The sequence below is a fragment of the Amblyomma mixtum genome, chromosome 9 (assembly GCF_055824585.1).
Source record: "Amblyomma mixtum isolate Tamu chromosome 9, ASM5582458v1, whole genome shotgun sequence".
Taxonomy (NCBI): domain Eukaryota; kingdom Metazoa; phylum Arthropoda; class Arachnida; order Ixodida; family Ixodidae; genus Amblyomma; species Amblyomma mixtum.
The window spans coordinates 101,283,058-101,410,357 of NC_143020.1; the positions used below are offsets into that span (position 1 = coordinate 101,283,058).

A 127,300-nucleotide genomic window follows, 5' to 3' on the forward strand; every position below is an offset into this window, starting at 1 on the left:
GTTCCTGTCATACGAAGCCGTCAAGCAAGGACATTAGTCTATTTTAAGGTTTTCAACGCTCTCAGGCTTGCAAAACAATGAAACGAAAACGCAAAGCACACAGACCCTTTGCAGCCACACACAACTACAGTAAAACCTGAAGTGGCCATCTCAGAAATGGCGTTCCTGGCTTGAGACGGTTTTACGCCATTGTCGCAACGGGTTTCAAATTGAGGTTGCAACAATGGACAGAACACTACAGCCCACAAGTAGTCAAAAATGACAACAAACGTCAACAAGTTGCAGGCACATTGGAAGACACCTTGTGGCAAAATGGGATACAAATGGGTATTGCAGTGGATGTTCTGATGAGGTGAGGGCGCTGCATAACCACCTTTGTTAGTGTATACGCTCCCTACAGAAAATTAATGACACGAAGGTCTCCCACATATTTGCCTGCAGAGGCCATTCCTCGGAGGCCACTCCTCAGTCTGTAGTTAGAGGAGTGGCTGGCTCAATACACTCAAGTTTGGTGAGGCAGCTGACTTTATTCTAAGCTAAATGTTATTGCAGTGAACGAGAAAGCTTTTCATTCTTAATCAAGTTGCTCGGAGACTGAAATAAAGTTTTCATTGAAAGTAATCGCCTTAAGGATGTGTGGCGCCATATATTTGAAATGGGGGAAGTCAAGTCACAAAGGTAGACCCAGGTTATAAGCAGAAACTTATCATAAACGTGCATGTCCGAGGTTCAGAGAGAACTTTTATGATAAGTTCTCAAGCATCAAAGATTGAGCGAAAATCATGAGAACGGTGGATATACTAATGGGCTATCAGCAGGAATCGAGTGCTAAGGAGGGCGGGGGGGGGGGGGTGTAGTGTTGTGCCGGCTCCTGTGCAACTCATGGTTGGTTTGGAGTCACGGGACCCCCAGCCACCCATGAAAAATGTGTAACTCTAACACCTACATATTAATTCTAATCGTATTTATTGTGCGTCCCGAAGGAAGACGGCACAGGAAATTCCTGTATCCAAAAAAAGAAAAATAACGCCAAGTCAAGAACAAGAAATCCACCGACAATACCTTGGTCTGTAGTAGCCACCCTCAACTAGGGGAGAAATTTCAACTGCTCACAGAAGGAGACAAAAAGGAAGGTTGATACATTACGATATGTCAGCCTATATAGTCTCCAAACGGATTCCACGCATTCGAGATGACTTTTTATTGCGAAAGCAATACTACTTGCACTTTCACGCCGTTGCGTGCCGCGGCCGGTGGCCACCATCGCTCCGCGGCGACCACCATTGACCTTCATTTGACCTTGATTGCATTACATTGGATTAGATTGGATTGGATTGGATTGGACTGGACTAGATTGGATTAGATTAGATTAGATTTGATTTGATTAGATTTGATTTGATTTGATTAGATTTGATTTGATTAGATTAGATTAGAATAGATTACATTGGATTGGATTGGAATGGATTGGATGGGATGGGATGGGATGGGATTGGATTGGATCGGTTTGGATCGGTTTGGATTGAATTGGATTAGAATGGATTGCATTCGATTGCATTGGATGGTATTTGATTGCATTGCATTGGATTGCATTAGATTTAATTGTATTGGATTGTATAACCGATGCATCACCACAAGTCTAACCACAAGCACCACCACCAGCTACACTACGAGCTGTACCATGGCGTACGCACGGATATTGCTTTCGCAATTACCGGGCTTAACCAAGCTAAGCCACAGATGTTTTTCAAAGCTTTTGTAACTATGGCAGACAAATACCTCCGGCACCATCATTGTTTCTTCGAAACAGGTCGCCCACAGCGTGTATATTACTTTTCAGGGTTTGAATAATTTTATTTTGAAAAAAAAACACTTTGCAGTAACTGCCCTCAAAATACCTTCATCCCCATATCTATCAGAAAATTTTGAACGTTCTACCTAAATTCATAGGTACGCCTTTTAGTTAGGACGTTTGAATATAACGCTCCCGAAAGGAACCACCGAATGCATAAGGGGATGTGATGTCTTTCGCGGTGCTTTTCTGCGGGAAATTTCTACGCAGCTAAGAATGGTTCGTTCCCGACAAGAAGCATTTTATTTTATGTACAAAAAATTTCATTTCTTTAATTTCAATCAATCTGTCTATTTAGGCTCAGACGACCCTGCGTTCGAGATCACGAATGTCACCATCATAGACGCAAAGCTCGGCAAGGACGTCGAATTTGATGCAACAGTCGTGATGGACGAAGCTGTTGGTGTCGACCCAGTCATGCATTTCTCCTATGCTAGGGCTGACGGCACCGAACTATTCTGTTTTCGGACAGGGATGCCATGGTGAGCCTACGGAGCATGCTCCCAGTGCATTCGAGTTGCAAAAAGGATCGAGAAGTACTTTCTAGGGCATTTAGATCCACCTGCAATTCGTGATCCCACCGGCGATCTCACTTGTATTCAGCGACTCAAATTTAGCGCGAAATGCGACGAAACACTGACTCTTAAAGGTGCACTGAAGAGGAATCTGAACTCGTCTTTTTGCCGCGGGAACTCGATCTACACGTTCCGAGCATTCTTAGAAGTATCGACATATTGCCCTGTGTGGCCGATTTTCCTAATTAAATCGAGTTAAAAGTCCGGCTCCCGCCTTCTTTTTTAATTCTCCCGGTACGGTGGGCGGAGTCGACCAAACGCGTGGAGTGCCTTTCACCCAGTCCCGTGGCGGCTTGCCGCTCTGCCATCGGCGGAATAATAAGTAGTAATCCGTGCAAGGAAATAGTCCGCGTGTATTTTTATTTCTGCGGGCTTATTTTGCGGCTATATTATCTACGAATGAAACTATTTATTCGCGGAAACCTAAAAAAAAACAAAATAAAGCGAAAGCAAAGCCTCCACGGAGCTGGCTGAAAGGCACTCCACGCGTTGGTCGACTCCGCCCACCGTACGGGGAGAATTAAAAAAATAAAGGCGGGAGCCGTACGCTAATTCGATTTAATTAGGGAAATCGAACACACAGGGCAATAAGTCGACGTTTCTAAGAATGCTCGGAACGTGCAGATCGAGTTCCCGCGGCAAAAAGACGAGTTCAGATTCCTCTTCAGTGCACCTTTAAGCGTTGCCTCAACGACACAACTGAGTGCAATCTGCTCAGGGCTCAGAAATTCCACAGACAAAATTTTACTTGCCTCGGTGCCAAATAGATGGCCATTTACTTGAACATTAATTTTCGTTCATGTGTTGCCGGAGCACCAAACTAGTCGTTAAAATTTCACCGTGTTCACCTTTGTGGTTCTCTCCTTAATATTTTCGATTTTTCTCTCTAGCCCGTAATTTGATTACTCAAACCACATAATACTTTAAGAAACAGATTAACACAGCACAACGGAACGAGGACAATGGAACACGAAACACAGGATGATGATGATGATGATGATGATGATGATGATGATGATGTCCTGGGCACTCTGTTCCTTCTTGGTCCTCGTTTCGTGGCGCTGTGCTAATCTGTTTCTTAAAGTGTAAACCAAATAGCCCACACCAGAATCCCCTTAGCGCATAATACGGTCACATATACCAGGTGTCCCAGCTAAATGTAACCAAGCTTTTAAAAAACATGGGGTGTCCTAGCCGTCTGAAACCGAATGAGGGTTGTTTAGAGTCTCGTGACCTAGTCTGCAGTATTTTTTTTCGTTCTTCGAAGTTGACTAATTAGTTAAGCTTAATTAACTAACTTTTTAATTATTGACTTGAGGAACAAAGTGTGAATGGAAAAGTTGTAGATCGCTTTGAGAAACAGCTTACTGAGACATATGCAGCAAAGTAATATTTACGTAAAGTTGTTTTTTTACCGGCCTTTAACCATAACCCGCACAATAAGAAAAAGCTTCCACATGACAACTGCGCCACTTCAACGTCCCAAGACGCGCCTTAAAGAATAAAATTCATTTTTTTCTGAAGTCCTCTCCTCGATGAGACTTTGGGTGCACATTGGGGCAGAGAAGTGAGCGAGCAGCTGGTCACGTGACAACCTTCTTTTAAGACCAATAAATGAAGCTACGTAAATCGTAACTTGACGGAAACAGCACTACTAGCGGTTTTTAGAGGTGATCTAAAACTTCTGCATTGACACTTTCTTCCTGAAGTTAATAATTAAAAAGGTAGCTAATTACACTTAACTAATGAATTAACTTTGAAGAGCGAAAAAAATACTCAAGACTAGGCCACGCGACTATGAACAACCCTGAGTTGGTTTCACTGGACTAGGACACTTCGCCTTTTTTAAAAGTTTGGTTACATTTAACTGGGACACCCGGTATACCTCAGCTCAGACCAGCAGTTTCTTGTATTATGTCTTTAACTTCGTACATTGTACGCTTATAGGCATCTTCTAATGATCTCGCTCATCACTATGAAGATAAAGTACCTTGTTAAATGTGGAAATAAATTAATATAAACCTTAAATGTGCACTAAAAATGAACCTGAAATCGTCTTTTTAATGCGTAAAATCGTTCTACACTCTACAAGCATTAATTTTAGTAACTCTTTTTTTTAGCAACGTAGTAGTGGCAATAAATTTATCACCACGTTATAACTGGGCAAGCTTTTTAACGTTCTTGAATAATTATGCATTACGAGCCGCAAAACATGGTTAGACAGTCCAGTATACATACTACGATGCGCTTTGCAATATCTAACGAATGTGTGTCATCTTCAATATTTATTTGCTCCAATCCCTCATCGCTATCAATATAAAGCACGAATTTAGATTTTGAAATAAATTAATATAAGTGTTAAATGTGTACTAAACAGGAACCTTAAATCGTCTTTTTACGGCGGGAATTCGATGTATACACTCTACAAGCATTCTTAGATACTTCGAATTATTGTCCAGCGTGGACGTTTTCCTTATAAAATCGAAATAAACTTCCCGGCTCCCAGCTTTTTCTTTTTAACTCTCCTCCATAATGGGGAGGAGTCATCCAACGCGTGAAGTGCCTTTCAGCTAACCGCGTGGTGCCTTGCTGGGCTGCCATCGGCGGAGTGATACGTAGGGATGGGCGAAAGGAAATAGTGCACGCGTATTTTTATTTGTGCGGGCCTAATTTGCGGCTATGAAATTTGCAACTGAAACTATTCATTTACGGAAACCTAAAAAAAAAAACAAATGCGAAATCGAAGCCACCAGGCGACTGGCTGAAAGGAACTCCACGCGGTGGCTCACTCCTCCACTTTTCGGAGGTGAGCTAAAAAAAAAGGTGGGCGCCGCGACGTTTAATTGGTTTTGATAGAGAAATCGCCGTCAGAGATCAATAATTCGGAGTTTCGAAGATTGCTCGGGGAGGGTAGATCGAGTTCTCGCTGTAAAAAGAAGAGCCCAGAATGCTATTCACTGAACCGTTAAAGTCCTATTCACAGTTCAAGACAGCGCCGACAGGCACGGCGCAGAAATAACATACAGTGTAAGTGTTGATTCGCAACTGATGTCTATGTTTTCATCATGAGTGCGTTCACACAAAACAATTTGTAACCCCCTCCTTATGTAATGCCCTCGGGCCTTTAAGGACGAAATAAACGAAATAAATGAAATGAACTTACTTTTTATCAGGAGGGAACCAAATAAAATCTAGCTAACGGTTACCACGGATATGTCACACTGAAAGATTGAATGTCATTAGAATCGAGCGGCATTTGGTGTATCGATTTCGGTCAAGATATACAGTAAAAACAATATCAGTCGCAAAATTATACCAAAAACCATCAGTGAAAAAAAAATTGAACATTAAAGTGACACCAGGCGCAAAAAGTTTGTTTGAATTGTTTTGTATTAAGTGGATGAGAAAAAATCCATGCGATATTACAGGCGTCAAATCTTCTGAAGTTCACAGTGCAGCAAACCATAAAAACCCAAGCCAAGTATAAAGTCAACCACTAATCCGATAAGCGCAAACAATCAAAATGGCTGACGCGGCAGAACGCGGCAAAGAAAGAGGTCTTCTAGTGGAAAGGTTGGCTAAGAACGCTACGGTTCCTCCGCAATTGTTATTTTTGTTTTGTGTTGTCATGCGTCCCATCTACGTGAACTCTTCCATCATGAACTGTTCCCCTCTGAACGCCTTCAAGTTTCATAATATCTTATCTAAGGGGGCTCGCAAATTACGAAGGCACACTCTAACGCATGCATTCAAAGCTAGAATCTTAGAACTAACTTATACTCTAAGTGACTTTCTGAATAACCACAGTTTACTACCCCATAACACCTCAACTGCAAAGCTATTAGCCTTGGGACTGCACAACACTTTCGAGGAATTACGGGAAGCGCAGCATGTTGCCCAAATGCGCAGACTACAGCAGACCCCAACAGGAAGAGTTCTTTTAAAGAAACTGGGCTACACCGAACAAATTCGAGAAATATTGAGAACTGAAACGATCCCCGATGAATACCGCAGCACGCTCAGGGTGCCACCAGTACCAATAAATATGAACCCTAACCTCCACAAAGATAGCAGGGAGGCAAGGGTCGACCGCTTACAGAAAACACACGCATCCCAGGATACAACAGTGTATGTCGACGCTGCCACATATGCCATGACAAGGGGACAAGGAACCAACAACGCAGTGGCAACTGTAGTCAACTCGGAATTACACGAGATTACCAGCGCCTCCCTGCAAGACTGCACGATAGCTGAGGCTGAAGAAGCGGCCGTCGCTCTAGCGGCAGCGGAGGGCTATCGGACTGGGCGGTCACTGACAATTCTTACTTATTCACAAGCAGCCTGCCGCAACTATCTTTGCTGTAGAGTCGGTCACAGAGCGCTCCGCATACTCCGCTCTGTAGACTGCAAGACGCAACAAACACATGCAAAACCACACAAGCCGATCAAACATAAGATCATCTGGGTACCGGGGCACACAGGGGTGGCAGGAAACCAAGAAGCGGATAGGATAGCTCGAGGATATACTAACTACCGAGCATCCAACGTCAACGACCTTGAGGAATCCCTGCCAGTACCTCAGCAATACTCGGCAATACTCAACAACTACAAAGGCAGCAGGATGCGGTACCCACCACCGCACAAATCTTTAAACAAAGAAGAGGCTGTAACATGGAGACAACTTCAAACGGGGTCATATCCAAATCTAAACACACTAAGTAAAATTCACCCCACACTTTACGCACACAATTGTCCGTGGTGCAATGAAAAACCTACACTCTATCACATCACATGGGCATGTCAAAAAGTTGACGTCATCCCAGTTATACAAAACCCAAGTGTGGAGCAATGGGAGGGTCTGCTCTCCAGCGACTGCCGCGATGACCAGATCGGTTTGATACGGAGAGCTCAGCCGACGGCAGCATCCAGCGGAGCCCTGCAATAGGGCCAACCGACCGCTGCGGATGGACTCATCTGAGCACATAAAAAAAACACTTGTACTAGAGCCAAATAAAGTTATCCTATCCTATCCTATCTAAGGTCTACTATGCCAATATCGGATATTTTCTCTGCCGAGGTGAGCTTGCTGGTTAGTGCAACACCAAAATATTCAGTTTTATTATCTTGGTAGCTAGAAGTGTTTTAAAGTTTTTAAGATACAACACTGGCTGATTCATTTTTAGTAACTCTATTTTTAGCAACATAGTGACAGTAAATCTATCACCACGTTATTACTGGGCAAGGTTTTTAACGTTGTTGAATAATTATGCATTATGAGCCACAAAATATGATTGTACAGTCCAGTATACATACTATGATGCTCTTTGCAATATCTAATGAATGTGTGTCGTCTTCTTTATTTATTTTCGGCTATTCCCCGCAAGTTGAAGCTTTGTGACGGTACCACTTGGCAAGAGAAGATACTGAATGCAGAATGGGGCAACAAATGCCCAATTCAGCCTGGTATTTACAACGCGCATCAGGACTTCCAGCTGCCCAAAGGACTGATACACAGATCATATTGGGGGGTGAGTTAAGGTGTCAATAAATAGTCACCACTTGAAAGTACGAGTTGGGGTGAATTTATACAGCAATCGTTGCAGTTCTACATTTCATGGTGGTCTCATGGATTAAATATTGGCTACCATTGGGGATTTCATTTTATCTCCTTTCACTTTCCGTTTTTTTCACGCTGTCAGAACAATCCTTGTATCTTTCATTTTCAGACATAGGCGTAAAAGAACTCATATTTTTTTTCCTCGTGAGCTCTGCTTACGAAACGCTCAGAATTTATTGTTTACTGAAGTAACAATAGGTGGTATGTGGAGTGGATGCAAATAAATGTGTTCACTCTTGGACATTGTGTATTTTAATGCTGTAATTTAAACGATCTATAGCAGCAAGCAGACCCAGCCTGACTCTTCTTCCTTATTTCCCGTCTGCTTGTGCTGCCATGTACTTATGACAGCTTTTGCTTTAACTAACATTGCACTGCAAAAAGCTTCTTTAAAGCTGTCATCCAAATTAACTAACGCTGTCAATAATATCGTCGGCGTCTTACGTATAAGCGATGACGTATAGGGGCTTACGATGGTAGCATAAATTCCGAAGCCCTTGTGTTAAGCGTAATTTACCTCCCTCGTGACTTTTGATACGCTCTCTTTTTTTTTCAGGATGGAAAGTTCGTATGTACAATTAACGTCGTAGACAACGGCCAAGTTCTTGGCTGCGTGTCTTTCCCTTTATACATTGACGTGCAATAGAAGACAGCAGCTTCTTCAGGAAAAAGACAGCACCTTCTACACATCATGGGAACATAAACTCTCAGCACGGAGTAAAAAAAAAACGTGTGAAATTACTGTTCTTTGCTTATTGTATGATATTTCCGAATAAATATTCCATAAAAACGCATCCTTTGATAATATCAAAGGCTAAGCGGCGCACACTCATCCTGCTTGATTATAGTTGAACCTCGTTGTAACGAAGTCGAAGTGTCCCGCGACTTTTTTGTCACATCTGTTTATTCCTAATAGTGATACACGAACTTGGTTGCAGCACTCGCATGCCAAGAGGCTTTCCTGTCACGTTGCATCATCGTCAGCTAAACTACGCCTACCACAGGACACTTAATCTCAGTAAGCTTCCTAATCTCCTCTGCCCACCTTACTATCTCATGTCCCCTGTTACGCTTGCTCTTTCTTGGAATCCAATAATTTACATTAAGGGTCCCTCAGTTATCTTCAGTTTACATTACATGCCTCTTCCATGCCTATTTTTTCTTGATGTCGATGAGGATATCATTAACTCGCGTTTGTTTGCAGTTCTACTTTACTTTCTTTCTTTCCCTTAATGTTACATCTGTCAATCTGCCTTTCATAGCTCGCTGCTTTGCACTCAATTTAATCCAGCCTCATATAGTTAGACTGCGCCCTTCTGTCGGGCAGGAGAGTACCGGTACGAGGGAAGTCTTATATACTTTCCTCTTGAGGGATACTTGCAAACTGTCTCTTACTACCTGTAAGCACCGCTGAAGGGAACTTCAACCCATTCTGATTTCTCTAGTTACTTAACTCTCGTGGTTCTGTAGTAGGACAACGCCTACTGCGACAGCTACGTCTCAATCCGCCAATTCCCACCCCAACAAGTCCTACACCTTACATGATTTCTCTGCGCACTCAGGATCACATATATCAGAAGCCCCTACCGCGCAATATGAGCGCTAGTCTCCATCAGGGTAGGCGGCATGCACGAGCGAGCTATTACACGAAAACATACAGCAACCACTCCGATATTCTTTATGTCGACGCGGCAGAAAATTCGAAACCAGGATATTTCACGGCAGTCGCAGCCTATGAAGACGGCACAGTGGGGGCCGCCGCCACTATCCGGCCTAATTCGCCTGCAGAAGCGGAAGGAGCCGCCATCGCACTTGCTCTGGCCCACTCCACCATTGACAAACACATAACCGAAATTTGCACAGATGCCCAGGCCGCGTACCGCCACTACCTAAAGGGCGTGGCGACGCCGGCAACACATCGTATTCTTGCCACAGTCACCTCTCTCGACCGAACGGTTACTCTGTCGTGGGTCCCTGGGCATGCCTCGATCCCCGGTAACGGGCGCGCTCATGAGCTGGCCCGAGAACTCTCCTCCCGGACCCCGGATGATCAGGCACCCAACCCTGCGAAAGAGGCTACATTGGTCCTGTATACATATAATCAAATTACAACATTCTACAAACTCAGCCGCATGACGCTGCCACCACCCCACAGTACCTTGTCGCCCTCATCCAGCGCCACATGGCGACAATTACGGACAGGCTGTTTTATTTCCCCCCACCGTCTCTCATGCTTTCACCCCACCTTTCCTCCTGATTGTGCCACCTGTGGCGTGCCCAGATCCCCACTTTTCCACTACATTTGGGAATGTCCTTCCCCAAAGGCAGTACCCCACATCCCCAATCCCACTCATTCTTCCTGGGAGGCTGCTTTACGGACCGCTCAGCCCGCCGGCCATAAATGGCTAGTGGATCGGGCTTTACGTGAAGCACTAGCCCGTGGACTCCTGGACCAGTAGGGGACCACCCTGCAAGATTTTTTTTGTGTAATAAAGTTGTTTCCATCCATCCATCCATCCAACTCTCGTGGTCTGAATTTGTGGTAATTACCTGCCCTACTCTTCACTACTTCCATCCCTTCTCTGCCTATCTAAACCACAGTTCTCCCCTGAGGCTGTTGAACTTAACTCCCTGCCGTCATTACCTGCCCTAGGTAGATGTACTCTCCTATCTCTTACAAACATTCTCAGCTTCTTGTAAACTGCAGTTTACTTCCGGGATTGCTGACACTACTTGAGTTTCCTGCATGTTATTCTTTAGGCTCACAGCTCTACTTTGTCTGCTTAGGTGCTCTCTCATCCTTTTCAGTTCGTTCCATCAGGGACCTAGCAAGCCAATGCCAACAGCGAATCATAAATTGCTAAGTTCTTCTCCTGTAGCTTTTATCCCCGAATCTTCCTTAGTCAAATCTCTGAATGCGATCAGTAGCCGCGTAGTTAATAATAACGGAGAAATTTAATCTCACTGCCTTACACCCTTCTTAATTTTTATTTTATTACTTTCTCTGTGCAGGACAATGGTACATGTGTAGCCGCAATTGAATTTTCAAGCACATCTAAATACGCCTCCTCTACAGCCTAGTTGCTGTTAAGCCTGCATGACTGCTGAGCTTTTGCCTTCATCAACTGGTTTCTCGTAATCTATAGGGGCAATGAACCATATCTCCCACCATCTGCGGGAATTCAAAAAAGAAAGGCAGGAGCCGGGATGTTTAATCAGATTTAAGTTAGTGAAATCGGCCGCACAGGGCAAATTTGTGGTTTCTAAGAACTCTTGGAACGGGTAGGTAGAGTTCCGGCGGTAAAAATACGAGTTCAAATTCCTCTTCAGTGCACCCTTAAACAGTGGGTACCTCCTAAGCTCCATAATGGGAAGGCGTACAGATATGGCCGTGACTTCTTCAGCCAAGAAAACGGAAGGAAGTGCGAGACGCAGTATTTTAAATTTGGAAGATTTTCCTTTTTGCATTTCATTTTACAAACGCTGGACCGAGAAAGGACTTTTAGCTGAAAATACTGTACAGGCGGATTCTCTAAGCAAATGCGGCGTTAGAATAATATATCGTAAATTACTACACAGGAGCTGACCTGTGGGCTCGAGAGGTTGCTACGCAGGGGAGCCAGGACGGCCGGATTTCTAGAACAGGGATTCAGGGAAGAACTAATCTCTTCCAGGCCTTCGAGTTTACGCGTTCCTGTTTGTCGATAGTTAGAGTTTGGACATGGAAAAGTAATGTTATGGTATTATTGCCCCGATATTGCATAGCACCTCTTGATTGATGGCAGAATGGTTTCCAATATGCGCATTCGTAAAGCACAAATTTTCCTGCATAGCACCAAGAGATAAAACGAAGCTGCAGAATAAAAACATTCTGGATCTCCAGATATTAACAAAACATGCCGTAAAAGATCTCTGAGCACGCCCAAATCAAATGACTATGTAAATATATTCTATATTACGTTCGCATATGATACTGCTCATGGTATTGATTCATTTATCGATCACAACATTAGGAAAACAACTTCTCAGGGAGCGGCGAGTACAACGTCAAGTCACAATTACTCTATATTCTTTACTCTGGCAGAGACGTTTCAAAGATTAGATTATTTTAATCCCGCACTTTATAACTGTTCCATTTCCCCTCTCTTAGCCTAAAATCTAGAGACACTTTCGGAGTAGTTATCAGGCAGTAACTAAGGCAAAAAATTTAACAAAACTTCTGTTTGGGCTAGATGGTGCATAGCTATAAATGAAATGAAATTTAAGCGCTTTTAAATTTAAGTTAGCGCCTGTCCTGTGTGTATCTCCTCTTGTGTGCGTTTTTCGTGTGCGCTTAAATTTCATTTCATTTATAAGGCAAAAAATGGCAGCATCTTTCGCGCATACACTGACATGCACATACGATAACATTTTCTGTAGTCTACCCTTCCTCATACGGCTGCATGTAGCTCTTTTTTATAGTTAAGCACACTCGTTAGTTAAGTTGTGCAGATAGACATCTTCCGTGATATAACAGCACTACAATAATATTAGAACATGGTTAAAACTGCGGCTGCCATGACAGCCGGAGCCACAGACATCTCGCATCCACAGAAACAAGCTGCATTCGCTGTAATAGGCGGGTCTTTTTATAACAGCGTTCTGAAGTACGTTCGATGCCCGCCAGCACTACGAAAATAAACAGATGGGCACCTGAAAGCAAGCAAGCGGTCAAAACAAGAAAGCCTTTAGTTTATTTCAATGCGCAGCATGTATTCTTTTTTTGTTGTCTGAGAGGCGGAGGGCGTTGAACATATTTTGCGTGACGTCAGTAAGTTCAAGTGTTCCGGGATATTTGTTTCATCGGATTTTACCGTAAGGCAAATTTCCGGTCATTATTTTAGATTGAGTGACAACCAAGTGCTTGCGCGCGGAGTTTGCGTTTTCTGAAAATACGCTGACGGAAATATAAATTGAAAGCTTGCCAAAATGTTCACGATTCATTGTTTTTCAGAGGAAAGATGGTAGAGAGCTATTAAGTTTCTGCAAAGGCTTTAGGTTTTCATTTAGTGCGTGCCACAATTCCACTCTTCCGCTTTCTCATCTATCCTACTGTTTTCTTCGAAACCAGACAGCACTTAGCACTCTTGTTGATGTTCAGATCAATTTCAAAGCCATTGCTGAGTGCTCCACGATAAATAATCCGCGCGAGATAGCGGAACATTTCCGACTGCGTTTATGGAGCCATCTTAGTCAGAAATTCAGACAGCTATAAACTTTCTGACGCAGTCCTTATATGGTAGCACCAGTAATTGAAGGAGTCAATTTCATGCCATAATCATGTCAGGCAGAAATCTCTCCATAAGGGGGAGGAAAGCAAACATAGTGGTAGCGCCAGTTGATATGTTCTGAGTAGCAAGGAAAAATATGGTACAAAATTTGAGACCCCTTCCTTATTCGTAAGGGGGATCATCTCCCATATTTACTTTTTACCTCCTCTACCCGTTCGTTAAAAAGAGTGTCAATGGCCGTATTGGCTTAATGACCGTAGTTAATCTAGCCGCCTGCTTAACTCGGAATCCTCCTTTAACAATGTCCTGATAAGCCCCCCTCTCATCCCCCCCCCCTCAACTCCGCCACCGCGCCCTTTCTGGGGCTACTTTAAAATCTGGACCAAAGGCTGTAGATACTCAGCTTACTCAACTTCCGTTACTAGGTTTGTCCTAGAGGAGCGTTGTTTAAGAGCAGTTCTTCGGGATATGTTCAGCTGTCATCCTAACCGCATATACTTCTTGCGCGTTGGTTCCCTTTCTTTAAACTGCTTTGACGTGGTATGGGGTTGCACGTATGACTAAGTTTCCATGTGAAGTCTTCAGAAAAGAATGCCCCGAATAATAAGGTTAATACATCGGAAATGGAGAGTTACTACACAAGTGAAGGTGCTAAATATTACCGTAAAGCTTTCTGATGGTTCTTAGCTCATGCTAAATGCCACAGGCACGCGGATATATCACCCCCAGTGGCGCAAGATAGGACCACATTTATCTCAAGTGATCACAGCGATGTGCAGCAGATTCGATTTTCTTCAAGGATTTTGTGGTTACTCTGCACGCCGCATATTGAAAGTTCGTTGCCTGCTTTAAACTGAGCATGGCTAAAAGCGGCGGCCGTTCTGTTCCACGACCGCCAAGCTTGCTCGTTGTTGTCACCGTCGCTGAGTCATTCATTGTTTTATGGGCGCGAGACAGGCCAATAAAGAGCTTTTTTTGGAAGCCTTTTCGCTATCGTCCTGACTGTCTGAACGCCGCCACTACTCCATGAAAATATCTCCGATTTGGTTTGGTTTGGTTATTTGGGATTTAACGTCCCAAAGCCACTAAGGCTATGAGGGACGCCGTAGTGAAGGGCTTCTAGAATTTCGCCTCCATAGAAATTTGACCACAGCGGCCGGGATTAAACCGGGATTTGGCTACGCACAATAATTCTCCCCTGATCTATCGAATGCTTCACCACCAGTTGAATTTATAGGCTATATAACAGAACCTTACACTTCGAGCCGACGAGCCATCTTTCATCATTGCAATCTGTTACAAGAAACAAATATCTATTATGGCGCTTATATTAATTAATTTCATTGCTGATGAGCCATGTAATGCATTTCGCTTTGAAATTTAATGTTTTAGGGATCAGGCAACCCTCCTTCGGAAATCACGACACAGAGTACTAATACAGAGTATTTATTAGTTACTTATATTGGGTTTTAGGGCGCAAAAGCAATAAAGGCTATGATGCGCCAACGATACAGAGTACTGTCTGCGCCATAAGTGGCGCAGACCTTGGCAAGGTCAAAGTTTAAGGCATTTCATTTCATTTCATTTATTGTACCCCGCAGGGCAAGACGCATTAAAGAGGGGGAGTGGAAAAACACAAGACTCAGATTAAAAAATACAGCAAAGAGACAAATTTAAAGAACACCTGCGTATACAATGGTAGCTATAGCTTCGCGGAACATCTCATAATTACTGATGACAGCAATATCTATGGGAAGGTGATTCCAGTCACGCGAGGTACGCAGCAAAAATGACAGGGAAAAATATTTGGTGTTAGAAGAAACTAAAGCGACTTTATGATTATGGTCAGTACGATGGAATACATAAAATGGCTGTGGGATAAGGCGATCGCGCAGTACAGGATGATGGTACAACTTGTAAAATAATGCGATACGAGACACTTTTCGACGAAGTGACAGCGATGGAAGAGAAAGGATAGACTTCATAGTAGTTTATTCTGAACCATCTCAAGAGCAGTAACATGACTGTCATAAGGAGGGTCCCATACTGATGATGCATACTCCAGTTTGGAACGAGTCAGTGTTTTATATAGCAAAAGTTTCACAGAAGAAGGAATGTTGAAAAAATGGCGACGGAAGTTACCTAGCATGCAGTTAGCGTTGTTTATTGTGTGCTCGATATGAAGAGACCAGCTTAGGTTAGAAGTGATACGAACGCCAAGGTATTTATGTGATGTTACAGACTCTAAAGACACGTTATCAGTATAATACGACAGCGAGGCAGTAGATTTTATTGAAATACGCCTGTCTTAGCATTTTTTAATGTTTAGTTGCATTTACCGTTTATTGTACCAGTTATCCACAGTGGTAAGGTCAGTCTGAAGTAGGCAGCTGTCGTTAGTATCAGTTGTTTCTCTGAAAATAACGCAATCATCCGTAAAAAGACGGACATGAGAGTTAAAAAGAGATGGAGGATCGTTGATATAGATTAAGAATAAAAGAGACCCAAGAAATTAGCCTTGAAAATGCCTGATTGCACTCCTGTAAAACCGGAATTAAAACCACTGGTGGTTACAAACTGTGAGCGAATAAGAAGAAAACAGTCAATCCATTTAAGTAGATTAAATTCAATATTAAGGTTGCTTAGTTTTATTAATAGGAGTCTGACATACCTTCTCGAAAGCTTTACTAAAATCTAAGAGTATACAGTCAGCTATTGATGATTGGTCAAGGATACAAGGATTGCTTTTGAGGAGTCTAAGCACCAATCCCGTCTCCGCGAACTTGTTTGACACGCCTTACGGCTCCCAGCTTCCTTGCATTGAGAGCCTGTTTTCATCGTAAGCTTCCGAAAAGTGGTCCAAACGCATTTGGTTCCTCAGAGCCAATAGTGACGGCACGTTGAAACATTATGTAATGTAAACTTTGCAGGCTTCTTAAATGATATGGACTACCTCACTTTTTACTGACGCCCCGGACGCATGCGTTTTCTAGCTGCAAATTAGCGAAGTGCTGACCTAGTCGCAGCTCTGCAGTACTCCACCTTAGAGATCAGCATCCATCTGTTAGAAAATGCATGAAAACTAAAGCTATGTCTTGCTAACTTTTCGACTCATCAGTTAAGATGAACGTTGTTAACTATTAGACTAATGTGTTCCCAGTGCTCTTCAATATTAAATACAATTTTCTTCTCACCTGTGTTACCTTGAAATTTTACTTCAACTCTCCACTAAGTTGGGTGCTCAGCTTACGCAACTGTTTCGTTTTAATAGGTCGCGCTGACTACACTTGTGAAAAAGCTTGCTGGGAGCAGCATAATTATATCATTTCACGCTTCCGACACCCAAACATCTCGACAAAATCTTTCGCATAGTTTATAGGTGCATCGTCATGATCAGTTCGTCTTCACACCTCGATTGAGCCTCGTGTACCATTATCAGGCAGAGATGTTTGAGAATGTTCCGCGAATCACTGTGTATCATGGTGTAGGGTGATTAGAAATTAAAGCCGTTGTTTGCCGACAAAATAAAAACAAGTATCCTTAGTGCACAAGACAATAATGTGATGTGCGTCCCTCATAGCCACAGTCGCTTTGGGACGTTAAACCCCAATAAACCAAACCAATTTGATGTGCAACGACTTACGTAGATACTGCTAAGTACCTGAGATGTATTTTAGTTCCATGTTACAGTGGGATAGATGCATAAATGGTTAAATACATATTGTTTAATTATTTTAAAACTTTATCGATAGCGTGTTGTAATACGAATAAACTTACTGGGGCAATATGCGTTTTGTAAGACAGCCCTTCGGCTCCGCAGACATCCGCAGACAAATGGCCTGGTTGAGCGTTTTAACCGCACTCTTGGCGACATGCTGGCCATGTATGTGGCTTCCGATCACTGCAACTGGGACCGCGTTCTACCTTTCGTCACCTATGCTTATAACTCCGCTACTCAAGCCACCACCGGATTCTCTCCATACTTTCTCCTCTACGGCCGTGAGCCTTCTTGCACAATGGACACCATTCTCCCTTACCGCCCTGATGCTTCTGAATTTACGACTCTTTCTCAAGCCGCCACTTATGCCGAAGAATGCCGCCAGCTTGCCCGGTCTTTCACTTCACACTCCCAGCAGCAGCAGAAAAGCACCCGTGATCCCTCTGCACTACTTCCCACTTATCTTCCTGACTCTTTGGTCTGGCTCTGGGTTCCTTCCTCAAGTCCCGGCCTTTCCTCCAAACTTCTCAGCAAGTACCAGGGCCCCTACCGCATTCTTAAGCAGACATCCCCCGTCAATTACCTCATCGAACCCCTTACACCGTCTACTGATCATCGTCGCCGAGGCCGTGCAATTGTCCACACCGACCGCCTCAAACCATACTACGACCCCGCCGTCGTCACTTCTCCCTAGGCCGCCAGGATGGCGCCTTTTCGCCCGGGGGAAGTTGTAAGACAGCCCTTCGGCTCCCGAACCTTGGGCGGCTGGCGTGAGGAAGAAGAGGACGAAGACAGCGGCGCCGATGCTCGAGCGTGTGCGCTGATCGTTGCCGCTGGGACTGATCGCTGCCTCTGGACTGAGCTGAGACGTACCGCTAGCCGTTCGCGACGCAGCGCCTTCGTAGACGTCCTACACTACAGTTTATATATTTCCTACCAAAACTGCTCGCACTTAGTCCGGTGAACAACGATGCCAATGAAATGTTTGAAACTCTCAAGATTATTGAAGCAAGTATTGCGGGTAGTAAAATTTACCATGCAATGCTACAGATTAATACATTTGTAAGCCCCTATTGTGCTAGCTGTTAAAATTCTTCTCGAGACAAAAATACGCCGTGAGTGCCATCTAAGGATGAAACGTCATACCCTGTTTTTTTTTTTTTTACGGAACTCAAACTTCCGCCCAATGATCTAAATTATAGCTTTATAAAGCTAGAGCAGAGGAAACTTCCTAAGGCCGAACAATTTATTGGTTGTACAACAAACTAGGCAAAAAACAATCAGCCACAGTTGCTGAACAACTTAGAAAATACAGATTGGTTTTTAATCTTCCTCTCACATTATGGTAAATATCTTACCACATGAGTCATCTTCGTGAAAGTGCGCGTAAACATTTTCTTTACTCTTGAATCGCTACATAAATTGTATAACATGCTTTTGTTGTTGTTTTTTTGTCGACGGATAGCATATAATACTAGTTTTGTACGGGGTGCTCTAAAAACAGGTTCATCGCGATCTTGTTCTCAGGTACGAAGTACTTTTTGTGATAGTGCTGGAATTGTTTTTGCAGCACTGCAGCTCTGCTTTGTGTTTAGTATATCGTATTCTGTGGCTGCACATGCCGAATAGAGGCTGAGAAATTTTGAATCAGCAACCCAACGGCGTCTCAACCAGCCCCATCCAGTTGTTTGTGAACAGTTAAATATAGATGTATGTGCATATTTAGATGTGTATGTAGTTCAGTATACAGGGAATATCGGCGGCACACTTTTCAGTTGATGTGCATTTATGTCCTTGTGGTCGAAATGAATATCCTCTCTTTTTCTCCCTCCCTAAATGTAACGTGCGCGAACGAAGTAAAAAGCTTGCCGTAATAGAATGTTCCGCAAAGCGTTGTGCACCATGATGTTGGGAGATTCTAAATAAAAGCCGTTCTTTGCCGATAAAAGAAAAACAGGCATCCGTAGGGCAAAAGGTAATAATTTGATGTGCAACGAGTGAGATTGCAGATACTGCTAAGTACCTGAGGTGTACTTTGGTTCCACGTTACAGTGGGATAAACGCGAGCGAACGAAGTGAAAAGCTTGCCGAAACATTCACATCTTATTTCTTTTGAGTGAAATGGGACACAGAAAACGCTACTTTTCGCAAGAGGTTAAAAATTTTAATAAAGATCTCCTACCTCTTTCTTGTGATATCTGCTGAACACTAACATCCTGACGAAGCCATGCATTTGACACTCGAATTCCCGTTCACGAGCTTAAAAAAAGCCATAACTCAGGGCAGTATGATCAATCGGTACGGACGAGGTGGCCCAACGCTTCCGACAGCGTTTATGAAGTGCTCGTAATTGGTAAATCGGGGGTGTTTGAACTTTGTGACGCAGGCTGATTACGTAGAAAGAATTGTTTAAAAAGCCTCTCCTTCGCCTTGATCGCTGTGTGGTACCCGTTCGACAGTCAAAGCGGAGATGATCCTCGCCACTTGTTTCGGCTTCCTGGCCATTGTTCAGTTAGCGGCCTCCTCCAAGCAGAATCCTCCTGTGACAGACTGCTCTGGTAAGCCCTCCTGCACCCATATTGTAATGCAAGCGTAATGTAAGCGTGTTCAATGTGTTTAATGTAAGCGTGTTCACGGCGAGTTTTTAAATCACTGCTACGCTTTTTCCCTCAATTATTAGCTACTTTGTCGCGGTAAGGGGGTTAAACTTCACATGACATTTCTGTTACCTACTCGCAAAGAGCCCTCCGTATAATAACGCCAAGCAGTTCAAACGTCTGCAAAGAAGGACACATTAAGTCCCTGCGCTAACTAAAATTGTACGATTTCGCTTCAGATAATATCACTGTTCTAATGTATCGAGTGGCTCAACGTGAAAGTCAAGTTTATAAACTTTGTTTCTGTCCTGTGTACTTGTACTGAAGGATTATTTTTGTTTATCCTTAGCTACATACTCATAAAGGTCCTCAGAGACTACAGTTCAGGAGAGAAATGTTTTTTTAAGTATTTTTCGGAACCGCTGATACATACCTAGGCTATGACCTGAAAGTACAAAAACAAGTCATCCGTTTAGGAGGCGTAATGCCTTATGTTCGTTGCAAGTTTAAAATATGCTATTTGTAAATTAAGTTTTTGTACCACTTTGCTTTATGTCCATATCAACTGAGTGTTTGTATGTTGCAGTAGCTAGGTCATTTCGGGCTTATTTTTGGTGAGAGACATTCCTGCAAAAAAGCAGCTGTTGAGTACCGCACTCGCGTTTTCTGCACTGTACATACCTACGTTGATTTAGCGCTAATACTTAATGGACTCTTAACGGAATTTTCCACAGCCCCATGAGTTGCATATCTCTATAATCAGCAACGACCGTTTCAGGCAATAAAGCAAATAAGTTAAAAAAATATACGTTATGTAAAACCATGGTAGAACGTCTTCCTTATGACTGCAAATGTTCCCACTCAACAAGCAATGTTGCTTCATCTCTACTGGGCCGTCATGATTGCCAATACTTACGTGTTTTCAGGGTCAGAAGACCCCGCTTTCTCCCTCACGAGCGTCACCATCACCCATGCAGAGCTTGGCAAGAAAGTTGAATTTCTCGGAACGGTTGTTGTAAACAGAGTTATGGGTAAGAAACCGGTCCTACAGATCTCTTTTGCTACGTCTGACGGCTCCGAACTGCCCTGCGTTGAGAGCCTTTTTCCATGGTAAGCATTCAAAATATCGTTCAAGCGCATCCGGTCTCAAAACCACGACGCTCAGATCAAGCTCCCCAGCAATATAATTTTAAGAGCATTTCAAATGATATGGACTAGTTCTTCCAATGCGTCTGCCCCATTTTAGTTTCCAAGGTGCCTTAGGAGCGACGCGCTAAACAGAAGGGCCGTTTGGGGTCAAATTTTTTATTTCTGAAATTAGCTTTTGCCGTAACCCTAAAACAAAATATAGTTGAATAAGCGCTACAATTTCAGGATATTGTTTTGTTGTGCTCACCAAAAACTGTAAACAAATAGGCTTTTGATATTCCCGAAGCATCCTGAAGTCCGCAGGTTTCCGACGACGCTGCGCCATCATGTTAGTATCGCCAACTAGAGGGGATATGAGCCGATCAAAGATTTCGTTGGTTGCAATGACGCACTTCTCTTAATAAAAACAAAACCATACGAAGGTGACTACGACACAAGCGAAAGAATAACTTGAAGGTTTCTTTTCTGAGTTTTTCACTTTTTCTGCGATTGTTACCACTTATCCCTTTAGATTTTTTTTAACGAATGACATCTTAATGATTCTGTCTGTTGCGTATGAATCATGAAACGTGCAGATGTGCAATAGAGCTCTCGATGTGTTGTTTACGTGTGAGATAGTTTTTAAGAGTTGGTTCTAAAGGGAACATTTTCATGTAAATATGCAAGTCCCAGCGCCTACAACTACTGGGCGTCTAAATAAAGAACTAAGAGCTCAATTGCACAAAACAGGGTGTTCTTAACATGCTGACATGGAAAGCTGGTGCGCATCGTCCGTATTTGTTTGACACCTGGAAATGACTTTACGATGGTTTTACAAGCAATTACTCATAAACCATACAAGCGAACTTAAAATAAAATGCAGTTTAGACAACAACAAACAGTTGCATATTCGTGCCAAAATTGATCAGAATTCAGGCAGAAAAAAATAGTCTCATATGAATTGTTTTCTTTTAACTGCGCCCAATGTCGCGACTCAACACTGCCCCAACCACAGTAATCACGCGCAGCCATCTTTTACGTCTTTTGCTATTTTATGCATTCTCTTTCCCTAAGTGACATTGGGCTGCTTCGCTCTACCTCAACCAACCAACTCAACCTTCAGTTCGTGTTGTCAATCCTGAAGAAAATCTGTGTAGTAAATATGTCACACATTTTCCCTGCACAGAAACGATTTCAGTCCTCCTTGCGTTGTGCTAAACGAGTAAATTAAAGTATTTCTTAATACTTTCTATATTTACATGTTTCTTGCGTAGACTTGGTTATTTTCTTGGTCTTTAGACTCATTCGCCCGCTCTGCACACATTATCGTCCCCATAGCTTATCCTTTTCTGCAAGTGGAAGTTGTTTAAGCATTGGAATCGTTATCAACCCCCTCACTGGCAATTCTATAACATTTCTTCGATTCTGAAAATTTTCGTCCCTTAAGAGGTTACAATGCTCTTTGAGCAGGTGCACTAAAATCATTTGCGCGTTGGAATTTCCCCTGAGTTCTTCGATCATCTCTTATTTCTTTCTGTGACAGCGAGCTGAATACCTGTAACGGCACCACAAAGACAGAGAAGAAACTGAATGCAGACTGGGACAACAGATGCCCCGTTCAGCCGGGAACTTACACAGCGCCCTTGGAATTCCGGCTGCCCGACAACGAAGCCGCGAAAGAATACTTTGGGGTGAGTTTAGTCTTAATGAACAGCAGCCACTTGAAACTTTCCTCATGAGGCTACATGTCTTACCCGATGGACACTTTGCGAAGTTCGGAAAGTGGTTCAAAGATTCAACATATACCGAATGTTGCGCAAATCAGAGAAAATCGAAAAAAAATTCTCTCGGCTTAACCGCGCGTTTGTTCGGGCTCAAATTTCGCACAGAGGTTGCATTTAGTGGTCAGTTTTGTTTTATACTACATTTAGGTGGGGTACTTGCCTGATTCGGGCAGAATTATTTGGAAATCCCCATCGTCTGTGGCGACGGAGAACCAAAATCAAAAGACTTCGCAGCAATGCTACGCGTAGCGCCATCTCGCAGCCATCGGAGAAACGAGCTCTCCACCGGGGAGGGCGGTGGTATGGTGGCTAGAAGGGGAGCTCGTTTCTCCGATGGCTGCGAGATGGCGCTACGCGTACCATTGCTGCGAAGTCTTTAGATTTTGGTTCTCCGTCGCCACAGACGATGGGGATTTCCAAATAATTCTGCCCGAATCAAGCAAGTACCCAACCTAAATGTAGTATAAAACAAAACTGACCACTAAATGCAACCTCTGTGCGAAATTTGAGCCCGAACATACGCGCGGTTAAACCGAGAGAATTTTTTTGTCGATTTTCTCTGATTTGCGCAACAGTCGGTAGAACAAAGAATTTGTTGTCACCTTTCGTAAAAATAACATACGGTCTCCCAATCCCGCTCTAAGTGGTTACGTCACCTGTAATGGTCACCTCTTGCCCCTCGCGTAAAAACATTGATATATTTTTAGTCGTTCTTGAATGCAAAGTGAAACTTCGAAAGCCTAAGTGGAGAAGAAATGACAGTCGATGAGTAACGGAAACGGCACACAGGTAGTGCAAACTTCAAACTTTTTTTCTTTGAAACAAATACCAATATATGAAAGAAATGAAAGACTATAGTGTCTGAATACGTCGATTCTGTAATCAGTTCACAGAAGTCAGTTTGTCATTTTTCGCTCTGCTTTTGAAGTTTCCGCAAACGCACCTGCCAGTTGGCAAGGAAGTGCTCATCAGTTGATATTCATTCCTTTCTTTTTTGTTTGCCGATCAAAACACGAAAAAGAAGATTACAAAATGCGAACAGAACCGTCTGTTCGTATATCGAGAGCAGGCAGCACAAGTTTATCATGACGGGTGGATTGAATGCAGAAGCAGCGGCCGAAACAATTCTTTTTCTGCGAATCTAGGCGTAAGTTCATCAAACTAGAATGAAAAAACACTGAATGCGCTTCACTTTTGTAGTCTAGTTATTAATGCCTACAAATTTTAGTATCTCCAAATGAACATCTGATTGCCAGCGTATATTGCAATATTACATTTAGCGAACACAATATTAGCGAGCACAAGTGTGCTTCTGCGGTATTTATGCTCGCCCTGATTCCGGCATTCAGTTATCTTGTTCGCAAACTCTCCACGACTAGTGTGTGGAACATTATTTGTTTATGATTTAGGGGGGTTTGGCTTTCCAAAGCGAATCAGGCAGGCTATGAGGAATGCCGTAGTTAAGAGCTCCAGAAATTTCGACCGCCTGGGGTTCTTTAACGTGCACTGGTATCGCGCAGTACACGGGTCCTGGAACGTTGTGAACTTCCTCAGTGCACTTTGAAGAATTTTGTCGATTATTAAAAAGTTACCTGTGTCTTGTTTTTCATACCGAACACCTTGAAACTTATCGCCCTTAATTGCTTTACTCGTGGATCGTAAGTAACGGTTTCTCTTATCCGTTTTCAGGATGGAAACGTCGTAGCCACATTCAACGTCGTCGACGAAGGCGAGGTTCTTGGCTGCGGTTCGGTCCCCGTAGCTTTTGAAGTCGACTAAAAGCATCGGCCGAATTCAACCCAGGATACCAATGGATAAGCCATCTAAGTTTGGCTTCAAGGACGTAGGCTAAAGAATTGCACCCCTCCCTCTCTTTTCTATCAAAATTTCTCGCACTTTACTATTAATTATCGCACTCTCGAGTGTCAATAAAGGACATTTTCTCAAAAGTCTTGTTAGTCTTTATGATCAATAGCTGCACAGAACAACGGTTGATGTGTTTATAAGCTATAGGCGAGACTAGCTTTACACGAAATTGCCAAAATTACACCACGTTAGCTGCACGCAAAAAAGAATTACGATGAGCCATTTGTGCCGCAGTTGTGTCTTTTTTCGTCACTTGTTTAGAGCACGAAAAAGTTGAAAGCTTCCACCGAACCATCACAATAAGTTAATCACTTGTTCAAAACACTTCGTCTTGAACAAGTGGCGTCAGCCTAACGTGTTAATCAAAAGTTTGGCTCTAAACTCGGGGCAATAACAACGTTATCTAAGTTGGCATTGGACCCGGTAGCCTCGGGTTGCTGCTTCTCCCTACAATCTGCCATCTTTGTTATAAAGCGATGCAAGTGAGTCTGTCAATGTGGTCAGCGGGATAGGCAATGTGGACTAAGATGTATGTCCTGAAAGTGTGCCTAAACTCGTGTGCCAGGCTGGCGTGTAGGTAGCTTTCCCTTAATTAACCGTTGGTGCATAGTTGCATGGGCATGTTTCTGTGAGCGCTGTGCTGCGTACCGGAACCAACACGCTGGAGTCCACGACATAGTGTGATCGAGAAGACGAGTATACGAAGTGGCACTAGAGTGCATGGCGCAGTGTGGTCGCAAAAAGCATGCAGAACGCCAGGAGGGTATTTAATGAGTGAACGGGAGGAGGTCATCGGAAGCAAACGGGGACAGAAAGGCAGCATTTGCGGCAGGCTTCACGCTACGAAGGCGAGACGCTGAGTTCATATTGCTGAGCGTACGCAGAGCTCTCCTCCATTGGTGCAAGCACAGCAGGCAGAATAACCACTGGATGCAGATTGCGAGCTTTTCGCTTGAAATCGCTTTAGAAGCGCTCCGCTTAGGGCGCCTTGAAGAGCCAGTGCTTTGGCGGACAGTTTCAAACAGGAATTTGTTATTACTGCAAAGAAATCCTCACATGAAGTGTACTAAAAAACGCTGTGGTGCTATAAAATCTGTATAAAGCAGTATTCTCTCTGCTCTTAGTTCTCAGAAACTAGTTGTCGTGTGAGCAGGCGTTACCTTTGCAAAACGAATGCAGCATAATCTAACGCCTCTAATTGACCACGACACCATCAATTACTTATACTTTTCCAACAATGAGGATGGTGGTGTTATGGGGTATAACGTCCCAAAGCGACTCAGGCTATGAGGGACGCCGTAGTGAAGGGCTCTGGAAATTTCGACCATTCGGAGTTCTTTAGCATGCGCTCACATCGAACAGCACACGGGCCTCGAGAATTTCGCCTCCATCGAAAGCACCCGCCCGGCTAGGATCGAACCCGCGTCTTTCGGGTCAGCAGCCGAGCACCTTTACATTTAGTATGAGAGGCAGAGAGACTTTAATGAATAAAGTAGAGGTCTGTCTGGATATTAGTCTAGCATGCTACTTCGGAAAAAAAAAACATTATTAAGGATGAGTTAGCTTCAAACCGTAGTTGCATGCTCGCCAAGAACTAACATTCAAGCCATTCGATAGCTTCTCATGAAAATCCCAAGTCTTCTCGTACACGAATGGAACTTCGATACTCAGCACCTCAATTACACCGCTGTTCATTGCTTGCCTAATGGAGTAGTGGCTTTTAGTAGATTAGATATATAATAGTATTCCTAAATACATCAGAAAGTAATAAACTAGCGCCATATCTCAGAGCACGAGCCGGGTGAGTGCAACGTATGAAGCATGGCCTCCGAGGCCAGGCACAAAGGCTAGGTTTACTGAACCTGCCTTGGCTCTGCCAAGTCGTCTAATCTCTAAAGCCATGTATGATGATTATGAACACTGCCGCAAGAATGGATTCTACCTCTACGCTGAGCCCTCCATACCGCGTATACCGATCGCAGCAGCATAGCACTCGACGTGTATAGTCCCTGTTTTCGGAACAGTCACGGAACAAAAATACAGCTGGGCTTATCCGAACTTCGTACGAATTATTAGAATGGTATTAGAGAACTAGAGCGCATATTTGATTCGTTTCTAATAATTTTGGGGGTGTAATATTTTGTTCGTTCGAATAATCGCACAGCTGGATATTTTACTCGGTATTGGAAACTAGCGAACATTAGCGCACCCCTACTCGTAATGTTTTACCCCACAGCAATTATATTTAATTACGCACTTTTCCTACTTTAAAGCGCCTAACAGGGCGGTCCCCAAGGCGGTCATGCTACCTACATTTGAAACCTTTGCTCGACACCATGGCAGGGCAGCTTCCTGTGTGGAAAAAAAATACTTTCCTGAGCAAGAAATAGATGGACGTCGCAAATTTCTGTGGCGCTCCCAGAAATTGCTGTCTTGTGCTGTAAAATCTTTCTTTTTCTTTCACCTCGTAGAGCCCTTAAGTAAAACATACTGTCGTCTTTGTTTCCTTTGCAGAAGAGTAGCAGGAGATAAGGGAATTCATCACTTGTGCATCAATATGTTCGATAGAAGAAGAACGCTGAGATTGGCGTTTAGGCAAGCTTAGATGAGCGCGTGAACTCCTAATCTTTTTGAGCCATTCATGTTTCTTTTAAATACAATATTAACAAAAAATACCGGATTTTTTCCGATAGTAGAAAATAATTATCCGAAAAGGCTCAACTTGCACAATTCGCTCTAAAGTGACCATTCCATCAAGTAGTGTGATAAAATCACCTTTTCTCTTAGGTCTTAAAGCACTGGGGCTACCTCAAATTGAGACCTCAACTATGGGGCTTATGATGACAGCAAAAGCCCGCAAGTACTCAAATTAAGAACCACTGGGTTTCCTGATGACCTTGCCTTTTTTCTTTCTCTTTTCTCTGGACGAAAATTTTTCGCCATGCCTAATATTGTCCTATACTGCCTGCCGTTCCGGTAGCCATCGAGGCCGAATAGGAGATAGCTGTTTCTACAATAGCAGAACGGCACTTGTGGGCTGTCATATAAACACAACCTCACTTCACAATCTGCATCACTGTGCAATTGTTGTTCTTTGTTGATTTTACAGTTTTCCTGGCAAATACTCCATGCACACGACGCGGGCTTTTTCTGACATCAAAAAGTATGCCGCGCATGGTTATCACGCTGAATTCCTTTATGTGAATGCATTGCTGTTTAGTACCTTTTGTATATTTTGTCACTTCGGCAAAACCACGAGTGCAGCATTACTCTGAGAATAGAGGAAAGTTAGGTCTCATGAGCCGCACCGGTAGAAGCATCTGCCATCGCTGGGTAGCGGTGCATGGATTAAAGGTGCACTGAAGAGGAATCTGAACTTGTCTTTTTGCCGCGGGAACTCGATCTACACGTTCCGAGCATTCTTAGAAACTGCGACTTATTGCCCTGTATGGCCGATTTCCCAAATTAAATCGAATTAACGGCCGGCTGCCGCCCTTTTTTTTGAATTCTGCCTCGTACGGTGGGCGGAGTCGACCAACGCGTGGAGTGCCTTTCACCCAGTCCCGTGGCGGCTTGCCGCTCTGCCATCGGCGGAGTAATACGTAGTAGTCCGTAGTAGCAAATAGTCCGCGCGTATTTTTATTTCTGCGGGCTTATTTTGCGGCTATATTATCTGCGAATGAAACTATTTATTCACAGAAACCTAAAAAACAAAATAAAGCGAAAGCAAAGCCTCTACGGAGCTGGCTGAAAGGAACTTCACGCGTTGGTCGACTCCGCCCATCGTACGAGGCAGAATTCAAAAAAAAAAGGGCGGGAGCCGGACGTTAATTCGATTTAATTAGGGAAATCGGCAATACAGGGCAATAAGTCGCAGTTTCGAAGAATGCTAGGAACGTGTAGATCGAGTTCCCGCGGCAAAAAGACAAGTTCAGAATCCTCTTCAGTGCACCTTTAAGCGCCACACCACAGCTCCAGTAGTGGTATAAGAAATACCAGGTAACTATGAGTGTCAAGTAGAGAATGAACAATTCCCCATATATAGGACTCAACAGCAACCCAATAACGTTATCGCGCCATAAGGTTAAGACGCAGTTTAAGTGTCCCTTCTAGTTTTCATGTCTTAATTTTAATAACTCGACGTTCAAGTTTTCTCCTTTTCGCTTCGTTTTTTTAGTGCTATCTCTCAATGCTTCGTTTAATAAATAGCATTAAAAAAGGTGTTTAATTCGTTGCAGAATAAGAATTGGCTCATTTCTGTATGCCTGGAAAAATAAAAATAACTCGTGCCGTCATCTCTACAACAGAATTCTTTCTCTGATAATTTTCTAGAGAGAAGAATTGCTCGGCGTTCCACTAAAACGCGAATCTTTGAGTACGTCATGAAAACAAACTGTGCATTGATTCAGAACATGAGGTGCAGCAACCGGTAACCACGGTAACCCTATAAAACTGTCCTCCGAAACGAAAGTACATCGGGGATGAGGGCAGGTATTCATGACCATAGATTCGTATGCATCTATGTATGCATGCATGTATGTGCGTACGTATGCATGCATGTATGTACAGCCTTTGTCAAAAGTTTGGAGCCCAGGGGGTTTGCTTCTGAAGCACACTGTGCGGTTCGTAATGCATCTCCAGCGCTCCCAACTTGCTGAAGGTAAGAAGATTTCTGGTCCTGCCTCCTCCAATGGGTAGGACTACCACGAATGTTACAGGAGTCCCACTGAGAGGCTTAGAAGCAAACCCTGTGGGCTCTAAACTTTTGGCAAAGACTGTACGTACAGTCTTTGTCAAAAGTAACCAGGCTGCACGTTTTTCTTATCAGTTGTATATTAAAGGTATTATGCCAGCTGCCAAGCTCTAAATTTCTCTATGGAAAGAAGAACCCCTGTCCTCACCTTCAAAGGACTTTTTGATTGTAGCAAAGCAGACATTTGGGCTAGTTGGTGTGAATTCATGGTAAAAAAACAGCGCAAACTAAGACAGCAAACACAGAAAAGAGGGGAGACACTACAAGCGCTGACTCGCAACGTACGCAGTCTACGCAACGTACGCAACGTACGCGTACGTACGTACGCAACGTACGCAGTACGCAGTTATGACGTACGCAGTCGTGGGTGGTTATTGTATATATTTGTTCTGTTCTTTCTAATAAACGTTAGTTGCGAGTCACCGCTTGTAGTTTCTCCCCTCTGTTCTGTGTTTGCTGTCTTAGTTTGCGCTGTTTTTTTCACCATGACTTTTTGATCTTTAGGGAAGCCGTGAGGGCTCTGGTATACGAATAAGAAGCAAACCATGGGGCCTGGTTACTTGTGACAAAGACTGTACGTATGTATTTATTTATTTTTATTTATTTCAATACCCTAAAGGCCCAATGCGGGCATTACATAGGGGTGGATTCATCAAAGAAAACAACAGATATACAACACAGAATACAAATGGCTGAAAACAGAAGTAAACAAGTTAAGAAGGCAGGTACAAGTTAATAAGAGGAAAGAAAAAAAAGGCTAATATGTATGAGGTATTTGAAAAAATGCACATGTAGCAAACCCCGCAAAGAATCAAGAAAAATCCCGGCTTTTAAAGTTACTAAACACAGCATCTTACATTTTGCGGAACGTTACGGCCAGCACACACACACACTGGAGCAACCAAAAAAAAACTTAAGAAGTGAATCACAAAGTGATAAAAAAAAGAACGCATATCAACATATGTTAGAAGTTTCTAAAATAGGACCAAAGAGCTATTTGAAATGCTGATGTTTCAGCGATAGTCGCAATGCTAGAAGGAAGCGAATTCCACTCTTCGATAGACAAGACCAAAGGTGAGTATTTGTATCGTTCTGTCCGAGCGAAAATAGGCGAAAATAGCGAAAATAGACGCATACATGCACACTAGATGTGTGCACGTATCCGCCTATTTACATATATGTTTCACAATGCGGAGCATTCAAGTTCCAATGTTTTCGGTAGATGGCTTTCAAGTTCTTACGGACGGAAATTAAGCATCCCTGCACTCCATTTCCTCTGAATGTAACTTGCGCGACGGAAGGACAAAGGCTGCCTAAACTTCCATTTTATTCTTTGCGAATGAAGGGTAGCACAGAAAACATTCTTTCCCAAAAGCTTAAAAGATTTAGTCTGGGATTTTACTGCCCGATTCGGCCATTAACTGTTGACCCCCGCGCTAACATCAGCAGCAGGCAGTGCTTTCAACGCTGTAATTCACGTTCATGGGCTTTAGAAAAGCCATAACTCACATCCTCATGACCAAAGGATGCGAGAAAATTATGAACATTCTAAACGGCTTTTAGTCCTGAATTCTGGGGTCTTTGTACTTAGTGACGTAGTGCGTTTACGTAGAACCAGGGCTTTAAAAAGCCAATGCTGTACCTTGATTGCTGTGCGCCACCCGATAGACAGACAAAGCGGAGATGATCGCCCTGGCTTGTTTTGGCCTCCTGGCCGTTGTTCAGCTGGCGACCAGCTCGACACAAAATCCTCCTGTGACAGACTGCTCCGGTAAGCCCTCTGTACCTTTTTTGACCCACCGGATGGTTGAAATCGTCACCTACAGAAGACAAATTCCTCCTGCAAGAATCGCTGCGGAAGTGTCTTCTTCCACGATAAATGATTTTTTATAAACTTGTTCATGGCATCCTTTTAACTATTTGCTACACTCTTTTTAGTCATTGCTTACTCTGTTACTGAAAGGAGTTACAACTGTCAGATTTTCTAGATTTTTATAGCAACTACTGCAAAACCCGTGCTCCGCGTTATAACTGCACGCAGTTCGTGCGCCAGCAATGAAGGATTCTTTGAATTACAGAGCAGATTGAAGATATACGATTTCAGTACGTTAATGTCGCATCTCTAACACATCGAATGATTCGCCATGCAAGTTACATTTATGACCTTTGTCTCTCTGTCTCTGATTTCGAGTTTAAGGGACATCTATTTCCATCCCATGTTCTTGCACAAGCAAAATGATAATTATGGTCTTCCTACAGTGGAATCAAAGGCATTGTATTTTGAAAGAATTGTTCGAGACCGCTAAAAATCTACCTGCTTGCAATCTTAAGACGCGAAAACAGTCGTCTATTCAGGAGGTGCAATGTCTATGTTCTTTACAAACTTACTTGCAATATGCTACCTATCAATTCAATTTTTTGCCATTTTCTGTTATCTTGTACGCGGAGTCAATAAATTTCACTGGATAAGTGTGTCTTGCCTTAGTAGTAAGTAACAGTTTTATGTGGCAAATAGCAGTGTATTCTTAATGAGTATCAACGTCTCTGTATGCTCATTGTCGACAAAGCATGTATGTGTTCGAAGCTAATACTTTAGAGACCCTCCCTTATCGTTGCTCGGCCCAAAAGCTGTATACTTTTATTATTGGCAACACTCGTTTAAGAAAATGAAAGCAATAGATAATTGATATGTTAAATGGTAATAGCCGGCAAAATTAAGTTGTTCTGTATCTAACGGTACTGCGTTCTAACCACAGAATGAAATTTATAAGCTGGTAAATATAAAATACACGAACTACAGGTGCGACCAAGGCCCTGTTTCGCAAACGTGCTAGAGTCGATACCCAGTTTTTGGCGCGTATCCCAGTGGCTAGACTACACCACTCATCACTCTAAAATGGGGGCAATGAGCCTATTCTCGTGTAGGCATGACGGGTTCGAATCGAGTGCTAGAAAAAAAAATTAAATATAATTTTTACAGCCATAATGCGCATTTTGCGGTCGAAAAAACGCAAGCGTACCCGTTAAGAGGCAGAAAATAAATTAATATTAACGAAAATAAATGGATGGAGTTGGTCTCAATGTCCCTTCAAGTATACGCACGGTAGGGAATTTTAGTTCCGATTAGAAATGTGTTCTTTTTCCATCAAAGTTACCCGTTGATAATTTTCAACATTTGCCTCATTTCAGGGTTGCAAAACCCGGGCTTCGAAATCTCCAGCATGAAAATAAAAGATGCAAAGCTTGGCAAGACCATCGAATTCGACGGAACGATTGTTGTCAACAGAGTTATTGGCAAGAATCCGATCTTACACGTCTCCTTTGAAACGTCCGAAAGCTCCGAACTTCTTTGCATTGACAGCTTGTTTCCATGGTAAGCTTTCAAAACATCGTTCAGGGGTATTCGGTTCCTCAGAACCAATTTGACGGTGGCAGGGAGCAGCGTAGCAATACAGTTTTAACGGCAGCCTAAATGGCATGAACTATCTCAGACCTCTGAGGCACCTGCATCAGTTCAGCTTCGAAATGGCTTTACTCCAGAAAGTACCGCACCTAAGCAGTACCGAAATCATACAGCTAGCTTGTGTGTGGCGTTCTGTTAAGCATTTTCGCTATGTTCTTTCGTTTTAATTCGTCTTGTACATCTTCCGTGTTTCTCCACCATGTCAAATCAACTCCATCACCAATTCGCGGTGTTGATCTAGTAAAAATTATGTGTAAACAAAACATCCATCTCAGCTGCCCACAAGCTATGTATTATTGTGCCTTCAGTGTTACGTGTAAATGTAATTATTGAATAGTATCTTCTTTCCTGTGTGGTCTGCAAAATTTTCTCGTCCTTTGCACTTACAAGCCCGAAAATTCTGATAGTTTATGAACAATCTTTTCTCGTACACTTTAATATTTCACAGTAACAATCAATATATCTCCACATCTTCCGTCGGCAGACTTGTATTATTTTTATACTGATGTCCCTCGTCAAAAGCGTTCCCCATTGCTTCTCCATTGCAGATTAAATGTTCGATGCGATCAATGAAAACACCATAAAATAACGATTTTGCTGCATATAGGACGAATGGATTACCAGCACCTTGCAGTTTTCCAATAATCGAAATTTTTGTCTTACAATGTTGAGCAGGACTGTTATTTTGGTAACTTCTGCTTCAACATATATAAAAATTCGACATGTTGTTCACCTTTTCGAAATGCCTATACTACCTCTTTCTATCTTTTAATGTTAGGAAAAATTCTATGCCTTACGAGGTGGCAAAAGGTTTTTGAACAGACTCACTGAAGCCAAGAAGTGTTTGAAAGTTTTCGTTAGTTCTCCCATTACCTATTTTTATTTCTTCCTATTGACAGTGAGCTGAAGACCTGTAATGGCACCACACAGATAGAGAAGAGAATGAATGCAGACTGGGGCAACAAATGCCCCGTCCAGCCGGGAACTTACACAGCGCCCTTGGAATTCCAACTGCCCAACAGCCAGAAGGCGAAAGAGTTCTTCGGGGTAAGCTCGACCTTCATTAGCTCGTTTCACCAGGGACTTGTGCCTCTTGAGGATATATGTGGATTTCTCATCAGTTGCAGACTTTGCGACGGTCAAAAAGATGTCGAAGGGTGCAGTATTAAAAAAAGAAATATTTGTTGTCACCGTACATGAAACATCTGGGACTGGCTACGAGCTCTAAAGTTAACTTTCACTGGCATCTTTTGCATAAAAGCTGCGATATTCATTGTAGCGAAAGCTACACCACTATAGCTGGGACGCATTTCGCCGTGACCCTCCGAATGACCCTGAAACGACCTTGAGATAAGTCATGGCTAGTGTTACTATGCGCATATACCCAATCATATGTGGTCCACTTACACCTTTGACTTTGACCTTTGACCCCCGAACTTTTGACCTTGGCATTTCCCCTTGAACTTCGATCGTGAACTTTGACCTTCAGTTTTGACGCCACAAGTTGTTTACAGAGGCAGTAAGAAAGCCACGTGGTAATCACGTTGTATCACGTGATTCACTTCACAGTTGTGTTGTCAGGTAATCACTACTGTGCGCTACTGATCATCGATCATTCTTTGTCTCCAACAAGCCAGTCAATGAAGAGGAATAGGCGCCAGTAAGGTGGTGGGGGGAATTAAGAAACAATAAAAGACGTACCAGAGATAAACCGTGTTTAATAATGCTTATGTAGCTTTCGCTACATGAAACTGGGTTCGGCAGAGTTGAACTGCTGCCTATCTTTTTGCGGTGCTGTTGAGCTAATTTTGAATCTTCGAAAGAATTCAAGGAAGAACGAGGACGGTAGATCAGAATTGGAGGCCACACACAATCAAAATTTTTAGTGAACTAAGTCTCGTACCGTGTTCTCCACTTGGCCTCGAGCCGTAGCGCTGTTTCACTGTCAATCAGGTCTGACCAACTCGCCCGCCTGTTTGAGTTAGACTCACACAAGCAACTTAAACTCGCAGCGTTGTAATTGGATAACAATACAGATAAAATGAAAACATTTCGGAGACTGACATGCCTGTGAGTGGTTTTCGTTCCTGGTCTGCCACACAAGTTTCTCTCACAATTTGCCGAAGTTTCTATAACTGCACCAAGTAGTCCGCAATAGAGTACTGCTGAGCTGATATGCACTGCTCAGAGTGAATGTTTCCTGATCGAAACATAAAATGAAGTTTATCAAGTGCAACAAAAAATTCGTTTCGTTATGATTGAGAAAAGACAGCACAATTCATTCATGATGGACGCATCGGATACAGAAAGCAGCGGCCAGAATAACTTTTTCAAAATGAATTTATGTTTATGTATAGAAAAGCCGAGTGTGAAAGCACTGAGGGAGCTTGAGTATTTTAATCTAGTTGCTGATTAATAATACCGTTTAGTTTTTCGTAATGAATATCTTATTCTCGGCGTATATTAAAAAATTATATTTAATAATAATGATTTATTTCCATCACCATACAGTGTTGGAGGGGATGGGAATAAAAGCGGTTATCGCTTGACAAGGTTCCCACCCCCTGTACAGCAAGTAGGCAGTGGCATGCGTCGGCACTTCTGAGAAAATAAAAGAGAGAGAGAAAAAAAAACAACAGACAGATACACAATCACCAGCGTGTGCAGAAAATTAATGCGGCTTTAAGAAATAACAACAAAAGCAACAACAATAACAAAAAAACCTGTTATAAAGATTATAACAGCAACCAATACATCAAATACAAGTTCAAAGTGTGAAAGCTAGAAAAATGTGGCTTCGGAAATAAAGTAGTTGAGAAGGTCAGAGCAGCTAATGTTTCCTATATCAATGTTTGCAGTAATTAATCTATTGAGGAGTCAGGGAAGTTGGAATGTTACCATTTGGCGTCCATAGTTTGTTCTGACTAAAGAAACTACATAGTGTGGTTTGCGACGGCCTGGGTATGCGCACTGAAATAACTGAATTGGGGCTAAGTTAGATATGTTTGTAATGCATCTTCTTTGTTCTATTTTATAGGTGCGCAATAGTTTATATGCATAAAGGTTGAAAACGTTAATAATCTTGTGCTTGGAAAATAAGTTTTTAGTTGAGTATCTATATGGCAGGTTATGAACAATTCTGAGGGCCCTATTTTCAAGAACGGCAAGTTTTTTCAGACTGGTTTGTGTAGCAGTACCCCATACTAATGAACAGTACTTTAGATGTGAGCGAAATAATGCACGATATAACATAAGTTTTACCTTTTGTGGGAGACAACATTTGAAACGTGTCATAAATCCTATGGCTCGAGATGTCTTTAATGCTATATGACTTATGTGGTCGTCCCATTGCATGTCTTCAGTGAATATTACGCCAAGCGATTTGAATGATTTTACTAACTCAATCTGGTCTCGGTTGTAATGTAGCTCACCAAATTCACTGCAATTTTTATTTTTTGGATGAAAAAGTATTGCCTTAGATTTTGTTGCATTAACTGAAAGAAGATTGTTATCGGACCATGTCTTTATTTTTTCCAGGAGTATGTTTGCATTTTCCAGTAACTTACTACCAGTAGCGTCGGATAAAAACAAACTGGTGTCGTCAGCATAAATTATGAAACGAGCGTTATTATCCACACTAGTGATGTCGTTAATGTAAAGGTTGAATAGCAGTGGTCTAAGGATACTTCCTTGGGGCACTCCGCGGGTAACTGTTCGAAGAGTTGACTTGTATTCATTTATTTGGACATACTGTTTTCTGTTGGACAAGTAAGATTTAAGTAAGAGTAAAGCTGCGCCTCTAATTCCATAACATTCAAGTTTTTTCATCAAGATGCTATGGTTTATGCATTCAAATGCTTTGCTGTAATCTAAGAAAATTCCCAAGACCAGGTTCCTATCTTCAAAATTCCTCAGTATATATTCCTTCTGGTGTAAAAGAGCAAGTTCTGTTGACCGGTTTTTTCTGAAGCCATACTGGCAGTCGGTAATTATGGCGTGTTTACTTAAAAAGCTTTCAACTCGTTTAAGAATCAGTTTCTCGAAAGCTTTGGAGAAGACGGGCAAAATACTAATTGGTCGATAGTTTCCAAAGCTGTTTTTGTTTCCCTTCTTGTATATAACTGCTACTCTAGCAATCTGCATTCTTGCGGGGAAAGTGGAAGTTTCTATGCATAGGTTGTATATGTGCTCCAATGGCGCAGCGATGATGTCGATAACATACTTAACTGGACGCATCTGGATATTATCCGCATCACACGAGGTGCTGTTTTTAAGGTCACTAAAAGTTGACAAGATTTCTCTGGTAGAGACAGGTTCAAGGAGCAAAGAAGGGGGGCGCCTGTCAATGGATATGTGAGATGTATCAGCTGAGGGGTTCAACGCAGGAGTAAAATGCTTGTTAAACTCTTCTGCGAGATGGTTACCTTGGTATTCTATGCCATTGTCAGTAATTTTATCGGGATTACCAGCCTGTGAAACGCCAGAGTCAAGTGACCGGATTTTACGCCAGAGTTTATCAGGGCGATTAGATGTATCTGCAAAGTAGTTCTCGTAGTACCTCAGTTTTGCTACTCGTATGTCAGAGTTTAATTTATTTCTGTACTTCTTAAAGCGGTCAAAAATAAGAATATCTTTGGTGTGAACAAATAGCTGATATAGTTTGTGCTTTTCTTTAATACGCGTATGCAGTTCGCGTGATATCCATGGTTTTCTTATTGTTTTTGGTAGCCTCTTTAATTTTGAAACAAAGTGTATGCTGTAAGCATGAGTAAAGTTCTCGAGGAATAAGCCATAAGCGCTCTCCGCGTTGGCCTCTTTGTATATATCGGACCAGTCCACACCTAGAATATGCGCTCGAAATCTATCTAAAGCTCCTTCTGTAATACATTGACACATAACTTTCTCACGAGGGTCACGCTTCGGAACCTCCTTCCGGCAAAACAAATAGATGCCCATATGATCACTTATGTCACAGCATGTAACTCCTGAGTGAATAAGCGCAGAATCAATATTTGTTAGGAAGAGATCTATGCATGTTTGGGAATTGGGAGTTATACGGGTTGCTTTGGTTATCATATTTGTAACGCTATAACATCTAAGACCTCAAAATCTACACTGCTGCTCGTTGAACATGACATATCTATGTTAAAATCTCCTCCAATGATTACATCGTATTTGTTCTTATATACAAAACCCAAATAAGATTCCATTGTTTCAAGAAACATACCCATATCACCAGACGGTGGCCTGCACACCACATACATTACAATGTTTCCTGATTTAACTGAAAGGATTTCAACGTCATCCAACAGGTAACACAAATCGTTTAAAATTTCGCACTGTAAGTTGGCATTAACAAGCATGCACACACCACCGCCACGAGAGGCTTTTCGATTTAAAGAAAACGTTGAGAATGAAGGCAATTCAAAGGCATCGCTGTCGGTCAGCCAGGTCTCCGAGATCATAATTACATCAAAAGGAAAGCCAAAGCTACTCAACAAAATAGAGAAGTCATCTCGCTTGTTCCTGACTGACCTGGCGTTTAGATGAAAACATTTAAGTATTGACAGGCTTTTCAATTCAAAAGAAACACTGCTACTGATTTCGCACGGGAGAGGGTACGCGTCCGGTGCCATCATGATACTCTGTCATTGCATGCAACATTCACAAACGGTACCTTTTCAAGGCACCGGATCAACAAGATCACTCTCATCTCGAATGATCTGAACAGAATCACCTTCCCTTTGGCGAACAAGCACCTTCCCGTTTGAGCACCAAACATACCGGAAATTGTTTTTCTTAGCCAAATCTTTAGTTTGCAGAAGCAGCCATTTCGTTCTTCCGGTCAGGTTTTCACACAAGTACACATTTTTGCCTTTCTCTACCAAAGATTTTCTGTTTTGAAGCCATTCGTCTCTTTGTGTTTGTCGTTGAAACCGCACAATAATGGCTGGTATCTTATCCACTTTCGCAGGAAGCCGATGACATGCCTCAATGTCACTCTTACTAAGCTCTGCAACATTGATTTCTTCAGCCACTTCGTTCACTTTGGCTAGGAGGTCCTCATGCTCGGTTTTAGAAATGCCATGAATTTCTATGTTCTTTTTCCTGCTTCGGAATTCCAGCTCGTCCAAGTCATTATTAAGCTGAGAAAGTTGTTCTTCACATCGCATATTTTCAACCCGTGCCATTCTTTTCCGCAGGTGGGCGATTTCTTTGTCTTGGTTATCAAGACGCTTCATGATTCCATCAAAATGGTCAGACATTGTCTGGACGGATTGCTCAATGTTATCTACCTTATCTTTCAGTGGCATTAGACTATCCAGTTTTTGGTTGAGCTGAAGAAAAGCAGCGACCATGTCGAAAGGAGGAGCGTCGGCAGGTGGCAGCATTTTTCCGCCACGAGCAGCTCCCGTTTTGCATGTTTGGCAGAGGAATGCTCTACGCGAACGAGCACTCAGTGCTTTTCCAGACTCAGAAATTCCGGAACAGCCATGTACATGATAAGGGTACTGACATTCTTTGCATATTACAAGCTCATCAGGAGCATCACTTGTTTTGTTGCAAGCAATGCAGACTTCCTCTGCATCCCCCATAAAGAACAATCACATACAAAACAACCGCGTTACGACAAGCTTTGGCAGCAACAGTGGCGCTAGAATAGGTACACGGTGGCTAAATTTAGCAAGAAAAAGTGCACCAACCTGGAAAATGTGCAGAGTCGTGCGAGCCGTATAAGCGCGTGTCCGTCGCTCGCCACTGCCACTGCCAAACTGCCGAGAGCGGGGGGCGTGTCCAGCTATCGTCGATGTTAGAAACAGCGCATTGTTGCTCGAACAACTTGACGGCAGCCGATGCGTACAGGTGTCAAAGGGAAGCGACTCTTTTAACCAAGTTGTACAGTCCACGCAGAACGGCCGGCAGTAGATTCTCGGGCCAATGCCGGGTGACAGCAAGAGGGCCAAAGCAGGAACGGACCTGGAAAATGTGCAGAGTCGTGCGAGCCGTATAAGCGCGTGTCCGTCGCTCGCCACTGCCACTGCCAAACTGCCGAGAGCGGGGGGCGTGTCCAGCTATCGTCGATGTTAGAAACAGTGCATTGTTGCTGGAACAACTTGACGGCAGCCGATGCGTAAAGGTGTCAAAGGGAAGCGACTCTTTTAACCAAGTTGTACAGTCCACGCAGAACGGGAGTAGATTCTCGGGCCAATGCAGGGTGACAGCAAGAGGGCCAAAGCAGGAACGGACCTGGAAAATGTGCAGAGTCGTGCGAGCCCTATAAGCGCGTGTCCGTCGCTCGCCACTGCCACTGCCAAACTGCCAACTACTACCTAAACTCATAACTACCTAAATGAGCGCTGGCCCGCGTCTTCCGGTACCTATGGTGGCCTACATTTAGGATTCAGCTGTCTTTTTGACGAACTGTCCACGACTGCCATACGCAATGTTGCTAACTGCCTGAGTGGTCACATAAAGTTTTTTTTTAAATTGTTATAACCTCAAGTTACCTCTAGCTCTTGGTTATTCACACCTAACACTTAAAAACATCCACACGTGTTTTAACTGTGCATCGCAAGTTCAGGTTCTTATTTGCTGTTTTCAGGACGGAAACGTCGTAGCCACATTCAACGTTGTCGACGAAGGCAAGGTTCTTGGTTGCGGGTCTGTTCCCGTAACTATTGACGTCGACTAAAGGCACTGAGCCTAACTCAACCTACGACACCAGTGGATGCGTCCCCATGCACGGCTTCAAGAAAGAAGGCCTAAGAGCAGTCCCCCTTCCCCCTGTCCCTTTCCTCTAATAGGCGTTCTTCCTCTCTTCTTGCGACGATCGTATTCTCGAGCGCTAATAAAATGTTTCTTTTAAAGACACCCTTTCCTTTTACATCAACAGTTTCATAGAAAAGTGGTAGAGACCGTTTCAAGGTACGTTAGCGTAGAAGCGCCAAAAATTTATTTGTTTATTTAATTATTCTTCTCTTAGGGCTTACAAAAGCATTATGGAGGGGAGGCGCAGAAATACAAACGTCACTCTGCAGTTTCATTCGAGGGCAGAAAAAAATAAAGGCAAGAGAATTAAGAGAATAAACGAAACAACAACAAAAAAACGAAAAAGGGCACTAATCGAAGACATTGGTGCCGGTTTCTAATGCATAATACATCGGTTTCAACAGAACACAGCATATAGTTAGTTGATTTCGCAACAACGTATCAAAAAGTGAAGGAACAGACATACAGAACATGATAAACGCCGAGTGCGAGTAATAAGAAAAAAAAAGGCTTCAAAATATGCTAGTAAGCGAAATACGAAAGCGATGGTTGTGGGTGATAGCGAGCAGGACAGTAGATAGGTGGTTCCAGTCACGGGATGTTCTTGGTAGAAATGAATGTGCGTACGTCATGGTGTTTCGGCGAGGTATGACAACTTTATAGCAATGGTCGACACGTGCAGAAACATGAGCGGGATGTGTGATCAGGCGCGATCGGAGCTGGTCGTTATGATGATAAATCTTATGGAAGATGCAGACACGAGGAGCCTTAGGACGGAGAGCGAGAAGGGGAGAGGAAAGGGCAAATTTATGCTTTGTTTCATGTCAGCGACGCTTGCCTTGCGGTTGTAATTACTGAGGATAAAACGAGCAGAGTGATTTTGTACACTCTTCTAGGTGTTATTCAGTGATACATGGCCTAGGTCCTATATAGAAGAAGTGTACCCTCGATTGGGTCGGACATAGATAGTATATAACTGTTTTTTGGCCAAAATGGTGCTAGTGAAAAGTTTCGTTTTAGATACCCACGTATGCGATTGGCTTGGGATGTTATGTAGTTAATATTAATCTTCCAGGAAGGACTACCTATAATATTTACTCCGAAGTACTATCAGCTGAAACAGAGTCAAGTGGAGAACAATTAATGGGGTAGTTGGGACATGATGATTATGAATCAATAACTGTCCCGTTAAGATTGTCTTTTTTATTTTAGAGGCTGCGAATGTTAGTGCACAACACTGAAACTTTCGATACTAAACCGCTTCCCCTCGCACATTTCGAGCTTTTGAAACGAAAAGATTCAATACGCAGGTCAAAGCCGAGCTTCGCGTGAGCCGAACTGGTGAGTTATGCGCATGCGCGAAACCGAGTGACGTCACGCGCCGCGCAGGTGGTCGCTCCTCGCCGCTGCCGCAGCCGTCGCCGCCGCCGACTCCGTCGCCTGACCTTTCGACGCAGCCGCGCGCTACTGCGCATGCGCGTCGCCTCCTCGCTGTCGCTAAAACTGCGCGCTTCGCCTCCTCGCCCACCGTTAGTTCTTTCGTTGCAGCCGCGTGTTGCCCGCGTCGCAGCCGGACACCCTCCTCTCCGCATTCCTTCGGGCAGTGTTAACTGCGCCGATTTCCGTCTCTTCCTCCGCCTCCCTACAGGCAGTGTGTGAACAGCCGGCTTAAGTCTAACCTTACACACGCAACGTGTGCACTCAGGGCGTATGCTTCCTCGCACTCCATTCGACAGCCGCCTCCGCCAGTTCTCCTTCCCTGGAATTTTGTGCAGCTAAGCGATAGCAAACCAACTGATCTACGTCGGCCATCATCTACCCTCGCGGCGGCGTCGTTTCGCGAACGAATTACACAGGAAGACGCCCATCTGCCGCATGGCTCCATCGTTTTATACGTTGACGCAGGCATCCAGGCTTGCGAAACCCCTACTTCAATTTACTGCCCTTGCAAGCCTGCCCTCAACAAAACGTCCAGGTTTCGCTTCCCAGAACCTCCTTCCTCCTTCTGTGCGGAGATGCTTGCCGTTCAAGAGGCACTATGCACAGTGGCCGCCGTTCCCCTACTACCTACGGCTCGCATTGTCATCCGCACCGACGCTCTTCAAGTCATACGCCTACTACGACGCGTCAGTCGCACCCCAGGCATTTGCCAGGACATCCATCGTCTCGCGGCACGCATCACGCAGTCAATCCGAATTCAGTGGGTCCCACGAAACCTCCTGAGTTCGCAAAGCCGTGCAGATTCGGCGACCCAACTTGTGACCCCAACTTCGTCTTGGCCTCGAGTCCTAACACTGGATGACACCCCCCTCCTTTTAACAAAAAGGAACACCTCCGGCGCCGCACACGTGCTCTAATCCCTCCGTGTGCGGTAACCCTTCCCCGTGGTCTTACCCGTGCAGAGGAGGTTGCGCTTCGGAGGATCCGGGTCGGGGTTGCCCTAACTCCGGCCGTTACACGAAAGTGGCCGCAATTCGAAGGTGTATTTCCCCGCCCCGGTTATCCAGTCTGCAAGAACAGAAATCTTGAGGCCGACATTCACCACCTGCTGTGGGTTTGCCCGGCGTTGAAGCCGACAAGAATTCGGCACCTGGCGGCAGCAGGTCTTTCGCCCGATAATAGTGCTTCGTACACCGCTTGGACACAAAGACCTCATCATCGTTCACTGCTCGATTTCATTAGATCAGCGAACCTTTAGTCATTTATTTAGGCATCCTCATTTATCATTACATGCCGTTTTATGCCCTGAGGCATTCAACATCGCATTAAAAGAAAAACTGAAGGTTTTCGTTCAATATCCAGGCTTAACCGTAGCTAAGCCACTGCCTAATTTTTTACGACTAAGAGTGGTCAGAACGCGTTGCCATGGTAGGTAGGTCATTGTTATCCACTGTCCGGCTAGCGGACGGCATCTCGCATGTTGAGAAGTGCGTAAAAAATAGCATTTTTCGTTGGCACACACTTTATTGCGACTTAGCTTGTACTCAGTTTTGAGAGATTTGCCGAACTCAAAAAGTTACTCTCGAGCTTGACGAGTAGTTGGGCAAAAGTCCTTGCTCATGCTATCCTGAATCTCCATCCTGAAGGCCGAACCGCATGAAAAATGCCTTTTCTTTGGTCTTGTACGTTGTGAATTTAACCATAAGGCGCCTATTTCTTCCGGAAACATGTTGGCATTTATGAGCACGCGCTACCGCATCTGATGTTAGGTGCAGTTCAAGTTGGTCAGAAAGCACAGCTCATAGTTTGTCTTCGGACTGCTGGGGTGTTTCTGCTTCTTGATCGTTTATTCGAAAAAGAAAGATATGGTGACGAGATCGGTTTTTCATTTGATCACTCCGAGTGCGGAGCATTACGAAACCTCTTCAAGGCGGTCAATATTTCCTCGTGCTCCATTCATGTCTAGCTGCAAGATTGCAAGAGAAGCGGTTTGCTGCTCTACACTTGCTAGGCATTAATGTATTTCAAACACGGTGTTAGAGAGTGAAACTTGCTCTTGCTTGATTTCGGTAATGGTCTGCGACAAGATAGCTTGGTTTGCTTCGATCCTGACGGTTCGGTCCCGGCCGCGGCGGTCTAATTTCGATGGAGGCGAAATTCTACTAAGCCCACTTATTGCTTTCCTAGCTCTGGAAAAATGAGTGTTTTAGATTTGTCTTTTAGTTCTCCATCTGTTTTTAGCGATTTTAAATGGGATGTTTTAGACAACCCCTATAGAAGCGATCATCTCCCTGTTGAAATCAGCCTGCCATCCCCACCATCAGTCATCCCGACAAAACGACGGCGCTGGAAGCTTCATTTAGCACACTGGCAACTTTTTAGAACACAAGCCACTTTAGAAAAAAATGTTTTAGAGAATCTTAATATCAATTAAATAAATGAAAAGTTCACAACTTGTATTCTCGCTGCCGCACACTCGGCTATACCTCAATCTTCAGGAATAGTACGGCAAAACCATAAAGTGTGGTAGACTGAAGATTGCAAAGAAGCAAAAAAACTGCAAAACAAAGCTTGGGGTATATTTCGCAGATACCCTAAGCAGGAGAACCTTATTAACTTTAAAAAAGCAAGAGCTAGGGCTCGGAACGTACGTCGAAATGCCAAAAAAGCATCATGGCAGAGCTTTGTTTCATCAATAAAAAGCCACATCACATCAAAAAAAATGTGGGAGCAGGTACATAAACTAGATGGTCGTTACTCCCCATTCACGGTTCCTCTTCTGACGGCTCCTGGTGTGCAGACAAATATAAAAGAACAAGCAGATATATTAGGTGAACATTTTTCCACTATATCGAGTTCCTCTCACTGCACAGAATCATTTTTAAAATATAAAAACACGGCCGAAAGACAGAGACTGCCGACAACAGGCAATGCTCACGAAGCATACAATATCCCAATTACACTACAAGAAATTAAGAGCGAGCACCACGACCAGATGGCATTCATTACGAAATGCTCGCCCATCTGTCTGAACCTGCCCTGGTATCACTTCTGACATTTTTAAACAAAATATGGGTATCAGCAGAGATACCAGAGGCTTGGAAAAAAGCCATTGTGGTACCATTGTTAAAGCCCGGAAAGCTGCCTACATCCCCTGGCAATTACAGACCCATAACCCTGACAAGCACACTTGCAAAATCCTTCGAAAGCGTTCTGAACATTAGGTTAATGTTTGTATAAGAATCCCGTGAACATCTTGGCATTCATCAGTGTGGGTTCAAAAAAGCATGCTCTACAACAGACCATCTTGTTCGCATTGCGAACACAGTTCGAGAAGCATTTATACACAGACAACACTGCCTTGCGGTCTTTTTTGATTTAGAGAAAGCTTATGACACCACATGGAGGTTCGGCATTCTGCGGTACCTTGGAGACCTCGGCATACTTGGTAGGATGCTGAAATGCTTGAGTGACTTTTTGTCCAACCGTTCATTTAAAGTACGTCTCGGTGTCACTCTTTCTAAGAAATTCACTCAAGAGAATGGCGTACCTCAGGGATGCATATTAAGCTCTACGCTCTTCATAGTAAAAATGAACTCCCTAGCAAAAATAATTCCAAAGTCCATCATGTATTCAATCTATGTCGACGATCTCCAGATTGCTTGCACATCCTCTAGTGTTACATCGTGTGAAAGGAAAATACAGCTGACAGTAAACAGACTAACAACATAGGCAGATAAAAATGGATTCAACTTTTCCTCGCTAAAGTCAGTAGCTGTACTCTTCTCGCTTAGAAGAGGGCTGCACGCTGATCCCACTCTTTTCCTGAATGAGGTCACATTACCAGTGAACGATGAACACAAGTTTTTAGGAGTAACTTTAGATAAAAAACTCAGATTCCTGCCACACATAAACACCCTCAAAAAGAAAGCTTCTCAATCCCTGAATATAATAAAAGTACTGTCACGAAAACATTGGGGTTCCGACAGAACATGTCTTTTAAAAATTTACCGCTCTGTAGTACGCTCTACCCTTGATTATGGATGTATAATGTATTTCTCAGCGAGACCATCATGCCTTAAACGACTAGATCCAGTATACAACTTAGGTTTGCGTCTTTCCACCGGTGCATACAGGACGTCAACCATAAAAAGTCTTTATGAAGAAACCAACGAACCATCACTTACAGACCGAAGAATCATGCTCACATGCTCGTACATTTTAAAAATCCGTTCGCTGCCCAAACACCTACGTTACCCCATAGTCACAAAATGCCCATCAAGAACACTGTACAACAACAAGCCACTAGCTATAAGGCCACTTCTCCTGCGTTTTGAACAGATGTGCCAAAACCTCGGCGTTCTAGACACATTACCTGCCATTGCACGAAGACGAAATCCACTGCCTCCATGGTACAATTTTCCTGCAATCTGTGACCTAGGTGTGACCTAGGTTCCCGCTAGGTGGCGCCGCCCTGGTTAGCTGGCTGCCTACCGTGCTCCGCTTTCACCTGCCCCTGGCATAGTCCAGGGCTTCGCCCGCCCCTGGATTTCCTCTCCATCGATTCAGGAAGGCTTCCGAAGCACGTGGATACCATCGTCATCACGGCCCACTGCCGAGCTGGCCCTCCAAGCGCCTCCAAAAGTCTGATGCGGCGCGGCGCCTCGCTAACCCTAACGCGCCGCGCCTGCACCTCTGCAATGCAGCGTCTGACGAAGCCCCTGCAGCCCAGACCCACTGATGCCGCCACCGCGGGGCCTACTCCAACCGCCCACGTCACCGCGCAAAATCCTGTTGGAACCAACACTGTGAGCGACGCTGGGAGCTCCGGATCGACGGCCGCGGCGCAGCCGGCAGCGTTCGTCGTCGCCGCAGCGTCCACTGCTAGCCAACTCCACGCTCTAAGGGACGCCAACATCTTTGGGCCCATAGACGCGTCGCAGCCGCCTGCTTTCGTCGACGCCGCCGGTGCCGCCGCGCCTACACCTGCCACATTACCCGCTGACACCAAGACCTGCAGCCCGGCACCAGCGTCGCAGATTGCGCCTCAGGCTGACGATTCGTCGGCAGACATGGACTTCATGGCGTCCCCGGTAGACGACACTCCATCCCCGGAAATCGGCTGGAGCACCATCGGTGCCAGCCGTAAGCCTGCTTCCGCCACCCGACCCCGCTGCGAGCTCATCACTGTTGGAATACAACTCCCTCCTGGTACCCTCAATCCCAAGCTGCCTCTCTACGACGTGCTCGCCGCAGTCACCTCAGCTGCACAACTTTCCTCCAAGACCAGTGCAGACATCACCCTTCAGGCCAAGCCAGCCCAAAGCCTTGTGTTTTTAAAAACTCATTCTCCTCTCACCGCCCACCTCCTACTTTCGATCACGCAGCTTCACCTTCACGGTAAGCCTGTCAGCATCAACACTTATTCCCCCCATCCTCCCATCTCATGCCTCGGCGTCATCCATAACGTCGGTGGCCACTTCACTCCTGATGAGCTCATGCATGATCTAGAGTCTTTCAAAACTGATATTCTCGTTGCTCGCATGATGGGATCCACTCAATCAGTGCTCATTACGTTCGCTGGTACCGTCATCCCCCACTTTGTTTATTTCAAACGCGTTGCCTTCCGGTGCCGTCCTCATAAACCTAAGCCTCCCACCTGCACCCGTTGTCTCACTCTAGGCCACCGCGCCCACCAATGCCCCCAGCACAGCGTTCCGGCCAAGTGCCGTCGCTGTGCTGCTCCTCTACCCGCTGACCCTTCCGCTCATGTGTGTGCCCAGCCCTGGTGCGTTCATTGCAAGGTGAACACCCACCCCTCCCTCGACCCCACTTGCCCCTTTCTCCTTGCTAAACAACGCGAGTGTGCTAAAACTGCATACCTCCGACGCCTAGCTTTGCGCCGGGTCACTCAACCAACCACCCCCTCCTCCTCCTTCTCTAATCATGAATCTCCATCAGCTCCGATCACGTCACCACCAGGCTCCTACGCCGCCATAGTTAAAGGATCCTCGGTGCCAGCCACCCTCTCTTCCACTAAACCACCCTCTCCATCCTTGACTGACGAGAGACGCTCATTCGACCTCCGGCTGGCAATGCTGGAACGCCAGCAGCGAGAGCAGCAGCGCATTTCCCACGATCTACAACAGCAGATACGTGCCTTGACTCAAACCCTCCAGACAACCACCTCCTCTCTTACCTCCCAGCTTAGCAAGCTAAATGAGCACCTTGCCACGTTCACCACTCCCTCCTCCAGCGCCCATGTCGCCCCTTTGGCTGACCTTGTCGAAACCACCACACAGGCACATCACACTCGCTTGGTTCAGCTGGAAACTTCGGTTCTCCAGATTCTTACCACCCTCCAAGCACAATCAAAGCAATTGGAATCCTTCACATCTATGCTCCAATCCGTCCATGAGTCACTGCCCCCGGCAAAAAAGAAGGAACGCGTACCATCGCGTTCCTCTCCACTATCATAATGGCGTTTGGCGAGGACCTCGAGATTGTGCAGTGGAACTGCCGAAATCTTTGCCACAATAAGACCCCCCTCCACCAGTATCTACTCACCCGCCCCTCTCTGCCTCATTTTCTCCTTCTCCAGGGGACCCGGACGGCCCGCAATGTCCCAGGCTACCGCGCCTACCATGCCACTACGGCCACACCACTTGCGTCTATTTATGTACGCAGTGACGTGCTCGTAGCGCAAATTGACATCCCCTCCACCCTCCTTAAATATTTAGTTGGTGTGGTTTATTACCACCCATCTTCCCGCATCTCACTCGTCCTTTTGTCTTTTTACAACCCCCCTGTCACTTCCTCTTTATTCTCTGCTCTGGGCAAATTCCTTCACTCTCTTCCTTCTACCTCCCATCTCCTCTTTGGTGGTGACTTTAATGCCCCTCACACACTCTGGGGCTACCCACAAACCCTCAAACCCGGCCGCCTCCTCCATTGTCTGTCCCAGGAACGCCACCTCACCCTTCTTAATACTCCTGGCTCTCCTACTCGAGCGGGCACTGCCTCACAACGCCCCACGACACCCGACCTCACTTTCTCTCGGGGTTCACTTTCCTTTCACTGGCAGGTGACAGCCGAAACTCTTCTGAGTGACCACTTTCTCATCCATATCACCGCCTCTCTTTCCCACATCCCTCGCTGTCATCCGGTTATTCACACTGACTGGCATGCTTTTCGCACTAATCTCGCCTCCGACTCCTTTCAATCCTACGACGACTGGACGTCGCGCATCTCTGCAGCACTCACGTCCAGCAGCCGTCGCGTTCGCTCTCGTTACCCAATCCAAGACCCAGATCCTCACCTTCTCCGTTTATAGCGTCGCCGTAAACGTCTTCAACGCTCCTTTCGCTCCCAACCACACAATGCCCAACTTTCCTCCCGGATCACTGCTCTGCGGGCCGAGATCGTCGCCCACTGCGCCTCCCTCGAGCACTCTCGTTGGAGTGCTCTTTGTGATGGCCTTGATTCTTCTTTGCACTCGCGATCCGCATGGTCTCTCTTTAAATCCCTCCTTGGCACTAAGCCTGCCCTTGCTCCCACTCTAGCTAAAGCCCTCACTCAGGGGACTCCCTCCGAAGTTTTTGATCAACTCGCCTCTCTCTACCTCCCGCCCTTTCTGGCACCCTCCTACCCGGTGTACTCAGGTGGACCTAACCCCGATCTGGACCAATGCTTCACTCTCCGGGAGCTCGAATATGCTCTGGCTGCTAATGCTACACGCTCGGCTCCCGGTGAGGATGCCATTACATACACCACACTTCGTAACCTTCCTGACTGCGCCAAAGAATTCCTCCTCCAAACCTACAATGAGTCCTGGCAGAGCGGCTGCTTGCCGAGCTCCTGGACATCCTCCCTTATTTCTATGATTCCAAAGCCGGGCAAACCTCCCTCTCTCTCTAACCTCCGCCCAATCTCCCTGACGTCGTGCGTTGGTAAGACCCTTGAGCGAATGGCTTTGACTCGCCTCTCTGATTTTCTTTAGGCACGGGAGTTCTTCCCCCATTCTATCATTGGCTTCCGACGCCGCGTCTGTGCACAGGACATGTTTCTGATTCTCCAGCAAACGTTTCTGTCCCCTACACCCACTCAAATTTACGCACTTGTGACCGTCGATGTTCGCAAGGCCTTTGACGGTGTTTGCCACGATCCCATCCTTTCTCAACTCGCCTCTTTGGATTGTGGCTCCCGCATGTACTCCTATATCCGCTCATTCCTCGCTAACCGTGTGGCTCGCTTTCGAGTAGATACCCACTTGTCTAACCCACACCACCTCACCCGTGGCACTCCTCAAGGTGCTGTTCTCTCTCCTACCCTTTTCAATCTCGCTATGGCCCCTCTCGCCTCCCAGCTAGCTGAAATTCCCGACCTGCATCATATATTTTACGCCGATGACATCACACTCTGGTGTTCATCTGGCTCTCCCGGTCACGTACAGGACACCCTGCAACGTGGCCTAGATCTGATCGACTCCTTTCTCACCACCGCTGGCCTCTCTCCTGCTCCTGAGAAATCCGAGCTTCTCCTTCTCAACCATTCCTCCTACCAGCGCTCACACAACCACTTCGTCTCTCTCCACCTTTCTGGCTCTCCCATTCCTGTCGTCACACAGTGCAAAGTTCATGGCTTCCCTTTGCATGCGGCTAAGAATGTGCAAGCCCTCCACCGCGCTGTCACCACCTGCCACTCTGTAACTCACCTCCTGCGGCGCGTGGTCACTCGACGCTCAGGTCTCCACGAGGCTCACGCGTGCCGAGTTGCCCACGCGATGGCCCTCAACAAGGTCTTGTACTTTGCACCCTACGCTTCCTTCACTCAGACTCAACTTAACGCTCTCGAGACTGCCCTTGTGGGCCTCTACAAGGCAGCTCTCAACCTCCCTATCACTACCTCTACCACTAAGCTCTTTGCCACAGGCCTCTTCCATCCTCTTCGTTCTCTTATCAGTCTCCATCGTGACTCGCAGCTTGCCCGTTTTTCCCTTACCCTTCAGGGGCAGTGGTTATTGACTCAAGCGGGTATCTCGCCCATTCCAATCTCCCCGTTTACCTCTCCTATTCCCACCCCCGCTCCCAATCTTCGTATCCTTCCCCTCTCGACCAACATGTCCCTCGTCCTGCACGCCGGACGTCGTCATGCGGCCGCACAGCACCATTCCCCTCTCTTTGATACCCAGGGTGTAGCTTACACGGATGCCTCTTTCGTGGCTCCTCGAGGTTCCTGCGGCTACGCCCTGTACCATCCACACCTCCCTGCTCCTGAAACCCACACCAGCGGGCCGTATCTACACTCTCCAGACGCATTGTCCCTCGAGGTTCTCGCCATTGCGCATGCCCTCCAGTCATTTGCCCTCCTTCCCTCTCTCCAAGAGTACACAGTCTATTCAGACTCACAAGCCGCTATACACAACATACAGAAACGCACCCTGACCCCTTCTCTCCAACAGGAGGTCGAACGAGCGGTCTCCGCACTGCAGCCTTCCATCGTTTTCCTCCGCTGGGTCCCTGGGCATTCAGGGATTGACGGCAATGAGCTGGCCCATCAACTCGCCCGCGACACACTTTTCCGGGCACCGTTGATCCCCTGGCCCAAGCCCTCGGAGGACGGTGGGAGACTCACCCTTCGCCGCACCATAAAAGAGGTCTACCTTGAGCTCCGCCTCGACAAACGCCTTTACCCTCCCCCTCATCCATCACTCACGGTGCCGGAGTCTCGCCTTCTTCGGCACATTCAGATGAATGCAGTTATCACCCCGTCCCGCCTCTTCCTCTATCGCTATCGATCGGACCCTTCCTGTCCCAACTGCCCCTGTATCTATGCGGACCTGGCCCATTGCCTCTTCTATTGCCCGGCTGCTCAGCAGTCGGGTTCCTTCCCCCCACCCTCTCTATCCATCACCACCTGGCTCGACTGGCTTGGCGCTGAAGGGGAAGAAGAACAGCGGCTTCTGGTCGCCCAGGCGGTCGAAATGCTCGGCCTATAAATTTTGGTCGAATAAAAGTCTTTTACTACTACTACTACTACTACTTACACACTTCCATAAAAAACAAACTCCACAACAACATATAATACAAGAATTCCTTGCACTGGAAGAAAAATACAATAGTGTTACGGATTTCTACACGGATGGATCAAAAACATATGTTTACGTAGGAAGCGCAGTGGTACGAGGGAATTCGGAGAAAACAATAAGACTTCCACAGAGCACATCCATCTTCACTGCAGAAAGTTACGCAATCTGTATGGCCATAGAAAGATAGTTAACGAGAACCTGTGAGCTCTGGAAAGAAAATGATAGGTGTGACGTTAAGAGATCGGAAGCAGGCGGAGTGGGTGACCCAACAAACACAGGTTAATGACGTCGTAGTCGAGATCAAGGGTAGGAAATGGGCTTGGGGTGGGGATATAATGCGAGTGCAAGATAACCGATGGTCTGTGAGGATAAGGGAGTGGATTCCAAGAGAAGGCAAGAGCAGCAGGTGGGTGGCAGAAAGTTGGGTGGGCGGACTAGAATAAGAAGTTTTCGGGGGATACGGTGGCTGCAGCTGGCAAAGGGCAGGTTTAATTGGAGAGACAGAAGAGGCCTTTGCCCTGCAGTGGGCGTAGTCAGGATGCACGTTCATGTGCTTTAAAAAAAGCCATGACTCACATCCTGATGACCAAACGATGCGAGAGCAATGATGAACATTTTGAACGGCTTTTAGTCGTAAATTCTGGGGTCTTTGCACTTATCGACGTAGTGTGCTTACGTAGAACCAGCGGTTTAAAAAGCCAGTGTTGTGCCTTGACCATTGTGTGCCAACCGATAGGCTCACAAAGCGGAGATGGTCGTCCTGGCTTTTTTTAGCCTCTTGGCCATTGTCCAGTTGGCGGCCTGCTCGACACAGACTCCTCCTGTGACGGACTGCTCTGGTAAGCACCCTGCACCATTTTAGGCCTAACTGAGGGTTGAAATATTTACCTGTCGAAGCTAAATTTCTCTTGCGAGAATCGCTGTGGAAGTTCGTTTTCAGGTCTGTTCCTGACATGCTTTTAAATATTTTATGCACTTCTTTTTTTTTCAGTCATTTCCTACTTTGTCGCTGACATGGGTTACACTTTTCAGATTTACGAGATTTTTATATCAACTGCTAAGAAATGCGTACTCGGAGCCTTAGCTCCACACAGTGCGTCAGCAATGAAGTATTCTTTAAATTACTGTGCAAAATAAAGATATATGATTTCGGTACTGATAGTATTCCTTTTCTAACGCGCCGAATGCAAGTTACATTTATCAACCTTGGCTTCCTGTCTCTCATTTCGAGTTCAACGGACATCTGTGCGTCATGTCATGTTATTGCACAAGCTAAAGGCTAATAATAGCCCTCAGATACTGGAATCAGAGACATGGTATTTTCAAAGAATTGCCTGGAACCACTAAAAGTATATCCCTGCTGCAATCTTAAGACGCGAAAAACTGTCATTAATTCAGGAGGCGCAATGCCTTATGTTAATCATTAACATACAACGTGCTACCTTTGACTTAGATTTGCGACCTGTTTTTATTATGCTCCTGTATACTGAGGCTATAAATTCCACTGGATAAGTATGTCTTTGCTTTGTTGTGAGTAAGTGTTTTATGTGTAAAATATCAGTGTATTCTTTATGGGTACCAAAGTCCCTTCGTCTTCATTGTAGGCAATTCATTTATTTGTTCGATGCCAATGCTTTAGAGACCCTTACGTAATGTTGTTCAGCCCCAAAACTTTTATATATTCATTAATTGCAACCCTGGTTTCAGAAAATAAAAACAATAAATAAGGAAGGTGTTAAAGGGTAACTGCAGACAAAACTAAGGTTGCGGAGATTACACTTTATCTAAGGGTACCGCGTTCTAACCACAGACAGAACTTCGTACGCTGGTAAATATAAAAAAATAATAACTATTCAAGAGGCTAGACTACTCCACTATTAAGCTCAAAATGAGAGCGACGAGTCTATTCTGGTATAGACGTCACGAGTTCGAATCGAGTGGGAAGAAAAAAATTTTAAATACAATTTTTACAGCTATAATTGTCTTTTCATGCCCGAAAAGCGTAAAAGCCACCGGTATGAGCCAGAAAACTATTCTATACTAAGAAAAATTTATGGATGGAGCTGATCCCAATGTCCCAGTAAGTGCCCCCACGGTAAAGAGTTATTTCTGCTTAGAAATTATGTTTTGCCTCCATCAAGGATACACGTTCATAATTTTCAACATTTCCCGATTTCAGGGTCACAAAACCCGGGCTTCGAGATCTCCAGCATTAAAATCAAAGATGCGAAGCTTGGCAAGGCCATAAAATTTGACGGAACGATTGTTGTCAACAGAGTTATTGGCAAGAATCCGATCCTACACGTCTCCTTTGCCCCGTCGGACGGCTCCGAACTTCCTTGCATCGAGAGCTTGTTTCCATGGTAAGCTTGCAAAACATCGTTCAAGGGTATTCAGTGCCTCAGTACAAGTTTGCCGTTGACAGGGAGCAGCGTAGCAATAGAGCTTTAAAGGCAGCCTAAATGGCATGGACTATCTCAGACATCCTAGGCACCTGCATCAGTTTAGCTTCGAAATGGCTTCACTCCTGACAGCACCGCACCAAAGCAGTACCGAAACAATACAGCAAGCTGGTGTTCGGCCTTCTGTCACGCATTTTCGCTGTGTTCTTTCCTTTTAATCCTTCTTGTACATTTGCCGTGTTACCTCACTATATCAAATCAATTCGACCATCAATAAGCGTTGTTTATCTACTAAAAATTATGTGTAAACGATACCCGGCGTTTCAGCTGCGCACAAGCGATGCATCATTGTGCTTTCCGTGTTAAGAGTAAACGTTAATATTGAATAGTATATTCTTATTTTTTTCTTCTTGTTTGTGTTGTCTTCAAAATTTTCTTGTCCATTGCACTTACATGCCCAAAAAGTCTGAAAAAAAAAAGCATTTTTAAACGCGAGAGAGTGTATGAACACACTTTTCTCGTATATTTTAAGATTTCACTGTAACAATCATATATCTCCACGTCTTCCGTCGGCAGGCTTTCATTTTTTAGCTGCTGACGTCTTTTCTATCGTAAAAAACATTCCCAATTGCTTTTTTATACCAGACTAAATGTTCGATGGCAGCGATGGAAACACTATAAAAGAAGGATTTTTCTACGTATCGGAAAAACGGACCATCACCCTCAATATTTCTTTATCAGTACCTTAGAGTATTTCAATAATGAAAATTTTTGTCCTACAATGTTGGGCAGAACTACCGTTTTGATAACTTCACCTTCTAGATGTGCACAAACTCGGCATGTTGTCAACCAATCGGAATGCCTATACTACCTTTTTCTTTCTTCTATTGTTAGAAAAAAGTGTGTGCCATGCAAGGTGGCAAAAGCTTTTTGACCATGCTCACGGAACCTAGAAGTGTTTTGTAAGTTTCCCTTAGTCCTCCCATTACCTATTTTTATTTCTTTCTATTCACAGCGAGCTGAATACCTGTAACGGCACCACACGGATAGAGAAGAGACTGAATGCAGACTGGGGCAACAAATGCCCCGTCCAACCGGGAACTTACACGGCACCCTTGGAATTCCAACTACCCAACAGCCAGAAGGCGAAAGAGTACTTCGGTGTGAGTACTCGCGCCACCGGGAAATTCTGCCTCTTGAGGCTGTATGTGGTTGTCTCATCAGTGGCGTACCTTGCGATGGTCAGAAAGGTGGCCAAGGGTGTAATCTTAATAATAGAAATTTTTGTCACCGTGCATGAAATATCCCGGCCCGGATGCGAGCTCTAAAGTTTGCTTTGGCTGGCACCTTTTGCAACCTTTATAAAAGTCATGCTATATATTGCAGTGAAAGCTATACTACTACAGCTGGGACGCCTTTGCCGTGAGCTTCCGAATTACCTTGAAACGGCCTTGAGATAATCATGGCTAGCGTTGCTATGCACATACACCTAACCGTATGTGGTCCACTTAATGAACTACATTTGACCTTGAACTTTGACCTTGAACTTTTTCATTTAATTTTGACATTGAATTTTGACATTTCAAGTTGTCGGCAGTGGCAGTAAGAAAGCCATGTGGTAATCAAGTTTGTGACTTGATTCAGTGCACAGTTGTGACGTCAGTTATGAGGTATATATAAGCAGAGCTGTGCGCTACTCACCATCGATAAGTCTTTGCCTCCATCAAGCCAATCAATGAAGGCGAATAAGCGGCTGTGAAGTGGTGGTGGAATTAAGAAACAAAGATGTACCAAAGATAAAACAAGTTTATTCATGCTTATGTAGCTTTAACTACGTGAAACTAGGTTCGGCAGAGTTGAACCGCTGCCTAACTTTTTCGATGCTGCTGAGCTGATATTCAATCTTCGGAAGAATTCAAGGAAGAACGACAACGGTAGATCAGAAACGAAAGCCACACACAATGAAAATTCTTAGTGAACTGAGGCTCGTACCGTCTTCTCCTCCTGACTTTGTCCCGTTGCGTTTTTTCACTAAGATTAAGTTCTTACCAACTCGCCCGCCTCTTTGTCTTGCACACAAAAGCAGCTTAAACTTCCAGCGTTTTAAGTCGATTACAATAGAAATAAAATGAAAATATTTCAAGACTGCCGAGTCTGTGAGTGGTTTTCTTTCCCGGTCTACCATCCACGTTTCTCGCATATGTTCCCAAAGCTTCTATAACTGCCCCAAGTAGTTCGCAAAAGAGTACTGCTGAGTTGATATGCAGTGCTCAGGGCTGATGTTTTTTCATCAAAACACGAAATGAGGTTTATTAGGTGCAAAAAAAATTCGTTTCTTCGTGATCGAGAAGCCGCAGCACAACTTTTCATGACGGATGCATCGGATACAGAAAGCAGCGGCGAAAATATTTTTTTTTTCGAAATGAATGTGTGTTCATGATTAGAAAATCCGAATGCGAAAGCACTGAGTGAGCTTCAGTATTCTAATCTCGTTACTGAATATTAATACCGTTTAGTTTTTTATATTGAATATCTTATTCTCGGCGTATATTCAAACAGTATATTTCGTCGCATAACTATTAAATGAGCGCTGGCCCGTGTCCTGCGGTATCTACGGTGACCTACATTTAGGATTCAGCTGTCTGCGTGACGAACAGTCTACGACTGCCATACGCAATGTTACTAATTGCCTGAGTGGTCGCTTAAAGGTTTTCTAAAATTTTTATAACCTCAAGTTGTCTCTCTCTCTCTCTCTTGGTTATTCACAGCTGTTTTGACTGCGCATCGCAAGTTCAGGTTTTTCTTTGCCGTTTTCAGGATGGGAACGTCGTAGCCAAATTCAACGTTGTCGACGAAGGCAAGGTTCTTGGTTGCGGGTCTGTTCCCGTAACTATTGCCGTCGACTAAAAGCACCGAGCCTAACTCAACCTACGACACCAGTGGATGCGTCCCCATGCACGGCTTCAAGGACAAAGGCCTAAGAGTAGTCCCCCTTCCCATTTCCTTTAATAAGCGTTGTCGCTCTTTACTTGCGGCTATCGTATTCTCGAGCACTAATAAATATTTCTTTTAAAGGCACCTTTTTCTTTTAGATCAATAGCTTCGCCTAAAACGGGCAGACACCGTTTTAAAGTACGCCGGTGTGGAAGTACCGGAAATTTATTTATTGATTTATTTATTAATTATATTACCTTTAAGGCTTACGAAAGCGTTGTAGAGGGGATGGGCAGAAATACAGATGTCACTGCCATTTTATTGAGGAAAAAATTAAAGGCAAGAGAATAAAGGAGAGAATAAAAGCAACAACAACAACTAAAAAACAACAAAAATAGCACTGATTCAAAACACAACACAAGTGCAGATTGCAAATACGAAGTATATTGGTTTGAGCAGAACACAGCATATAGAGTTAGGTGCTTTTGCACCAACGTATCAAAAATGAAGGAACAGACATATAGAACATGATAAACGCCATGTGCGAGTAATAAAAAAAAGGCTTCGAAATATGCTAGTAAGTGAAATACGAAAGCGATGGTTGTCGGTTCGCGAGCAGGGCAGTAGGTAGGTCGTTCCAGTCACGGGATGTTCTTAGTAGAAGTGAAGTTGCATACGTGAAGGTCTTTCGCTGCGTATGCCAAATTTGTAGCGATGGTCGACACGTGCAGAAACATGAGCGGCAAGTGTCATGAGGCGCAATCGGAGTTGGTCGTTACGATGATAAATATTATGGAAGATGCAAATACGAGCAATCTTAGAAACACGGTGCAAGAATACTATTATTCTTACACAGTGCTTAGAACGGAAAGCGAGGAGGGGGGGGGGGGGGGGGGAACGGGAATTTATGCTTTGTTTGAGGTTAGTGACGCTTGCCTTGCAGTGGTAATTATTGAGAATAAAACGATCAGAGCGATTTTGTACACTCTCCAAGGTGTTTCATACATGGCCTAGGCCCTATATGTACTCCAGATTGGGTCGGATATAGGTAGTATATAACTTTATTTGGTCGAGATGGTGCTAACCAGAAGTTTCGTTTTAGATACCCACGTATGCGATTGGCTTTGGATGTTCCGCAATTCATATGAATATTCCTGAAGGGTTCTTCATAATATTTACTCCCAGGTGCTTATAAGCTGAAACGGAATTAAGTGCAGAGTAATTCATGAGGTAGTTTAGAGAGTATGATTATGAATCAAAACTGTCCCGTTAAGATTGTCCTTTTTTATAGTAGAGGCTACGAATGTTAGTGCACAACAATGAAACTTTCGATACTATACCGCTTCCCTTCACAGATTTCTAACTTTTTACGACTAAGCGCGGTCAGAACGAGTAGCCATGAAAGGTAGGACATCGTTATCAACAGTTCGGCTAGCGGACGGCACCTCGCATTTTGGCAAGGGCGTCAAAAAATAGCATTGTTCGTTGGCACACAGTTTATTGTGACTTAGCTTGTACTCAGTTTTGAGCAATTTGGGGAACTCAAGAAGTTACTTTCGAGCTTGTCGAGTAGCTCGGCAAAAGTCCTCGCTTATGCTGAAATCGCTATCCTGAAGGCCGCACCGCTTGGAAAATGCCTGTTCTTTGGTCTTGTAGATTGTGAATTTAACGATAAGCGGCCTATTTCTTTCAGAAGCGTATTGGCAAATTCTATCAGTCCACGCTACCACATCTGATGTTAGGTGCAGTTCAAGTTGTTGAGAAAGTAGAGGTAATGGTTTGTCTTCTGACTGTTGGGGTGTTTCTGCTTCTTGATCGTTTATTCGAAAAAGAAAGATTATGGTGACGAGATCGGTTTTTCATTTGATCACGTCGAGTGCGGGGGACTACGAAACCTCTTCAAGGCGGTCAATATTTCCTCGTGCTCCATTCATGTCTAGCTGCAAGATTGCAAGAGAAGCGGTTTGCTGCTGTACACTTGCTAGGCATTAATGTATTTCAAACATGGTGCTAGCGAGTGAAACTTGCTCTTGCTTGATTTCGGTAATAGTCTGGGACAAGATAGCTTGGTTTGCTTCGATCCTGGTGGTTCGGTCCCGGCCGTGGCGGTCGAATTTTGATGGAGGCGAAATTCTAGAGGCCCATGCACATTGCGATGTCAGTCAGTGCACGTTAAAGATCCCCAGGCGGTCAAAATTTCCGGAGCCCTTCACTACAGCTTCCCTCATTTCGAGTGTAGCTTCGGGACGTTAAACCATAATAAACAATAAACCACTGCATCTCTAGTTGGTTTCTTCAGCCATTTCGAGCAATTCAGTCATATCGTAATGTGTGGGTCCCGGGTTTTCTTCAACATCACCGCACATTAGCAGAAAGAGCGAGCAAAACTAGGCTGCCAGTGTTCCAGGGCATGGAAGGACAATAATAAATGGATCACGTGATGTAAGGATTTAGCAGAGAGAAATGGACGACTAACCTGTGCAGAGAAGACGATAACCTGTGAGCGCATCATCGTCGTCGAGTTGCTTCTATACCCGCTGAAGAAGAAGCGTTCGGCGCCTAGTTTTAATCCCTTTGTTTAACGATATATTGATGTCGCTGAGGCTGGACTACATAGGATGAGGCCTGGCTCAGCAGTCTCGGTGGCAAAAAATTCAAGGGAGCACTTTGTTAACCTAAGGTGGGGTGAGGCGAAAGCCTATAGCGCGGTGTTGCTGCTTGTGTCACTGATGTGTGGTCAAGATGTTAAGTACACAATTGTTTCCGAATCTTAAATGCTAGAGACACTGGAGGGCGTTTGGGAGGCATCCATCTGATTCGACAACTTTCTGCAAACACTCTCCAGTATCCTAGACAAGGAGAACTACGTATGCGTTGGCAGGAAGTACCATGAAAGAAAAAAATGAAATAGCGTAGCCGTTAGCATCAATAAAGAAAAGAAAGCGTAGCCATTAGCGCGCTCGGCTGCGGAACGGAAGAATGGTGGTTCGAATCCCATCCTGCACAAAGATTTTTTTTTCTGGTCTGACTAGAAAAAGCATGACACCTCTGCTGACAACTTTCTGTACACAACGATGAGACATTAAAGGCTTTCGCCTTAAAAAGGCAGGCGAAGTCGGTCGAAAGCGGCAAACCGGCGAAGCTCTGTTTAGGAAATTCAGTAGCCCTTTCACATGAATAATAGGTTCCGGCTTTGAAAGGCGTTCCCGCACCATGACCGCAGTACCAGATGATAGCAGAAAGCTGCACAAAGAAGACCATAACATGTGATTCCGTCATCATTGTCGAGCTGCTTCCACCCTGATCAGGCCAGTAATTTTTGCGGCAGTTTTGTTACTCTCTCTTATTACTCGTTCAAGCGCATGTAAATGACTCAGGAATCCACCGGCACCTTTAGCTACCAGACAGGAGACTTTTTTTCCAGCGACATATTAGCCATAGTATGTTGGCACCGATATGTCTGATTTTATCGTCTCAGCCTTAAGATTTTTTTCTACCTAGGCAAGGAGACATGCTTTATATGATTCGGGTTGTTAGAGTTTCTAATATTTGCCATCTGTTGCGAAGCGATGTAAATTAGTCTGTGCCATGTGAGACACCTTGTCAGGGCAGTGTTGCCTTTTGACAGTGTGCCATAACTCCGTAGACCAGGAGTTCGTGGCCCTCCGTTTGGCGCTGCTGCTTAGTTGTGTGTTCTTGTTTGTGTGAGCAGTGGTGTAGTGCGAGTATCCGATAGTGGGGTGTGCCCTGACCACCCAGAACATTGATACCAGCCAGGAAATGCTTTAAAAGCTGACGTTGACACACAAAGCATCGAAAAACAATTTTAGTTTAGTATTTTTTACTCAATGGCAGGAAAGGAACTAATACTATTTCCAACAGTTCAAAACAACAGTGAGCCAACATTATCGTTGGATTCTTCCACTCTTCGTCGAATACAAATACGTACTCCCTGACCCGCCGCAAGGTATCAGTGTGGTTCTGGTGTTTGCTGCTGAAACCGATGTAGCGGTATCGCATTCCGACCGCGGCTACCGCAATTTAAATAAAGGAGAAATGCAAAAGCGACCATATTCCGTGCTATATCACTCTATGGTCAACGTTTTGCGAGATGCATATCAGAGGGAATGCTTTTATTTCTACATTACTTGGCTAGCCTGTCAGCTGACTTTTGTTGGAGCGGATGCAGTACGCATGTCAACTGGTGATTCCATGAATTTCATTAACTTGCTTCGCTTTGCCGTGCAGAAATAACTTGTTTTTCGCAAACCTCATCCTGCAAAATTTTTTATCTTACTGTGCATTAGGGAAACTTCGGATGGTCGATATTAATCCCGAGTCTTCCATCAGGGTGAAATTAAATGCCACGTCCGCAGCGTCAGGACATTCAACCAGAAGTACAATACCGGATCACATACATGCTCTCAGTACGTTTGCTGCAGCACCGGATGTTTCCCGCAAAGCTCGAAGTTGGACGCACGTGTTTTTGAGCGCCATAACTTTGTTTTGAACGAACAAATGCCCCAGACAAAGGTAAAAAGCGTTTCCGACTGTGCGGGTTAAGTTTAATTTAATTTTTTTTTCTATAGAGTATAAGCAGGGCAAAAAATCGGCCCTGTTGGCAGTGACTCGTGGCTCGTATTGTAGGAAAAAAAATGGCCAGACACGTAGACAGCCGTAAACGTATTCCTTTGCATGTGCTTCTTTCTTTGTGTGTGCATATATATTTTTTCCGACTTTTTTGTTTTGGCGTTGCAGTGTTCTTCATTAGAATAAAAGGTTCATTGCATTATCAGACGTCTCTATGCGCTGTAAGAGTGGTTTAAAAGGCAAATGTCGCGCTGTTATCGTTGTGTGGTACGTGTTAACAGAGAGAGCTAAGACGATTCTCGTTACCTGTGTCTGCCTTGTGGCCGCTGCGCAGTTTGCGGCCTGCTCTATCCAGAACCCACCTGTGACACGGTGTTCCGGTAAGGACGCCTGCGTATATCTACGTATGGCTCCCCGAGATTTCAGGCCATCGGTAGTAACGCGTCATTCCTTTCATAGCAAGATGCAGACTGGAGCTTTCATAGACGTAAGCCATGCAGGGATCGTAATAGCCATCGTTATATCAGAAAACATCAGTGGTGACTCGTTGAAAACGCGAATATTAGCCGAATCTATTGGGAATAGTGCATTTTAGAGGGCGTCGAATTTTTCGCGGTCACCTAACCCCTTCAGTCATCAAACTATTGTCGAATGGGTGGCGGAAAATTCTGAAATTTTCTTAAGGAACATCCCAAATATATAGAGAAAAAAGTTCCGCCTTTCAAATGATCAATTCTGAAATTTTTTTTCAGGTCCTCCTATGTACAAGGGCGTCCGCAGAATTTTTTTCAGGGGGGGGCCCATTGGTTGTTGGCGCCGGAGGGGGGGGGGGTATATTCGTAGCGAAAAGGCACTATTTGCCGAGTAAATTTATTTATTTATATATAAATAAAAAATAAGTAAAATACACACATGAAAGAAAATTACAAGCAGCAAATTAAAGCGCGGATTGTAGAGATACATTGGAGTTTATCAACAAAGAAACAATTAAAATTAATAAAAATGCAAAAAGATACTATCAATACTCGAAGTGCTCAGTCTTACTGCATACGGGTTCTCGACTCACCCGAATTGATGACCAGCACACAGCGCAATATGTTCACAAACACGCAACTACAGTCACTCAGTCAGTCTTCCTTGAACAGCAACTGTAGGCGCCTCGGATTTTTCTGGGCGAATTGCGTAGTTACACGGGTGATAAATTCATTTCTGTGCTTCATTACACGCTCTCAGTGCACAGTCATCATATATATTGATTGGAAAAATGGTTGAACGAGTACGTTGAAAACAAAAGATGACTATATACAACGAAAACTTATTTACAAGATAAATGCACGCTCGCAGCTTCATACTCCTCGCTCCATCTTGCTCGCGCATCCGCACAGTCGAGCAACCGCACACACACTGCTCGCCGCTCGTCGTTTTCTCGTCCGCTGTCTTGGTTGTTCTCACCTTCGTTGACAACCCGCCACTAAAAACACCGAAGCACAAACACAGAGGCGCGCACGTGTGCAAGGGCTTACTTGCCACAATATCCACGAATGCGCACTTTTGGGGTGTAAGGAACGCCGCGCGACTTCCGAGGGGAAGGGACACCCGCAACTAATTCGGTCGGAAAATTTGTTTTTGTGCTTTTATGGGGTTCAGAGCCCCAAAACGACTCAGGCTATAAGGGACGGAGTAGTACAGAGTTTCGGATAATGTCGACCACCTGGGTCTCTTTACCATGCACTGACACGCACAGTACATGGGCGCTGTTGTGATTTGAGGCCCAGCCAGAGGTGACAGGCGAGCCAGGCAGGCGCCATCGGGCTGCGTTGACCAAAGGCGCTGGTTTTCGGAGAAGACGCAAGGAACGCTGGTGTGGGGGCACCTCTGGAGACTGCGTCGCCGTGAACAAAAGCAGCTAATCCCCTTTGCCGAAGGTTCTGAAAGCGGCGCTTCTACCGCACTGAGCTCTCCCGTGGATCGGAGGAGACAGCGAGCGGCGGCGACGCCAACTCGTCGCCCGCTTGCCCCTGAGCAGCCCGACAAAGCGGGGGTGGACACGGCTGATTTGTCCTTCCCCCCCCTCAAGAATTCATCGGTGGCCGGCGTACGAACGTATCCTGATTCTAGCGAGCGACCTGTGCCCTCTTAGCGCGCGAGCGGCGCGAACTTGATTACTTTTGTATTTTGTAAATAGTGTACAAAGCTCTCCCCTGTCCTTTCTCGCTGTCGCTCCCCTCTATACTTCTCCTCACTATCCTCTCCCTTTCCCTTTCGTTTCCGCCGGCTGCAGCTCGGGTGCTTAAGATATTAGATAGCAATTGCCGCGGCCGGCAACACTCTTTTGCTTCACTTTTTATTTTTATTTTTTTTTTAAATAAACCACTACCACCACCACCACCTGTGCCCTGTGCACTGTCTGCCTCCGTGTCGCTATCTCTCTAGAGATCAAAGAAACAGACACCCATCTCAAGACGGCTCGAAAGACATGCTCGCCGGTGCCGCTGCATGTCTGCAACAGGTCGTCCTTCAGCAGAGCTGGCGGTGGCGTGGTTTGAAAACGACGGAACGACGCGCGCCCGGACGCGGCATTTCGCAGATGTGACCAAGCGTCGAAGCGGGGCTGCTTTTACCCTTTTGGCTGAGCGCACCACCGCCCCTGGCGTGCGGCCATCACTCACGGTTCGAGTGAGTGATTTTCCAGGGGGGTGCAGCCGCCCCCCCTTGCCCCCCCCTCCGGACGCCCATGCCTATGTACATTTTGTTACTCGACACAGCTCTCCGGAACTTCATTTTACTTCTTCCCACTAATCCTTGCCAAACGACTCCGTTATGCAAATATATCTCCACATTTAAAATGCTTTCATGAGGCTTTCCGCATAAAGCAACCCAACGAAAATACGCACTCAGAGTAGTCTTGCCGGCCTAAGCTGAAACTCCAAGCTGTCAGGAAGATTTTACTTGAGTCATGTCACATTCGACAGACACGAAAGAATGTTAACCGTTCCCTCGACACCCTTTCCTCGTCATACATAAGCGGTTAGCGGTCATTGACATGGCGGCGAACTGTACGAGGACTTCAAAAGGCAGGCTCCAACACACCCGCCGTCCCACCTGTTGCAGGTACCCAGTAGGTTAAAAAAAAACTGTGTTATTTCTTTTCTGGGTAAAGTTATTTCCATCTGTAAAACGGCGCTCTGTAAAAACTGCTTTCGGCATTCTTTTAGCATGGTCCCCTTGCTATGGTTCCGCTCGCCTTGTCGCAAATAGCCCCAAGCATAAATTCGAAAGGTTCGCGGCGGTTTGCATCTCAAAAGTAACAGGTCCCAATCCAGATATTTACAGATATGGAGAGAACGTAACTGAAGCCAGTTAGAACTGGGCATTGCGGTGGATGTTTCCAGGACGTGGAGGTCCTGTAAAACTACTGTTGTGCGTTCCTTTATACAGAAGATGAAAAGCCTGAGAGTTGTTTCAAATACCTGCTTCATAATAAGTTTAATATTTTTGTGGCCAGTGTCCATTAGCGGCTTAAATTTCAACGGCAGCCGCCTAAATGCTCACAGCTTAGAAGGAAAAGCGCTTATAATGTTAGCCTAGATTAGGTCGAGTCGGACATCAAATAATCATTTTCAAACGGTTTGTTTCCCGCCACTGCGCTCTTGCACAACTCAGAGCTGCGCACGGCAACAATAGAGGTTCTTGAACAGCTGCAGGCGTGTGTGCTGAAAAACTTTCCAACTATTTTCTAAGATGCATTAGTACTAACATTTCAGCAACAATGTTCTATTCACCCTATGCTGAACATTTATTAGCTCAGAGCTTAATAAAATTTTAGACCCTCTTTTGCGCGTATCAGTAAACACCTGCATTTTTTACGATCACGGATTATCAATGTGGTTTCAACTACAAGCGTAGAAGGGCACATTTGTGTTCCTCAGAAACGCTTCCTTCTCCCAAAGGTCAGTCTGTTTTATCTCTGAATATTGCAGTATTTTTAATTTAAACAATTCCTTCCACTTAGGCGTAAGCGACCCTGCTTTAGAGATCACGAACGTCACCATCAAGGATGCAAAACTCGGCAAGACAATCCAAATTCATGGAACCTTTGTTGTGAGCCAAGCTGTTGGCGTCAGCCCGGTTCTGCACATCTCCATTGCCAAATCTGACGGCACCAAGTTACCGTGCTTTCAGGGAGTGCTGCCATGGTAAGCTTACGAAGCGTCCTTCAAGCTCATTCAATTGTTCGGAACCGGCGGTGTCACTCCACGCTTTAGTGCCGTAGTGACCGTCCGTAGCCGTAGTTAGCCGTAGTGACCGTCCCTCCGTCCGTCCGTCCGTCTGTCTCTCGGTGCGGGCAGGGCACTTTTTTCTTATTCCTTTTTTTAAGCCCAAATATCTCTCTGTCCGTCCGTCTGTCTGTCTGTCTGTCCGTCCGTCCGTTCGTCCGTCCGCCCGCCCGCCCGCCCGTCCGTCCGTCCGTCCGTCCGTCCGTCCGTCCGTCTGTCTGTCTGTCTGTCCGTCCGTCCGTCCGTCCGTCCGTCCGTCCATCCGTCAGTCCGTCCGTCCGTCCGTCCGTCCGTCCGTCCGTCCGTCCGTCCGTCCGTCTGTCTGTCTGTCTGTCTGTCTGTCTGTCTGTCTGTCTGTCTGTCTGTCTGTCTGTCTGTCTGTCCGTCCGTCCGTCCGTCCGTCCGTCCGTCTGTCTGTCTGTCTGTCTGTCTGTCTGTCTGTCTGTCTGTCTGTCCGTCCGTCCGTCCGTCCGTCCGTCCGTCCGTCCGTCTGTCCGTCTGTCTGTCTGTCTGTCTGTCTGTCTGTCTGTCTGTCTGTCTGTCTGTCTGTCTGTCTGTCTGTCTGTCTGTCTGTCTGTCTGTCTGTCTGTCTGTCTGTCTGTCTGTCTGTCTGTCTGTCTGTCTGTCTGTTGTGCCCGTCCGTTCGTCCATCCGTCCGTCTATCCGTCTGGCGGTCTTTCTGCTTGTTTGTCTCTCTAATGCCTGCTTTGTGGCAGGCTGCACACCTGACCACTGCATTGTGGGTAACCTACCAGGTATGCGTATATGTATACATTGCGAGACTGAGGACACAGCGAGCTTTACAGCTACTCGCAAGTATGACGGCCACTTCTCCGAAGTCGCCGATGAGCGATGGCGATGAATATTTATATATGAAGACGCTGGTCGCACAGAATGCTTACGCATTCTTCCCCCACGGACGAAAGCGACCAGCGCGGGTGCAGGTTATAGCGAAACAGGCCGACTGGCGAAGGGCTTGAAGCGCAAAGCACGGACGATCTCTGCACCGCGGAAAATCGGTCTTTTGAAAATTGGTTTTTGAGGAACAGAAATGGCGCAGTAATCTTCGATGATCTCGGTGGAAGCCTGAACGGTGCAATAAGTGAAGGGAAAAAGCTGGGAGAGAAAGAAGACCTTATTGGAGGGCTCCGGATAATTTCGACCACCTGGCAATCTTCAATGGGCACTGAATCGTTCGGCACACGGGCGCCCTTTGTTTTTCGCCTCTGTCGAAACTTTCCCGCCGCGGCCGAGTTCTAATCCAGGAACCCTTGTCCAAGTCGCGAGAAATGCACGAACTAATAATGCACCGTGGCAAGGACGGTCATTTACAGGATGTGCAGGGGCCACGGGATAGTTCACAGGGAGAACATTTTAGAAGAAGCCGGGGGAACACTGTGGGGTGCACAGCAAACTTCGTGGCCAGTGAAAAAATACACTGCTCGGTGGTTGATCTCGTAGGTTCTTTTCCGTAAAGCTTGGCAGACGTCACTGCCGAGGCGGGCAATGGTACGGCAGTAAGAAAGACGGGAAGTAAATTCTTCGTGAGAGAGTGCAGAAGAGGTTGAGGAGGGGGGATGGGGCAGAGAAGATGCTTCGAAAGTGAAAGTAGGTAGACGGCTATACACAAGCAAAAACGAGGAGACGCTGGTTGTTATTTGCGCTGCAGTATTGTAAGTAAATCTAAGGCAAGAGAGCATGGCGTCCCAGTCGGAGAGGTCAGGTTGTATTTACGTCGCATCTGACAGGATGCATTAAAATCATTGTGAGCCACTGCGCTGGGGGGGGGGGTAGGCTGAAGCGGTTTCATGAACCGTTCTGGAAGCATGAAGAACTTCGGCAAGGAGTTTAGAGAGGAAGTACTCGCTAAGGTCACTAATAAGGACACGAGGGGCTCCATGGGCGTACAAGTATGGCATGGAGAAAGAAATGGGCAATTTCTGAAGCCAAGCCAGCAGGAACGGGGGTCGTTTCAGCGTATTTGGTTAAGTGGTCGATGGCGGTGCCAATCGAATGGTTTCCCGTTTTAGTTAATCATAAGGCACTGTAGAGGTCAATTCCAACGACTGGGAGAGAAAGTAGCGGGGACAGGTTGTAGAAAGACCACAGAACGCAACACGGAGCTTTTGAGGCATTGTCAAGAGTTGAAAGATGCAACATATTTTCCAACAGAGATTAAAAGTCGTGTGCAAGAACAAACGAACGGCGATTGATAAGGTCATTTTTGAAAGCATAGATATCCGGCCATGGGTTTGACGTGAAACGCCGGCAAGACGTCACGGAGACGACAACGGAGAATGACAGCTAGCCATGAGAGACAAAGGGGCCTGTAGTTGTGCCAAAGAAGGGTGTCGACAACCAGCACGAAACACTTAAGTCGGCGATAAAGGCTGGCATGCTAAATGATTCTTCCTCTCCATGGCTGACAGTGCTGTGTAAAATTAGACTCGTTAATCATCCCTGTGTTGGCCCCTACTGAAGGCCCTATTTAACCCTACGGAAATGGTGAATGCTTTGCCGAACGAATAGAGCGCTAAGCACCCTCAGTCTTCTCCCTCCCTCATTAAATTTGTTTTGGGTCGTCAAGAAACGAACCTTCCTGTCGTCGCTTTACCATGGACCCCTGAGCTGCTGGGAGACAAGTTTGACTTTTATGTTCGTAAAATACTTCTACCTTACGATTTCGTCAAAATGATTTCACGGGCCTCACTAAAAAATTTGATGCGTTTTGCAATGTCTTCTTAAGCATATCCCGTGTTCTTTTTTTTTATTTTCCTCTGCTCACAGCAAGCTGAAGACCTGTGACGGCACCACGGAACAGGAGAAGACACTCAGCGCAGACTGGGACAACAAATGTCCTGTCCAGCCGGGCACTTACACGGGGCACTTAGCCGCCCTGCTCCCCGACGACCAGGCAGTCAGAGACTTCCTTGGGGTGAGTTCATTTGCTAATAATTTCCCCTTGCGTGAGACAACGGTCGCAATAGGGTATACAGTGTGTTTACGTAATACTTTACACATTTTTAAAAGTAGGCTTTTTGAGTTAGAATAGCGCTTTTTTAGTTATTTCATTGTCAGCGATGTAGTATATCAGAATACATCTAAGACGTTTTAGCTAGCAGGCTGGTCAACAAATATTGAATAGTTAGCTTGTTAGCTATTACTGTTTTACTAGAACGCTCACAGCCCACCGTAATGAATATCCATATCAGTTTTTAGAATTTCGAACACGTGATTACCTTCTGTTCTTCGACCCCAAAATTTTGTCTATTTGGACGAGCTACGTGCACTGCAAGCTTGCAAGCTTCTCGAAAGCGCATGTATTTAAGCTCGATGTAGCAAAAATTTATTGAGGAACAGGTTCGAGGTTAACCGCGTTTTTTGATTTCTAAAAAGTGATATGGATATTAATTACGTTCGAGCTGCCATCGCTCTCAGCGGCTTTGATTCTATCTGACTGTCCATCAGTGTGATTGTCTGAGGCACATGTCAGACGTTAACAAATGTTTATTCATTAGCGCAACAGATGCGCAGTGCTCACAAATTATTGTTTGCTTTCTCAAACAGCACAAAGCAATATTTTAAATGGGACAAAAGGAAACATTCTTAAACATCGAAATGGAAGTTGCTGTTTCATTTCAGAGCCTATAAAATAGAATAAGGCTAGTGCTGACGCTATTCTATTTTGTTTACGTCTGCTTGAGATGTCCATCATTTACGCTTCGAAGATGTTTTCACAGTTATACTACGTTTCCAATTCGATCGAGAGAAGTTGTCGAAAAGAACGCTGTAAAAATTATCATTATTTTCGTAGCCCTTTGTTCCCTTTTGGGACCTCAATTCGAGGTCTCGAACTAGGCTTAGGATACCGACAAATATCTTCCAGCACATATATCGCAACCCACTGCTTTGTGTTGTAACATTGACCAATTTTTTATTTATTTTTGTAGGACGGCAATCTCGAAGTCACTCTTAACATTGTAGACAACGGCGAAGTTCTGGAATGTGTGACTGTTCCTGTAACCATTGACGTCCAGTAAAGGGCGGCAGCTTACACTTTCCCGGAAATACGGTACATGCGGCATACAATATAATTGTCGCTTCTCACTTCACAGGTCTCACTTCTACGCATGTACTATTCTCTGTTTATGTTGAATAATTCTGCCAATAAATGTGTGCTTACATCACGTGCTTTTTGCAACTTCGTATAGCGTCTTACACGGATTCAACACGCTGGACTATTTCATGCAAATACAATGATGTTGAATAGTTTTTGTGCATTTAGGCAGCCTGGGGAAACAATAAACGAAGCACTGAGCAAAAATATGAGAAATGTTTTTAGATGTTTGTTTATTTCTCAGTATACGAGTCAGAAGTGTTTTTTATTGCGAAAGCAATACTGCGCTAGGTTTTGAGCCTTCAGCGTCGCCCCGGCGGATCCACGTTTGACCTTTAGCTTGACCTCTGTTGTGACGTCACGCCAGACGGAGAGAAAACTGGGGCCCAACTCAGCTCGTCGCTGCTGTCCCAGCGGATCCACGCCGCGCCGCGCAGCGGCTATTAAAAAAATATAAAAAATATAAAAAACAAAATTAAGAAATAAAAATTAAAAGCATAATGAAAAAAAGGGAAAACATTTCCAAAAGTAAAAAATGTAAATAAAACAAAAGATAAAACAAAAAAACACGAAAGAAAAGTTGAGCATGGTGGCAACTGCCACCACATTGTTTTAAAGGGGGCGCTCCTATCCGTCCGTCCGTCCGTCCGTCCGTCCGTCCGTCCGTCCATCCATCCATCCATCCATCCATCCAACTGTTATCCACAACTTCAGCCGCCGGCTTTGGCCGCGTAGCTCGGAGCTTCTAGGCAATCATCCGTTAGCGTCAGCCGCTCGTTTTGGCGACCGAGGCACGCATAAATCTCCCAGCATGTGGGGTCCCTCGTGTGGTGAGTATAATGCCATGTAAAACAAATGAGCAAAGCTTTGATAAACATAAGCTTTACTAAGAGCACTACCAAGACACACCACCAGCCAAACCAGGCGCAGCCAGGGCTATTGCTTTCGCAACTTACCGGGCTAACCAAGCTAAGCCTCTGGCAATTTTTTTTTTTCTGTACAGTGGTTTTAAAGGGCCACAATTTAGGGGTAGAGAGAAACTTGCGCCCTTTCCGTCTGCATCAGCTTTCCTGTGTTGGTTCTTTATGTCTGCGCAACTAGTTCTTGACAGTAGCCATGCACCAACTCGCCGAGCAAGAAATTCTAATCTTCTAACCAGTGATGCATTAACCTCTTTGGGGTTGATAGTATGCTAAAAATAAATAAATGAATAAATATGTCTAGAAGCCATCATTTCCATCTTTCTTCAGAGCAGTTGAACCAGCTCATTACTCTACAAATTAGTGATCATTAGTACTGGCTATTATTATGTATTTTCCTTGATATTTTGTCATTTTTGAGACAATACGACACTGATGTGCAGGGTACCTCAATCGCGAGATATCAGTTACGGTTCTAAATGTGTCAGCGAAGAACAGGACGTCGGATTTAAGGTGAAAGAACGACTGAGTCCCATAAAACATCGCACGTGGGCTGCAGAGGGAAGGATGAACTGACAAAACGACCTCAGAAGAACCCGAGACGATATTAAAACTTGAGCTTGAAGACCGGAAACTCAAAGTACAGCTTGACATCCGTTTTCAGGTTATAATACTTAGGAATGCAGACATAATACAGGTGGCATGAGCTCCATTCAGAATTTCCGGCTTTCTACTTGCATAAAGAATCTTTATGGCCGACAGTTCGATAGCATTGAGTCTAGTCGCTTCTAGTGAACTGGCTTCTGGTGTCCAGGTGGTTAGCGTTCTACATGAGACGAGTTATAGGCCGGTAAAGTTTCCAGAAAAATACTGGTGACAAAAACACGGCTAGCGCCATCGTGAACATTCTTCACCTGCGCATGTTTCCGCTCAGGTGGCGTTTAAAAAGAACTCGCTGATACACGCTGAAATAATCCGGCTCTTTCTTTGGAAACATGATCGCCATCATCCTTGTCGGCTTTCTAGCAAGACTAAACCTCGTAGCTGGCTCCTCTCAAACCGAAACACCGACTTTGACTCCATGTCCCGGTAAGCGCTTATTCTCAGTTTTTTTTTTTTCATGTGCATTGAATGTTTTTGCGTACTTGGTGCGATACGCTAACACCAAGTTAATAAACACGAAGAGCTCATTGAAAAAATTGCCGCATTCCTTGCAGATAATCTGCCTGGCATGTTTTCATGTAGGTTCTAGTGTCGTTGGATGGTGAATTCTAGCGATATATTCTTATTCGCCAATTTCAGACCTTACGTATTGGAGGCTTTAATGTTTAGATTTATTTGGTATTCTTGAGCCAATTGTTCATTCTCAGGAGGTGCCATAGCGGCTTGGCTGTAAAACCAGGGATAAGAAAATCAGAACTAGAAATCTCACAAATAGCAGGACCAGTGATATTATTCGGAATATCATCAAGCATGTGTTTTCACCTCCTCTCTAAAATTACCAGCCAGTACATGAGCATCCCCTGCAACCAACACAAGCTCTAGCTAGGCTCACTTTTACATGTTACAGGCAGCCTCAGTACACTTCAAGAAGATTGCTCTCTAGTCGTCGTTCCCTCCGGGGCGATTTCAACAATGCTGAGGGTTTCAATACAAAAGTTTTGTCCCACACTTGAAATAACTGACTACGACAGCAGCGGTTGATAGTCGCGGTACCTTATTCCTTTAGGATATACGAGTACACCAAAGCCAATTATGCACGTTAAGTTCTGGTTCCGTTGTTGCATTCAAGTGCAATGGGAACAAAACCTGTGCGTAGCAGGCAACCATGGCACCAATTTTCTTCAAAATTTTACAAAATTTTGCTATTCAGGCTCTAAACTATAAATCGATTCACTGATGAAAAGCGAATCTTTGCTTAACTTCTCGACCTCCTGTTCTCGACCAAAGTTGCCAAAGCTAGTCTGTGCAGCACTGTTAGTCTCTGCAGCTAGAACAGATACGGAAATACTGTAGAGTGCATGTCACTGAACAACTTTCCAACGTGTCTATGATTCCACGTTCAGCGTAGCTTTCCTAAGAAGACCCAAAAGCTCCTATCAGCCGCGAACAGTTTCGCGAAGAGTTAGATAGCAGAACACTTTTATCTGCACTAAACATTGAGGCACACGCACTTCTGATAAAATTTTGACTTTTCCTCTCGTTACTCATAAGGGAAGTAGGAAACGACAACATTAGCAATGTCTTATTTTAGGACTGCTGCGACTCACTCACTGAAGACTTCAGGGTGAAATGAAAATAGTGTTTCTGTTCTGTCCTCGTAAATTTGAGGCGTGTTTTACTACGGCACGGTCTACCAAAATTGGTGCATGACGACGGTTGTGAGAATATAGCATGCCTTGTATGAATGTTGACAAATAAAATTGAGTCAATCAATCAATCAATATAGATGCAAAGATCATCATCATCATCGGTCTGTAGGTGTCTTCATCTTTTCAGCAAACCATATATTCTTCACATATAAATGATTATTTCTGTGCTTTGATGCAATAATCACCGTCCAGAAAACTATGTACATGACCCATCGCATACGTCCTGGCGGCAAAACATGGTGACAAGAAAATCCTAGGCATAAATTTGAAACTAAACAGCTACGGGACCCACATCTGGCGTGACCTGAGTATTGGCTTTTCTATCACAGGCGAAAGCGACCCCATCTTAGTGATCCAGAGCATTACCATCCAGAACGCTGAACTCGGCAAGAAAGTGAAATTGGAAGCTGATATCAACGTTACGGCTCCCCTGGACTCCGATCCCATTCTCTATGTCTCTTTCTCTCGGCCAGACGGCACACAGCTCGACTGCCCCGACTACATCTCGAACTGGTAAGCCGACTCAGAATTTGCAGACTCCCCATCAACAAACTGGCATAGTGGACATGCTAGTGTATTGAAAATAGTTCAGCCTACCTCTTTCCTGTCGCTATTGCACCCCACCACCTCCAAAGCCCTATTCCTTGACCCAGGCATGCCTGCCTGGCGTCGTCCCAACGGGGCGACCAACTAGATTTGATGCTCCAAGCTATGGACGTTCCGGTGGCTTAGTATGCAACTGAAATGAAATGGTCTCTCTTTCTCTCACTATGGCTTACTCACAGCATAATCGAATGCAGAATAGTTAACTAGGCAGTGAACGGTTTGATACGCTACTCGTGGAATACGAGATTAAGGGACATAAATAGTAGTAGGAATTGAAGAACAAATCATAGTATGGAGCGCGTCCCCGGTGGCCATCACATCTTGAGAAGACACTTCACACACAGGTTATAATTAGCACAAGAACCTCCGGCCTGCCCGCTTCAACTTTAGTAGAGCGAAAGCAGCGGGAACGGTAGAATAAATAAAGAGAGTTAGGGCGACCTAGAAATATGGGAAATATAGAATCGAATAAAGCGGTAACTGCATGAAGCGAAGTTCTGCGCGACGCGATGTACGAGTGGCAACGGCCACTGCCTATCACTGCCTCTGATGTACTGCACGAAGCGACGAGATCTGGCGGCAAAACGGATTGTTTCGCCACTGTTGCTCGAATGCGCCCCCTCCAGTTTTGCGTACTGTCGCGTTACCAGAAGAGCATGACTGCGCTAGTGTCATTTTTATGACTTTAACAAGCATGAAGCCCGATATATGTCATGGAGAAAATCCTTTTTGGCAAACGCACAGCGCGCCTAAGACTTCTGTCATCCTGTCTGAATCGCGCTCTTACAAAAAGAAAGATTTTCTCCATTGCAAAGAAGTAGGCAGGTACAGACTTCTTTCATCCTGTCTTAGTCGAGCTGTGCCTTTACATGATGGGCATGTAGTGACTAGCTAAACAAGAAGCCTTTTGCAATATTCTTTTTTTGATAATACACCGCATTTCCGTTATAATATACAGACAAGGACAGCACTGCAAAGACGCCCCTACTATAGTATTACATTTCTGATCTGATTAGACTTATAATGAGTAAAAGACGTGCCTGCAACACCCTTTTTGAATTTCACAACTAATATCAGTCTTCCAACTTTTCCCTGATATCTTCCGATCATGGTTAATGACGGAAGAATCCTTCGCAGTTCCCTCGCTAAAACCCTGGCAGAAAAGGAAATTTTACTAGAAAAATAGATCGCAGTTGCCCTGCCTGCAATCATCATCATCATCATCATCATCAGCCTGACTACACCCACTGCAGGGCAAAGGACTCTCCCATGTCTCTCCAATCAACCCTGTCCTTTGCCAGTTGCGGCCACCGTATCCCCGCAAACTTCTTAATCTCATCCACCCACCTAACTTTCTGCCGTCTCCTGCTACGTTTGCTTTTTCTCAGAATCCACTCCGTTATCCTTAAGGACCAGCGGTTATCTTGCCTTCGCATTAGATGCCCTGCCCAAGCCCATATCTTCCTCTTGATTTCAACTAAGATGCCATTAACCCGCATTTGTTCCCTCACCCACTCCGCCCTCTTCCGATCTCTTAACGTTACACCTATCATTTTCCTTTCCATAGCTGGCTGCATTGTTCTTAACTTAAGCTGAACACTCTTTGTTAACCTCCACGTTTCTGCCCCATAGGCCTGCAATGCCTGCAATGCCTTCTGTTATTAGCTCCGCTTACCAGGCAATGGCCGAAATTTTCCGCCAATCCAGACTCGCAGTGACGCGACGAGCAAAAATTTGTTCAGCGACCTCCGCTCGCTGTGTGAAGCTATCGTGCTCCATTCCGCCGCGAATTGTCGCCTGGTGCGATTATTGAACAAACTTTCCTTCATCGTAAGTTACCATCCTCTAGAAAACGGGCTAGCTTCCAATTTTCTTGTCCGTTTTCAAGAAGGACATTTAGATCTGCATGGGCTTTCGACAATTCAGGGTGACAAAACACGTCATTAAAACAGAATGCTTTAATTAGCAAAACGAAAGTTCCATACAACGCAATATCAGGCGGTCTTCACAAATACCTAGCACGCTTGCGCTCCACACAGGCACCGCCCTTGTTAGAAATGATTGTTTTACAACGAAATCTCGTATGACGTAGTTATTCGATGGCTGACGTCAAATAACACTCTCTTACTATGTTCATTTCAATTGTTAATCACTTAAAATCTATTCACGCGAAAAGAGCCTGCTCTAGCCAAGAACACCAGCACGGTGCGACCGCAATAAAACGAATTAAAAAAAAGTGTACTCGATAGCCAATCCGTACGCGTGCGAGGCGTCTGAGGATCAGAAAAGGCAGAACCACTGATTCTAGGTACGCGGACATTCATTGGCTCGCACCCTCTGAAAAGTCTTGTGCTTAACAATTTACATCTGCTGCACCCGAGATGCATAACGCAGCCCGCAAGCCTAAGTTGGCATCAACGTTGGTGGTGTCTACAATCGCTTGCATAAGACTTTTCTTCGCTGAGATCCTCTTTTTTTAATTAAACTCACAGCAAACTGAGGCTCTGCAACGGCACGAAGATAGATGAGAGGCTACTTAACCGCGACTGGGACAACAAGTGTCCCATAGAACCAGGAGCATACACCGCCCACGTGGCTGTGCGGATCATGGATGACGAAGACGCCGAGGAGTTCGTTGGGGTAAGTTCCAAATTGCGTGATAAAAGTTGTCCCCTGCAGACACGATGGCAATGCCCTACGCGGACAGCTTACTCACAGTCATCCTCTGCAAAGTTTTTTTTTTCATTATTTTATTGCGAATGCTTCAGTACAACTAGCCGCCGCGGTGGCTCAGTGGTTATGGTGCTCGGCTGCTGACCCGAAAGTCGCGGGTTCGATCCCGGCCGCGGCGGTTGAATTTCTTTGAAGAAGAAATTCTAGAGGCCCGTGTACTGTGCGATGTCAGTGCACGTTAAAGAACTCCAGGTGGTCGAAATTTCCGGAGCCCTCCACTACGGCGTCTCTCATAGCCTTAGTCGCTTTGGGACGTTAAACCCCATAAACCAACCAAACCAACCTTCAGTACAACTTTTCTTTTAAAACAAGTTAGGCAGCGGTTCAACTCTGCCGAACTGAGTTTTATGTAGCGAAAGCTACATAAGCAAACGATGCCCGCCTGATGGTCAGAAGTCGCTCGCCGCAATGTTCGAAGATGTAGTTCCCTATACGTGCGCTCCTCAGTGCGCTCTCCTTCCACCACAACGGCTAACTCATGGTAATTCAGCCGCTCTGGTTATTATACCCCATACCTGACGTCGCAACCGTGAATTTAATCACCTGACACAGCGTGATTATCGCATGGCTTTCTTACTGCGTCTGCCCACAACTTTCAAGGTCGAAATTCAAAACCAAAGTTCAAGATCAAAGTTCAAAATCAAATGTCAAGGTCGAAGGTGGTCCACTAAGTGGACCAGGAAGGGTTAGGCACAAGTGCATAGCAACACTAGCCATGAATTATCTCAAGGTCATTTCAAGGTCATTCGGGGGCTCGCGGCTTAATGCGTCCCAGTTATATTAGCGTAGCTTTCTATAAAATGTCGACGGGCAGAAGTAAAGAGCACAATACTTAGTCAATACCACGACCTCCTCTATAAACTTCCGACCTGTTCATGCTGACGCTCCCCCTGTCGCCAGATTTGCTTTTGCTTGTCTAGTTTTTTTTAGTTCGCCAAACTGCCGCCGCAAGCAGTGGCGCTGCAACTTACCCCCTTGCCGGCTTTGCTCTCCGCTCTCCGCACGGCTGTCTCCGCGTGCTCCGCTTGTTGTTGCGTGCCGCAGGTGTCTGCTTTTGTGACATTCGGAGATGATCGTGTGTATTTCTGGGAAGCCGGAGCTGGTCAGGATGCTTCTCAGCTTTTTATCCGTGCCTCCCTCACCTTTATGATGAAAATTAAAGGAGCTATTATTATTCTGTGTGGTCTCATTTGCGAATTTGTCGTCCTAGGTCAGTATGTTGTAGCCGCTAGAGCAGGGTTGATTTTATTCTGCCAGAGGAAGTGGGGAACTGATGCCTGTATACTTGCTTCCGATGTTATGTTGGTGGGCTGTCGGTAAATTGCTGGGGGCTAGGTAGTTGGAGCTTGTATATATTCGATTAGGTCCTTAGTCATACAGCCTAATTTTAACTGGTAGCATACTGGTTGTACTTGGCAGTGTTAATGATGGCACATTAATAAAATATGTTCTGCTGGTCGGAACATTTCAGTTTCGGATTACTGATTTTCCTGCATTTGTGATGCTTCAAAAGCAATGTCTGCAAATGTGAACAGAAATGGTCACTACAAGTACTGGTGCTAGAATGTACCATATGTTCAGGGAATAAAACTTTGCTTGAACTGTGAGCTTGCTTTTTACCTCTATTTCGTGCAGTGCAAAACTACTACATACAGCCGCGTGCAAAAGGTTTGCAGCATAGAACTTGCATGGAATTCCAAATTTTTGTCTATTAGTACTGAGCATGAAAATCGTGAAAATTTGTCGCAGTCATAACGAGATTTAACCGCTAAGCATTTCACTTTGAGAAGTAATGCATTCGCTGCAGCAGAATATCGTTCCTGAGTTTCATTCTGCAGAGGCTTTTAAGGTGGATCTAATGTTAATAGGTGGTTATCAAGATTAACCACCCAGGTTCATCTAGTATTGCAAACAACAGGATGTCTAAAAGTGTTCAACCAGAACACATGTCCTTTTTCAAGTTGAAAATCCTATGGAAATAAAGTTTTTCAGAACAAGATTTTCATAGATTATTAAAGTTGGTTATACTACATAAAGCTTGGAACATTCCTATGGATGAGAAGCGCTCACAAGAGTTGCTGAATGAAGTCCAGTTTGCCTCCTAACGCTTTATGTAGCCGCAGTAATGAAAGCTCGGGGCACCTCCGATGCGATCGAGATACGCGGCAGTAATGCCAGCGAAGCTCCACCGACGCTCAAACAGTGGCCATAACCGCGAGAATTAACGCTGTTAGGGGTCATTTTCAAGATACTGTAGGCGCGAATAGTCGCTGTAGCACGTAGCGGCACGCCGACTTGTGTTGCTTTCGTTGTTAGAAGGTCGCTATTACTAGACCCCAACGCATAAAACGCGGGCGCCCCTACCGTTCTCTATTATCCTCCCTTCTGGACAGGATGATAAAGGTAAAGTTTACGGAACCTGGAATGAGCAGGTCGTAAAGGTAACCGACTTAAGGCTGGTTCACATGCAAGCGACTGAGCGATTGAGCGGCGCGACGCAGCGAAAATTTCCAACTTGTTGAAACCTCGCCGCTCGTCGCAGCGACGACTCAAAACAGGTTTTTCCGTCGCGGCGGCAGTATTCGCTAGCATATTCGCTTGCATGTGAAACAGGCTTTATACGGGTGACAGTGTACGCCAATTGTATTTTTTTCGCGCTGCAGGAACTTGCATGGTTTTCAAGATCAATGTATTGACTACCCATGCACGAATTACTTTTGCACCAGACAGCGAAGCGTTGCTGCACAAAATGAAGCAAGGAAAGGAATATAAGACTTGCATTTTCCAGGCCATGCGCTGTATAATACTGTTGTTTGTTTTTCATACCTATGCGTTCCGACGGCAAAATCGCTCGTGCGCTTGGATCAGGTAGTCAATCGTATTTCGGAACCCTCCGCTACGGTGCTTCTCATGGCCCGAGTGCTGCTTTGAGACGTTGAACCCCATGAATCAGTCAATCCACGCGCTAGGAACACGAAAAACAAACAGAAGAGCGCACACTGTAGTGCGTCAGGACCAGCCAGGACCGTCGCGCACGACATCGCATCGTCTGCTGTGGGGGTTAGTCCAGGCGACACCTGGCGGTAACTTCGGTCCCTACACAACAGTTTTTAGGTCCGCGCGCCGCCGTAGGGGTGGCGTCAGTGAGCAGGTCGGAAGTTTATAGAGGGGGTCGTGGTCAATACTTAACTGCGCGCACAATACTTAACTGAGCGCTTTTTACCCGTAGCTGGTAGAGCAGCCCTTAAGAAGGTTCAAGAGCTCACATCAAGATAGGATCTGAAGTAGCATCACAGGCTCATAACCAAGCAGACATCTTCTTCATTCTTTAAAGTCACTCTCCTCTCCTCCTCTCCAAGATACGAGATTACGCATACAAATCTATAACGGTGTGCTAATAACGGTAGTCAGTACGTCTCACAATCCACGCAAATCTTTTATCGCCAATACGGAGGTAGCGTCATGGTGTTGGCCATGTAACCAGCCTCAAACGCCTTATCTGACACTTCAAGGAGGCATTTTAGCATAGATCCGAGATTCGATCATACTTTGTCAGTAAAACGACGTTCACCAGTGAAGAACGAAGTAAATGTTTGGAAAGTGATGGTGGTGGGCCTGTCGATGATCTCAGGCCTAAATATGTTCATCAAAGGCCGCTCAACACAAATTCATCTCGTACGAAGAGAATGAAAGGCGTCGGTAGTGCTGCCAAATTATTGTCGTTAGCTCAACAGATGATCAGCTCTCGTTCGTTTAAATTTCAGGATGGAAACCTCGTTGTCAAGCTGCTCATCGAAAATGGTGGAAGCACGGCTGACTGTGTGACATTTCCTGTCTACGTAGAGAAAGACTGAAGGCAGCAGCCCAGCGCATAGTATTTTCCATGTTATATTGAACACACCTGAGCAGATGGAGATGTTAGTCACAGCGATGTGCATTTGCTGAATGTGACGCCTGTTTTGTTATATAAATAAAGCGACACTTTCTGGGACCACTGCGCAGCCATACTGGTCTTTTACATATGGTTCCTTTGTGAGATTTTCTGAACGAACTTGTCTACACATTCCATGTCCTCACTCAACGTTTCTGCCTATAGTACCTATAGTACCTCTCCATCAAACGGATAAAAAAAGTTCTGATTGAGACGTTGTTTCCTCTACCGTTGTAATGGGAGCCTTACTTCGCATTTCTTAACAACAGCGTATTAAACTGGGTGCAACGGATTGTTCAATCCACCGCATAGACTTACTTTTTTAAAGTTCGCACGCCGACTTAACCTGTGACAGCGTGGCTTGGTGCTAAGACGACTTTTCAGCCATTGTCAATGAACTGCCACCTGTGTCAACAGCAACAGACTATTGATCACTACTTTGTGTTTGTCACAATGTCGTGCTTTGTTTTGGGACATACATCAACAGACTCTCAAAACGAACGTTTAGGTCACGGTCCACACTATAAAATTTTTGCCTACAAAGGAAGGTTCTACGGTTCCATGTCACCTTTGTGTGGTCATTGGACTGTTTAGCCTGTGGAAGAGCCGCATGACTGATCACCGCGCGGAGCCTCGGCGTTCGTCGAAGTCTCTTTTCAGAGAGCAGTGTGCTTATGTGCGGGGGTACATGCTGTGAAAGATCGACGTCCTGCTTGGCTTGTTTGTGTCACTCATTCGTCCCCTGTCCCGTTCTTGTTTCGCTGTGAACAAAATCATGAATACTTAACAACTCGTCCAAATTTCCGCCTTGCTGCTTGGCTGCCTTTACCCGTTGCATGTGTGTCTCTCCCGGAAGTTTGATGCGCGGGCAGAGTGATAGCAGGCTGCTGGTGTGACTATGTGTGAAAGGTTGGCGGTCGGTGGCCGGGGGTAATGTATCTGACTTGGGACCTAAAGGGCAAATGTGCGATTCCCATCTGACCTAAATTTTACTATGAAAGCAATAATACCGTCCCCAACACTGACCAAGAAACTTGTCCGTCTGAACTTGTGCCGACACTTAACAACAGCGACGCCATGTAATGTTTAAAAAAGCGTAACACAGAGAGACGTAAAAATTTGGCCCTGTCAGCTCAGAATTTCACCATTCCCAACACAATGCTTACCTCTAAATTTGGCCCTGGCCATTTCCAAAACTTAGCCTAGGCCACCCACGAAATTTGACCTTGCCCTATTTGGACCAAAATCGATGCCCAACCAAAACAGACCATCGCCAACGCGATGGCTATGTGCAAATTTACCCTGGATGTTTCTAAATTTTGGCCCGGGCCGCCATCGAAATTTGGCCTTGGTTGATTCGCACAAAAATCGATACCGAAACACAATTTACCACGCCCAACACGATGGTGACCTCCAAATTTGGCCAGGGCCATTTCCAAAATTTGGTCTGGTACCATGACTCCCAATTTTTTAGTGGCAAATATATAGAACATCCGCCTTCTTTCCGCAATTGTATGCGAAGTCTTGAAGGCTTATCAGGCAATCTGCAAGAAGAATGAAAGTCTTATGCATGTAACAAGTCCGGTATGCGACTTGTCTCTAGTGGACCCCTTCGCCACCACAACTTAGTTAAACAGCGCCACGTGAAGAGCTTTGCCTTCAGAAGCTTCGCTGCACCCAATTTCATACCTTGAACAGCTTGTCCATGCACTCAGATGAAGATGACTACGCTAATAAGAACGGTAAACTGGGCTAGTTGGTAGGAATTCATACTGAAAACGGCGCAAAAAACTGCGTGCCTTCTCGTTCTGTGTCTTCGTTTTTTGCGCAGTTTACAGTATGACTACGTTACAGACTTGAGCAGATCTAGGAGGATTTTAAAAATACTGCATTCAAGCATCCACTCCGAATTGAGTCTTGGTTCTTGCAACAGAGCCATTTCAGGTTATGTCTCATTTCTCTTTTCATACTGAAAATCCAAACTATCTTGCACATGAATCTGCAAGGATTCTACACAAAACTGCAAAGGCATGTGTAAAACGTACCTCTTTGATAAATAGCACAAGGCTTTAAGCACAGCTCAACGTGAACCATCCTTTCCACGGCGGTACACATTAAACTCTTGGACGACATACATTCGCCGAAAGAAATAATTTTCAGTTTCCTTTTTATTCGATATTGAATAATGCAGCACAAATTCTCTAGCACTCGCTTGTATCCGGAGATTCCTAGAACACAACAGTTTCGTTCCACCCATAAAATGCAAGTATTTCAAGAAATGGACTTATAGATATAGCAACCATTCGCAAGACGAAATAAGAACAACAAAACCTTCGATCTCTGCTGTTAACTCGACACTAGCATATTCGGTGAGGAAGAAAAATTACCAACGGTGGCCTCTACCCGAATTCCTATGGCATGCAGCACCTCTTGAGCTGAAACCGTTCAAGGAAGACTCTCAGAAAGTCGTTCTCAAAGAGGCGAAAAAACCGCGCGTATCATTTGTAAACAGAAAACGTCATACTTTATTAAAAGGTACAAGTATGTTGATAAAATCTCTGGTGAGGTGAAGAAGGGTTCACGTGAGAGGTGAAATGAAAAAAATGTGTTTCTAGAGGGTTGTCATTGGTGACGACTAACGATGTGCTTACAACACAGGCTATTGTGCTAAGCCAAGCCCGCATCCTTGACCAGACTGTGAAAGATGGAGTTTTCGGCGGCCAAGAGAATGGCCGGACTGTCGAACTCAGCCACCCTTTCGTTCTCCAGCACCAGGATCCTGCATATTTAAGTTACGAGACCTTTAAATCAAGAAGATCATAATGCTATGGGGGAGTTCACGTTGAAGGAAAAAAAATGCATTTCTGCCAGCCATGCAGTGAATCGCAGGATTACTAGCAAAAGAACAAGCTATAACAAACATGACCTTTTATTTATAAATGTAAGCCATGAAATGGTGCTTGTAGCAGAACTTGCTATGGGACATACTATGCGTTCGTGAATGCACCAAACCATCTTCGTCACTGTGTCCATATATCATACTGCCCACTGTCTTAGGACACGCGTGGAGGAACAGTGCACGAAGCCAAAATTGCTAGTGCCTGGTTTTTCTTTGAGACTAACTGAAGGTACGAAACGACTGCTATCGTTATGATGAGATACCACGTTGCCTCTTACCTGATGGCACCAGTGAAAATATTCTCTACGAAGTCACACTGTATGGCTTTGTGTACGGAGCCCCAATACGGGGCCCTATAGCTCCTCTGAGGCTGGTCGACTGAGTCAACTACACCATTGGCGAATGAATGAATGAAATGAGTAACTATGCTAAAACACGGGCTTTCCCACACTGCAACCATGCACCGCTACACCCCTGCCATACCAAATGCTCACTTCAACACCTCTCCTCGCTCACTGCCACCCCGAAGTCTCCATTTTGAAAAAGAACCAATGTTACAACGACGTCAGCGCAAAGTGCAGTCAGCAGAAACAACTGATGAGGTGCGAAAATACAATAAAAATATTTACACTCCTTGAAATTTCAGACATCGGCAGTATACCAGCGATGTCACCATACCAAAATGTTCCTCAGTTAGACCAGAAAATGCTAAGTTCAGTCCCTTTGTCGTTGCAATAGCTTGATACCCCTGCCAGTTTGGAATAAGTGAGACCATTTCAGTCCTACAACTTCCATAAAATTTAGAAATTGACGTTGGGCTGCCGACGTCATGTCTCGACGCAGTGCGGGACCACGCAGTAGCCCAGGGAACCAGCGGGATCTAAAACACGCTTGGGAAAAATGAAGTTTTTCTGTATTTCTGTCTAGCCAAATGACTGCATGCTAAGCCTGTACTGTCGTTCAGAGATTGACTGAATACCGCCTGGCCAGGAGAGAACATTGCGGAAGTACTAAACACACGCCCGCCAAATTCTTGAACGAAAAAGAGACACAACGTTTCGGGACCCGTACGGGTTCCGTGATCTCACAGAGCGCTGCATAGAACGACATTCAAAATTGCGCAGTGATCGGTTGTTGATTTCTGCATGACTTACATGTATTCTGTTAAGAGCATGCTTCCTGTTATATACAAGGAATAATTCTAAATCTACGTCCAATCCTTTGCCGGAATATAACGCATTAACAGGACACACCATTGATTGTGACGAAGCATCCGTCATTGTCTCAGAGAAAAACTTATCATCCGGCGTTCATTTAGTATCACTCAATCGATTCATGCAAAGCTCTGTTTTCTAGGGACTCGTACGGGCTCCGAAATGTTGTTTCCTTTTCCTTCAGAAATTTCACGAATGTATGTTTACTACTTCCGCAAAGAGTCCATGCTCGTGAACAAAGGCCGGTGGCACTGCAGCTGACCTGTCGTAGTCCATGATGGTATTGAGACGATGGGCAATGGTGAGGATGGTGGAGCCTGCAAACTCCCGACGGATAGTCTGCTGGATGAGCGCATCCGTCTCGAGGTCCACGGCAGCCGTCGCCTCGTTCAGCACAAGCACCTTGGACTTGCGCAGCAGCGCTCGCGCCAGGCACAGGAGTTGACGCAGGCCCACACTGTGCATAGAACACATTGAGAATTTGTGAAAAACATGTTGATAATGCATTAAAAAAACGTTTAGAATTTGTTGTGAATACACTGAAGATACATAGAAACACAAGAATGGGTTAAGCCGATACAGAATACATTAAAACATTCATAATGCATTCGAGGTATGCCGAGAGTAAGTGACAACATGAGGCATGAACATGCTGAGGGTATTCCGAAACACATGCAGAAAGTCAAGAATGCCGAGAGAGTACTGTGACGAAGAAGACGAAGCTGACAGTGGCGCGGGATGTAGAGCTCGCGCTTAGGCCAGCGGCCATTAAATCATCTGTTGTCCACCTTTCATCGCGTCTTATTATTCGGCTGGCCCCCACGTAACATTTGGTGTGACGTGCTAGGGAATCACCGGTATCTTGGTCCTAGAGCTTCGGCGTCCTGCTCCAAGCGGGGTCGTCAGCCGTGAGTCCTTGAGCGGTGTCTTCCGGCTTTCCCCATCCTTTCACACCTGAGCCGACCTTGCCATTGCTCCCCCGGCCCGCCCCAGCCCTGACCATCCTACACGACGAACTGGAGGCGACGCCCTGTCCGACCCGACCTGCCAACCCCATCGCCCCGAGATGCCACTCACATCTGAAGACACCGTTTCCCTACCCATGCCCTTCGGCACGTCCAAGCGCTTAGGCAGTCGGCTCCTGGCGACCAGCGATTCGGAAGCTACGTGGACCCGGACTCATTCGCTCATTCCTTTTAATCGTGGCGGCCAGCACTACACCACCTTGCCATCTCTCTTCTACCGTCATCTCAGGCAGGGCCATCACCATTTCATGCGTCTCTTTATCAACGCTCGGGACGATCACTCAGTGCCCCGGGTAGTGTCACGAAGAAGACAAAGCTGGCAGTGGCGCGGGAAAGAGCTCTCGCGCTAGGCCAGCGGCCATTAAATCATCTCTTGTCCATCGTTCAACGCGCCTCATTCTTCGGCTGGCCGCCACGTAACAGTATGAAGAGGATATGCCGAAAGCAACATTCACAAGGGAATAAGAATATGCTTTCAGTGAGGAACTAGCGTTCATGATGTTGAAGAAACCTGCCTAAAAGCTGCACCTTTCGCTGCTATAAGGGAAAAATTTAGGCTACAAAACTTTGATCCAGGGTGGGGATTAAAAGACGAGCAAGAAATATAAAGGCTATTTGCTGTGCGTAGAGCATTTTAGTTTGGTCCTGACGTTCCTAAGCATAAAGGAATTAATTGAATGCAGGAAATCGTTTGCCATGCTAGTGCTGCAGTCCCTTCAATAACAGGGGGGTTGAATGTGAGAGTACATGTAGAAAAGAGACGTTTACAACTAAAGAGAAACGATTAAGACAAATGCAACTATGACAACCTAAATAGCAAACAGAGCAACGACAATTAACTGCAAATATATATATATATGTATATATATATATATATTGTGACGAAGGGAATGGGTTTATTTACAGGATGAACGGGGATATGGGAGCAAACAGTGAAACGGTGAACGGCCAGCGTCGAGCCAGTCGCAGTCTCGAGTACGCGCCCCTTCGTCGTCCTCTTCTCTTCCGCTGCGCCCTTCGTCTTCTTCACTTGCTCCGAAGCGCGGCCCGGCGTAAGTTGCGTAGCAGCCCGGCATAAGTTCCGTAACACTTCTCCCCGGGCAGACGAAGCTCGGCCCCGAGCGAGTTAGGACCTAGGATGGCAGCGCTTCAGTCGAGCCACGTGAGCGACCTCTGTCTTTCGTGAGCGGCGATTCGCCGAGGTCACTTTCGCGATAACATAGGTGACTTCACTCAGCCGGCTGATAATGACAAAGGGCCCGGCGTACTTCCAAAGGAATTTCTGGTACAGGCCCCGACGGCGTAATGGTGTCCAAAGCCAAACGAGATCTCCGGGTGCGTAGGCCACTGCCATATGCGCATCGTCATACCGAGCCTTGGCGCGGCCTTGAGCTGTGATGGTTCGCAGACGAGCAAGTCGACGGGCTTCCTCAGCGCGGCAGAGGTGTTGCGAGAGTGTGATGTCCTCATGTCCGGAGAATGGCAGAATAGTGTCCAAGAAGGTCCGCGGGAGGCGTGCGTAGAGCAGGAAGAAAGGGGAGAATCCCGTGACCTCGTGTTTCGCTGTGTTATAGGCGTACGTAACAAATCGCAGCACGGCGTCCCAATTCTTGTGGTCTGATGCTACGTACATGGACATCATGTTCATCAGAGTCCGGTTGACGCGCTCTGTCAACCCATTCGTCTGGGGATGGTAGGGCGTAGAATGGCGGTATTCGGAGCCGCACAGCCGGAGTAGTGCTTCTACAACGTCGGCAGTGAACTGCCGGCCGCGGTCACTGATGACTACACGAGGCGCACCGTGGCGAAGAACGACGTGAGAAAGCAAAAATTCCGACACGTCTGCCGCTTTGGCGGAAACAAGTGCAGCAGTTTCCACATAACGGGTCAAGTAGTCCACAGCTACGATAATCCAGCGGTGGCCTGCAGACGACTTCGGAAACGGGCCGACCAAGTCAATTCCGATTTTCTCAAAAGGGAAGCTCGGTGGTCTTACCGGTTGCAGAAGACCGGCCGGTGGTGTGTTGCACCGCTTCAGCCGTTGGCAGGGAGTACAGCTTGCTACGTAGTGCTGTGTCGTTGTGTACATTCTTGGCCAGTAAAAACGTTGTCGGGTTCGAGCAAGGGTGCGAGCAAACCCCAGGTGACCGGAGGTGATGTCATCGTGCATTGCATGTAAGACGGCACCACGAAGAGAAGCCGGGACAACAAGTAGCAGACGGGCGCCGTCAGCTGAGTAGTTCTTTTTATACAGTAGGCCGTCCCGGATAACGAAGGGTGTAGTAGTTACAGCCATGTGAGCCTTGGCAAAGAGCGCACTCAAAGCTGGATCTTGGCGTTGTTCTTGTTGGAACGTGACATGGTCCGGAAATGTCTCGGTCAAAGAGGCTAGGCAGTCATCCAGGTCGTCCTCACCGACTGGCGTTGAAGGAAGAGGGAAACGCGATAAACAGTCAGCGTCAGCGTGGCGACGGCCGCTTTTATAGGACACCGAAAAGTCATATTCTTGAAGACGTAAGGCCCAGCGAGCTAACCGACCTGAAGGGTCGCGTAGGCCAACGAGCCAACATAGGGAGTGATGGTCGGTGATCACGTTGAAGTGGCGTCCATAGAGGTAGGGTCGAAACTTGGCGACAGCGAAAACAACGGCGAGACATTCCATTTCAGTGAAAGTATAATTGCGTTCGGCTTTCGTTAAAGTGCGGCTGGCGTAGGCAACAACGTGTTGGGCGTCATTCTGAAGCTGGACGAGTACCGCGCCGACGCCCACGCCGCTAGCGTTGGTGTGGACCTCCGTAGGAGCCGCGGGATCGAAATGACGCAAAACAGGGCCAGAAGTTAGCACGAACTTCAGTTGTTGGAATGATGACGCACATTCTGGGGACCACACAAACTGAGCGTCTTTGTGCAGGAGGCAAGTCAACGGATGGGCAATTTGGGCAAATCCTTGGATAAATCGACGAAAATACGAGCACAGGCCCAAAAAGTTCCTCAAATGCTTTACATTTTGAGGTTCCGGAAAGTCACGCACAGCAGCAATCTTTTGCGGGTCCGGCCGAATCCCGTTCTGGTCGACGAGGAATCCCAGCACCAGGGTTTGTCGCTCGCCGAAGTGACACTTTTTAGAATTTAAAATTAGTCCAGCTTGTTGAATGCAGTCTAGCACGAGTCCAAGACGTTCGTTATGCTCACGAAATGTCGTCCCATAAATGATGACGTCGTCCAGGTAACACATGCATACCTCCCACTTTAGGCCACGCAAGATTGTGTCCATAAATCTTTCGAACGTCGCTGGGGCATTGCACAATCCAAAGGGCATCACATTGAATTCGTAGAGTCCGTCAGGAGTCACAAATGCTGTCTTTTCCCGGTCCGCCGGATGCATCGGTATCTGCCAATAGCCAGATCGCAAATCCACCGACGAGAAATAGGATGCGGATTGTAGGCAGTCCACGGCGTCATCGATGCGCGGCAAAGGGTAGACGTCCTTCTTTGTGATGGCATTTAGACGCCGATAATCAACACAAAACCTCCATGAGTTGTCTTTTTTCCGCACCAAGATGACAGGGGCAGCCCAAGGGCTTGCTGACTCCTGGATAACACCTTTCTCCAGCATGTCTCGGACTTGCTCGTTGATTACCCGCCGCTCCGCTGGGGACACACGATATGGCTTCTGCCTGATAGGGGCTGCATCACCGGTGTTTATCTGATGGTGCATACGTGATGCCGGCGGAGCAGGCAAATCAGCTTTGTGAGCAAAATCGAACACAGATGCGTAGTGAGTCAGGACTTCATGTAAGGCACGCTGCTCGGACGTAGGGAGAGATTTGTTGATCATGCGGTTAATATCGGCGTGATAGTCGGCTTGTTCTGCCCTCTGGTGCGGGAGAGGAGACACGGACCGTATATCCAGGGTTTCATAGTCGCCAAACGTCGCCAACTTGAGGCCGGAAGGTATACAAACGGGCTCCGACGAAATATTCACCGTCCACACGTGGGCGCAACAATCGACGGCCTCAACAATCGCACGAGGCACAAGGAGATGTTTCTTGACGGCGTTGTTATGGTTGGGTTCAACGAGCAAACGACGGATGCCTGATCGGTCGGCGGAGCAGCGTACAGGCACAAACATTGCCGCCTGAGCTGGTAACAGTACATCTGTGGCGACACACAATACGCCGTTAACAGGGGCGGCTGAATCTTCAACTAAAGCAGACAGAATATTTCGCCGAAGGATAATTTCGCCAGCGGCACAGTCAAGCGTCGCTCCACACTCACGCAGAAAGTCAATACCGAGAATAACGTCATGCGTGGCTCGTTCCAAAACCGTGAACTCGACCCTAAAAGTTTCTCCAGCGATCTCGACCGGCACACAGCAGAGTCCCACAGGTCGCAAATGTTCGCCCCCAACTCCGCGAAAACTGGCGCTGCGCTCCAAAGCAAACATAACCGTTGGCCCCAACCGATTTTTAAAACACAAACTCATTACAGACACTGCGGCACCGGTGTCCACCAAAGCGAGAGTATTTACACCATTTACACTAACTGGCACTTTGTTTTTCAACATCACAGCAGGCGGAGGAATTGGCGAAGCTGAACGTTCTGCGACCTCACCCCCACCGGCCGCTCCCGCTAGTTTCCCGGCGGGGGCGAAGAACAGCACTGGCGTGGAGATGGGGACCGGCCCCGTCGCTGCGGTGGTGGAGTGAAGCTACGGTCAGAAGCGGGGGAGTCACTCCGGAAGGCACCAGGGCGAAGTGGCGGGGGAGGAGGTTGAACCCATGCAGCATTTTCCCGGACACCGGCCGACTGATTCCACACAGTGTTCTCCCGGAAACTGGCTGGTTGATTCCACGCAGTGTTGTCCCGGAAACTGGTCGAAGATCGGGTCCAGGAGCGTGAAGGCTGTGGTCGCCGGCGTTGGCAAAACCTCGCGATGTGTCCGCGGCGGCCGCAATGATAGCAAGTCGGCGACTCACGAAAACCGTAGGTATCGACGGGAGCGGGCGGTGCTCGGCAGTCGGAGGCAGCTGCAGGACGCACGTTGGGTGTACGGGGTACGGGTGTACCCCGGATGTACGGGGGCTCGAAGACACGATCGTAACTGTGGGAGTGCCGCTGATGGTCAGGAGGCCAGGTCCACGAGGCTTGGGGATCGGAAGGCGGTGGTTGGACTGCGCATTCGTGATACACAGGCGGTGGTGGTACGCCGACGCCTTGCAACTGCTTGCTCAACTCGTCGGCGACAACCCTGCGGACGAGCGTGGCAAGATCGTCATGGGCAGAATAGTCGACGCTAGCAACAGTGGTAACATTAGCAAGGCGCCCAAACTTCGGTGCAATTCGCCGCATTTTCAACGCCTCGAACGTGCGGCAATGCTGAATAACGTCAGACGTGCTGGTGAGGGTGTCCTTAGTGATCAGAAAATTATACACATCTTCAGCAATTCCTTTCAAAATGTGGCCAACCTTGTCCTCCTCGGTCATGCTTCTGTTCACAATTCGACAGAGCCGCAAGACTTCCTCGATGTATGTCGTACAGGTTTCTCCAGGCAACTGTGCTCGTTGAGATAGGGTGTTCTCTGCCTTGCGTTTCTTTGTGAGGGAGTCGCCGAAGCACTTTGCGATCTCCTCCACGAACTTAGTCCAGGTGGAGAAGGATTCTTCCTGGTTCTCGAACCACAGTAGTGCGGTACCGGTGAGATAAAAAAACCACGTTGACGAGCTGCATGGTTGGGTCCCAGCGGTTGTATTTGCTGACCCGTTGGTAGTGTTTGAGCCAATCTTCAACGTCCTCGTCCACGCCGCCGGAAAACGTTCTAGGCTCACGCTGAGGAGGCCAGGAACTGGTCGATGCTTGGTGTTCACGGCCTGCGTTCGAAAGAGTACCAGCCGTACCCGAAGAAGGACCACTTCCGTCTTGGCTCGCCATGTCGGGTAGGTCAGGGGGTAGCCCAGCCAAGCGTTTGCTCCGTCGAGGTTCTGCAGGGTCCAGAACGACTTACCCAGCACCTCCACCAAGTTGTGACGAAGGGAATGGGTTTATTTACAGGATGAACGGGGATATGGGAGCAAACAGTGAAACGGTGAACGGCCAGCGTCGAGCCAGTCGCAGTCTCGAGTACGCGCCCCTTCGTCGTCCTCTTCTCTTCCGCTGCGCCCTTCGTCTTCTTCACTTGCTCCGAAGCGCGGCCCGGCGTAAGTTGCGTAGCAGCCCGGCATAAGTTCCGTAACAATATATATATATATATAATACGGCGATTATCCAATGGAGAGCTACAGTAAAGACCTGAGATTCTCTCCTCCCTCTTGGACTTCATACTCGAGGCCCCTGTCGAGGCCCGATATGAACGCCTTCAGGTGAGACAATTCCAGGGCAGTCCAGATGTCCTCGTCGCTATTGGTGTTGCATGGGTCCAGGTTGGAGCGCACGGTACCCGAGAAGAGCACCGGGTCCTGGGAGCACACAGCCGAAGAAGCGATGATGGCAACACGCGTTAGATCTCGCTTTGTTCGCCAATGACGCTTGGCTGTGCGAATACTGAAATTTTCGGGTATTAAGAGAATACAAATATGAAAAAAATATTTTTGATTACGAAATCGAATATCGAATATTAATTGACGACGAAAAAAAAACAGAAAAGCACAATTCAACAAAAGTATACGCACAGAGACTCAGCCCCACACATGTGAAAAAAAAACGCGAAATATAAAGAAAATGAAAAAAACGGTGTGACGAATCTCAGCGGCACAACGAAAAGCCCGTGACCAGTGCCCTGTTCTGCGAGCTTATCCCTGTGTTGGAAGAACAGCACCGGAGCAAACAAGAGCAACGCACACTGGCATCAAAAGTGCGAGCCCGCTTCTGAAAAAAAAAAAAAACAAAAAAAACAGAACGACCAGCGGTGCGCCAGTCCGCGCCAGAAAGGAGCGCGCAGCTGGGTTCGGATGGCTGGTGAAATATCGGCCTTTAGCCGCTGCCACTGCAGCCTGGCGAAGTTCAGAAACGTAAACAACTCTTATTGGCTATGTTTTAGCCTAGAGAGAGGAGTCTTCCTATCGTCATCACACCTACCGTTATGCGCAAGTCAGAGATGCACGGGTTAGAATAATCTTTCAATATGCGGGATTTTTACTGCGTAAGCAGTTTCAGTGCCTTTGATGTAAGCGCCTGCTTGTGTTTCTGCGTGGTCGCCACATGAAGCTTCCAGAGCCTGCAGCGGGCAGAGTGCGGGATGATCTCAGTTCTCAGGTCTCTGGAGCAGTGAGTTTTGTCACGCAGGTGAAAAGTGTTCATTTGCGCTCATAGTTCTTGCTGCTACATTACTGCCTTGTTGAAACAAAGATGATGTATTGTGAAAGCTCCACACTTGCATGCAAAAACAACCCCAAAGCAACTAAAACAATTTCTACCTGCGTAAATGACAGAAAACTGCATGTCCCCGACAACAAGGGCGAATCTTGCCTGCGGAATGATGGTCAGCTGGGAGCGGAGGTCATGCAGGCCGATCTTGGTGACGTCAACGCCATCGATGAGGATGGTACCTTGAGCGGGCTCCACAATGCGGAATATCGACTGCATTAACGAGCTCTTGCCCGCACCCGTCCGGCCCACAACGCCAATCTGCCGGACACAGAGAAACAGTCATCCGCATGCTATAATCAGAAAAAAAGTTAAAGGGTCATTAACGTAAAGGGCATCAATTTGAAAGCCAGCTGTAATCGAAAAAAGACTATGGCAAAAAGGAAGGGTCACACATTCCCATCTTGAGACCTCATGGTTGTCATTCACATGAACTGCGATCAATGGGTGACATTAATTGTGACCAATGCATTCCGTGACCCATATACCTTGTGATTAAGATACATCTTTGCGTGCAAACGACAAGCATAAGACCATGACCAGGGAAGGGTACACAACAGCTGAAGCCGTAAAAGGTCTGGTTTGGTTTATGGGGTTTAACGTCCCAAAGCGACTCAGGCTATGAGAGACGCCGTAGTGAAGGGCTCCGGAAATTTCGACCACCTGGGGTTCTTTAACGTGCACTGACATCGCACAGTACACGGGCCTCTAGAATTTCTCCTCCAAAGAAATTCTAGCCGCCGCGGCCGGGATCGAACCCGCGTCTTTTGGGTCCGCAGCCGAGCACCATAACCACTGAGCCACCGCGGCGGCCCGTAAAAGGTAGCGCAAGAATAAGGGAAGCAGCAGGCAATGGGACCTACCCCTGACATCAGAAGCTTACAAAAAAAATAGACGGTGAGCCTCAGATGCTGCAACGGGAATTTGTGCGCCAGCCAAGCTTTGTGTAAAGAGTCTGTCTACTCCATTTAACGAATGGTGGCACAAAGAGGCCCCTCCAAGACGTTGATTGGCAATCACCGTACCTACACATATATATATATATAACGTGGCAACGAATATATAACGTGGCAACGAAAAGAGATTTTGAGACGACGCTAAAATTTGAAAACGATTTGGTGGCGCCTGGTAGCGGAACGCCGCTGTCTTGAAGGAAGAGATGGAGACACACAGCGCGCCAGGGCATGTAATGCAAAGGCACGATAACCGCTCGTCCTTAAGGGTAACGGAGTGGATTCCAAGAGAAGGCAAGCGTTGCAGGGGACGCCAGAAAGCTAGGCGGGCGGATTAGACACATAGCATTCACTACCTACTTTTCATCTGAGTCTTGTTCATTTCATATAGCTGCCTGGTGAGTGTGTGTTTTAGTGCGGTACCATTTCTAGGCGTATTTTCCGATTTCGTGCATATGTAGTTAGTAAGCTGTTCTTTAGCGCACTCTTGAAGTGCGCTATATGACAGCTTACTCGTCTAGCGTGATTTGAAGGTTTTCACGTTCGTTCCAGCTTAAACAGACCGAGCAATTTTTACTAGCGTGACGTTCACTTGGTCTGCAACAAACATGACGCTGCAGGATAGAGGGATCCTTCGGCTAGCTAAGCTCGTGTATTCTTAGGAGCGTTCTGGCGAATATCTCTCTTGTAGGTCGCTTTACAAGGAGTAAGTTAAGCCTGAAGTGATCACCTTCGAATCGCGTTAGACTACGTACAGTCTTGGTCAAAAGTCTTAAGGCCACAGCGTTCAGCTGCAGCGAAATGAATGCTTCTAGAATGCTCCGTGTAGAGGGTCATTCAAGATACACGTCAAGCAGGAAGCTTCTGCTTGCATTTCGAGGTCATTCGGTCTTTAAAAATGCCGTAGTGGGTATGTTATGCGGCTGAAGCGAAAAGCTCTTGGCTTTAAGACTTTTGACCAGGACTGTACACACGTATACCGCCTCTGTTAAAAGTTTAGAGCCCAAGGGCATTGCTTCTAGGCCGTGCTGTGCGTCTAGGTATGCATCGACAGTGATCTAAACATCTCTATGGTGAAAACCACCCTCGTCCTAGCCTCTCCGAAAGTCAGGACTTTCAAGGATGCTTCAAGAGACCCCTACATTACTTTGAAGCAGCCCCCTTGGTCTCTAAACTTTTGACAAAGGCCGTACGTGGCACCTGGACGGTCTTTACCTGGGTGAAGGGTACACCTGGGTAAGAGTTGTTGTGATAAAGGCCTTTAGGGTGAGGGCCTCTATGACGTTTACCATGAAGGCCTCCATCCCACATGCGGCGCGCCTCCCGTTAGAGGTCAAATCCAAGAACCTGTTCACCTCCAGGCTCAGCATGGGAGGAGTAGGGCTTTTCGCTCTAAAAGCAAGGAAGGAGGGTTTAAAATGATAGCGCAGGGAATCCGTGCTGCGGGTTCATCGGCTTAGCTGAAGACAAAAATTGCTCTCATTTTCTTGCGTATGGAACGCCCTCATCTCTGAACAAAATGAAAGAAATAAAGGAAGGAAAGAACGACATTCTTTTCGATGTTCCAGGCAAAGTCACATGTGAGTTGACTTTACGCAAGTTGCTAGAAGCGAGCTTGAGTGGGAACTTCACCTGGGTTATGCATGAAGTTTGACCCGCAGTTTCCCAACTGGATTGACTGAGGACCTCTGCTCATACCGGAAAGCTGTGCACGCGCCGACCAACCAGAGCCGCCACGGTGACTTAGTGGTTATGGCGTTCGGCTGCTGACCCGAAAGACGCGGGTTCAATCCTGGCCGCGGTGGTTGAATTTCGATGGAGGCGAAATTCTAGAGGCCCGTGTGCTGTGTGATATCAGTGCACGTTAAAGAACCCCAGGTGGTGAAAATTTCCGGAGCCCTTCACTACGGCCTCCCTCATAGCCTGAGCCTCTTTGGGATATTGAACCCCACATAAACTATAAACCAATTGTTCCGAACGGCTGAAAAATCCAAAAGACTCCCGGAATAAAGGTACCGACGGTAAATTCTAGGTGCAATAATGTCTTCTTCATCATCATCATCATCATCCGAGGCGTGGGCTCGTCACGAGCCATCTGCGCGCGAGGAAGAAGATAAGGAAGAACGAAGGACGGCCGCTGTCGTGGTTCCTACTGCGTGTCTCATCCTCTGCCTCGTCCGGCGAACGTCCGCTCAATTCGCACGCAGAGAAGACGCAGGAGTCGAGAAGAGACGCTAGGACCGACGCCCTCACCACTCACGCTGACTGCTGCTTCGACGCCCGGGAGACGACTGGAGCGGTCTGCCGCCGCCATGTCTAACAGCCCGGCACCGTCGCAGTCCCAAGGCGGCACCCTGCGCTCGATCCTGGTTGGCTCGCCGCAGTGGAAGTCCCACCGGCCTCCCAGCTGCTCTGCCGAGATATCCTCCAGCGTGAGTGGCCGCGTAGACGCTGCGCAACATGAGGACACTTTGAGGGTGGAGTAAAGAGAATTCTGAGCTCGTGTTTTTGCCGCCAGAGCTCGATGTACACGCGCCAAGAATTATTAGAAACGTACAACTATTGTCCTGTGCTACCGATTTCCCTATTAAATCGAATTAAACCTCCTGGCTACTGCCTTTTAACGCACCTCTGAAAGTAGGAAGAATCAATCAACGCGCGGAGTGCCTTTCAGCAATCGCGGGACGACCTGCCGCTCTCACGTCGTCGAAGTGATACGTAAAAAAGAGTCTGCATGTATTTTTATTTCGGGGGCCTTATTTGCTATGTTGTCTGCGACTGAAACTATGTATTCCCGAAAACCTAAAAAAAAACTAAATAAAAGCGCATGCGCCTGGCTGAAAGGCACTCCACGAGTTGTTTGACTACTACTACTTCTCTCGGAGGTGAGTTCAAAAAAAAAGGCGGGAGCCGGGACATTTAATTCAATTTAATAGGGAAATCGGTCACGCAGGAGAAGAATTCGAACCTTGTATTCCTTATAAAAATGGTCTATAGACAGTCTGCAGGCTTCTTACAGACTCCATTGCCTTCCTATAGACATTTCTTTCTGTCTATTCAAAAGTCTGCTAAAAGGGTATGACCATAAATCTATAGATTGTCTGTAGACTGTATATGGCAGTTGTATTTCTTGTAGACTGTTCTCTAAGATTTGTCTATAGAGAGTCTACAGACTTGATAGGCAGTCTATAGGCTGTATAAAAAATTTGTAAGAGTAGCAATGATTGGAGAGTGTAGATCGAGTTCTCGCGGTAAAAAGACGAGCTAGAATCCCCTTCAGTACACCTTTAAAGAAAGAAACCAGAAGTTATAATTATGCGACTTCAAAAATGCGAGCCTCCACTTCGTATTCTTTCATGCCCTGCAGTCGCGGCCTCCCATTACGCCTTGGACGAGACTTCGTGGCGACAACGCCTGGTGTCGAGGCCTGAGTAGTGCTCTTTGCTCGTGCGGCTTCCTTGTCGCGTTGCTGCTGCTGGTCGCCGTGGTGTTGTTCCCGCGCGGGGGACCTCCGCGTCACACCATCCCCTGCTGGGCGCAGCAGTGCGGAGACTACGTACGGGCCCTGGAGGCTTCCATCAACACCTCGCGAGACCCGTGCGATGACTTCCACCGCTACGTCTGCGACCGATGGCGCCCCGCGTCCGGAGGTCGGACGTTCCTCGAAGACTCGATGCTGGCCTTCCAGAAGGCGGTAATGAAACAGGTCGCGAACGCGAGCCCTCCGCCAAATAACCAAGACGGCTACGAGAAGGCCGCGATGTTGTACCAGAGCTGCGTCACTGAGCCTACGCCGGACATTCTTGGCTACTTCCAGCTGTTCCTTAAGGAACGACGTCTTCCCTGGCCCGAGATCGACGAGAACGCTAACGTCCTCGACGTTAGCGTCCCTGTCCCTCAACTGGCACCTTCCGGTCTTCTTTTACGTCTGCTTTGTCTTCAACCCACGGCGACCGACGTCTCGAGGGCCCCAGAAACCAGCAACCTCTTCACCTTCGCGGCTAGTATTCACCGACAACTCCATCGGTATTGGTCCTCAGACTCTTCTCGAGGAACGCAGGCTTCGTGAGAGCAACGCAGAGCTCATCTGCGCCTTACGGGAAGCCATTACAAAGCGCGGTGACCGAAGACCTGATATGGCCCATTGTCAAGCCCTGGATCGACTCCAGAGGGATATCCTAGAAAAACTAGCAGGGGATCAGGCGGATGGACATCAGGAATCCTGGACACAATACGACAGCCTAAAAAGCTTCGCCGAAGGTCTCAATCTGTCGGTTTCTGGCGAGCAGTGGGCGCGGATGGTCAGCAAGCACTTAAACGAGCCAGAAGCGAAGTTCATTTCCTCGATTCCCGTGGAAGTCCACAACCAACGCCAAATGACCGCCGTGGGCCGAATCCTGATTGACGTGCCGAAAAATAACCTGCTGGACTTCATGGGCCTTTCTGTGGTGCAGTACCTGGGCCGTTTCGCGAGTGCCAAGATCGCCACTCTCACCTATGGCAGCCAGTCCAACCTTGCATCGAGTCACAGCGACTTATGCTACCGACTTGTGAACCGTCTGGCACCGAGGCTTTTGACCACGCGAGGTGTTAGGCTCCTGCTTGACTCCGAGCGTGTCAGCAAGGTGTCTGAAGTCTTCAGATCTGTGAAGCTGTTCTTGGGCAAGTTTCTCAGGACCGCGTCTTGGATTCCCGACTCCTCTCGGCCCTTGGTGCTGATGCTGTTGAACGACACGGCTATGACGTACGAAGCAGCGCTGACCGGCGAAATCGCTGGAAGCGACGACCCTTCCGAGGTGGCTGGAAGCCTACCCGACTTCGGCGACCAGTTCCTGGACAGCCTGAGTCGAATCCGCCACAGTAGCTGGGACAGGGTTCTTCGATTCCTGGAACCACCATCTTCGGTCGCCCCGGAAAAGGCCACGTCGGCACTACACATCTCGGGGGACTTGCATTGGGCAGACCTCTGGCGCCAACACGACACGTCGTTCATGCCTCACATGGCCGTCCTTCCCAACCTGTACATGCTGGACCCCGTGTTTCCGGCGGGCGCATACGAGAGCGTCAACTACGGCGTCGTCGGGTCGCTACTTGCCCGTCAGCTGTTGGCCGCGATGGACCCAACGGGACCTGCCGTGGACCCCTCGTTGAGCGGTCTTCCGAAAGGAAGTAACCAGGACAAAAAAGACATCTTGCGCTGCATCAGAGATGCTTTTGTACAGGACCGGCCCAACGCAACGATAGCCGAGGCGGTCAGGTCCGAGCGGAACGCTGATAATGGCTACCTGTACGCAATGTTCGTAGCGGCGGCGTCGCTGAGGCCCCTGTACAAGGCGCTCGCGTCTAGTCCCGGCTATCCTGACTGGAGTAGCGGCTTTAAGGAGTACACCGCCGATCAGCTGTTCTTCCTGGCCATCTGCTTTGCCAGCTGCGGCACCCGCCTGGGCGAGACAGCGAGCCAGGACGAGCCAAGCCAAGCCGACTGGTGCAATATGCCCCTGCGGCTGTCCGCTAAGTTCGCCGATGCCTTCGGCTGCACCGCTCACCGAAATATGGGTTCCAGCGAGGGGTGCGACCTCTGGTGACTTACCGGGAATGTAGAGATGGTTCATTGGCACATTCTTCGTTTACGCGCGTTTAGTTGTTTCGTGACTGCTTTTTCATGCCTGTGAGGAGCGATGGTTTGTGCGAAGCAGCGCCTTACCTTATTTAATTTCAATCAGCGGTTGTTTAAGATTGTCTAGATATGGAATTCAGGCTCTCTTGTGGATTCGTGTTCAAATTCAAAAAACTACGGGGTTGGGGCACACATATCATACGCGATTTGTTTTGGGGGCCACAAGTAGCCTATTATCTTTTTGATATAAGTGGCAAATGCGAATTTATTATTTATTAAGCTAGCTTCAATTTTCGTTCGCGCACTAATGTAGCACTTTTGTGTCTTGTTGTTCATCTCTTATGGGCTGCAGTCAAGAATTTTTTAGGCAAGCAGAAGTTGTAAGTTGTGAGAAATATTTTCTCAAATCATTTTATGGGTTGTCGGTGAAGCGCGGAGATTGCCACTTTAAAATTCCTCAGCCATTTCGTGTCAGTTTTCATTCGCCCGAGCTACGGGGATGACATCGACAAAAATTGGGTTTTTAGTAGCATATTTTTTCACATTCTTGTTAGACACTCCGTAAATCTTCCCGAGAAGTGCGTGTAATGAAGCGTAAATCGAGCTCACTGTGTTCATACTCTATTTCGAGTTCCTATTATAAGCGTTGCATGTCTCTAAGGCACACGGCGTCTTGTATACAGCCCGTAGTGTAATTAGTTTCGAAATACTATTAATGCCGGATGTTCGTTTGTTTTTACTGTGCCGTTTTCTTTTTTTCACCTGATCAGTGTATTGGCATTCGGCGCTATCGCGGTTTGCATGGAGACACTCTGTTGTGCGCACCGATCAAAATGATAAGAAGCGCCTTGACAGTGCTTATACAGGGAGTGGATTTTACGGAACTTTGATGGGACTTTTCTGAATGTGACATATCATATCCGGCGCATAAATAAGGACACTGAAATTGTTTTGAGATCGGAAGGACGGTGGATTCTCTGGAAGTTTTAAAATGGAAAATGCATATGTAGAAATTACATTGTAGCCAAAACTGGTGCAGAAAACCTGCACAGCACAGAGGATTGGTCTTTGTCGTTTTCTTTGCCTGAAAAGAGCAGCGGTAATTCGCTGGACAGCAACAAAATGACTCGGACAAAGTGCTTATTTTTAACACTTTTGTTTCGACTTGACAACATCAGTCCAATCCGTAACACCTTCTCAGGAACGGACCTACCCAAAGGAAGATTGTTTCGACCTGACGACTTAAGTCCAATACGTAACACCTTCTCAGGAACGAACCTACCCAGTGGAAAAAAAATATCAACACAAGATATAGGGTATTTAAACATTTTTTTCTCGCTCTGCGGCACACAAGGTAGGCTGTAGGAAAAAAAATTGCCTAAAAATGATGTGCGCGTTAGAATCGAGTACGACTGCGTACGGTTGTACCTATTTTTGTATATGCATATTTTAAATTTGTCCTTTGAATTTGCCTTTGGTCTTTCGTTCTTTTTCGTTTTTGTTTAACAAGTTTCCCTCCTACCCTGCCGCTGCCATTGTCAACGGAACCTGGGGCCAGTCAAGCTGCCGTCTTTGTAGCTTTTTCCCTTTGTTTTCCTCCACAACCTCATACCTCCTTGTACCTCTGTAGTTTTTTTGTGTAGTCTTTGTAACTCTTTACGAAGTTTTTTTTTCCTTATCCGCCTTGAGCTTTTCACATTTATTCTTGTTCTTCATCGAAAATCTCTCCATAATGTTTCAGTGTAGAACTTTTGGTGTGGTCGACCCCATCCCACTCGTGGTTATATGCCATGTTTTCGAGTGCACAACAAACAGCCCTTTAATATTCGTGTTCTCAGGCTTCTCTGCGACCGCTTTGTCGTGTTCACTGAGCGGCATCTAGCAGCTGTCGACGCAAGTTCCGTTCGGAAGCGTGTAGAAGCCTTCCTTGCACTGGCATCCAGGCTGCCCGCAGGAGAGGCCGCATCGGCTATGGTCTCCGCCATCGCACATCTGGGGAAAGCACGCGACGCTCGAGACGTAGACTTGGTTCGGGTCCCGGCGCAGCGGAGGACAGTCGTCTGTCGGTACGCAGGTGCCGTTGCGGGAGGACCTGCGGTGCATGGTGGATTGATGATGATGATGATGATGGATTTTTATGGCGCTAGGGCATCTGTGGCCAAAGAGCGCCGTGGCACAAGGCATTTTCTTCTACTCGAGGTGGGGTCGTCAGAGACCCATTTGCCAAGCATTTCACCCTAAAGAAGCAAAGATCCAGGCCAGGGGAAAAGCTTGCACCCATTTTATCACCGTTGGGTGCCCGGCGGCAATAGCGATCGAACCTCGCACCTTCCGCATGCGAGGCGGATGCTCAGACCCCTAGGCCACCGCTGCGGTGGCATAGTGGTTTGCTGCGTCCATGCTCTTGTCCGAGGTGTGTTCAAGTTTGACTTCCTTGGGCGCAACTTATTTACTACAATATGCAACTGAGATATGTTACATTTAAAGGGTAGATCAGAATGCCCTACTTTTGCATCATTGGCTGTTACAAGGTGACAGAGATCTCACGGTCTCCTTCGATTTCCCATGACGTTATCGCATAGCAAGGTCCCATGGCCGACTATCATCAGTTTGACAATGCTGATGTTTATTTGAACATTCATCATTATCATCAGCATACGTACATCTACTGCAGGACAAAGGCCTCTCTACCACTGAACTCCAATTAAACTTTTTCCCATCCAGCTGCGGCTTGCCTGAACCCTCAAGCTTCTTAGTTCAAATTTGATTAACACATTTTAGTGTATGCAAATAACATCTACTAATAAATTTATATGGAATCAGAACTGCAGTAGATTGTTGAGTGAACGAAAATGTTCTCGGACTCCCTGAGCATGAATCCAATTGATCGCCCCGAATTTTTTTTCCTTCCATATATGAAACCAAGTGGACCGGCTGGACCCGGGACTGGTTAACCTCCCCTGCATTTCCTTCGTTTTGCTCTTTCTCTCTCTCTCTTTCTTTCGTGGCGTAGACTATAATGCGGCACCCTTTCTCACCTCACATAGCCGCGTAAGCAGAAGCAGCCCTCCAAGCAGATGTCGGGACACACTTCGGACACCGTTTCGTTGCAGATCGGGATACACTGGCTGCCGCAGCTCTTGTAGCCGGCGTAAGGTTCGCCCCGGAAAGTTAGGCAGCTGTCGACGGGCTCGCATACACCGAACAAGGACCGCCAGTAGCCGTCCTTGCATACGCATCCCGATCAGGCCCCGACGGGCCTCGGCGTCAGCCGGGTCACGTTGCATATGCACACGTTGTCAGGGTATCGGCGCGGGTCTTCGAGCACCTCGTTGGCCAGCAGACTGCGGAGGGAACAGTCTAGACGTGGCTCTAAACAGTACCTAAAGTTGAATACAACTCAAGAACGAAGCGGCTTTTTCCTTACAAAGGATGCCCTTCCAGCCAATGGCGTCGGCCGATTCTCATGAACCTGCTAGCGTGACAATGCCGAGAGGGGAATATCTCCGACCATGGAAGGAGAAGACTGCTCCTTTCATCTTCAGTTCCCTTCATTGTCACGCAAGCAGGTTCATAAGACCCACTTCCAGCCAATGGCGTCGGCCGATTGTCATGAACCTGCTAGCGTGACATTGGAAGGAGCGGCATGACATTGTAGGGAGGTTACTATCCTCTTTCATCAGCCGCTCCCTGTGTTGTCGCGCTAGAGCAGGCTTATGACAACCAGCCGACGCCATTAGCTGGAAGGGGGTCCTTTAATGGGGAAAAGCCGCTTCCTTTTTTAGTTGTATCCGGCTATAGTCTATTTCTCCTATTTCTCGTCCTGCGTCCGTTTTCGCTGGTTCAACCTTCTGTGCATTATGAACCAACTAGCGTAGCAATTTACGCTCTTCGACTATAGTCTCCCTGTCCTGGGCGTTTGGAAAGGCTTTCATTCTGTATAGTGGACGTGAGTACTGATGATGATGATGTCCCTGTCCATCCCGTCCGCTGAGCGCAAACCTAGTCGAAGTGATATCTTCTGAACTTCTAGCACTTAAAAGAGACACTTTCTGCATGCTGCTCTGGTCACGCTAGCAATAATAGCCAGTATATGCTTCACAATGCGCAAGTAGTTCTTGTAAATGTCGGCGGTCTTATAGCTTCGGTCGATGAAGGCCTCCATTTGCGAAATTCTCGGCTGTTTCCTTCCTAATTTTCACGTTCTTGCAGTGGGGTGCACGAACATTGTGTTTTTTAGTGGAGTAGAGATCAGCTCATCTTCAGCTGTGTAAAGTACCCTGCGGGACAAAGGCCTAGAGCTTCCATTTACTTCCTTTCAAGTGTCCAGTGGCATCAATGACTGCCCTGGCTAGGAAAGTTTACTAAACCACTCTCATCTTCATATACCGGGTGTCCCAGCTTAATGTAACCAAACTTTTGAAAAAGGCGAACTGCTCTAGTCCAGTGAAACCAACTCAGGGTTGTTCATAGTCGCGTGGCTAGTCTTGAGTACTTTTTTCGCTCTTTAAAGTTAATTAATTAGTTAACTTTAATTAGCTAACTTTTTAATTATTAACTTCAGAAAGTAAGTCTCAACGCAAAAGTTTTAGATCACCTCGAAAAACCGCTAGTAGTGCTGTTTCCGTCAAGTTACGATTTACGTAGCTTAATTTATTGGCCTTAAAAGAAAGTTGTCACGTGACCAGCTGCTCGCTCACTTCTCTGCCTCAATGTGCACCCAAAGTCTCATCGAGGAGAGGACTTCAGAAAAAATGGATTTTATTCATTAAGGCGCGTCTTGGGACGTTGAAGTGGCACAGTTGTCATGTGGAAGCTTTTTTTATTGTGCGGGTTATGGTTGAATACCGGCAAAAAAACTACTTTACGTAAATATTACTTTGCTCCAAAAGCTCAGTAAGCTGTTTCTCAAAGCGATCTACAACTTTTCCAATGACACTTTGTTCCTCAAGTCAATAATTAAAAAGTTAGTTAATTAAACTTAACTAATTAGTCAACCTTGAAGAACGAAAAAATACTGCAGACTAGGCCACGCGACTCTAAACAATCCTCATTTGGTTTCAAACGGCTAAGATATCCCGTGTTTTTTTTAAAGCTTGGCTACATTTAGCTGGGACACCTGGTATATACCCGGTTCTTGCTTGGTACCTCTTCTCTTGGTACCCACCCTCCCTCCCCTGAAGACCAGAGCTTGCGTATGTATTCTCTATATCACCTGTCCGGGCCAAAATCATTTCTTGCTCTGGGTTGTAGCCAAGACCGCTTTAACTGTACTTTGCCGCATGGTACGGCTACATTTAAAATTATGCGCCAGCGGCGGCACAGGGACATCCCTCGGCATCTGCTGCCCACCCATCGAAATTGCATAATTTCAGTACAGTACGGCACCTCCCCTGGGCCCACCCCGGCACGGCGAGCCTTCGCGTCTACTTCACCTCTACCCTCTACATTAAAATATACGAAGGCTGGACAGCTCCCAGTGGCGACGCCAAGCATAATCTCAGCGCCCTGCTGGACATCATTTTGAAGTTCGACGTCGTAACCCTCACCTAAACCTCACACTTTCTCCAATGGGTACAAGCTTTTCCCTGCCTGGCGCTCGGCTTTTTACGGTGATATTGCTTGGCAAATGGGTCTTTGACCCCGCCTTGAGAAGACGAAAATACCTCGTGCCATATCGCTCTTTCGCCACAGATGCCCTTGCTCCAAAAAAAATCATTGTCAGCATCATCACTTTCTCCTTAGTCCATCCTTGTCAGTGAGGTATATGGATGAATGAAATTAGTGGACAAGATTCACGCTTCCCGTCCCGACACCCTTCCCACTTCACACCCTCCTTCCCCTCACTGGGTCTTCCTCTTCGGAGTGGAGGCCCTATTTAAACCCCGTTGAACCCTTTGCCCAGACGAAAACAAGTCCTCTCGTCTAACCATTGGCAAGCACCCTTTCCCCTCCCTTGTTCACTTTGAGTGTGTCAAGAAACCATCTGCCTGCCCTCTCTCTACCATAGACGCTGGGTGGCAAGATAGCATAATGGATCGGAAGTCATTTCCACCCTTCTTTATTCGCTAAAAGGTGACATGCAGGCCGAGGATTCCCACGCTTTTCGGAGAGCAGTTACGACTAAACACGAATGCGCAGCATAGCGCCGTAGGTTGCTAGGAGGCGATGTCTGTCCGCGATCGCGCGTGAACCCTCGCTCCCTTCTATCAAACTTTAGACCATACACGCAGCTTTAATTTGCTCTTATGAGGCACTCCTCGGTGAAGCGCTTCGTTTGGTTTCGTTTACCCGGGTACCACTACCGTCCACCGAGGTACCGGTATACGAGTATTTTTGCGCTTCACTTCCGCATCACATCGGGAGTGAGCCTAAATACACCCCCGAATGGAGAGCCGTGTTGCTCAAGAAACGAAGAAGCGCCCACCTTGCATGGAGAGCTTTCCAAGTATCCGGTCAAGCGCCCAGTTCAAGATCATCCCATAGCGGTCTGCTCTAAGAAGTTCTCGAAATGTAACCGACACTAGTACTTCAGGTCATACCGCAAGTGCATGTTCCACAGTGCTGTCCACGTCACAAAAAATATAGTCTGAACAGTCGGCCAGTACTTACTTCTAGGAGAACCTGCGTCGGGGCCGAAAATCAAAGGCGCGACCGTCAGTGTCCACAGTCTCAAGCAGTCACTGAAATGCCTCTCGCTGAAGAAACAAAAAACGATATTATCGTAATATCATAAGTGTGCAATATCTGCCTGATGTTACACCACCACGTTCTTCGCCTACTATATTCCACACTGGTCCCAACCACGAGTCCATTAAAGCGCACAGCCTTATCGGAACTTCTTAGTGCTGCGTTCTCGAACGACTGCCCCAGGTGCCATTTTCTCAATGTAAGGCTTTCCGGAAAAAATTGCTTGCTTATCTCCACGCATGCACCATCTCACATAATCACTTTTCAGTATCCCTGCCTCCCTGCCTTTCCCTCTCTCTGTATCTATCTCTATCTATCTCGCACTTATAGTGGCCATTCGCCTCAGTTAACCGTTGTGCTTAGGCCGGTTTGTCTGAAGCCTACGTTTTGGCAAACTGCTCGCCTGCTTGGTGTGCGATAAGGTGGGCATTCGGCGTCAGAGGTGAAACGAGGAAAGCAACAGAGATAGATGTGCAAAGAGTGGGGGAGGGGGCAAACCTGTGCTCGTCACAGTGCTGAAGTCTGGGCATGGTATTGGGCGTCTTGGTTGTCGTAGGGTTGTCGTAGGGCTTGCGACCGTGCCTCACACACGCTCACGCAAGGTGGCTCACCCACTCATAAACCGCACTTAATGCCTGCTGTGGGAGTGCGGCGTGAAAAATAATAGAGGAGCGGATGCATTCAGCTATCAATGGGTGTGCGGTTTGGAACTAAAAGTCCAACTTCGAAAAGCGAACTCTACAGTTTTTTCTTGCAATAAAAATTGAGCGTAATTGACGCACAATTACGATGGTCGGTGATGCGAAATTTGATCGCAGCTCTTCACACGCCACCAGCCAATCGGAAGGTTGCTGCAAGGGAAGATCTCGGAGGGCGAATACCAGTGTGACACGCCACGTAGGCAGGTGGCGTGTCACGCTGCTTGCCATCCTCCTGGATCTACCCGTGGCAGCAACATTCCAGTTGCCCAGTCCTCCGCTCTTGCAGTGGCAGGTGTCGTTTCGCTCTGCCACTACCTGCGAACACGACACTTGTCCCACGCCTACACATGCCGCCTGGTACGTGGTGCGTTACGCCGAAACGCAGGAACGGGCGCATAAGAACTGCGTTCTAAAACTACCAAGTAGAGCGCACCAGTGGCGTAGCAAGGCATATTGCCACAAACGAGAGCATAACGCAGTTAGGTAGCGGTTGGACTATACAAATTGTATTTCATGAAATTCGGTAGACATTTTCGTTGTCTATTGCACGACGAAGTTTATTTTTCGCGTCGTGAATATTATTGTTTATGGAATTTCTGTGTCAAAAATATACAGTCCAATGGCTTTTCTTCCAAACAACCTAGTAGTGCTTTCCTAGCACCTTTTAAATTCCAAAGCTTCGTACAGGTGTGCTCGAGAGTACCATTCGCCTTCCAGAGATTTGGAACGCTGACGATGCAAGACAAGGCTCCTTAGATGGCCTAGAAGCAACCCAGATGGGCTGTGTATTCGTTGGCAGTAAACTTTGGCCAAAGCCTGTACGTGTCAAGAGCGCTGACATTTTCCGCTCCAGAGCGAATTTCTAAAAATTAATTTGTAAGGCTTACATCGTCTCTTTTAGCAGCACAATCTAACCTCTGAATCTTGCTAGCTGAACCTTGTAAGAATAAAGCGGAATCGCTCCTGCTAGCAAATCTGAGGCGAAATTCGCTACCCTTCATATACCTACGGGTTGTGTGAGCCGAAATTTTAGCAACTTACTGATGCAGTATTTACATTAAAAATGAAAGACGACACAGCTGCCTGATAGTGACACCGATATCCTTTGTCGCAGAAGTGAGCAAAAACTCATAGCCAGTGAGAACACAATGTACAACACCGCATATCGAAAAACCGCGTTGCGTTATACGACACAAAAATCAAATAGGAGACGTTAGTAATATAAACGACCAGTGCTGCACGAGGAACGCAGCATGGCAGAGTGGCTTCCGACAGTCCAAAGAAAAAAGTTCTAAAAACACAGAAACCACATGTCTAGTGACAACAAGAACAGAGATAGACACCGAGAAAGCATAAGTCAACCCGGTTTTCTGAAGCGAGCGTCATGGATCCTGCACGCAGCTGCGAGAAGGTAATGCCATTGTTCTGCATTCAAAACCCCACGTGCGGCCATCACTCTTGAAATGCAGGCCGCAAACCTGTCAAATCCAGGAGAGCAACCTTTACCACTGTCACAACGGGCTAGCAAACGGCTTACAACTTCCAGCCAAACTCCGCGTAGCAAGAGTGCTATGGGGATAATATATCCTCCGTTCCTCTACACCCGGAACACACCCAACAACCTGGCGGATACAATGAGTCACCAGCGATGGCAGGAAAACTTCCTGGAGTTGTCCCTCTACCCCGTACCAAAGAAATAAGAGCGACCACATTAAACGACTCCCCACTGATTAAGAGAGCGAGAGACGATACATTCAAAGAACCCTGAAATGATTTCGATGCTCATATTCTAGTGCAAGATATCTGCAGAGTCGGTCTTTGCGGGTATTCGAGTAAAATTTGGATGCTCTGCGTGAAAGGCTTGTCCAGACTTCCCACTAACGTCATCGGGGAGGAAGGGGGGGGGGGGGGGGGGCTACGTGGCGGTGAGGTGTCGCCCTAATCGGTTGCGAGCTATTGCGAGCAGCAGAGATTTTTAAAAATTATTCCTAAATTATAAGGTCCAAGCAGAGCGTTCATATTTAGCTCGAATACCCGCAAAGACCACCTCTACAGATCTGTTGCACTAGAATATGACCACCGAAATCATTTCAGGGTCCCTTAAATATAGGTTGTCCAAATAGTACTGAAGAGAAGTTTATTTGAACCCAGGAGCATAAAAGGGACAGCCGTCCCTCTACAAAACAGGAAAATACATTACGACGACAGATGTCGCCCGATGCGCACACATACAATCACAACCTATGCCTCTCATTTTTTTCTCTTCCTTTGAGAATAAAATAATGCGCTCAAATTTCACAGGCTAGCAACAGCATACCTGCCGCTTATATGGGCCCACTTTTCGACCATCGCATAGATGGCGCCACTATGCCAGTCCAAAAAGATGGCGTCAGTATTTCAGGCCAATTGTAAACAGCGAGCTACCTGTCACTAGACTTCTTATAGCTAAACAGGATAGTCTTCGTCGTATTCATGAACGCCTGGGTGCTGTCTATGGAAGCTCTGCACTAGAAAAAGCACCGCTTGATGCTGGCTCAAGCGAGTCAAAGCTTAAGAAAGCGCCGAAACAGATCGGCACGACCAGGCGCATCCTGGGCGCCCTGCCACTGCAGCCAGTCCCAAAGCGCTGGAGCGCGCCGACACCATCATCCGTGCTGATCGGCGCATTACGGTTCGTAAACTGACTGAGGAGCTGTCCGTAAGCAGAGGAAGTGCGGTGGGAATCATCGAGGCTCTGAGATACTACTAGATATGCGCTAGGTGGGTTCCACAAAGCCTCACAGCTGAGCACAGAGAGTAAAGGAGGAGTACTGTTAAAGAATTAAAGTAGCAACTTGTTATTCTTACGTTCGCTACTGTCATGTTATGGTCCCCTGAGCCTTTGTCAAGCTGTGTGCACAGCTTTTAGCCCAGGGTGACCAACCAGATTTCCATGGTAAATTGATTGATTGATTGATTGATTGATTGATTGATTGATTGATTGATTGATTGATTGATTGATTGATTGATTGATTGATTGATTGATTGATTGATTGATTGATTGATTGATTGATTGATTGATTGATTGATTTGTTCCAAGCTGCTGGAGCGCTTCAATGGTAAACAGGAGGATTTCTTGACTCGGATAGTGACCGGTGATAAAAGTACATACAAAGAGAATCGATGTAATGGCGCCATCCAAGCTCGCCAAGAACAAGAAAGTTCAAGGGAGCTTAGTCGGCCGGAAAAGTGATGATCACTGTTTTGTCGCACATCGATGGAGATATCCTTGTGGATGCCCTGCCCAAGAGCGAGACAGTAAACTCGGACACTTACATCAAAGGCCTGCAGAAACTAAAGCAGCGTTCGTGTCCGAAGTAACAGGAATGCGATATTCTTCTCCTTCACGACAACACACGCCCTCAGATCAGCCTCAAGGCAAAAGAACTGACCACCAAATTTAGGCGGACTGCACTGCCATCATCATTTTTACAGTCCTGAATTAGCATGATCTGATTTTCATCTTTTCGGGCCGCTAAAAGATGCACGTCGCTGGTAGAGATTGCAGGGCAACAAGAGAGTCATTAACTCCTTGAAGACATGGCTGCACTTGAACGAAATAAGCTAGTACAAAGCATGCATGAATTCTCTTGGTCACCGATGACTCAAGATGACGAAGATAGCATTGAATTGTATATCCAGCAGGCATGCGGCTGTATACATTGTGAATTTCATAATTTCTTTGTTAACCAGGTCTCGAGAAAAAAAATTAGGAGTCACTTTGGCGACTAAAGTGGTGCAAGGCGAAAGCCTTAGTACAGCATTCTGTCACGAATGTGGTTGTGAATGCTGATTCAAGTGCTGCCAGCGAATGACGCGTCCATTGGCTGTCTGCGTGTGTTACTGATGTGTGGTTAACATGTTAAGCTTCGCCTGTAAGAGTGGAACGCGACAGCGTCTTGAAACGCTGCCAGGGAGTCCACAGAACGCCATCGCCAATTCGGCTGTACGCCTTGCTGGACGGTAAATTTATTTTTTGAGGAAAGGAAATGTATCTCTCTCGCATATCTGGGTGGACACCTGCACCTCGCCGTAAGGGAAAGGGGGAAGATGGGAGTGAACGAAGACGCCGTATTAGCTAGACGCGCCTTTGTTCATTCCAAACCATTCAGCTGGCATTACGGAGTGGCTAGCGTGCTCGTATCGCACTCCAGAGACCCTGGTTCGATTCCCCAACTCGACCAATTTCGTTCTCGGTTTTATTGATTTATGCGGTCTAACTAGAAAGGTTAATTAGGCTATTTCATATTTATATTATTGTATTTCTATCCATTGTGTTCTGTCATTCACCTGTCAATTGTTGGAACTGTCTAGGATGTTCGACACAACGTATATGAAACGAGCGACGTCGAACTGAGTGGGGAAGTGCGTGGTGGTGGAGCGAACGCGGCTTCGTACTTATCTGTTTTTTCCAGCAGCGTCTCCTTCCGCGGATGCTGTTGTCGCTGCGGCGCGCGTCTTTCTTTTCTTTTCCTCTTTCTTCTGACCTCTTCATTGTCCTCTATCTTAATTAGGCTAAGTGATTAATTAAGCAATTAACTAAACTCAGTCCAACTTAGTTGGAGCATCACTATACGATTCCTTTCATTGGTTGCATGGTTACTAGCCAAAGTACAATTGGCCCCATTTGAAATTCGCGCACTGTGACGTCACGAGCATTTCGACCAATTGAAAAGCGTGACATTTTCTGTCGACAGCTTCTGCTTACAACGATGAGGCATTAAAGGCTTCCGCCTTAAAATGAGGGGTATTGCACTATGGACAACCTCATACAAAAGATATTTGCGCCATAGGATGGGCCTAGTAATAGACTGCTGTACAGCTCTCCTCGACTAAGTAGCCGTTAATGGTACACTCCCATGTGACTCTCTCTCGCACATGCCGTATTAAATCTCCTACATACTATATTTACGCGCCCCCGCCGCCATTCCCCATATTTCTTGAGGAAAGGTAACCGCGGCTAGTATGCTGCGTTTAATTCCCACTTATTCATGCAAATAAAGAGTTCCCCTTCATATTACCGCGATATGTACAATCAGGCCGGAATGAAACGCGAACACGCATATGTCATACATTTCTACTTTGCAGCGAAATATCCCTTTACAACCTATTTACGATTATGTCCTTCGGCAGACCCTTTATCCAGGCACATGAATCAGGCTAGCTGCACACTACAGCTGAAAGTAGACAGGTAAAATATTTTGTTTACTTGACATGCGCTGTTCGCGTTTCATTCCGGCCTGACTGTACATCTTTAGTCGAAGGTCCACAGGCCACAAAGAATGCTTCAACTCCGTAAGCTGTCGCCCCCACGCGGCCGCCTCCTGCAGTGCCCGAGATATAATACCGGAAAACGGCGTCCAGCTCGATTCGGCGTCTCCTGCCCAAATTCCCTACCTCCAGTTCAGACGTCCAGAGCGTTTTTTTTTTTGTATTATGGCGGTTTTGGTTGCATTCTGTGCACGGTCACGGCAACACGTTACTACCAATATGTGCGTGTAAAGCGCATACAGTAATTCGGTCAAGATACATGCAGAAAAGTAACCGCATTTTCTGCCTGCTGCAGGCTTCGACATTTACGGTTAAAGATTAGATAAACCTGGATACGTTCCCTCCATATTCTAAGCTCCAGGAATGAATAATCAAGTTAGTATCCCTGCGCGGGACAGCCCGTTACTGACGTAAACTTAAAGGAGCGCGATAAAACGAGGAAGAAACACACAAACGACACAAGTAGAGGGCTAGTGGTCCTGTTTTGAGTGTTTTTTCGTCGCCATCGTTTACTCTCGTCACTTTAACTTAAAAGCCTTGCATAAAAGTTATGACGGTTTGCTGTACCATATTTCAGCAGAAATGATCTCTTTTTGTTTTAGCCACACCTCCGAGCAGTGATATTCACTAAACCTAAACTATGAACTATGAACTAAACGATGAAAAAGCCTTTGTGGACATATTTTCAGCACCGACTACACCACTGCGCTGGTATTTTTCAACAGCAGGTAAGCTTCTGCTTTCGGCGCATTTCAATAACGGTTGCGATCAGTAATTGCTGCATTTCCGCTGGCTCTAAGTGTGTACTGTAAATCGGAGCTACCTTGCTCGTTAACTGATAACTGTCGCAATGTACCTCCGTCAGGGTTTGTGCATGCACAATTTACGTCATTCAAAACCGTTTCCTACTGCCTGGGCTCCGCACAAAATCAGCGGGGCTGTAATGCGCACAGCCGACTGCCACTGCTTTTTTCTATTCTTTTGTTGGTGCACCCAGAACGCGATTGTGTGTTGCTCGTCTAGACAGCCAGATGCGATGGCATGTGTGCTGAAGGGAAGTGGAAAATAAGGTCACTGGCTGCGAGCTCGGCATACACGTACATTTCATGCGCGAAAGCGCACTCTGTGTCATACTGAAATGCTGAAATCTGCGAATACCAATGAACCGGACAAGAGTCGAAAAATTTTCTTGAACTCAGTGTTTTCACTCAGGATGTGTGTCGAGCGCTTCCCCGACACCTTTCTAGAGGGGATTAAGGCCGTCTCGCAACGTGTCGCACCTGCCCCTCCCCGTCGCAGTCGCAGCTGCGTCGTGTGATTTATATCGCACCTGTTGTGGTTGCACGCAACATATCCTGCACTGGGAGATCCTAAGGCGAAAGCCTTTAATGGCTCATACTATCGTCTGTTAAAAAAGCGTGTCACAAGCGTTTAATTCGTGAACTAAAAAAATACAGAAGAAAAACAAAGGTTGCTTCATATAGAGGGGGGAAAATGAACCTAGAAGCCAAGTCTGATGACTGTAGAGTTATTAGTTACTTAATTATAGGCAAAAATGTCAAAATTGCGTCGAAATATCGCGAACTTCGATATCGCCACGGGAACGGTGTGACATCACATCCACCGGAAGTCGTCACGGCATAGTGTCCTCAACTTTCGCCTCTCAATACTTCAGTTGCCGAAGTGTCCTCGCATTTTATTTTTTTTTTTTGCCTTAGACAGCTAGAACACTAGCGTGAACGCAGGCAGCGCAGCGCAACACATGACTAGCGGGATGTCTGATCACCTCGCGGGCAGCCATACTTGATTTCGAGCGCCGCCTCTACTCTAGTGCACTATAGCCGCCTCCTATATGCCTTGAAAGCTTCCAGCAGTCGAGTCTCTGCCTTCGATGAAGCTGCCAAGGTGATCAGTAGTCAGGATGAGACTCCCCATCATCTCTCATAAATTTTGGAATTCTGGGGTGGCGTAAAGCTCACTAGACGCCTGAAAAGCAGATTCTTTGGCTTAAGGACTTTTCACCGACCCTGTTGAGCGGCAAGCAGCGAAAGGGCGAACAAATGCTCTAGAAGCAACGAAGAATGTTGGGCAAGTTTGTATATATTCGCGGACGGCAACAGCGTGGTCCCACACAGACTGAAAGAAAGAAATGAGTTTTTATGCGTAGCATATTGCAATCACTCAGTTCAGCCCCTGGGCGCGGCCGGTCAGCCACCAAACCACGTGACGTGACGTCACCAAACCACGCAAAGAAAAGAAAAAAAAGAAAAAAAGGAAACAAAGAAAGGAGAAAGAAAAAAAAACAAAAAAGAATAAAAAGAAAAAAGTAAAAAGTAAAAAAGGCGGCTGAGCATGGTGGCGGTTGCAACCGCCTGGTTTCAAAGGGGGCGCTCCTATCCATCCATCCATCCATCCATCCATACGTCACGGAGGAAAAGCTGCTGAGAAAATCGAGTGCCGCCAAGCAATACCTCGCGCAAAAAGACCGCGCAATATGCAACGCATTCTTGGCTTAACCAAGCTAAGCCTGGGCATTTTTTTTTGCCTCGTTTCTTCTGCCTGTGTTTCACAGCGCGGTTGTCCCCATGTTATAGGAGCCTAGCATGCGACTTGGCAAGAGCTGCTCGGTGTGCAGTTGGTCCAATGATAAGCCATGCTACGCGACTTTTTCTGGAATTCTTCGGCTCCCAAGTTGTTTAGGAGTGGTTTGGTTTGGTTTATGGGGGTTTAACGTCCCAAAGCGACTCGGGCTATGAGAGACGCCGTAGTGAAGGGCTCCGGAAATCTGGACCGCTTGACGTCGCACAGTACACAGACCTCTAGAATTTCGCCTCCACCGAAATCCGATCGCTACGGTCGGGATCGAGCCCGCGTTTTCTGATGCAGAAGCAAAATACGGAATGCGCCTGGACTATCTCCAAATGAGTGCCTGGTGGTAGCTTGCAGAACTTCTGTAAGTGGTATCAATAAGAAACTTGAGCTGAACTTTGTTTGATCGCAACGCCGTAACACAGAGCCAAATGGCAGGAGCATGCACTTCCTGGCGCACACGTAATGCTTTTCCACGCCACCTTACAGCGCTTACTGGCATGAGCTTCCGCGTCCTGTCGACACCATGCATATAATGTGCGTCAGCTTTCTGGGATACGTCGAGACAAGCTAGGTAATGAATGTTTGCCAAACGCGCACTTCTAATGGTTCAGAATGCGGTCTCGCATTTTTAGTGGATCAAGCGGCTGATGGCAGCAGTTTCTTTTAGTCTCCCAGTGGAACATTTGCAGTGATCCCTGAGCAGAGCAGGTTCCCTATAGGAACACTAACAGAAATTAGCCCCAAGCACAGAGTCATTCTGCTGCATGCCTACAAACCAGTGTAAAACATTGCCCCCGACGCTCACTAAAACAAAACTGCAATGCTGACGCATTTCCCCTTCAAAGCTGTGTTGCTGTCATCACAGCACTCGCTTTCAGAACGCAACTGTAGGTTTAAGCCACGGCGCGAACACCTGCGGTTCACGAAGATAGCAAAGGTATGTGGGCAAAAATATGCATGAATCCGAAGGTGGATTTATGGGGAACTTTAGATTAAAGCATGTAAGAATCAGTGCGAGTGGTCGCCCATGCGCGGGAATTTTCGAAGTGTATTACGAGAAAAGAAAGATGACGTCGATGCAGTTCTTAAAAACAAAAGTCCTTCCCAGGGGGAGGGGGGAGAGGTTTACGATGTCAGACCGGCTTATGAGCCCCAACCCCCTACCTTTTATATCTGCCTGTGTAGCATACACCTACATTGATGGCAGCTGTGAAAAGAACTTAACTCCTTACAGCAGGAATTTTTATTTTTGGTTGAAAAAAACTATCAGTGAGCTCCATCGGGAGTGAAAGGACTCATGCCAACCATAGTTCTGAGAAACACTATATGGTTGTTGCATTTCTGCAAAATGTTGTCGCGTATTGTACCATATATGATGCACCATGCATTTAGGTGTGCTTTTTCTGAAAGACTTGAATTGTGTTTAAACAGCAAAAATAGAACCATAATTAGAGCATTAATTCATATCAAAGTAATTCATTGACATATGCAAGTTTGTTTGTTTTTTTTAGATACCCAGCCGGAGCAGCCCTTTTAAAACGCATGACTGCAGCACTTGTGGCGCCATCTACATCTCTGGGTGGAATTAGCTGCAATGTGCTTTCAGTGCAACACCTGAAAACTGCCAGGATGCCTTGAAGCATTGTGCCACTGCTCGTACAAGCATAGCCTAATGCGAGTGTACTGAAGGGCGGCGTACAGCGCATCTGTTTCATTAGAACAAATGGTAAATGGTCTCTTTGTATAAGCGGCCTTCAAAAAAGAAATGCGAGGACACTTTGGCAACTAAATGTTGAGAGGCGATGGCCGAGGACACTATGCCGTGACGGCTTCCGGTGAATGTGACGCCACACCGTTCGCGTGGCTATATCGATATCCAAATTACACACTTTTCGGGAATTTTAAGTGCTAATTACGCTTAATTGCCCAGTTTATCCTTCTGATCTGACGCAAATCCGACGTTCTTCCTACCATTCTGTGGCAATTTTCAATATGCCGGGACGACTCCCGGTGGATGTGACGTCACATCGCTCCCGTAGCTATATCGACGTCGGCGCTATTTCGACGCAATTTCGACATTTGCGCCTTTACTTAATTGACCAATTAATCTACAGTCTTCAAACTTGGCTTCCAGGTTTATGTTTTTCTCCTCTATCTGGACCAACCATTGGTTTTCTTCAATCTCTTTAAGTTCCCGAGTTAAACGAGCGTGACACGATTTGTTAACGGACGACAGTATGAGCCATGAAACGCTTTTGCCTTAAAAAAGCCGGCAAAGACACCAAGGACGCCGCACGTGCTTTGAGCACGTATGTATCTGAGCCCAAGCGTAGTCTAGAGCCTGGCTTTGGCCTTTGCCTTTTGGGTCTTGGATAATGTAAACTGAAGGCACACTGACGAAAAAAAAGTCGCTCTCTATTTTTTTAGAAGGGTACCGCGATTACTACGGTTCATGTGCATGTGCAAATCTGATTTGTCGAGAACAATTTCGCAAAATTCTCGACGTCAACAGGTGAAAACAGATTACTCCCTGGTAAAACAGGCCGGAAAGTGTCTCGTAGAACGACGAAACCGTCTGCGGTGAAAATATTTCTCGGCTCCTTTCAGCTTCCTCCACTCCGTCCTGTTTTGACGAATTACCAACACAGCAGTCGCCATATTTTAATAAATATATAAGGACTGACTCCCCAAGCGCATTAATGGAGATTAATAAAACTGAACTACTTGAACATCAAAGAAGAAAGCTTAGGCTGGAATTTATTTATCTTTTGTTACATAACAAACTTGGTTTGGATCCCTCATCATACTTAACGCCGGCACCAACCAAACTCGTCAACTCCATCACAGTTGTCGAACCCTTATATTCGCAGGAACAGACACAAGTTTTCATTCTTTCCACGCACAATGACAGATTGGAATCCGCAAATTAAACCGTTGTCCTATGAGTTTTAACCAATTATTGCTATATTGTGTTTTTTTTAAGTGTTGACTTTTTTGTGGTTTTATTGACTTGTTCGCCCACCCTGCTTGGACTCAGCGTACGCAGTATTTTGTAAATAAATAAATAACGAGCCCCTCACTTCTCGTTCCTTGCCTGCTGAGCAGCTCTTAACGAGGACCTCGTTTCTGGTAGTTTTAACGCGGTTGAGTTAAAGGTCCGCTTGTCCAGCAATTCCGGTGTCAGTGTTGTCGGCGTCGGCGTAGTGGGCGAAAACTCACGAGCATGACTCGGGCAGGTGGTGCCCATAGAGCAACACAGGAAGCAGATGGGCCACCTGGGTCACGTGACCTTGCAGCGCCATTGACAAAAAACTGCCCACCGTAGCAGGCAGCAGTAAAATTCGCTCGGGAAGAGTGACCTGGGCCACACAAGACCCCTGCCGTAGCAGGGCAGTGGCGCATCACTTAACCGCTGCACCACTACGACAGGACAGGCAGAATGCCTGTCCTGTCGTAGTGGTGCAGCGGTGCAGCAGGTGCAGCAGGTGCAGCAGGACAGGACAGGCAGAATGCCCGTCCTGTCCTGCTAGCATAACCTCGAAAGCATTACGCAGACTACTTTTTCTTCGAAGATGTCTGCGCATTGCACCCACATCAACAAAGCTTCTCGCATATACTACTTTCGTTCGACCAGTTTTAGAGTACGCTAACACAGTTTGGTTCCCCCATTCAGTGACTAAAGTAACAAAACTGGAAAAAGTACAGCGTAAAGCATTGCGGTTTATACACAAGAAATATAAGCGCACTGATTCACCAACTAGCCTCGCGGCTATTTCGGGTTTAGCGACGCTATCATCAAGAGCACAACAAGCACGACTAAAATTTTTATTTCGCCTGATGAGCAACTACTGCAAGATAGACGTATCAAAATACATAACTTTCTCATAATCACGCCCGTTGAGGCATAAACACGCACGTGCGATAACAGAAAACTCATGCCATAACGACACGTTCCTGTATTCGTACTTTCCCCTCGTGATTAGAGAATGGAATCGCCTTGATCCCTCAATCATAACTTCAACCACATTATCTCAGTTCACGTCACGGATAAAATTCTTATCAATTAACTAATAATGCAGTTTCACTGACATACTCAATCGCCTCTCATCACTTCACTAAATTGTTAATTAATCGTGAAGAAAGTCTTTTTTTTCCGCTGCTGTGTTCGCATGTGCTCTAATTGAATTCCTTATGGAAATGCTCCACCTGACTCCTAGACATGTATTTTTTTTCCTTGCTAAGGTTTACCTTTTTCTTTATTTTGTTCGTTCCTTTCTGTTCACCCGTGTTTGATTTGTATTCACTTTTTTTTTGATGAATTCCAGAGTGCACTGCTCATATTTTTATCATGTTTGTCATTTTTGTTCGCCCACCTGCTATGGTCCCTGATGGGACTGGCAGTATTGTAAATAAATAAATAAATAAATAAATAAATAAATAAATAAATAAATGACTGCCAAGGGTCTATGAATGTAAAGTATGTTTATATTTATATTTATATTGATTTTAATGGCGCAAAAGCACCTGAGGCTATGATGCGCCAAACACAAGGTTAGAGTTTTTGTTAAAGGTGAAGCTTTCTATACTTAGAGTTTGTTTAAAATGCTTGCTTCCTTGAGAAACCTAAAAATACATGAGATGTCAACCAGTGCTCGATCACCTAAAAGTAACATGGGGTGTAATGGGATGGTTTCCCTGTAAAATGTTGTAAAATATTTCTTTCTTAGTTCTTCTAGCTTTATACATGAAATTAAAATGTGGTTCACTGTGAGTTCAGCACCACACATGTCACAGAGAGGTTTGTTTTGTTTGGTTAGCAGAAAGTTGTGCGTGAGGTGGGTGTGTCCAATGCGGAGCCGACATAAAATAACTTCGGTAAAACGTTCTTGATGCCTACACGATTGCCATTCCCCTAAAATGGGCTTAACAGAATGTAATTTGTTGTTTGCGTGCTCTTCCCATTCTGCCTGCCACTTATTTCTGAGTTTACTGTAGATAAACTTTAAACAATCCCTGTGCGGTATGTTCACTTGCTTTATTTGGCCATTCCGGGCTTGTGCAGCACATACATCTGCTTTCTCATTACCTACAATTCCAACATGGCTAGGAACCCAGCAGAATTTAATGTTGTGCTTTTGTTTTGTGATTTTAACTATGTTATGTATGATGTTTCCTATTATGGGTTCAGTAGCATTCCTGGAGTGCAGTGCTTTGAGCATACTGAGGGAATCGGTGTAAATGATGCTATTTTTGATGTTCTCTCTTACTATTTTTTCTACAGCTATGAAGATGGCATAACACTCAGCAGTAAAAACTGATGCGCATTCTGGTAGTCGCATTATCTGTTTATTTTTTTCTTGGATTACTGCACTTCCAACATGACTTTCTGTTTTTGAGCCATCGGTATAAAATTCAATGTAGGTGTCATACGTTTCTTGTAGTGCAAAGAATTCCTGTAATATGTACTCGTTTGGCGTTTGCTTTTTGTCTAAATGTGTCATTGTGAAGTCACATACTGAAGGCAGGCTGTACCATGGTGGCAAATATTCATTCCTTTGTGCAATATTCGGTAGGGCATCTAGTACTGTTAGCTCTTCACATTTATCTTCAAAGCGCAGTAGTAATGGCCTGATAGAATGTGGTTTGTTGATGAATAATCTTTTAGATGGGCACTTGGTGACAACTGGATGGCAGAGATGTTTCGGAAGAGAACGGATTTTTAAGACGTATGTGCATGTTAGTGCGATTCTTCGGTCCTCAAGAGCGGGCTCATTAGTTTCGACGTAAAGGCTGGCTACTGGTGATGTTCTGTATGCTCCAGATGATAGGCGGAGACCAAGATTATGAATGGGGTCTAATCTTTTCAAGTAGGATGCTCTTGCCGAGCCATATACTATGCTCCCGTAGTCCAGCTTGGAGCGCACCAGAGAGCGATATATTTGTAAAAGGCTTGCTCTATCGGACCCCCACCGCTTCCGTGAGAGCACTTTTAAGACATTGAGGGCTTGAGAAGCTTTCTTTTTAAGGTTGTTAATGTGTGGTAGAAATGTGAGTTTCTTGTCGAAAGTTAGGCCTAAAAATTTGTGTTCTTGTTTAATTGGTAGCGCAGTGTGATTCAGGTATAGACTGGGATCGACCTGTAGGCCTCGTCGCAATGAGAAAAGAACAGCTACTGTTTTTTGAGGGGAAAATTTAAATCCATTTTTGTCTGCCCAAGAACTTAGTTTATTTAGTGTGATTTGTATTTGTCTCTCACAGGTTGATATGCTGGAGGACGTGCATGCTATTTGTAGGTCATCTACATAAACTGAATACATTATGGACTTGGGTATTTCTTTAGCTAAGGAATTCATTTTTATTATGAAGAGTGTCGTGCTTAGAATGCACCCCTGGGGTACGCCGTTCTCTTGGGTGAAAGTCATGGAGAGAGTTGCTCCTAGGCGGACTCGGAATGTGCGGTTAGCCAGGAAGTCGTTCAAGCAGTTCAACATCCTGCCGCGGATACCTAGCTCTGCTAGGTCACGGAGGATGCCGAACTTCCACGTAGTATCGTAGGCCTTCTCCAGGTCGAAGAAGACCCCAATACAGTGCTGCTTGTGGATGAACGCCTCCCGGATGGTGTTTTCTAGGCGGACAAGGTGATCTGTGGTGGAGCATGTTTTCTTAAACCAACATTGGTGTTTATCTAGTAGTTGCCGAGATTCAAGTACGAAGGTCAGTCTAATGTTTATTACACTTTCGAAAGATTTAGCAATGCAGCTGGTGAGGGCTATTGGTCTGTAACTGCTAGGACTTGTTGGTGGTTTTCCGGGTTTGAGAAAGGGTATTATGACTGCTTTTTTCCACTCGTCAGGTATATTTCCAGTTATCCAGATTTTATTAAAGAATTTTAACAGTGCCTCTACAGCAGCCTCGGAGAGATGTGCAAGCATAGCGTAATGCACGTTGTCTGGTCCTGGTGCTGTCTTTTTTCCAGAAGATAATACCTTATTTATTTCTTGTAGTGTGAGAGGCTGGTTGTAATCCTCATGAACACCTGCTCCAGATGGAAATTTTTGTTTTTCAGCTATTGCTTTGTGTTTTTGAAATGTGCTTGTGTAGTTGGATGAGCTTGAGATCTCAGCAAAATGCTCGCCCAGTATGTTGGCCTGTTCTTCTAAAGATGTTTGTGTCCCGGGTGCTGTCAAGAGAGGAAGTGTGAAAGGGGTATGGTCACCAGTAAATTTACGCACTTTTTCCCACATTTTCTTTGATGTTGTTGAGCTGTTTATTGAGGAGACATATTTCTGCCAAGAGGTTTTTTCTGCATTTCTTCGGACATACCACGCTCTGGCTTTTGCCTTCTTAAAGGTAAGTAAGTTCTCTGCAGTGGGATATCGACGCAGAGCGCTCCAGGCTTTGTTTTGTTGTTTTTTTGCTAATGTGCATTCTTTTGTCCACCACACTTTGTGTTTCTTTTGTGCAAGTCCTGTTGTTTGTGGTATAGCGAGTGTTGCGGCCGATATTATGCATTCAGTAAACTTCTGATTAATTTCATCTGTGCTAAGGTCGTCACAAAATTCCTTTTCCAGAGTGGCACTTTTTGTAAAGAGTGACCAGTCGGCAAGCTGAATTTTCCAGCGCCGTGGCCTTGTGGGGATGATTGGAGTGGATGATGAGAGCCTGATGACGGTAGGTAAGTGATCGCTGCCCATGGGGTCATTTAAAACATCCCATTTAAAATCGTTAAAAAGTAATGGTGATGCGAAGGCTAAATCGAGAGAGCTCATTTTTGCTGAGCTTGGGCAGCAATATGTGGCTTTTCCCGTATTTAAAAGACAGACATTATTCGAAAGTATAAAATCTTCGATTGTTTGGCCTCTAGAGTCGCAGCGTTCGCTTCCCCAAAACGGAGAGTGAGCGTTAAAATCGCCAACTACCAGAAATGGCTCCGGCAGTTCATCGATCAGGCCTTCTAGATCTTGGCATGTTAATGTGATGTGTGGGGGAAGATATACAGAACATATTGTTATGGTTTTGTAGCTGATGACGCTAACCGCAACCGCCTCAAGTTTTGTTTTCAGTTTGATTTCTTGAGCCGGGACGCCGCTTTGGATGATGATTGCGACGCCTCCCGAGAGTCTACTTGCATGTTCGCGATCACGCCTAAAAGTTGTATAATGCTTTAAGATATTTGAATGTTGTGGACCAAGATTGGTCTCCTGGAGACATAGAGCTAGAGGCATCACGGACCCTAGAATATGTGTTATATCACTGTAGTTCCTTAACATTCCTCTACAGTTCCATTGAATCGCAAATATCATGTTTGTTTTTTTGGGTGTGAATGGAACTGAAGGAATTTACTGTTCTGGGCCCGTTACCGGGGTTTTATCTTTTCTTCGCTCGTGAAAGCCGGTCCGCCGCCGCAAAGCGGGCGGAGTGGTAGTTGTATCCATCACCTCACCAGAGGTGCTGGAGGACCGCGAAGCCGCGGATGTGTTGGTGTCAGGCCTCCCCTGACGGGGGGAAGTCCTGCGGGATGCTGGCCCATGGGCCGGCACTCCCTGGCTTGGAGTTGGCAGAGCAGCCTTGGCTGTCTCTGCCTGGGGCGTTGATGGCACTACCACAGGCGCGGTGGGAGTGGCCGCGGCAGATGCCGGAGTGCTGCGTGGTGCACCGCCCCTGCGCGCCACGTCAGCATATTTTGGTTTGGCTGTGAAAGAGAATGTATTTGTCAGTGCAAAACGCCTTCTGGCTTCTTTGAATGAAATGTTTTCCTTTGTCTTTATGGTGATGATTTCCTTTTCCTTCTTCCAGGACGGACACGCCCTGGAGTACGCAGCATGTTCTCCTTCACAATTAGCGCAGCGTAGAGCTGCGTCGCATTCCTCAGAATGGTGTTCCTTCGACGCGCATTTCGCGCAAGTTTTGTGGCCGCGGCAACTCTGCGATCCGTGGCCAAACCGTTGACAATTAAAGCACCTTCGGGGGTTAGGGATGTAGTGTCTTACATTTACTTTGAGGTATCCAACGTCGATGGTTTCGGGCAATGTGCATGTGTTAAAAGTCAGGACTAGGTGTTTGGTATCTATTTCTTTGTTGTCCTTGCGGATCTTGATTCGATATACATCAATGACATTTTGCTCGGAAAGCCCTTCCAGCATTTCTTTCTCGGTAAGGTGTAGAAAATCATTTTCTGAGATGACGCCACGGACAGTGTTGAGGGATCGGTGTGCAGTGATGGAGACAGGTGTGTCCCCAATAGACACTATGTTACAGAGTTTGGTGGTTTGGACATTTTCTCGGAGTTCCAGCAATAAATCGCCACTGGTCATTTTGGATACTTTGTAGCCGGGGCCCAAAGCTTCTGTTAAGCACTTCGATACCATGAAGGGGGATAGAATTCTGGCCTGTTTATCTTGGACTTCACTGTGGATGACATGGAATTTGGCAAATGTTGGTTTCTTTTTGGAAAAAAAGTTCTCTGCTTCGTTCCGCACTCTTTTAAGAGAGCGATCAGGTTTGGAAAGGGGGGGAGCCATAAAAAATTGATGTTTTTCGGTCATGGTGCCAGCCACCCACCATGGAGTCCAACAAGGGGACGCGACAGGAACTTGAAAGAAATTCCTGCCCACGCCAGCTGTACACCTTAACTATAACCTAATATGACTCAACACAGGGTAGTTGGTCACACACGGTTAACCCTCGCCGCCAGGAAAAAGAGGAAAAAACCAAGAAGGGAGGAGGATACAGGAGAGTTGTAAGAAAGGAGATAGGAAAGTGAAAGATGGAGAGGATAACAGGAAAAGGCGACTGCCGATTTCCCCCGGTCGGGTCAGGCCGGAGGTGCCGTCTACAGGAAGCTGGGGCCAAAGTGGTGTGTTGCCTCCGCCGAGGGGCCTTAAGGGTCCAAACGCTCGGCATCAGCTCAACCACCAGGATCCCCTTTTCCCCGGACACGGCGATGCCACGCACGGCTAAGCGCGGATGCTCGGGTCCGTGGTGACGCATTGTTCACCATCATCCCCCTGCGGGGATGTCCCTGCGGATGCTCGGGTTAACCCCGTGGTGTCGCCACTCACCAACGTCTGCATGCTGCAGACGCCTCCCTGCGGGGAAGAATGTAAAGTATGGAATGACCTTCTGGATACATGGGAATTAAACCACTACCCTATCGCGTCATACCTTTAAGGCGGATCTTAAGTTTCCCCTCGAGTTTTTATTTTCTACTTTCTAATCAAAGATCTTTAAGTACAAGATAATCACACTAGTAACTTCCAGTTAATCTGCACCACAAAAAATTACAAGAAAAAGATAAAACATTCCCTTATGCTACTTGCTTCCTTCATCTGTCCTAGAAAGAGTAGCTTCACTGCTCGTACAGCAAGATTAAAAGAAATCGTCTGGTCCTGAATTTAAACCTAACGACTTTCTGAAGCGTTACTGTGGATTGGGTTTCCACTTTTATGAACAACACATTTAATATTCAAAGCACGGATAATTTTTGAAGCCGTTGACGCTTCCCATTTTATGAATTAATTTCAGATAAGCGTTCTTCCAAGGTTCTGGTACGTTCTAGGTCATAATGCATTGCGTATACAGGAGGCTAGTTGTTTCTAGCACAATCTCCCCATCGTCGTTTAACAGATCTGTGGTTGCCTGATCCTCACCAGCTGCTTTCCCCCTTTGCATTGCTCCTAAGGCTTTATTTACTTCCTCTTTAGTTACTGGTGCGATGTCCTATTTCTGTGCTTGACTGCTAATTCATTAATGTCCTGATTACATTGGCTACTGTATAGGTTAGGGCAGCAGAACTCTTCGCCTACTTTAACTATCCTATCCATAATGCTAATGAATTTGCACTGTTTGTCTCCAAACGCATGCCTCTGATTTTTGGCAACGCTTAGTTTCCTCTTCACCGCGTTTAGGCTACCTCCGTTCTTTATAGCATACTCGATTCACCAAATATTCTAAACTTACTTATGTCGGTTCCCTTGCTCTTATTTATTAGCGTTGATAGCTCTGCCAGTTCTATTCTGTCTGTGGAGTTAGATACTACAAAACGTAGACGAACTTGAACGCGTTTGAAGATTGGCAGTTACGTTTATATTGTCACCTTCACCAAAACGGAGGCGGTAACAAAACTTCTTTCGCAGGGAGATGTGGCCATTCGGCGAAAAATTGCTACTCTAACCACAAATGTTCATGTTCGATGCTCCCGGCCACATGAAAGACTGTCATTTCATACGGGTCGTCGTTTAACAGGTATGTCTCAAATGTGAAGAGCTTACGTTGGTAGGTTTTTCAGTTCAACCCGATACATATAGAGAATGGAATAAACTTGACCGAAAGTAAGTTGATAAATCTATTTCGCTAGAAAATTTTTACAAAGAATTGTAACTTTGCTGTATTGACTGAATGTGCCTTCCCCAGCCTGTAACATCCCAAAAGAGCTAACAATATTCCTCAATGCATCAATGTAATATCAATCCGTCTATAATGGCACCCAAAGCGTTGTGTCAAGAATGCTCGAACTATTTTGAAGTACTGCTACTCAGCCGGAGCTGTAATTCATATTGATCATTTTATTGATTAGCTTTTCAGCCACTTATCCTTGGTAAGGCTCCCGCCTCTGACGTCAGAAACAAAGGGCAGCATTCACTGACCGAGGGCAAACTGAAGAGAGCACGCCCTTAAAAATATTTTTTATACAGTCTGTAGAATGTTGGTTTGGTTTGGTTTATGGTGTTTAACGTCCCAAAGCGACTCAGGCTATGAGAAACGCTTAGTAAAGGGCTCCGGAAATTTCGACCACCTGGGGTTCTTCAACGTGCATTGACATGGCGCAGTAGACGGGTCATTAGAATTTCGCCTCCATCGAAATTCAACCGCCGCGGCCGGGATCGAACCCGCGTCTTTGGGGTTAGCAGCCGAGCACCATAACCACTGAGCCACCGCGGCGGCCGAGTAGAATGTCCATAGAATTCTGTCTATGAAGTCTGTAGACAAATCCTAGAAAATAGTGTAGACGCAATACAAATCATATAGACAACCTATAATAGACAATCTGCAGATTTATGGCCACAAACGTTTAGTAGACTTTTGTCCGGAGACAGTCTATAGATTATGAATGGATAAAATGAAATCTAGAGGAAGGC

At 46.0% G+C, this 127,300-nt stretch overlaps 7 protein-coding genes and 3 pseudogenes across 7 annotated transcripts; 7 read left to right on the forward strand and 3 right to left on the reverse strand.

Annotated features, from left to right (window-relative positions):
- Positions 1 to 2,065: 2,065 nt before the first annotated feature.
- On the forward strand, positions 2,066 to 8,687 carry LOC149330378 (uncharacterized). The gene is made up of 4 exons (XM_089559414.1): positions 2,066 to 2,331; positions 4,545 to 4,548; positions 7,809 to 7,952; positions 8,598 to 8,687. The coding sequence occupies exons 1-4, from the start codon at positions 2,066 to 2,068 to the stop codon at positions 8,685 to 8,687; spliced, it is 504 nt and encodes a 167-aa protein (XP_089415540.1).
- Positions 8,688 to 19,499: 10,812 nt separating this feature from the next.
- On the forward strand, positions 19,500 to 24,317 carry LOC149330379 (uncharacterized). The gene is made up of 4 exons (XM_089559415.1): positions 19,500 to 19,587; positions 20,553 to 20,736; positions 22,298 to 22,445; positions 24,228 to 24,317. Exons 1-4 carry the CDS (start codon positions 19,500 to 19,502, stop codon positions 24,315 to 24,317), a joined length of 510 nt encoding a protein of 169 aa, XP_089415541.1.
- A 6,523-nt stretch (positions 24,318 to 30,840) lies between these two features.
- On the forward strand, positions 30,841 to 40,313 carry LOC149330380 (uncharacterized). Its single transcript, XM_089559416.1, has 4 exons — positions 30,841 to 30,928; positions 32,347 to 32,530; positions 33,520 to 33,667; positions 40,224 to 40,313. Exons 1-4 carry the CDS (start codon positions 30,841 to 30,843, stop codon positions 40,311 to 40,313), a joined length of 510 nt encoding a protein of 169 aa, XP_089415542.1.
- A 12,355-nt stretch (positions 40,314 to 52,668) lies between these two features.
- Positions 52,669 to 57,226, forward strand: LOC149330381 (uncharacterized). The gene is made up of 4 exons (XM_089559417.1): positions 52,669 to 52,756; positions 54,097 to 54,280; positions 55,335 to 55,482; positions 57,137 to 57,226. The coding sequence occupies exons 1-4, from the start codon at positions 52,669 to 52,671 to the stop codon at positions 57,224 to 57,226; spliced, it is 510 nt and encodes a 169-aa protein (XP_089415543.1).
- Positions 57,227 to 57,967: 741 nt separating this feature from the next.
- On the forward strand, positions 57,968 to 70,160 carry LOC149330382 (uncharacterized). Its single transcript, XM_089559418.1, has 5 exons — positions 57,968 to 57,995; positions 62,125 to 62,223; positions 65,856 to 66,039; positions 68,908 to 69,055; positions 70,071 to 70,160. The coding sequence occupies exons 1-5, from the start codon at positions 57,968 to 57,970 to the stop codon at positions 70,158 to 70,160; spliced, it is 549 nt and encodes a 182-aa protein (XP_089415544.1).
- Positions 70,161 to 72,152: 1,992 nt separating this feature from the next.
- LOC149330383 (uncharacterized) lies at positions 72,153 to 80,722 on the forward strand. The gene is made up of 4 exons (XM_089559834.1): positions 72,153 to 72,246; positions 73,859 to 74,042; positions 76,628 to 76,775; positions 80,633 to 80,722. Exons 1-4 carry the CDS (start codon positions 72,153 to 72,155, stop codon positions 80,720 to 80,722), a joined length of 516 nt encoding a protein of 171 aa, XP_089415960.1.
- A 2,744-nt stretch (positions 80,723 to 83,466) lies between these two features.
- On the reverse strand, positions 83,467 to 96,567 carry LOC149330384 (ATP-binding cassette sub-family C member 3-like). Its single transcript, XM_089559419.1, has 5 exons — positions 96,514 to 96,567; positions 93,403 to 93,561; positions 92,227 to 92,393; positions 85,175 to 85,369; positions 83,467 to 83,578 (listed from the first exon to the last, which is right to left on the reverse strand). The coding sequence occupies exons 1-5, from the start codon at positions 96,565 to 96,567 to the stop codon at positions 83,467 to 83,469; spliced, it is 687 nt and encodes a 228-aa protein (XP_089415545.1).
- LOC149330385 (uncharacterized) lies at positions 90,570 to 92,178 on the reverse strand (annotated as a pseudogene).
- LOC149330386 (neprilysin-1-like) lies at positions 96,566 to 99,838 on the forward strand (annotated as a pseudogene).
- Positions 99,839 to 101,748: 1,910 nt separating this feature from the next.
- On the reverse strand, positions 101,749 to 118,465 carry LOC149330387 (inducible metalloproteinase inhibitor protein-like; annotated as a pseudogene).
- Between the last annotated feature and the right edge of the window lie 8,835 nt (positions 118,466 to 127,300).

What these genes read in the sequence shown, in the direction of transcription:
- LOC149330379 (XM_089559415.1), top strand. Translation starts at nt 19,500, where the DNA reads ATGATCCTCGCCACTTGTTTCGGCTTCCTGGCCATTGTTCAGTTAGCG. An exon ending in GTTGAGAGCCTTTTTCCATG is followed by an intron (nt 20,737 to 22,297) that starts GTAAGCATTCAA and finishes TTTCTGTGACAG; the next exon opens with CGAGCTGAATACCTGTAACG. An exon ending in CCGCGAAAGAATACTTTGGG is followed by an intron (nt 22,446 to 24,227) that starts GTGAGTTTAGTC and finishes ATCCGTTTTCAG; the next exon opens with GATGGAAACGTCGTAGCCAC.
- LOC149330383 (XM_089559834.1), top strand. Translation starts at nt 72,153, where the DNA reads ATGATCGCCATCATCCTTGTCGGCTTTCTAGCAAGACTAAACCTCGTA. An exon ending in CCCGACTACATCTCGAACTG is followed by an intron (nt 74,043 to 76,627) that starts GTAAGCCGACTC and finishes TTAAACTCACAG; the next exon opens with CAAACTGAGGCTCTGCAACG. An exon ending in ACGCCGAGGAGTTCGTTGGG is followed by an intron (nt 76,776 to 80,632) that starts GTAAGTTCCAAA and finishes TTTAAATTTCAG; the next exon opens with GATGGAAACCTCGTTGTCAA.
- LOC149330384 (XM_089559419.1), bottom strand. Translation starts at nt 96,567, where the DNA reads ATGGCGGCGGCAGACCGCTCCAGTCGTCTCCCGGGCGTCGAAGCAGCA. An exon ending in GCGTCGAAGCAGCAGTCAGC is followed by an intron (nt 93,562 to 96,513) that starts GTGAGTGGTGAG and finishes TGTGTCCGGCAG; the next exon opens with ATTGGCGTTGTGGGCCGGAC. An exon ending in GAGGGAGGAGAGAATCTCAG is followed by an intron (nt 85,370 to 92,226) that starts GTCTTTACTGTA and finishes TTCTATGCACAG; the next exon opens with TGTGGGCCTGCGTCAACTCC.
- LOC149330380 (XM_089559416.1), top strand. Translation starts at nt 30,841, where the DNA reads ATGATCGCCCTGGCTTGTTTTGGCCTCCTGGCCGTTGTTCAGCTGGCG. An exon ending in ATTGACAGCTTGTTTCCATG is followed by an intron (nt 32,531 to 33,519) that starts GTAAGCTTTCAA and finishes TCCTATTGACAG; the next exon opens with TGAGCTGAAGACCTGTAATG. An exon ending in AGGCGAAAGAGTTCTTCGGG is followed by an intron (nt 33,668 to 40,223) that starts GTAAGCTCGACC and finishes TGCTGTTTTCAG; the next exon opens with GACGGAAACGTCGTAGCCAC.
- LOC149330381 (XM_089559417.1), top strand. Translation starts at nt 52,669, where the DNA reads ATGGTCGTCCTGGCTTTTTTTAGCCTCTTGGCCATTGTCCAGTTGGCG. An exon ending in TCCTGTGACGGACTGCTCTG is followed by an intron (nt 52,757 to 54,096) that starts GTAAGCACCCTG and finishes TCCCGATTTCAG; the next exon opens with GGTCACAAAACCCGGGCTTC. An exon ending in AGGCGAAAGAGTACTTCGGT is followed by an intron (nt 55,483 to 57,136) that starts GTGAGTACTCGC and finishes TGCCGTTTTCAG; the next exon opens with GATGGGAACGTCGTAGCCAA.
- LOC149330382 (XM_089559418.1), top strand. Translation starts at nt 57,968, where the DNA reads ATGGTCGACACGTGCAGAAACATGAGCG. An exon ending in CACGTGCAGAAACATGAGCG is followed by an intron (nt 57,996 to 62,124) that starts GCAAGTGTCATG and finishes ACGTGTTAACAG; the next exon opens with AGAGAGCTAAGACGATTCTC. An exon ending in CAGTCAGAGACTTCCTTGGG is followed by an intron (nt 69,056 to 70,070) that starts GTGAGTTCATTT and finishes TTATTTTTGTAG; the next exon opens with GACGGCAATCTCGAAGTCAC.
- LOC149330378 (XM_089559414.1), top strand. Translation starts at nt 2,066, where the DNA reads ATGGTTCGTTCCCGACAAGAAGCATTTTATTTTATGTACAAAAAATTT. An exon ending in TACACAGATCATATTGGGGG is followed by an intron (nt 7,953 to 8,597) that starts GTGAGTTAAGGT and finishes TTTTTTTTTCAG; the next exon opens with GATGGAAAGTTCGTATGTAC.